This window comes from Trichomycterus rosablanca, chromosome 11, assembly GCF_030014385.1.
Source record: "Trichomycterus rosablanca isolate fTriRos1 chromosome 11, fTriRos1.hap1, whole genome shotgun sequence".
Lineage (NCBI taxonomy): Eukaryota > Metazoa > Chordata > Actinopteri > Siluriformes > Trichomycteridae > Trichomycterus > Trichomycterus rosablanca.
This window is the reverse complement of record NC_085998.1, coordinates 12434950-12579128: the sequence shown is the minus strand read 5'-3', so window position 1 is coordinate 12579128 and position 144179 is coordinate 12434950. Positions and strand designations below refer to the sequence as shown.

General features: G+C 39.2%; 3 protein-coding genes across 5 annotated transcripts in view; 2 read left to right on the top strand and 1 right to left on the bottom strand.

Moving 5' to 3' along the window:
* The window catches only part of pkma (pyruvate kinase M1/2a), a 17543-nt gene extending 13851 nt beyond the window's left edge, over positions 1-3692 (top strand). The window contains exons 9-11 of one of the 3 annotated variants that reach the window (XM_063005168.1): positions 515-681; positions 1524-1705; positions 2751-3692. In XM_063005168.1, the coding sequence (XP_062861238.1) occupies positions 515-681; positions 1524-1705; positions 2751-2857 (456 nt within the window). In that variant the 3' untranslated portion in view covers positions 2858-3692. Of the gene's footprint in view, positions 1-18; positions 186-514; positions 682-1523; positions 1706-2750 lie in introns of those variants that run through there. The other 2 variants (XM_063005167.1, XM_063005169.1) reach the window with 2 other exon arrangements.
* Positions 3693-3908: 216 nt separating this feature from the next.
* On the bottom strand, positions 3909-11033 carry dhdh.2 (dihydrodiol dehydrogenase, tandem duplicate 2). Its single transcript, XM_063004453.1, has 7 exons — positions 10940-11033; positions 9313-9424; positions 7450-7613; positions 6163-6415; positions 5945-6069; positions 4772-4922; positions 3909-4144 (listed from the first exon to the last, which is right to left on the bottom strand). The coding sequence occupies exons 1-7, from the start codon at positions 11027-11029 to the stop codon at positions 4035-4037; spliced, it is 1005 nt and encodes a 334-aa protein (XP_062860523.1). The 5' UTR covers positions 11030-11033; the 3' UTR covers positions 3909-4034.
* A 23129-nt stretch (positions 11034-34162) lies between these two features.
* hcn4 (hyperpolarization activated cyclic nucleotide-gated potassium channel 4) lies at positions 34163-141167 on the top strand. The gene is made up of 8 exons (XM_063004452.1): positions 34163-34830; positions 64214-64637; positions 87506-87667; positions 94060-94278; positions 123573-123719; positions 124959-125199; positions 130797-130961; positions 139456-141167. Exons 1-8 carry the CDS (start codon positions 34169-34171, stop codon positions 141165-141167), a joined length of 3732 nt encoding a protein of 1243 aa, XP_062860522.1. The 5' UTR covers positions 34163-34168.
* The last annotated feature ends 3012 nt before the right edge of the window (positions 141168-144179 follow it).

Here is a 144179-nt window from a genome sequence, read left to right as displayed (position 1 = left end):
GCTACATGGTGGAGGCAGATAGCTCGTGAGGCCGAGGCGGCGATGTTCCATCGGCAGGTGTTTGAGGACCTGCGACGCTGCACGCCCCCTTCCACTGACCCTGCAGAGGCCATCGCCATCGGGGCTGTGGAGGCGTCATTTAAAATCCTTGCCTCTGCGTTCATTGTGCTCACTGGCTCTGGCAGGTAGGCAGGAGTGTAAGAGCCAGAGGTTGCAATCTGCAGACAGGAAGTATAGAACAGGGACAGTGAAGGAGCACGAGTTGGAGAAAGAAAGATGGTACAAATGTTAAAGCATGTCTAAAAATGTGCTGATGCAGTTGTGGCACAAAATAAAAATTTAAAACATTGGTTTGCCAAGAGACGAGACTAGTCTGAACATTTATTTCCATCTTTCTTCCTCTCACTCGGGCAGTGTGCGAGTGCTGTTGATGTGATTGATTGTAACCCCTCACTTCCCCACTCCACCTTTTTCCACTGGGTGGTGCTGTGCCCTCCCCCCTACATGCACTCAGATTGCCAGAGAGGCAGAAGCAGCCATGTTTCATCGACAACTGTTTGAGGAGCTGAGGCGCTCCACCAAACTAAGCCAAGACCCCTCCGAGGCTGTGGCCATCGGTTCTGTTGAGGCATCCTTCAAATGCTGTGCCAGTGCTATTATAATTCTCACCAAGACTGGCAGGTAAGAGGAGACTGCTTGTGCTGGGAGGGAGGTGTTAGGTACCAGGTAACTAAAATTCCCGGGATGGTTATAATGCTCTGGACTAGACTCTATCAGTATTGTCATTTTGTTACACTGATTTGTTAGACATGATTGGCTAACACTCACCGAGATCACTGTGTGTGTAGGCACTCAGACAGCCGATATGTTTGCAAGGGGTGATTGCTAAAACCCCTGTGTTTTCTGACAAAATAACAGTCAATTATTTTGTCAAAATTGAAAGCTTTGGCACTGTGCATTGAATACCACTTAAAATGTGACTAATAAGGCTGCCCTTTTTCCTCTTCCTGGAATAATATGCCTCTGAATAAATTACATAACTTTTTTATTATACAAAATAAAAGGTTGAACTTGACTTTCCACTAACTGTGGCTGTACTGTTTTGCTGGCACTTAGTAAGCAATAATTTTATTGGCACTTAGATTCCAATAATTTTACAGTTTTGACATTTTAGTACACTATTGCCACCTTTTAGCTGTATACAAGTAGTGTACATGGTACTGCTTGTATTTCTGTTTTTTTTTTTTTTATATAAATATTTTTTAACAATTTTATTGGCTTTGAATTTTGCAGTTCACTGATGTTTGTGTGTGCGTAGGTGGCTAATTTTAGCTAAACCTTGACCATGACACTATTTATAGTTTTACACCTCACCTTTAAAATCCATTATTATCCAGTATGTGTTTAATACATCACTATTGAGACAGTGCATACTTACATATACACATACCTATCCCTCCCTTGTATTTATTTATTTTTTTTGAGCGTTCACAATCACCGCAGGTTTTCCTCCTTATATCCAGGTCTGCCCATCTGCTGTCCCGGTACCGTCCCCGCGCCCCCATCATTGCGGTGACACGTAACGGGCAGACAGCTCGCCAGGCCCACCTGTACCGTGGCATCTTTCCTGTGTTCTGCAACCACCCAGCTCATGATGTCTGGGCTGAGGACGTCGACCTACGAGTTAACTTTGCTATGGACGTTGGTAAGAAGGCACTATAAAATATACTGTTTAAATGTCTTTTGTTGTTAGGTGTTTTAGCCTATGGCATCATCAGTGTGTATTTAAGCTTTAACTGCTATATTATTTCATTCTAGTATATAATATAGCAGTAGGGACTATGTCTTAGGACAATGTACAACTTTATAACTTTAACTTATAATTAAGACAACTTAATGTCTTATATAAATGTATGCTCATATAAATGTAGAGAAATTAAATGGAAAATAACATAACGGCCACTCAGGAGGTGCAGCGGTAAAACATGCTAGCATACCAGAGCTGACATTTCTAACGTTGGTTCGGTTCGAAGTCGGTTCGAAACTCAGCTCTGCCATCCAGCTGGACTGGGAGGTTATACAGTATGAACAACGATTGGCTTGTTGTTCATACAGGGAAGGGAAATGCAGGATAGGGACCTCATAACTAATGCAATTATGACCCCTTCTGGCCGATTGATGCCGTCTGCACAGAGTTGAAGAATAATGCGATCAGGGTGTGGCTCTCCGTACACAAGGCCGATTTGCATATGAACTCGCCTCGTGCAGGTAAAAAGATGCAGTCGGCTACTGCACACGTGTCGGAGGGGGTGTGTCAGTTGGCTGTCCTCAATCGAGGTGAGGGTCAGCACCAGTACAGAGGAAGCATAACACAATCGGGAGAAAAGGGGGAAAATGCATAAAAAAAAAAAAAAAACCACAACACAATGTGGTCCACACCCAAATTTACTAAGTTGAACAAAAACACCCCTGTATTAGCTTGACTAGGAAAATGTAAATGAACAGACATGTAACTTTTTCTTTCTTTTTTTCAGTTTAACTCTAACTTTATTTTGCTGCTTAGCCAATCCATTTCTTACCAGTGCTGTGGTAATTATTTTCAGATGCATTGTGCCACTAGTTTAACACATGGTTATAAACATCAGATTATGTACCTCCTAAAACTTATTCACCCCCTATTTTAAGTAACCATAACTCGAAAATTCTTTTTTTTCCTCAAACTTTTCTCAATCTGTGTTTGTCATTTTTAGGCAAGGCTCGCGGCTTCTTCAAGAGTGGTGACGTGGTCATTGTGCTTACAGGCTGGCGCCCAGGCTCAGGTTACACCAACACCATGCGTGTGGTCCCAGTGTCATAAATATCACAGGCGTGCCCACACACTCCTTCCCATTCCCTTCATCCTCTCATTTTTGTTCTTCTCCTGCTACTTCAACATGTAAGCACTTCTCTCAAACGGGCACCTTAACATCAGCTTGGACACCCAGGTCTGGCAAAAGGATCCAGTTTTTCTCCTAACATAAATTCTCACCCAAATACACTGTCAAATATTCTCACTTATTATTTAACAGTTAGTCTTTGTTCACATCTGGCTATGTACTATTTAGCATTGTGCATGGGTTGTCCATCATATAGGCCGTAGGAGAGATTAAATGTCCTACAATAACATTCGTAAATTATTCCTGTTCACACAGAAGAAACGGTGACACTCAAACAAAAATCATCATGACTGAATGCAGAGGGAACCAATTGTGACTAGTTTTGTTTGTGTGCTTAAAAAATGTGTGTTCTTCACGGCATTCCTCATATACTGTAGGCAATGTTACATTCTGTATTGTACTTGACTGAGTTTGTAAAATGTTTAGATGTTTGAAAACCACAATATATATTTTTCCTGGTCTGTGAGACATATTGTTTGTTTCTCTTAGTGTTATTCTGCTTAACATCTGGTGCTTAAAAAGAAGCAAGAAAGTGGTTTTACAATGACTGGTATAGATGGTCATTAATGTTCTGTAAGAGAAGAACTAGCGCTCGTTTGTTGAACTCAAAGCTCAATCAGTATGTACGTTAAGTGTCTGCAGCTTGCTTCCACATGCTTCTGATTGTAACGATAGGATTTAACAGTATATTATGAAGTGTGGATCAAAAATGTAACTAAGACTGGTTCAGTTAATAAAGAAGCGCACCTGTCATGACTTGTGTGTCTTTCCAATTATATATGGAACATTTTACGCATTATCAAGTAAGAATTAAACTTAATACTTAATAACTCTTCTCTAGCACCAACCTTGATTCCTAGGTCACCTTCACATTGTTGGGGGAAAATGGACCAAACCTTTTTTTTTTTTTTTATGTAAAAAAAAATTTGATATAAAAAAAAAAAAAAAAAAATACACAATAGAAACAAGCAATTACAGTATATATATTTATAATTATAAGAGTATAAATCAAGCTCAAAAGAGCATAATCTGTTTTCATTGAATAGACATTTATAAGTAGTAAACCACTGAACTCTGAAATCTGGTAATGGGAGAAGATCACTGACGGTCTTGGATGTACTTCACTCCAACCTGCCTCCTGCATTCATCCATTATCTCGGCCAGCAGAGCCGAGTCCACGTGTGACATACAGGGACTTTCTTTGAGTCCTAGAACAAAAATCATACTATAATTTAATACATTTTGGAAACTACTTATAGACTGTTTGCTGAAGCCCTGAAATGGATTGGCTTCCTGAATTGGAACTATATGGGCCTGAATCAGGATTGCCAGGTATGTGAAAAACAACCTTGTTCTGTCTGTTTTTCATTCTTTCTTTCTGCCTTTCTTTCAGGCGAATCAAAAGCAACAAATGACTTAAAACAAGTATTGTAACGATATAATTTACGTGTGACATTAGATAACAAAAAATTCCAATTAAAAGTTTGGCCTCTGACCTTTATTTATCTTTCTGAATAAAATAACTTTGTAGTAAAAACTTACTGTTACTAGTTTTTAAAATGTTATATAACTGCCATAATGTAACTTGCTACTGAGGCCTTAATTTCCTTCGGTATTAATAAAGTACCTATCTAACTTTGCAGAACGACATTATAACAACTAAAATTTCTAACAACGCAATGCTGCAAATTTTTCTATACACACTTTCTGCAAGCAGTGTATAAGATCCAAGCCCAGTGACTTGAGGTACGATACTAATGTAATGTAGCAGTATTGTCATGAGTTTTAAACCTGTGTCATTTGTAATCTCATTTAAATGACTGGCCATTATTTACCTTGCAGCAGACAGCGTCTCACTTCCTCTGCCTCATATCTCATGCCAGTGCTGTTTATAAAGTTGGTAGGAAGGTAAGGTTCAGGTACAGGGTAGTCAGTCTCTTTTCCATTTACTATCAGTGATGTAGGACACCACATATGAGTAGGGACCTGTCAAACACGGAACTATCAGAACTTTTCCAACCTTAGCACGCAGCTGCAAAAGTTATAAATCCCTTCTAAGATGCACAGTTTCAAAAGTTGGCTTATGAATTGGCAACTACATAACAAAAGACCAGAAGAGTAGAAAAGCATAGATACATGCTTTACAATACAGTATGCTTGAATAAAGCATTCAGATACTAAGCAATTTTGTCGGCAGATTTTAAAATGGAAAGTCGAAACCAAAATACAATCAAAGATAATTAAATAAATATGCACATATTTTATTTCTCAGCTGCCAAATCTATAGGGGTGGCCACAGGGGATCGTTTTGGTCTGGAGACCAATCCTCCTTATTTTAAGTGAACTGACAATTGCATCTTCCAGTGAATTGGCTGTCTGGCCACATGTCACCATCGTAGCCAATCATGTCTATTTAAAAGCCTGACCCTCCAATAGCATCACTGAGATTTGGGATTCCTGGGCTAACATACTGACAGTGGCACCACCTAAGCGCTGCTGTGTACATAATAAATAACATATTTAATAAATGACATTTTTGCATGTTCTTCCTAGGGTTATGCGAGTTCTTTCCAGGGACCCCGTTTTCCTATTAGTTCCTAAAAGCATGCCAGATAGTTGATTGGCTGCTTGAAATTGTGCTTTGATGTTGTTAAGTAAGTGGATGGGTGTGTCTGTTGTCATGCAATTGATTTGTACCCTTTCCAGGGTGTATTCTTTTCACTCCTGTTCATTTTGGATTTCCACTGGCTACTCCAGTGTCCCCTGATTTTACAAAAAGCATGTTAGATAGTTAATTCACAGCTCTGAATGGCTTTTAGATTTAAGTAAATATGGGAGAGTTTGTTGCCTTGCAATAAATTGGTGTGGATTCCTGCCTTGTGCTTAGTGTTTTCAAGATGCACTTAACCCGCTGCAACCCCGGATGAAACAGTTAGTCTGTATAAATAATTAAAACAGACAAGTGGTGTGTTTTTATAAGCTAAACAGTACCTGTCCAGCGTACCTACCCTGATAGTTCCCTTAGTCCCAAAAATAACAGCTTCATTAGGAAGATCTAGAGCTATTGTACATGTACACACTGCTATCCTTCCCTGTGAGAACTTCAGTGTGATCACCATGCTCTCGTCCGCCCCTGCCAACAAATACACAACAAGCATTATGGAAAATTAGCAGTGTATAGTGATTAGTATATTATAAAAAATGAGTTAGACCTTCTGGGACCTACCATTATCCAGACAGACTCCAGTAGCCTGAATGCACTCAGGTTTCTCCCCGTTAAACACCATGAGGGCAAACTGCAGGCAGTAGATACCAATATCAAGCAGCGCACCCCCTCCCAGCTCCTTCTCCACTGAGCGACGGATTTTCATTATGGCTACCCCAAACTCTGCCCGCACCAGCTTCACCTCTCCTACAGCTTCCTCCGCCAGCAGCCGGGATATCTCCAACGAGGCAGGAAAGAACCGAGTCCACACAGCCTACAGAGGATAATAGAGAGGGGTGAGAAATTTTAATAAGATAAGCAAACGCAAATTAATCAATCCTTGGGGCCAAAGCTGTCCTGATAAAAAAAATCATTTTAGACCAGAAATGTTTGACGAATTTATTTTGGCTAGAGCTGTGACCTCAAAACCTTTAGGATTGACTGAAAAATTTATCGCAAGTCCTCCCATCTACCGTTAAAGTGAATATGCACAAATTTCCACAGAATCTTAATTGAAGTCTACCATGGCTATTAAAAGTGTATTTTATATGGACAAAAGTATGCGGACACCTGTTGCACATCCCATTCCAAACCATGGGCATTAATACAAAGTTGTCCAACCCCTTTGTGGCTATAACAGCCTCAGCTGTTAAAGCTTTTAAGGTTTTCAACAAAATTTTTGCCCATTCAGTCAATATAGCATTAATGAGGTCAGGTACGTTAAATGTGACTGACAAAATTGACAAGCCAATCCATAAAAAAGTGGTTTAAAAAGGTTAAGGGCACTATGCAGGCCAGAAGTTTCTCTAAATCAAACTCTTCAAATCGTGTCTTAAGGCTCTTACTTTCTGCACTGGGGCACAAAGTTGAATGCAATGTTTTTATACTTCATACTAAATGGTGATCTGAATGTAATAATTAGGAGAGGTGTCCGCATGCTTTTGGCCATATCAGTTCAAAGAGCTGCGGGTTGGACCTTACATAAAAATCAGTCAAGGATGTTGCTGAAAATTTCCCAGGCAACTTTCAAGCGCCATACTACATCAAACTGGTTGACAGCCTTCTTCAAGCTGACAAAGTGATAAAGTGCAACATGTAATTGAAAATCCATTTCCTGCATTCCCACTTGGATTTCTTCCCTGCTAATCTTGGTAAAGTAAAAGATAAACATTGTTGTCCAGTGTACAACCAACCAACCTCTAACTTCAATCACATTTGTATCCATACATGGAATGACAAAAGAAAGCAAACTTTGCATAAATTGGTATAAATTCCACATTAAATGAATAAAATATTCAACATGCTTACTTCCATCAAAAAAACGTTGTTCATCTTGGCTGCGGCTACAAGTTCCTGCACCTCTCTTAGATTCATAGCCAGAGGTTTCTCACACAGAACATTCTTCTTAGCGTTCAGGAAGAGGAGGCTCACTGAGAGATGATGGGGATGGATGGTGCCCACGTATACCACGTCTACAAATCAGGATGAAAACAGGTGGTATAATTAAAAATGTAAAGTAACCAAAGTGAATCTGTAATTTGAATTTGTAAAGAATTCTCACAATTTCTCAGCACCCCGAGCTATAACACAAGTTTAAAAGTGAACCCCTTGGCTGTCAGGCCTGTTTTTGTGCATTTTCTGCCTGAAGGACATACCTAGTTTTAAGGCTTTTCATTTAGAAAGTTTATAATGTTATATAAGACCTCATAAAGTATCAGAAACAAACAGGTTAATGCCATGATGATATTTTACCATGCTTAAATGATGATAAAAAAACATTTTTTTAAATAAAAATTTCAAATAAATTTCAAAAATTTTAAAATAAATGTAAGTAGGAATGCAGGTCTGAAAATCAATTATCAACAATTTAGTCCTGTGGCAAATGTTGTTTACAATCACCATACCAAATTTTTAGCTTCTAACTAATTCTGATCTGGAGTTACTGACGTTGGAGTAAAGAATCCATATTGGTCTCCAAAGCTTTCCAACACACAAAAAAAAACAGATTACATTGCAGAAAAAAATATGTAATATAAATTATTTGTACTTAATAGCATCATTATTCAATACATCTGTGCCTTTTTGGCTCTAAAGCTCCGTCACATGAATTGTACCCCTCCCCCATTTCTTCACATCAGTCTGTGCAAAAGCAAACTGAATCACCGAGTCAAGTCAGAAACGACTCTTTTAAAACGAATTATTCATTGGAATCGAATCAGAGAGCTGCGCTCGTATCTATGGTAAAGATTCATTCATTTTCAGGCCTTGAGAGACCACTCTATAAACCAATCAGAGCTTCTGAATTCAAATTTTGGGCGGTTGTAGAGGCATATGTGACAGTTTAGTTAACAAATGACCAGTTTCAGCTTTTTACCGGGAAAGCTGAGAGAATAAATGATCAGACTAAAACAGGTTTTGTTAGTTAGGAGGACAAACACAGTTGGAAATGGATTTATATATTCTGGAAATATTCTGGAAACATACAAGATGGCCACCAAGAAGAAAAACAAGTGGATTATATTCTTAATGGAACAACACACTGATATAGATTTGGTCTCAATTTGAAGCAGAGAATCTCAGGTAAGCAACAGTTAGGATTTTATGCTGCTGTGTGGTTGATCTGGGTCGCGGTGCTGCTTTTTACCGTGCGCTGTCATTTTGCAATGATAGCAAAACATTATCAAATACTGAACTTTTTCTGGATTTTTGTGCTCATTTATTTGAAGTAAAACGGACAAAATAAATGTGATTGTGAGATTCTGCTGGTTTGTTTGATATAAGATCAAGTTTGTTTGATCAAGCCGAAGTGCGTCGAGTTTCAAAGATTTTTAGTTTAGGGGACGTTGAGTTACAAGGTACCACTGTATCTGAATTAGATTGTGTCAACTACATATTGAGAAATGCTAAAAACTCATTTCTAGGTTTTGCCTGAAGTTACAGTTTAGCTAACTTGTTTTTCCCTCTTTTGGGAAGGGGGGAGGGGGGGTTGAGTGAGTGTTTATTAGGACCTTAAGACCCCGCATAATTCGAACCATGGCTCCCTCTTTTTCCCAAAGTCGAGAACTGACTGCACACAAACTAACCTTTATCAGCATTTTGCAAATAACCACACAGCATGTAACCAAACATAGAAAAAGTTTTCTTCATATTCATGTGTGTAATACCTCATACCTATCTCAGGGTCCTTGACCAGTTCTTCATAGCTGCCATACACCCTGGGGATGCTGTGTTTCTGAGCAAACTCTTCTGCCCGCTTCAAGTTGCGAGCTGCCACAGCCACCACCTAAAATGTATTACCATGCACTTTATTTTTAAAGTTATTGTCAATCACAATAGATTAAAAGCAGCCAATCCACCTTCTGTGACTTTTTGTTGGGTGGTGGACAACAGTGTTCCCAGAGAACCTAGACACAGTGAGCTCACACCCCAATCTGACGTCTTAAATATTCTTAAAATAGCTTGTATTAAAAATGTATTGTAATGTAAATTTACAAATTTACAATTTTCTAGGGCTAAATGACTAAACATAGTGTGTTCATGTCTTCAAAACATCCCAAAGGTGGACTGGCTGTTCTAACTGGATGTGAAAGTGTATAAACACGTAATTATCATTACTAAACACTGTTTGTTTGTTTGTTAACTGGGATTTTAACGTCAGGTTTTACACTTTGGTTACATTCATGACAGGAATGGTAGTTACTCATTACACAAGGTTTTTCAGTTCACAAGGTTATATTGAACACAGTTATGGACAATTTTGTATCTCCAATTCACCTCACGTGCATGTCTTTGGACTGTATTAGGAAACCGGAGCTCCCGGAAGGAAGAACATGCAAACTCCACACAGAAAGGACCCCAGCCACCCCACCTGGGGATTGAACCCAGGACTTTCTTGCTGTGAGGCAACAGTGCTACCCACCGAGCCACCGTGCCGCCCCACTAAACACTGTATAAAAATATAGGAACATTTAGAAGTACTTTGTATAATTTAACACCAAGCTTTACACAACTGTAGGGGCGGCACAGTGGCTCAGTGGGTAGCACTGTCACCTCACAGCAAGAAGGTCCTGGGTTCAATCCCCAGGTGAGGAGGTCCGGGTCCTTTCTGTGTGGAGTTTGCATGTTCTCCCCGTGTCTCCGGTTTCCTCCCACAGTCCAAAGACATGCAGTCAGGTTAATTAGAGATCCAAAAAAATGTCCATGACAGTGTTTGACGTTAAACTTGTGAACTGATGATTCTTGTGTAACGAGTAACTACTATTTCTGTCATGAATGTAACCAGTGTGTAAAACATGACACTAAAAGCCTAATAAATAAATAAACACAAGTGTAGAAAGCACACATGCTATGGCAGCATTTCTGCAGGTGTTCTTTTTGGGACTAAATGGTTAGATAAGGTGTTTTGGCTTGAAAAACTTAAAACGGGTTTTATATAGACAAGAAGCAGGTTAGATTTTTATTTGGTGGTGTAGAAAGTGTGTGACTGTTGCTTGAGACTGTCATTGACTTTCATTTTGGAAACTTAATCACCTCACTTTACTGTGCAATGGCTCCAAACTTTAATTTCTACAGGCTTGATCTGCAAATATTTATGAATTTTGAATCATTTACACTATAATGCAGCACTCTTGATTAGTTTCTGCAGTTTTATTGCATCAGATGAACTTTGACACTCTGATTCAGAGTTCACATTGTATTCATACACACTGGAACAGTTCACTTATTAGTCTAACGCTTTCTGCATTGATCTTCTGCATAAGCAGCAGTCTGGTGTATATGAGTGTGTGTAATAAAGTACCTGGTGCTGATCAGCAGGGAGGCTCTTTAATGCCACAGTGAAATCATGGCTGATTTTTCCAGCGCTGCAGATCGCCCACCTGATCACCATGATGGCGACTGTACAGTGAAATGGAGGCGTTTCCTCTGTAACCTTCTTCCCTGATAACACCAAGATAACCACAAGAGGGAGACAAAGACAATCAAGTGTGTCATTTCATTCAGCGTACACAATAATACTGTACAACACACTGTACTATTCATAAATAGCTTCAGCCTAGGGTGGCCACTTTCATAACCCCAAAAAGGAGGACATCAGACCCCAAAAGGAGGGCATGACAATGGGTAGTCAGGATAGTGTCTACAGCACACACAATTAAAACCTTAAATTATACAACTGTTGTAGTTGTTGTTGCAGTTGTAGCCTAGCGGTTAAGGTACTGGACTAGTAATAAAAAAGGTTGCTGATTCAAGCCCCACCATTTACAGGTTGCTGCTGTTGGACCCCTGAGCAAGGCCCTTAACCCTCAATTGCTCAGACTGCAAACTGTCACAGTACTTGCTTTGGATAAAGGCGTCTGCTAAATGCCGAAAATGTAAATATGTAAAGAATTGTGATGCAACCAAATGAACTAGAAAATTGCTATATTAATGAATGTTCTATTCACCTCATTTACAGTCTACTTGTGATACACTGTGGTACAAAAGGCATAAAATGTATCTTTTCTACTCTTCGAAATGAAAGGGTGGTGAGCTAACCACTCAGGGCTGTACATCGCTTTCGTTTTGGCTTGTTGAAAGCGTGTACAGTTGTTAAAACTTAGTAATTAATTAGCATTTCAGGGCTGGAAGTTCCACAGTAAAGTGGTGGCTTTAAACCAATGAAATACAAGTAATTTCTTTCAAAAGCCAGTGACAGACAATTTAATAATAATTGTTACAAGCATCCGGTTAGCTTCTAAAAGTGGACAAATACGTGTCCATCCAGACAGAAGGTTCTGGGTTCGATCCCCAGGTGGGGTGTGGGTTTACTCCAGGAGCTCCCGTTTCCTCCCACAGTCCAAAGACATCCAAGTGACGTAAATTGGAGACACTAAATTGTCCATGACTGTGTTCGATATAACCTTGTGAACTGATAAACCTTGTGTAACGAGCAACTATACCGTTCCTGTCATTAATGTAACCAAAGTGTAAAACATGACGTTAAAATCCTAATAAAGCATCCAGAAACCATCCAGACATTGTGTCTGTCCACTTTAAAATTAATGTATGCTTCAGGCACGTGCAGAGAGGTTGGTAGTGGGTGTATTAGCATTTGCCCCTTGTGTCCACTGTGAAAATTACCACAAGTAACAATCCACTTCATTTATTTTTAATATATAATAAAGAATATAAATCATTTAAACAGCTTGATGCTTACACTGGTAGAGTGAATGCCACTTCAACATGGCTCTTGAGGGTTCTGGGTTTGACCCTCACCTCCACTCTGGACATTAAATTGAATGAAACATACAGCCTTCTTCATTTAGCATTTGCAAGTAAGTAGATCCCTGTGGTGAATAATTATTATCAAACTTCACTATCAAATTATCAAATATATTTAACCATGAAATGAGACCCAGAATTGCTGTATTTGTCTCTGCAGCTTTACAGCAACAAATACGAGAGATTTTAAGGTTTTCACTTTGACTTTTTGCTCAGTTTGTCCAATGTATATTAATTTCTCTGTACTGAGCTTAACCTAGCTGTATCTTTATAATTCTGCAGTGACACTGACATGGTGTTGGTGTGTAAGTGGGTGTTGTGCTGGTATGAGTGGATCAGACACAGCAGCGTTGCTGGAGTTTTTAAATACCGTGTCCACACACTGTCCACTCTATTAGACACTCCTACCTAGTTGGTCTACCATGTAGATGTAAAGTCAGAGATGATCTCTCATCTATTGCTGCTGTTTGAGTTGGTCATCTGCTAGACCATCTTCTAGACGGGGCGCTGTTGACTGGACATTTTTGGTTGGTGGACTGTTCTCAGTCCAGCAGTGACAGTGAGGTGTTTAAAAACTCCATCAACGCTGCTGTGTCTTATCCACTAATACCAGCACAACACACACTAACACACCACCACAATGTCAGTGTCACTGCAGTACTGAGAATGATCCACCACCCAATATATTTATATATATTTTGCAGTTCATAATTTGTCACAATGGAAGACAAGTCTGAACCTCAGGCAGGCCAGTCTAGCACCTGTATATTACACTGTCATACTGTTGTTGATGTTGTTGATATGACTCTCACTGTTCGTAGTCTTTACTTACATTTACTTTTGTCACAATTTGTGAATGCAGCAACCAAATGTTTTCATCAACAAAGTTCACCAAGTTTTTTTTTCTAATTATTTCCAAACCTATGTGGTCAGGACCCCCACAGGACCACCACAGAGCAGTGGTGGATCATTCTTAGCACTGCAGTGACAATGCAGTGACATGGTGGTGGTGTGTTAGTGTGTGTTGTGCTGGTATGAGTGGATCAGACACAGCAGTGTTGCTGGATTTTTTAAATACCATGTCCACTCACTGTCCACTCTATTAGACACACCTACCTACAGCATCTTAAACACATGACTGTTTTTAATGCACTGCCATATGAGGGATTAATAGAATGGGTACCAGGGCAGTGACAGCTCAGTGGTTGAAGTATTAGACTAGTAATCAGAAGATTGTTGATCGAAGAACCTGTCAAGTTGCAACTGTTGAGCCCCTGAGCAGGGCCCTTAACCCTCAATTCCTTGAATTGTATTCTGTCATAAATGTAAGGCGCTTTGATAAAAAAGGTTATTTTAAGGATTAAAATGACACCTCCAAATATGTTGTTATATATTCTAAATAGTGTAGAATAGAATAAATTAAAATAGAATAGAAAAGTGGAAAGTAAGTTTCTTGTGGGTCTGCAGAGTTTGAGAGATTAATCAGACTTGCTCTTGGTTAGAGGCCACTGCTAATTGGATATTGACTCTATTTCAGGACATTCTGGGAAAACAGCAAGATTGGAGTGAAAGTGAAAAACAAAACTGACATGATCAGTTCACATCTGTTTATTTATTTATTATTATTTAAATGACTTGAGTGGCATATAGCATGGCATTATACATTTTCCTCCATTATTAAAATAGCCAACCATGACACTTCCTTTTATATTTGGTACCTGCCCCACAGACTAGTTAGGCTCACATTTAATTCCCTGCGAACCTTCACACACACACACACACACACACACACACACACACACACACACACACACACACACACACACACACACACACACTTCTCAATTTCTCTGTTCTTCTATAAGTGGTACATTCCAGGATCTGACACTGAATTACTTATTGCACCCCGGTCCATTTTCTTCTTTTTACCTCTATCACATTCATCATTTTTTGTCATACCCATATGCACGCAAACTCATATTACTTAGCATCGTGATTTCTATACAGTTCTTATTGGCATGTATTTTACTCCAGCTAATGCTTACAACTAATCATTCCATTGATCTTAACTGCAGTACACCAAATCAAATTTTTTCTTCATCTGAATCAGGGCCAAGTCCGCACAATTCCAAATGGTCATTTATTTCTTTCATCAAAATGCACACAATGATGCCACACACACACACATGACCTTGAGGCCTCAGTGAATCTGTCTTGTAAAATGCAGAGAATAAAGTCTTAGCTTTTTCATGCAGCACCACTGAAGAGGAGCAGAATATGAACTGAAAACATTGTTGGATTCATTCATCAAAGCTTCTTTAGCAGCTACTTTATTCTGATCATGGTCACAGTGTGTACTTGAAATCTTGAAAACCCTAAGCGCAAGGTGGTAATACATCACAGACAGGGTGCCAGTTTATTGCATTAAACATACACTCATTCAATCACTAACATCCTAATTTCCAGAGCAATTTGTAGTAGCTACCCTCTACCTTTTACTTATTAATTTTTATTATGGGCAGTTGTAGCCTAGTGATTAAGGTACCGGACTAGTAATCAAAAGGTTGCTGGTTAAAGCCCTACCACTGCCAGGTTGCCACTGTTGGGTGCTTGCGCAAGGCCCTTAACCTTCAATTGCTTGGACAGTATTGCTTTGGATAAAAGCATCTGCTAAATATCAAATGTAAATGTATTATTAAAGTATTATTTTACAGTAGCAAGGAAAACAAAATACATGAAGGAAACTCACACAGACGTCCACAGAATAGAAGGGAGTAGTTCCAAGTCTCCAAATTCAGGAGGTGTTCAGTTGCATTGCTACCTTCTATACCAGAAGAATTACATTACTACACCATTAATTTATTTTTATTTTTTTCAACTGGTGTTGATAATGGTGCTGGAGAGCAATCTATCACATCAGTCCATTGATTTGTAACTGGATCAAGATCTGGTGGCTGTAAAAATCATGACATATGCATTAGATTAGTTTCAATACATTTATAGTATGATTCAATACTTCAGTAATATATTCCGGAAGAGATCACTCCCAATAGCTCAAAAATGTTTCATGTTATCATATTGATCAGATGAGATCAGAATAAGATTGCAATAATTTACAATGACTAGAGATGCACTCTACTCACGATGCACAATGTGATTCACAATATTTATTATTTAATTATGACAAAGTTTCCTTTTATTATTTCTCTTAAATACTGTATTTGTGCTTATCTTTTATCTAAATAATGAATGTCCTTTTATTTCTGAGGTAGGTACAAACTATGCAAAACAATGCTGCACATTTCCAAATTGAAATTAAATTTTAAAACAAATCCCACATTATATAAATAAGTAAATAATACAAATAAAGAAAGTATCCTTACATAAATAAATTTGGCTGGAAAATTCCGAACCTGGCAACCCTGTAGTGATGTCAACCAGGCAAGGTGAATAGTGCCAGTGCCCTCTGCTGTTTAAAGTGAATATCGATTCATTATACATGTAAACCGATTTGAATTGTTACACAGGTTAATCGATTATTAACTGTCTTGTAGTGCATCGTTACATCCCTAACAATGACCCTTCTGTCAGAGGAGACAAGAGGACTCAAACTATGCTAGCAAAATGCAACCCACTGTTTAAAGAGCCACACATCTTTCTTAATGTAGAGAGCAAACATTCAGTCGTCAGTCCATTGCTTACTGGTTGGGATTATGATGAAGAAGGATTCAGTGTGTGTACACTGTTGAACTAAAAACTTTTGTTTTCTACAATTAAGGTTAATTCAACCTGTTTAGTGTTTGACCCAAAAATCGGTGGGTCAAAAACTATTCTTTATCAATACATCAATACATTTGTTTATATGAGTCTTTAAACCTTACTTGTTAGCTAATGGTCAGTTGTCTGTTTAACCATCTCTTAATCCTAATCAGGGTCAGTGTGGGTACAATTAACTACACGAAAGGTGGGAAACACCCCGGACAGGTTGCCTGTCCATCACAGAGCAAACACACACATCAGTAGTTACATTTAAAACAGAAATGTAAATGTTTGGGCAAATAGAGACAGCTGAATAAATAGAGCTGAAAATGGCCCTGGAAATGTCATTCTCAGATGAAGCAAAAATTGAGCTATAGATCATTAACTTAATTACCACATCATTAACTTAATTAATGAGACCAGCAAGAAGTACTGGAATGTCCCCATGTTATCTTTAATATAAGTAAACTTATTTATCACTTCATTGGCACTGTAATAAGCTGCAGTTAGTAGATTTACACAATTTAGCCAAACGTTTATAGACACCTGACCATGACCTTGTAGGACATTGTATTTCAAAACCATTATTATTCTATGTGGTAATATCCATCTCTAAAACATGCCTGTTTTAATGCCCCGCCATAAGAAGGATTAAATACAATTGGTACCAGGGTAGTGGTAGCTCAGTGGTTACGATAAAAGACTAGTAATCAGAAGGTTGTTGGTCCAAGCCCCTGTCAAGTTGCAACTGTTGAGCCCCTGAGCAAGGCTCTTAATGCTCAATTGCTTGAATTGTATTTTGTCATAATTGTAAGGCGATCTGGAAAAAAGTAAAGAAAAAACTGCAGCATTAATATTCTAGTGAGGCTTTTGCGTGTGCCTTTGTGTCTTTGTGAATCAGTGCACATTTGGTGAAAATGCCTCTGACACTGGATGGATGACACTGGATGACACAGCCTGGCTCACAATTGATGTTCTAGTTAATTCCACCATTGTAGTGCCATGTTTTTATGTATTTTGACATGTTTCGATTTGTGAGCAGTAAAGATGGGCTGGAGTTAAATGCTCTTGACTGGTCTATATGACCGGTGAAGGAAATTTGAACAAACTGTATTCATTCATCAAACCATCTTTAGTAGCTGCTTCATTCTGATCATGGTCACAGTGTGCTCTATCTTGAAAACACTGAGCACAAGGTGGTAATACATCATGAACAGGTTGCCATTTACTGCATTACAGCAGTATTTATTTATTTTTTAGGATTTTAACGTCACGTTTTACACACTGTGGTTACATTCATGACAGAAGCGGTAGTTACTCGTTACACAAGATTCATCAGTTTAAATCTTTCATATTAAACACAGCCATAGACAATTTTGTATCTCTAATTCACCTCACTTAAATGTCTTTGGACTGTGGGAGGAAACCGGAGCTCCCGGAGTAAATCCACGCAGATACCGGGAGAACATGCACACTCCACACAGAAAGGACCCAGGCTGCTCCACCTGGGAATCCAACCCAGGACCTTCTTGCTGTGAGGTGACAATGCTACCCAACGAGCCCCTGTGCCACCCCATTACAGCAATAAAGATAGAGTGGAGTTCATGTAGATCAGTTAAATGCTCTTGAAGGAAATGTGTTTTGAAATCTGGGCTTAGGCTTAATACTAATACACTTAGTATTGATTGAATTCTTAAAAAAAATTTTCATGATATTTTCTAGATTTAAAATTTTTTAATAATAGTATGGACAAAGTATTGGCCAGTGCATATTTAAGCCTTTAACATGATAGCTTACTCTGTGTAATAATATTCATCATGTTCATTTGACCTCGATTTTGGTTCAGTATGGAAATAGGAAATATTTTCAGTGACTTGAAAGGTGGTCCATCATTTGGGCACAGATGGCAGGTGCTTTAGTTACACTAGTCTCCCAACTTTCAAGTTTTTAAGATAGTATTTAGGGCATTGGTAGCTCAGTGGTTGGTGGTTTAATCCCTGTTACCACCAAGTTTCCACCATTGGGCCCCCAAGCAAGACCCTTAACCATCAACTGCTCGCATGTTATTCGGTCATACTCTCTCTTTGAATAAAGGCCCCTGCTAAATGCCACAAATGTAAATCGCATAAAGTACGAGAATAGTACAGCCCTGAATGCAGCCCTGGTGCCATGGATGCAGCCTGCAAAAACACTCTCACACACATGGGCAGAGAGAATTGTCACCTTATGTTTCAGTAGGTATCACACTGGCTAAATAGTGTGAGTCAGTGTCTGACAGTGGAACAAGCATTCTCACTGCCACCTGAAGTCTTGGAATATGTGTGAGAAGAGAGGGCGAGAAGGAAAGTGAGAAAGACTGAGAGAGGGGAAAAAAGCCAAAGAGGACTTTTATAGATCTAGCTCAGCCACACTTTGAAAGGATGGTGTAGTATTATGTAACCTTGATTCAGTCCATCTGTAAAGAGTTGTATTTTACTTCGGTGCCATCACGGATTTCCTGTGCATACTCCAGTTTTCTTCTACCTACCAAAAACATAGAATAGAAGAATAGAATGCCTTTATTTGTCATATATACATGTACAGGTGTACAATATAAGGAAATTCTTTCTTCGCATATCCCAGCTTACAAAGAAGCTTTCAGAGGGCAGGGTCAGCAACTGCAGGGCACCCCTGGACCAGAGAGGGTTAAGGGCCATGCTCAAGGGTCCAACAATGGCTGCATGGCAGAGCTGGGATTCAAACTCTCAACCTTTCAACTGATAGCCCAAAGCTCTACTCACTAGGCTACCACTGTCCCTAAATATGCAAAAGGTAGATTATCTGCTCTACTTTCCTTTCAGGTGTATGTGATTTTATTATTGTGTCAGCTTGCCATAAATTAGTACAACGCTCTGGGTCTGTTTCTGTCATGCAACCAGTATTTCCTGTCCTACCATAATGCTGACCAGGATGAAGCTGTTATTAAAAAAACAACTGGTGATAATTTATCAGTTGCTCTTAAAATTGGCACGCTGGCCAGAATAAGTTAATAATATCTGATAAAATGCCACTCAGGTGGCGCAGCAGCAAAAACACACACTAGCGCACCAGAGCTGGGATTCCGAATACATTGTATTGAATCTCAGCTCTGCCATCCGGATGAGCTGAGCGGCCACATGAACAACGATTGGCCTGTTGTTCATATAGGGGTGGGGTATTAAGCCGGATAGGGACTCCTCGTAACTGATGCACTACGACCTCTGCTGGCTGATTGATGGTGCCTGCACAGAGGCAGGGAAAGAGTGCGGATCAGGGTGTGTATCTCCGTACACAAGGCTGATGTTATGACAAAATGCATACGGCTGCTGCCCACGTGTTGAAGGGGGCATGGGTTAGCTTCGTTCTCCTCAAATCAGAGCGGGGGTCTGCATTAGTGGAGAGGAAGCGTGACGCAATCGGGCAATTGGACGGGTTAAAAAGTCGAGAGAAAAGGGGGAGAAAATGCATAAACAAAATAAAAATAAAAAATCTGATGAACACAATAGAATTGAATTGTCAAAGCAATGTGATCAAAGTAAGCGTATTTTAAGTCTAAGAACAAAAGCAATTGAAAAACACAGATTCAAGCTGGCTTGTTTATGTCCCTCCTGTCTGTATAAAACCCCAAGAGCCCATTACTCATGCAAACATCACCCTTACTAAATTGGTTAGCAACTAAAGATACTATTGTTGTGGAGCAACCATAATCACTGCAAAAATACATAAATTAAAAATAATGATAATTAAATAAAATGGAATAAGATTAAAATATTACAAAACCAAACAAAAGAAGACAAGTGAATCCAGGGAAAGTTTTTTAAAAAAAAGATTAGAAACCTATTGTATGAATTGATGGTTGTTAGGGCTTTTTTGTACATTTGAATGGATAGGAGGTATAGTACTAATAAAGTAACAATTATAATTAATTATTCCAATTTACTTCACCATGTGAACTATACAGTATCTACAGATTTTATCTGGCTCAGATCTTATCTCAGCTTCTCTCAGATAATACATTTGGTGGCCCATAATACCCACCACTATGCTACTGGATGCTAGCATGTAAGAAAAAAATAGTTCATTTACGTTAGTATACTAAACAATTGTTGTGATGCAAAAGTTGCTGAATGCTAAATCCTATGCCTACATTTTTTGAAACCCCGTGCCCAGAAAAAGTTTGGACATGTAATTTATTGGAGAAACATTTAAAGAAAAGTGTGTCACAGACATTAATTTTAAAATTTGTAACTATTTTAAAAATACAATCAAGCATTTTAGTACTCCTGGAGCTCATCACACCCCTCTCTCCAGGAGCACATGTAGAAGGCGGTCTGGCTTTAGGTACCTTTACTATGATTGGTCAATAAAGCTTATGATCCACAGCTGCTCCTCGTTACAGGTAATGCTCAGGGCATTTAAGGGAGCAGCTGTGGATCATTCAGCGGAGACTACAGTATTTTGGGTTTGTCATGCTTTTGGTTTTCATGCTCATGTAAGGCTTTGTCAGGTTTTTGACTTTGTCATGGTTCTTGCTCATGTTCCTGCTAAGAAATTTGTTTAGTGATTAGTCTTGTTCATGTTTAGCATAAGCATAGGTTTCAGGTTTAGCTTTAGTATTGTTCATGTGCGTTTAGATTAGCCTTAGCAGTTAGTATAGCATTTAGATTAGCTTAGGGTTTAGGTCTGTTTGGGTTCATGTTTCATGTGTTTAGCATTAGCACTTAGATTAGCATTTGCTTAGGTCATGTGTTAGTGTGTCTTATCTTGTGTCTTGTTATTATTAAACTTATTGTTAAACATCTCTGTGTGTGTCTGCCCCTTATGTCTCGCCTGTAGCCCATTCGTTAAATTGGCCAGCTAACATAGATTTTTAAAAATGCATTTTACAGCATATCATTGTTTTGTAAAATATATCTTATTTTTTTGGAATTTGGTTTTGTAATTTGAATAATTTAATATTACAAACTGAAAAGAATCCTGCATCTTCCTCTATAACCACACTTACCTCCCTCCACACTCATCTCCCTCTCCACTCATTTCCTTTCACACTCATTTCCTTCCAAACTCATTTCCTTCCACATCTACCTGCTATTTAATGCTTATATTATTTAGAACAAGCCTGTCGTTAACTTGCATGAATTCGTTTGCAGATTTCTTTCTTCAAAATGTGTCAGACACACTGATCTGGAAGGAGGCCTGAAAGAAGCTGGTATGAGAGGAGGCTAGTGTGAAAGGAGGTGAGTGTGAAAGAAGGTTTCCACTGGCTGTACCAGACTATACTGGGAAAAACACTGGATTTTTTTAGTTTGGACATTTAGACCAAGTAATACAAGTGGTACAAGTCTGTATGGTGTGAGGTTGTGTGTTTGGTATTGTAGCTGTGTACATTCTGGTATATAAAGGTATGTAAAGCACTAATAGGTGTGACTCTTGGCTGTGCATATGAAACAAAACCAAGTGGAAACTGAGCCGTAAAAACCACCGTGTATTATTAGTAGGCACACAATAATGGTGTAATGCACAGTGTCTGCATCTTCTCTCAATGCAATAGACATGTCAGTGACATATCTCTAATGTAAGGTTTTAAGATAATAAAAAACTGCAATTGGATTTAAAAGTTTACATTTATTTAAAGCACCCTAGATTACCTAAATTTGGTGGTGTATACATTTCTATAATGTAGCTGATGTATGCTCTTTTTCTATATAAAAAGACAATGGTTGGACTGCACCCAAAAGACCAAGCTGCAAGCATGACATTGGAAAAGTCTACATAGCCCAGTAATTATCAAAGGAAGCAGATGATAAAAGACACAGTGTTGCTCTAAAACCTTCTGGACAAACTAAACAACTGTCTCTATATACAAAGTAAAATGTCACCTAATAGTGAGAGGAAATTTGTCCAGATTGTCAGAAACAATTCAAGAATTGGCAAAAGATAATAAGCACTTAAACCCAACAACACTGTACCTACTGTCAAGCATTATGCTAAATATTGCAACATGTGAACAAAATAACAAATTAGTAAGATAACCCTTTAATTTGCAAATAATAATTCCAGCAGACCAAAAACACACATCAGAACTTTGTAATGTCAAAAATATTAGGTTTGGGCACTCACTAAACTACGCTAGCACACCAGAGCTGGGATTTTAAATACATCTTATGGATTGTCAGCTCTGCCATCCAGCTGGCCTGGGTGCTGACATGAACTGTTGGCACGATTGGCTGTTGTTCACAGGGTGGGAAAAGCTGGACCGGGAGCAATTACGACCTTTGCTGGCTGATTGATTGCGCCTGTGCAGAGTTGGGGAAGAGTGCTGATCAGGGTGTGGTGCTCTGTGCACAAAGCTGGTTCGCACATGAACTTGCCTCGTGCAGGTGAAAAGATGCAGTTGGTACTGCACACGTATCAGAGGGGGCATGTGTCAGTTGCAAAGCTCCTCAGTCAGCAGTGGAGGGTTGTTTCAGTAGAGGTGAAGCGGAACGCAATCAGGGTAATTGGAAATGACTAGATCATAGAAGAAAATTGGGGGGAAAATTTTTTTTATACACAGTGACACAGTGGCTCAGTGGGTAGCACTTGTCACCTCACAGCAAGAATGTCCTATGTTTGATTTCCAGGTGAAATAGATCTTTTCTGTGTGGAGCATGTTTTCCCTGTGTCTGTGTTGGTTTCCTCCAGGTGCTCAGATTTCCTCACACAGTCCAAACACATGCAGTCAGGTTCATTAGAGATACTAAAAATCAAATTGAAGTGTGAATGTGTGTGTGTGTTTGCCCTGTGATGGACTGGTGACCTGCCTAGGGTGTTTTTTCTGCTTTTTGCCCAGTGAATTGTACCCACCGCAACCCTGAATAGGAAAAATAGGTCGAAAACCAGACAATGAATTAGTGAATGAATGAATGAATTAATCTTTTAATGATTTAATAGCAGCAAACGTACAGTACATATCCCTTACATGTGTATGTAAACCACCCTCTCCCTGCAACATTCACCCAGGCTTTTAATGATGGTGACACTGCCCGACAGACTCGCAGACAGCAGCAGCAGAGACAGTTGTATCTTCAGTGGCCTGTTTAAGATAAAAAATAAACATCTTACCACTTCTGTCTGCCACCAGCGCATCAACACATGAGTCGAGCCAACGAAAGGACGACAGACAGGGAGAAAGTGAGAGACAATAAAGATGTGAAACATTTGTCTGATGGCAGAGTGTGTGCACTTGTTTTGAGACGAGGACTTCAAAACTTCAAGCAGCAGGAGAGTACACAGTGGGGCAGGAAAAGAAATAATGTGAACGAACAATTTAGTTTTCCAATTTTCAGTCTTAGATTTTTGAAACCCTTGGAGGAAAAAACATGTAAGTTACAGCTTAGCAACAACAACTCTTAGAAAAAAAACAATGGATTGGCCCTAAACAAAAACAAGCTTTGGCTTACTTGCCACAAAATATGTGAAACCCTTAAGAGGAGATTATAATAATTGTAAAAATGATTACATTTAAAAAAGTAAATATAGTGTTGCACCAGTTCTATAATATTTGTCACTGTTAGGCTGTAGTTTGTTTCACCTCTAGAGTTAAAGCATCCCTTAGCATCACTATAACAGAATACATTTATGTATCCATTGGAATTGCATAGATGCCACGTACAGTTTAAAAGTTAGAGGCTTTGAAATGAAGACAGTAATGATGCTCATAAATAGGCTCCGGCTGTAAGGATTAAGGAATGTGTGGAATGGCGGAAGATTTCTCTGCAATCATGTGAAACCGTGTTTAATTGTGCGATATGGATGGTGATATTTTTAGTTTTCCTGTTTTGGCAAGTCATGCCAGTGGCGCTGCGTGTGTGTGTGTGTGTGTGTGTGTGTGTGTGTGTGTGTGCATGTTAACCCATTTAACCTGGTACATCAGAGAAGCTGCTGGAGATTTCACAAACCACATACCGACACATTTCAAAAGTGATCTGACACTTTATACAGACATAAGGGGCATCAGCTATGCTTTGACTTCAGCAAAATATATAATTAAGTAAATACACTGATCAGCCATAACATTAAAACCACCTCTCAGTTTCTATACTCACTGTCTATTTTATCAGCTCCACCTACCATTTAGGAGCATTTTGTAGTTCTACAATTACTGACTGTAATATATCTGTTTCTGTATATACTGTTTTAGCCTGCTTTTACCCTGTTCTTCAATGGTCAGGACCCCCACAGGACCACCACAGAGTAGGTATTATTTAGGTGTTGGATCATTCTCAGCATTGCAGTGACACTGACATGGTGGTGGTGTGTTAGTGTGTGTTGTGCTGGCATGAGTGGATCAGACACAGCAGCGGTGCTGGAGTTTTTAAATACCGTGTCCACGATCGCTCATCTATTGCTGCTGTTTGAGTTGGTCATCTTCTAGACCTTCATCAGTGGTCACAGGACGCTGCCCATGGGGCGCTGTTGGCTGGATATTTTTGGTTGGTGGACTATTCTCAGTTCAGCAGTGACACTGAGGTGTTTAAAAACTCCAGCAGCATTGCTGTGTCTTATCCACTCATACCAGCACAACACACACTAACACACCACCACCATGTCAGTGTCACTGCAGTGCTGAGAATGATCCACCACCTAAATAATACCTACTCTCTAGTGGTCCTGGGAGAGTCCTGACCATTAAAGAACAGCATGAAAGGGGGGTAACAAAGCATGCAGAGAAACAGATGGACTACAGTCAGTAATTGTAGAACTACAAGGTGATATACAAATATTTTTACCTTAACATGCAGTTACGTCCCTAATAAATTAACTAATGGACAAAATAATGAGGTCCTTAAGTTTTGGCTCATCAGTGTATGTTTTTCGAACCCATCTAATTTCATATTGGAAATTTGCCACTTAATCAGGCACAGAGGGTGGCACAGTGGAATGGCCTGGGTTTGATTCCCTGGCTCAGGGCCAGAGTATGTATGTTTGTGTCTATGTGATTTCATATTGGAAATTTGCCACTTAATCAGGCACAGAGGGTGGCACAGTGGAATGGCATGGATTCGATTCCCTGGCTCACTGCCAGGGTCTGTATGTTTATGTGTCTGTGTGGGTTTCCTCTTGGCGCTCTGATTTCCTCCCAAAGACATGCAGTCAGGCCAATTAGAGCTGCTAAACATTGCCCTAATTGTGTGTGTATCCTGTGATGGACTGATAATCTGTCCCGGGGTGTTTCCTACCTATCCCTCAATAAATCAGACCCACCGCTACCATGGATAAAGAGGTGGAAATCAGACAATAAATGAATGAATCCAGGCACAGGAAAATAACAACTACAGTAATAGTTGCAATTCCAATAACGTTTAACTCTACTTTGGTTTCTGGATGGTATGGGCAATATGGTGTTTAACCATTGCAGTGGAAGCTCATTGTTGTAAAATCACTGAGGAAGTAGAGTGAGGGGTATTCCAGACACCAGAAGTATATTGGGCATACAGATCTGCAGTGATTCAGAGGAAAAGAAGGTGGAAACAAAAGGGAAAGCAGTTCTCGGCCAGCATTTTCACAGTTTGAGGATTTGTAAATGTGTGCTGGCAGTGGTGTGAGTTGTATTTTTGTGCTGGATTTATTTAAACCATTGGATGAATCTATTGCTGCAGATGAGGGTAATATAGCATTGGAGTCTACATGTGCTGATTGTTCAGCTAGTTAGCTGTGTTAAACTGTATAGCCAAAAGGAAGTCAATGCCCGAATAAATGATTCAGTTTGAATGTTTGAGCCACACCTTAACAGGTGTAAAAAATAATATCAGCTACTACAATCATTTGTCAGTTAAATGCAGGTTCAAGAGAATTAACAATTAACAGATTCTTGTTTTGTTGTATTTTAAAATGTCCTTGTGTGTAAATCGGGTAGTAAATACACTTTCAACTGTGTGGCAACAGTTTGGGGAAGGCAAAGTGAGGTCTATAAAATATGGTTTGACAAGTTTGTTGTAAAAGAACTCAAGTGACCTGCTTGGAGCCCTTACCCTGCTATATACCTTTGAGAAGCATTATAATGCTAATTGCAAGTCAGTCCTTCCCTTCTACCCCAGTGCCTGATTTCACAAATGCTTTTCTGACTGAATGGGCTCAAATTTTAACAAACTAGAACTTCAAAATTAAAAGAAAAGATAATTAAAAACCTTTGCAAAAGTATAGTAGTTGTTAGATGAATCAATATTATGGCAATGGTTTTGGGATAGAATGTCCAAGGTAATGGTCAAGTGCTCAAAAACCTTTGGCCATGTAGCATACTTCAACAGATTTCAGGTGTTAAATGTCCATCCAAAATATCCAAATAGTTTTAAGGCCTCAGGTCACTAAGCACCTCTCCAGGTAGTAAATGCAGCAGCCAGTCAGAGTGTAAGGGGGTCCAATCAGGGCAAATCATGTATCATTTGAAACTGTGTCTACACAATAGTGAGGCAACAGTCAGTAGAGTTGCCATGCCTGTATGGACCTTGGTGACTACTGAGGAGCAAACAAATATGTAATTTGACAAATGGGACAATTAAATTTGCTCCAAAGTTTAGGTTTTTGTTAAAGTGGCTTCATAAAGTATTCAACCCCTTGGCTTTTTGCCCACATTATTATATTGTAGATTTGATTTTGTATGGACTTAATTGACATTTTTACCATCAACCTACACTTGACTATAATGACTTGTTTTTAGAGTTTATATATACAGTGAGGGAAATAAGTATTTGATCCCCTGCTGATTTTGTAAGTTTACCCCCTTACAAAGACTTGAACAGTCTATAATTTGTATGGAAGGTTTATTTTAACAGAGAGAGACAGAATATCAACAAAAAATCCAGAAAAAAACATTAAATACAAGTTATAAATTAATTTGTATTTAATTAAGGGAAATAAGTATTTGATCCCCTACCAACCAGCAAGAATTCTGACCCCCACAGACCGATTATGTGCCCATGAGGCACACAAATTAGTCCTGTCCCTGTATAAAAGACTCCTGTCACAGAATCAGTTTCTTCCGTTCAAATCTCTCGACCACCATGGGCAAGACCAAAGAGCTATCAAAGGACGTCAGGGACAAGATTGTAGACCTGCACAAGGCTGGAATGGGCGACAAGACCATCAGCAAGAAGCTTGGTGAGAAAGAGACCACTGTTGGTGCGATTATTCGAAAATGGAAGAAATACAAGATCACAGTCAATCACCCTCACTCTGGAGCTCCATGCAAGATCTCACCTGGTGGGGTAAGAATGATTCTGAGAAAGGTGAGGTCAGTCCAGAATTACACGGGAGGAGCTTGTCAATGATCTGTACCCAGTCAACCGGTACAGTTTTTTTTTTTTTTTTTTTTTTTTTTTTAATTCATCAATAATCAATACATAAAATATCTTATTTACAAAAGTATTCAGGTCCTTTGCTGCGACACAAGAGAACATGACAGCTGTTTGTGATAATTTCAAAATTTTTGCTTGTAAGCAATGTGTAAATTATTTAATCATTTAATCGTTTATATTGTTTACATTTTAAATAAACACTAGATTTTTAGCATACATTTGGATACATTTAAAGAAAAACAACAGATTAGGAACATGATTAATTTAAATAACAAATTATTTAAAAGCTAAATACGACAGTAAATTGTTAATTGAAGAATCACATAAATGTTGCTGTAGTTGCATGTTAGACGCTATCTTCTACTTACATTAGTTTTATTTCTACACATAATTCAGACACAACTGGATATTTATAGCAAACACTGCAGTTCTTTCAGTCTGTGCTCACTCAGCTATTATGTATCTTCTATTCGTTTACATTTATTTATTCCATTTAAACATTCATATTGCGTAACATTACATTTAACCACATTTTCATTTTTGAAATTATGTTTTATGTTTCTGTTTGTTTGTATATTTTGTTGTATGATATGCAGAGGTTGGTGCTCAGGTGGTGCAGCAGTAAAATGTGCTATAGCCCAGTACAGATGGGATCCAGGGTTTGAATCCCCATGCTTTCAGTGGGTTAGTTGTCTACATACAGACATGATTGGCTAGGTTTGGGGGAAATGGTGGGATGGCCAAGGCCCAGCTATGGATTGGTGTCCTGTCTGGAGTGTGCTAGCACCCAAAAATTCTGGGGGAACCCATTGCGACCCTGACCAGGATAAAGCAATGGTAAACATGATTGCTGATTGAGGGAAGGGATGGCTATAAAAAATCTTCCTCAAAGTCTGCAAAAGTTTAACCAAGCTCTACACAACAACATTTAACAATTTATTTTACTTTAAAGCACAAACACCAGATACTTACATATTTTACAATAGTTAATGTGGGCGGCACAATGGCTAAGTGGGTAGCACTGTCGCCTCACAGCAAGAAGGTCCTGGGTTCGATCCCCAGGTAGGGCGATCCGGGTCCTTTCTGTGTGGAGTTTGCATGTTCTCCCCGTGTCCGTGTGAGTTTCCTCCGGGTGCTCCGGTTTCCTCCCACAGTCCAAGACATGCAAGTGAGGTGAATTGGAGATACAAAATTATCCATGACTGTGTTTAATATAACCTTGAGAACTGATGAATCTTGTGTAACGAATAACTACCGTTCCTGTCATGAATATAACCAAAGTGTAAAACATGACATTAAAACCCTAATAAACAAACAAACAAAACAATAGTTAATGTAATAAATCATAGTTAAACCTGAATATTTATCCAGAATGAGAAAAGGATAAGAAGAAAGAGAAGATGTATCCTGCACCTTCTAGCAAACGATGTGAATTAATGACTGTCTGATCTGACTCATAACAATCATAAAAAATTCACACTACACTGTCTGCTCAACATCTCAAACACACACACACACACACACACACACACACACACACACACACACAACCTAAACAAACAGTGTTTTTCTGGCTCTTTCTTTCTCTCTGATGATTCTGAATTATGTATAATACTAACAAACACAATCCACTCAACACTTCACTGCTGAACATGAAAGACTTGGTGCTCCTCTGAGAAGCTTTATTGAAGTAATGATGTGTGCAGACATTAATACAGATCCAGGACTGTAACGACTCGTTTGTGCTTGCATCTGGTTACCTGTAAACATGGGCACTGTGTGCATAAAAGTGCACGTGCATAGACATAGACAGGTGAGCGTACACACTAGGGGGCAGTGTGGCATGTAGCCAGGAGAACTGTTTATAAGTAAATTTCAGAGAAAAAAAAAAAGAGATATTTAATTTACTAATTTTAGTAAGGCATTCTCAGTGGCGCCTTATCCCTACTGCTTTATCCTGGTTAGGATCGCGGTGGGTCTGGGACACAAAAAACACTTGGCACAGGTTGGGCAGTTTGCAATCTTACGTCATTTGTTTCTTGTTACTTAAATTCATTAATAATAATATACTATTTTATATATATATATATATATATATATATATATATATATATATATATGTGTGTGTGTAATTATTATTAGTTGTATAACATATTTATGTATAATAATAATAATAATAATAATAATAATAATAATAATAATAAGCATCTGCAGACCTATTTAATCAGACCTATATTATTGTTGTTGTTATTATTAATTTTATTATTATTATTATTATTATTATTATTATACATGTTATACTACTACTACTAATAATAATAACATTAATAATAACAATAATAATAATATTAATAATAAAAATTTAATTAATAATAACATAATAATAATAATAACATTATTATTATTATTACTTTGCTGCTGGTGGTGGTGGTGTTTTTTTAATTTTTCAAAACAATCCTTGAAGGTTTGTGTTGATTTTGTTGGACCTCAGATTTAATTTTTACCGGGATATAGTTTCAGCGAAGTTTGGCATGTTCTTCCTGTGTTTGCTAGTGTATATTCTGTGCACTGGACGTTCTTTCCCTTGTCCAAAAATATGCCAGTATATGGGTTGGCTCATCTAAGTGTGCCAATATGATTTTTCAGTGTATGGTGCCACTGGATTGGAGTTGCGTCTAGTTCCAAACGGGGTAATTTTCGAACTTACTATGACCTTGATACTTTAGATGAATGAATGAATGGATGAATGTTTAGTGTCGCGGTTATGTTGTCCACTCTGTAGGCACATTCCCACATGAGATGTTCGACAGGCACTGAGTAAATGATCATTAGGGTTTCAGTGCTGTCGGTGCTACATGGTGCGTAAAAACAGATCTGTTGCCGCTAATCCGAGAGACACCGGGTGCAAAGCTTTTAATCGATCGGACCCGGGATCGGACTTGGTGGGTAAGTGGGCGGGGCTTGTTTGCCTCCCTCGCTCCTATGGCAACCTGATGGATCAGCATCCTGATGAATATTGATGAGCGGGGAGCCTGTGAGCGCTCGCGCGGCGGTGATGTCAGCCTCGGCTGGCTGAGAGGATTGACAGCCAGTAGAGGGATATCGAGGCTGGGCGCCTCACTAACGGGCTTGACCTCCGACAGTCTTCTCTCCATCCTTCAGCGCCTGCATGCTTTCTTTTTTTCTTTTTCTTTTGCTTTGCTTTTTTTCCTGTGGACAGAAAGACAGTGCCTTGTAGTTCTACTGTAGCTTTTGGGAATGTCTAGACTTGGGTTCGCACGGATCATTTGAGCTGACAGGTAACGTTTGAGATCTTCAATTTATAGCCCATGCATGTAGACAAGCACTGACGGGGTCACGCTGTACTCTTGCTATGGTTAAATTACTATTATTACAATTTACAATGCAAACCATAATTTTATGGACAGTTTAACACTAGAGTGCCTTTTCTGTCCCACCATACATTTTGCAAAGAACCGGCTGCATGTATAGAATATTAAAAACTAACTGCTGTATGATTTGAATTGTCTTTTAAATATGGTTATAAATATGTTTTTTTTAAATGTTTTAATAGTGCTGTAATAGTGTGCACTAAAATGCCTACCATCTTGCTCACAGCCAGCCATTATTTAAAATAAGTTTAAATAGTTTTTGTGTGCAATGTTTCTGAATAATGTCATTAAAATGTATTGTTTAAGAATGAAACATTAACATTGATTTGCTGACCTGCTTATTTTAAGTATTAATAAATCTAATTATAAGCCATATCCCCACAATGTGTGTCCATCCCTGTTACTAAAACCAGTTTACACTGGTAAACAAATTAAAAGTAACATTTATATTATATTTTTGCAGGATTTCTAACAATGGTGAGCATCTGCAGACCTATTTAATTTAACAACTTACCACTGTTAACAACAAATAAGATGATTATGAGTTTCTCAAATTTATCATGACAAATTGTTAGTTCCTACACAACATAAACAATAACTGTGGTTCCAAACTTAGAAACACCCACAAAGTAATTGCTAAAATCTGTCTATGATTTTACCCATGCATGTTACTTACATTTTCTTGGGATACAAATTCAGCATTACTTAAAGGTCTTACAAAAACTTTTACTTTCAGGAGTTAAATTAGCCTCAATAGGTCACATTCAAAAAACAAAACAAAAAAACAAAAACACTTTCTCATCTTTTTTACCAGCATAAACAGGAGTAAAGTATTTTTTTCTATTTATCTGATTTGCTGATTTTATTTAGACATTCATTCACTCATTTGGTGATTTTAAGACTTTTAGCTTGACAGCCCCAGCCCTGTTATCAATTTTGACCATCATTAGGCCTATATATTATGATATTTATTATATAAATTGTTTTAACTTGTACACTAATTTTTTTTTTAATTTAGCAAGCTTTATTTATAAATAATTAATAATAAATGTAATGATATTGGGACTATGGTAATTTCTCTACATCTTTGTGAGTCAGTAAGATGCAGTTTACCAAAGCTTTAGTGTTTCATTGAATACATTTTAGGAAACACCAAATAAAATGTATTAGATTTAATTATTAAAACATGGCATTGCTTCATTCATCTTAATTACTTGGTTAATTAACTCTTTAACCAGAAATCTTTTTTCAACATTTTAATGGACTTTTTATGGAGTCATTACTTAAATCAGCCTAATTTAGATTATTTATTTGGTTATCCTGGTTATTTAGACATCTTGTACAAAATTGTTATAGTTTTTTATTAGTAACAGGAACAAGGGTGTCAGCTGATTTTATTTATTAATTTACATATTTACATACAAAAATATTATTACTGTAGCTGTATTAATCCACAGCATCTGCTATACACTTCTTTTACTGTATTTATTTAGTCAGTAGTTTTACTCACATGTGTTATTAATTGTAAATCAATGTATGCACAGTTTGGCTGATGAAATGGAATCAAATTTCATTAGTTATTATGTATTTTTGTTTTTTTACAAAATCCACTGTTCAAAAAAGGTGTTAACAAAACTGTATTAACTCCTACCATGCACGACCCTGTTACACTGGTTATAAAGCTGCAGTTTTACAGAATGATGCAAATTATGTTACTGAAGATCTGATTTATGGTTCCAAATGTATTCCAAATTATTTGTCTTGGTCAGGGTCGCGGTGAGCCTGGTTCTTCCAGGAGACACTTGGTGCAAGGCAGGTGTTTAGTGTTCAAACCCAGGGCTTCAGACATAATTAATCATGTCTGTGTGAGTAATACATTAATAAAGTGGGACAACCTCTTTAAATGTGGTTTTTAAATGAGGTTTATACTGTATATAAGAAATTTTGAATGACCCTGTGCATTACAGTATATACCTGAAATACTGGACACAAAATGGACCTCTTACCGTCTCAGAGCACCACACACTCACCTATTTACTTATTTACTCACATTTAAGTGAAATCTGGAGTCACCAATGTTCTTGCTGGTACGTTTTGGGAAATATAGAAAAAAATGCAATATCTGAAGAAAACTCACTGAAATAATTTTACTATAATCATGGTAAAAAGTAACAAAGTAACAGATTTCACATTTTCTAAAAGTTTTCCATCTTTCCAATATTCACTGTATTAACAGTCTAAGCTGGAAAACCCCTGTTCAACCATAGGCTGATGTATCTTCTCTTTGAATACATAATTTATCATTCATTTTTTACTAACCACTTCATCCTATTTAAAGTCATGTATGGACCAGTGCCACCCGGAAACAATTGGCATGAGGTAAAAATACACTGTAGTATACTGATTTATGGCAGGGTAACACACACTCACACCTGCTTATACCTAGAGACAATTTAGAGCAGCCAATCCACCTTCTGGATGTTTTTAAAAGGGGAAAGAAACCAAAGTATCCAGACGAAGCCCAGCTGGAAAATATACACAAAGTACAATACAAGGACCAAAGGCAGAAATTAAACCAGGTTCTGGGACTCATGTTGCTGGGGATGACCCACTTAGGGACAGTGGTAGTCTAGGGGGTAGAGCTATGGGTTACCAACTAGAAAGTTGTGGGTTTGAATCCTGGCTCTGCCATGCAGCCACTATTGGACCCTTGAGCAAGGCACTTAACCCACTTGATTCCAAGGGCGCCATACAATGGCTGCCGTGTATATGTGTAAATGAAAAATGAATGCATTCCATCTGCCCTAGATTATCCTCATCCTTAACCAGCCATTCCATTAAACACTTAAATACACTTTCACTTATTTTAATGCCAAGTCTGCATGGTGTAGCTGATGGAGAGTGTGCAACACAGAAACATCGATTTTGGGGCACTCATGGGTTCCTTGCCTTTGGTCACTGTCCATGTGGAATGTTTTCCTTGTCTAAGTGTGGGTACTCCCTACAGAAATGCAAAATGTGGATTGGCTACTATTGATTGCCTAGGTGTATGTGGGTGTTGCACTGCGATGGCTTGCTGCCCTGGTTTGTGCCTTGGTGTTCCAGCATCAGTCGGAAGCGGTTAGTAAAAACAGTTGAATGAATTAATGAATGAATGCCATAACAATGCCCAAAATGACACCATATTGGTGTTAGGTGTGTGATGGTGTTAAGTTTGTTGCTAATTGTGGGCTCTTAATGTTACACAGGTTGCAATCATCCATGCGCAAAAGGTTGTACAGTTTGCCCCAGCACTTCCTCAGGAGCGCTTCCAGCATGTGCGATGGGGAAGACGGCGACCGGGACGCCCGCAGGAAGAGCATCCGTATGAAGCCGCTTCCATCCCCAGGAAGCACCGACACCAGAAACGCGGAAGACTCGGCGGCTGGGGTGGACCTTGACCCGGCCCCAGGTGCAAAAAGCAACTCAAATGGAGACTGCAGAAAGTTTCGAGGCAGCTTATCCTCACTCGCTACTCGCCACAGCCGTGAGTCAGATTCAGCCGAGGAGAAGCGCCTGATCGCCGAACCAGAACCGAGTCCAAGCGAGGAGAGTCCACCTGGTGCGCGAGGAGGAGGAGCAGGATTGGCGGCTGGAGAAAGCATAGCTGGAAGCAACCGTGGCAGCACCGTTAACGCAGATACTGGCACTCCAGAACGCAACCCGGGATTTGCCAAGCTGGAGGGGGGAATTGAGCATGTTCTGCCTGACGATGACAGATACTATCAGGCGGGTTTTATGCATCGGCAGTTTGGTGCCATGCTCCAACCCGGAGTCAACAAGTTCTCCCTGAGGATGTTCGGCAGCGAAAAGGCGGTGGAGCGCGAACAGGAGCGCGTCAAGTCCGCCGGGTTTTGGATTATTCACCCCTACAGTGATTTCAGGTAAACACATTGCATACATAGGTCTAATCTAAAAGCTTCACTAATGAACCATGAGCTCCAAATACTTGCAACATATATAATAATATATATTAAAAAGGAACACTACATACCATAGAACATGGCCTCTCAACTCCAGACCTGGAATCCCTCTGTTCCATCTTTTCCTTACTTCCTGTACACCTGATTTAGCATGTATGCCAGTGATAAAACCCTGCATGAGCTGGATCAGAGATATTTAAAGCAGAGAAAGCTTGAAACTGCAGGGCAGTTGACCTCAAACACTCCCAAATATGTAAGTACTAAAATCTACCCTTTCTTGTTCTTGGAGTGGTATCATCAAGGGTCCATCTTTTGTTATCTCTTATTTTGAGAAGAATGTACAGGTGAAGAGGTGAGTTTGAGATGCAATACATATAATTCATTTAATAGGATATACTGATTAAATACATCATTTTAGGTTTAGATTAATTCAATGCCTATTCAGTCACCAGATCTACATCAACAACAGCACATTTGAGATGTGATAGAATGAGATCTGAGTGATATGAGTGTTTAGCTGACAATCATGTCCACTAAACCAAAATCTTAAAAGGACTGTCTCCAACACATTGCGGAATCCATGCTACAAACAATGATGGCTCTTCTGAAAGCGAAGGGGGTTCTACACAGTATTAGAATGGGGTGCCTAATAAAGTGGTCAAGAGTGTGTTTTTTTTACACATTACAACCCTCAACATGTTATTATCACTTTCTTGATTAGACACCAGGCTAATTGGCCACCACCTGGCATCAATTATGAATATTATAAAGAAATGGAAAGTGGGTCATTGCTCCAAACTGAATGACCAAGCCAGGAGGATATTGATCAAGTCAGCTACCAAAACGCCAGTGGAAGTCTCAAAGGACTTATAAGTGTTTTAGCTTAGATTGGATGGCCTGTGCATCTGACAAGCTTGACACCAGGCTGACCTGTATGGCAAGGTAGCAAGCAAAAAGCCTCTTCAGAAAAAAAGCCATAGTTTGCATCTGATACCATGTGGCATATGTTATCAAGGTCAGCCAAGACAAAGATTGAACTTATACCTACGATGATCCTGGTGGTGGCCACATTACATTGTTAAAGGGAAACTGCCGGGAAGCAGTTGATCTTTCAGCACAACACTGACCCAGTAAACATCAGCAAACAACAATACAGTGGCTTAAGAATAAGAAGGTGTCAGAACTGAGATTCTGAACACCCCGATTTGAATCTCGGCTCTGCTACCTGTCGGCTGGGCGCCATCAAGCAGGCACAATTGGCAGTGCCTGCAGCAAACAAAACTGGCCAACGAGTCTGCTGGGTGGGAAAAGACTAAACTAAGTGGCTGGGGTCTTTCCATGCTGTGCAGGGACTCTGGTTAGCAGACCGAGGTGCCTGTGCAGAAGGTGGCACAGGCGAAAAAGAAGAGATTGAGGGACTGCACACACGTCGGATAGGGGGTGGAGCAGGCAAATATACCCTCCTCGAATGCAATCGGGATTCCCAGCAGCAGAAGACTGTGCTAAATTGGGAAAAAAAGGGTGAAAATGCATAAATAAATAGAAAAAAAAAAATACAAAGGTGTAAGTCCTTTAGGGGCCAAGTCAGAGCCATGACCTACAGTGTATCACAAAAGTGAGTACACCCCTCACATTTCTGCAAATATTTTATTATACCTTTTCATGGGACAACACTATAGACATAAAACTTGGATATAACTTAGAGTAGTCAGTGTACAACTTGTATAGCAGTGTAGATTTACTGTCTTCTGAAAATAACTCAACACACAGCCATTAATGTCTAAATGGCTGGCAACATAAGTGAGTACACCCCACAGTGAACATGTCCAAATTGTGCCCAAAGTGTCAATATTTTGTGTGACCACCATTATTATCCAGCACTGCCTTAACCCTCCTGGGCATGGAATTCACCAGAGCTGCACAGGTTGCTACTGGAATCCTCTTCCACTCCTCCATGATGACATCACGGAGCTGGTGGATGTTAGACACCTTGAACTCCTCCACCTTCCACTTGAGGATGCCCCACAGGTGCTCAATTGGGTTTAGTCCATCACCTTTACCTTCAGCTTCCTCAGCAAGGCAGTTGTCATCTTGGAGGTTGTGTTTGGGGTCGTTATCCTGTTGGAAAACTGCCATGAGGCCCAGTTTTCGAAGGGAGGGGATCATGCTCTGTTTCAGAATGTCACAGTACATGTTGGAATTCATGTTTCCCTCAATGAACCGCAGCTCCCCAGTGCCAGCAACACTCATGCAGCCCAAGACCATGATGCTGCCACCACCATGCTTTACTGTAGGCAAGATACAGTTGTCTTGGTACTTCTCACCAGGGCGCCGCCACACATGTTGGACACCATCTGAGCCAAACAAGTTTATCTTGGTCTCGTCAGACCACAGGGCATTCCAGTAATCCATGTTCTTGGACTGCTTGTCTTCAGCAAACTGTTTGCGGGCTTTCTTGTGCGTCAGCTTCCTTCTGGGATGACGACCATGCAGACCGAGTTGATGCAGTGTGCGGCGTATGGTCTGAGCACTGACAGGCTGACCTCCCACGTCTTCAACCTCTGCAGCAATGCTGGCAGCACTCATGTGTCTATTTTTTAAAGCCAACCTCTGGATATGACGCCGAACACGTGGACTCAACTTCTTTGGTCGACCCTGGCGAAGCCTGTTCCGAGTGGAACCTGTCCTGGAAAACCGCTGCATGACCTTGGCCACCATGCTGTAGCTCAGTTTCAGGGTGTTAGCAATCTTCTTATAGCCCAGGCCATCTTTGTGGAGAGCAACAATTCTATTTCTCACATCCTCAGAGAGTTCTTTGCCATGAGGTGCCATGTTGAATATCCAGTGGCCAGTATGAGAGAATTGTACCCAAAACACCAAATTTAACAGCCCTGCTCCCCATTTACACCTGGGACCTTGACACATGACACCAGGGAGGGACAACGACACATTTGGGCACAATTTGGACATGTTCACTGTGGGGTGTACTCACTTATGTTGCCAGCTATTTAGACATTAATGGCTGTGTGTTGAGTTATTTTCAGGAGACAGTAAATCTACACTGCTATACAAGCTGTACACTGACTACTCTAAGTTATATCCAAGTTTCATGTCTATAGTGTTGTCCCATGAAAAGATATAATGAAATATTTGCAGAAATGTGAGGGGTGTAGTCACTTTTGTGATACACTGTAAATTCAACAGTCACTCTGTGAATGACTTAAAAAGAGCAGTCTATTCATACTCACCACGAAATGTGACTAAACCTAAACACCTCTGCAAGAACAAGCAGGCAAATATTCTCCAATCTATGTGTGTAATGCTGGTAGAGACATATTAAAGCCATTACATTTTTAACTACTGATGAATTCTGCAACCCTGTTATTCTAGATTTTAATTTTGTATTCATTTTTTTACAGAATTTTATTGAAATCTTGTTGCAAAATGTGTTTATGATGCTAAGAACAGATTTCAGTGGGCTTTAATTTTAGCCTTTAGGATAAAAAGTGATATAAAAATACATAAATCAAGTAAAAGGTGTCAGATAATAAAATACATTTTAAAATAGGCTTTGTAACTATTTAAAGGTAATGTAAACCGATTACAACACAAACTTGGTTCAAATAACAGATAACAGAAAAAGGTTGTGATAATATTGGGTATTTATCATATTTAACCACACCAATATAAACAAGGCATCCCTTTATACTGTATTTTCCATTCATCCAACATGCAGCTTTCGAGGTGTGATTGTGCAATAGTGTTATCCCTGCTTGCCTTTTAATAGAGCTGGTGCTTGCAGTTTGCATTTCACACAGCATCTGGTCAGTATCTCAACGTACAAATTAACTTTTGTCCTTGAGGATGACATTGACTCCATACGTTAGACGTGATGGTGCCCAGATGCTCTGATGTAGGTGTCTTGCAATGCTAGTGTGATACACTTGAGATTTTGACTGCAATCATCCTAGCCACTGAGTATTTTTGGCTCGTTCCAGTGAAGCTGGAGGAAATAATTGCGGGGAAAGAAAAGGTTCTGGATGTAATGTGATTTACTGAACCATATTGATAGGACAGGGAACTTGGAATTTCTGCCAATGTGTCTAATATTTACTTAAAAAATGAAACTATATAAATTTAACAAATTACAAAAATCATTGGCTGTATTAAAATATTCAACAATAGTAGATTAAATACAATTTAAAAAATGTGTAACTGATTTCCGTGCTGATGACAAAAATGTGCATTTATCTGCTGTTTTTAAGGTTTAATTCTTTGTTGATTTTTAGTTTACTACCAAAATGTAAACAAAGTATAAGTGTATTTGTTATTGGCTACATGTGACGAAGCATTGTGCTGTAGTTTTTGTCTGAGCAGTGCATGAATATATAATACTAAATGTTGGGCTAAGGGTAGTCACTTGTAGTACAGATGTTAAATGCAGTGGATATGATCAGGCATAATACCTGAGTGACTTTGATAATGGCTAAAATATTATGGCCTGACGTTTGGGATTGAGCTGTGGTGAGAACCCACCGATAGTGGTGCAAAGAGAGACAAACCACAAACCACTGACAGGCTGTTAGGTGGCCAAACTCATTAATGCCAAAAAACATATAGGCTACAGCATCTGGTACAGGCCAACAGATGTGCTACTGTGGTTCAAATTTGAATCCTCTTCTCATGCAGCCCCTAAATAACGGATTCACTGGTAAACCAGTAATGATGTTTTTTTTTTTCTCCCACAATCCACTTAATGTCCAGGATTAATTATGGCTTAGCTTCCTCCTACCTACACCTCAGTAATTATCGCTTCTCATACCAAGGTCAAATACTGGCAGCTGTGAAGTGAAAGGAAAGGACGATGCACTGCGTAAGAAGTGTAAAAAGAATCACTAAGCAGTGTAGTGATCAAACATTTGATTCATTTAAGAAAACCTCTTTGATTTCTGAATGGGGATGGGGAGCAATTTTGCATGCAAGACCAAGAACCCAACATTTTCTTTTGAACTTTTTTCCTAAATTCAATATTTTACTTATTTTTAATGCAAACATTAGCTCATATACATTATGTGGGAAATCTCTCTTTAATATGTAGTTCAGTTGTTTATCCACAGTCATTGCTACCTAATGTATAAAATTAATTATAGAAAATCAATTGCATGCTTTAGAGTGCATATATAAAGAATCTAATCTGCCTGCTTTTACTTCCAAGCCAGAGAAGGCACTGTACACTGATCAGCCATAACATTAATACCACCTTTCTACACTCACTGTCCATTTTATCAGCTCCACTTACCATATAGAAGCACTTTTTAGTTCTGAAATTACTGACTGTAGTCCATCTATTTCTTTACATACCTTTTTAGCCTGCTTTCACCCTGTTCTTCAATGGCTTTGGGTGGTGGGTGGATCATTCTCAGCTCTGCAGTGACACTGACATGGTGGTGGTGTGTTAGTGTGTGTTGTGCTGGTATGAGTGGATCAGAAACAGCAGTGCTGCTGGAGTTTTTAAATACTGTGTCCACTCGCTGTCCACTCTACTAGACACTCCTACCTAGTTGGTTCACCTTGTAAATTTAAAGTCAGAGACGATTGCTCATCTAAATGTATCCCCACTGTGGGACGAATAAAGGATTATCTTATCTTATCTTGCTGCCGTTTGAGTTGGTCATCTTCTAGACCTTCATCAGTGGGCACAGGACGCTGCCCACGGGGTGCTGTTGGCTGGATATTTTTGGTTGGTGGACTATTCTCAGTCCAGCAGTGACAGTGAGGTGTTTAAAAACTCCATCAGCGCTGCTGTGTCTGATCCACTCATACCAGCACAACACACACTAACACACCACCGCCATGTCAGTGTCATTGCAGTGCTGAGAATGATCCACCACCTAAATATTACCTGCTCTATGGTGGTCCTGTGGGGGTCCTGACATGTGAAGAACAGCATGAAAGGGGGATAACAAAGCATGCAGAGAAACAGATGGACTACAGTCAGTAATTGCAGAACTACATAGTGCTCCCATATGGTAAGTGGAGCTGATAAAATGGACAGTGAGTGTAGAAACAAGGAGGTGGTTTTAATGTTATGGCTGATTAGTGTATATAATATTGAATATGTATGATGGAATGATTGGATGGTCTATACATCCAAACCTGCAAATTGTAAACCAAATATAGGTTCCTACCTCCTAGTATCAGTATGAATTTTTTCAGTTATTTCTCCCATCTCTGAAAAACATGCAAAAGTGGGCATTTTGGTCGCTCCCTTTATCATGTCGCTTTGTGTTTGGACGAGTGATGTGCAAACATATTCAGCTTTTTTCTCAATGCATGTTTGAACGTGTGATGAATTTGCAATTAGCGTGTACATCCATAAAAAAGAGCTCAGCTTTCACATGCCTTTTACAATTATCAGCTCACTTATTACTTTAAAATGAATTTAAAATCTTTGCCCATCTGCATGTGCCAAATTATCAGCATTACTGTAATTTAGTCCTTTAATTGATGCGCAGGTCATGAAGCTGCCGACTCTATGATCCGCGTAGCGAGAAGTGTCTGCTCAGACACAATGCTGTTCTAATGAGCTGTGCCACACTAATATGCCACACCAGTACTTCATATAAGGTGATAACATGAGTAATTGAAATGTCAAGCTCTTCACTTCAAGCATGTGGATCTTATGTAGCTCAGAAAGCTTTTTAAATACAGTGTGTGCAGTGAGGTTGTTAAAAGCTACATTTACTTCTACTTATATGTACAGTACAATGAAATTACTTTTCTGCATATCCCAGCTTGTTTGGAAGCTGGGGTCAGAGTGCAGGGTTAGCCAGTGTACAACACCCCTGAAGCCAAGAGGATTAAGGGCCTTGCTCAAGGGCCCAACAGTGACACCGTGGTAGAGATAAGATTCAAACCCTTAACCTGGTAATTAATAGCCCAAAGCTCTACCCACTAGACTACAACTGTCAAATATTACATTGCCAAAAATATGTGGACACCCAAAAATCCAAATATTCACATAAAAATGTTTACAATAATATAGAGCTGCTCCCCCTTGCCACCATAACAGCATTTCCCCTTTTTCTCACAATCTAGTCATTTCCAATTCTCTGTACCATGCTGGCCAAGGACAGCCACAGACTATCACGTGCCCTTTCAACCCACATGAAGTCAGCAACCGCTTCTTTTTACCTGCCAGCGACAGATTCTTACAAAGCATGCCCTCTGTGAAGCATCCATCACATATTCAGACACCTCGACCAGACAGCAGAGGTCACATGACAGCACTGATAATTAATCCTTGACCTTCCTTACCTCAGGCATGGCGAACTGGGTCTGTGAAATGCTCGGATAGGTTATCAAGCACTGTTGAGATTTAGGCTTGATAGCTTGAGCTTTTTACAGTGCTGGACTGGTGCATTAGACCTCAGAGTCACCTGATCACTCTCTCAATTTCATTTTTAAACATATCCATGTTTATTCTAAGAAATATTTTGGTACTATATTCACAAGTATGTGGAGTGGTTGTGGTTTTGTTTGCAGTTTAGCTTTAAATAATCGTTTTATATATAAAACATTCATTCTGGTTTTGCAGGCTTTCCAAATGCAGTTGAATGTCCTGGAATTAATCTGCAAGACCGAAATAGGTCCTGCATGTTCCCAGTTTTATACAGTGGTGGTAATCTGCCACATTAAGCTCATGCTAAGCTATCTTAGCCCCTGTAAACAACAAAAAACACATCCATAAAGACCTTTACAGCTTTTAATCCACCCAATTCTGCCTCCTGACTGACAGTAAACCCTGTAACTACTTATTATTGTGTTAGTTCTCAACAGGAACGTGGAATTACAAGTACTTATACAATTTCTGGTGTTTTATTATACAGCATTGCCCTGGAAGTGATTAAATTGATGTAAATTTGTGCACAGAATATGACATACAAATATCTGGTGTGACCAGAGCACAGTTTTTATACATCACCATGCACTGGTGCATGTCCACTAACACATTGAATTTTAAAGCCAACTGTGTGTCGTTGTTCTTATTTTTAATGTTCCACAATACACCCGTTCATTCTACCTCTCGAAACCTTCCCCTTTTCTACAAGGTTGTATTCATCTCGCATAACCAGGCACTCCCAGAAGGGACTGCATTAAAAAAATTGAAAAGAAACGGGGAAGAGAAGTCGTCTTGTCTGGGTTTTATTTCTTTATTTATTTTTCATCTCCTCTTCTCGGTTCATGTGAATACATTAAAGCAAAGTAGAACAGATTTAGAATACAGAAATCACATTAAGTTACACATTTCTTCTGTGTGACTGTGAGAAAACTTTGATTTGCACCCACAAAGAAGTTTCTTCGATGATAGGCATTTTCATGTGTCCTTGGTGACTTTGGTGCAATGTGGTATTCGTGAAGAGGTGAACATATAAAGCTGTGATCCAGTTGCTTTGTTGTGAATTTGTATTCTAGTCTGTATCAGAACTGTACAGCAGCAGGGTGTAAAGCCTGTAACATCTGATAAAACATCTGATTCTGTGTAAGTGCTGATAAAAAAGGGGGTTTAAGTACTTTTACCTGTAACATAGAGCTAAAAGATGAAATAGTAGTAGTACTGTGGAACCTCAGTTTAATGGACTAAAAGGGGGAGCACTGGTCCGTAAAATGCAGTTGTTCGAAAAATATACGAAAACACAGCACTAATGTCCACAAAAGTGCTAAACATGCACATATGATAAACAGTAAAAATGAACAATGTACATAGATACGTAAATATACGTATATGCCCATACTTACCTGGCAGGGGAGACCATGATCAAGAAGGTGGTTCACCCAGTTGCACTCCGGTATTTAAAAAAATAAATTACATCACTTTTCTACATAGTCACCATCCTTTGCCATGTATTTTTCTCAGCGTTATACCATTTTAATGACATCAGAGGTTGAGTGTGTAGCCACTGATGCACATGAAAATCTTCTTCCCCTTAAAGATTCTTTGAGCGTCCAAAAAGGTGGAAATCAGATGGCGCTAAATCCGGACTATAAGCTCTCTCAGTCTCTTGGACACGACCAATTACTACTCCTCCCACCCTCACCGTTTCTACGAGAATATAAAGGTGCGGAAACTTTTTGAAGATCCCTCGTATATTTAGTAATGCTTAGGTAATAGTAAATAAGACATTTACATTTTTTGCATTAAGCAGACGCTGTTATTCAGAGCGACTTACAGAAGTGCTTCCACAGTAAACATTTTAAGGATACAAATCTGCTGAAACCCTGTTAAAACACTTTTAAACTTTTTATGTTATTATTATTTTTTAGTTTAGTAAGTGCATGCCAGCTTAAGTGCTTAGTAAAGAGGTGAGTTTTTAATCGTCTTTTGAAGACATTGAGAGACTCAGATGTTCGGACAGACAGGAATTTAATTCTGAAACCTTTAACAAGGTTGGGTAGTTAGTATAATAAGGAAAGATACTAAATCCCACATGGTAAAGTCAACCGTTCATATACTGTTAATACTTCTGTATCACCAACAGTATGAAAGGGTCACCTGTATTCTTTTATCTGCTCTTTTTTGGTCTTTAAGACATTGGTCTTTAATCAATTGCTGATTGCCACAGTTCTTCTGATCCACTGATGCTAAGGTTACTGCACACACACTTACACTTGAAGCTTGAAGGTAGGCCAAATTACAGCATCTGATCCTCTCACTGGGTTTTGATTACAGCTGATTGTTGGGTGCATTGCTCTATTGATTTGTTTGGGTCTGCCGGACCCACGCTTTTGCCAGTGGCTGATTTGTTAGAAACTGAGACAAGGAAACAAAGAAAAGGAAAACCTCCTTGTTCATGTTTGTGATTAAAATCTATTCTGTTTCATGTATTTGTAAAATCTTGCTTATACAATGCTTAAAAAAGTATTTGCCTCTTTTATTTGTGCTGATTTGTCACATTTAAATGTTTTAGATCTATCAACTATCTAACTAATTGTGAGACAGCACAAATAAACACATTAAGCTTTTAAAAGATCATTTTGTTTATTAAAGCTAAAGACTTACCTAAAACTTATATCACCCATATGAAAAAGTCATTTCCCCTTAAACCTAATAACTGGTTGTGCCATCCTTGCCAGTACCAACTGCAATATTTTTGTGACAATTCGCTGTGGAGGAATTTTAGCCCACTTTTCTTTGCTGATTTGTTTTAAATCAGCTAATCCGGCTTCTGGATATCATTGGTATCACTGTCCTGCTGCATAACCCAACTGAGCTTTCAGGGTTTATTCCTTCTTTCAGGATTTTCTGATGGAGAGCAAAATTCCATCAATTATGACAGTCATTCTAATCCTGTGGAGGCAAAGCAGATGTCAGATGACCCATGTCTTTCACCTTTGACCCATGTCATAACTTGCAACTCTACCATAGATGCCAATTTTGCCCGAAGTCTTATTTATTGTGAAATCATTTACATTGACCATAAATAATGAGAAGAAAAACCTTTATTGTCATTATACTTGCATACAACGAAATTTAGTTTGACACTCCAAAAGATAAAAAAGAATGATAAAAAAGAATTACTTTTTTATCTGAAAGATAAAAAAAAATGATGCAAGTAATGCCCACAGTTATTTAGATGTTTATCTGAGTTCGTGTCACATCCTTGGTGAGATTTTGTTTGTGGATAATGGCTCTCATTGTGGTTTGCTGGAGTCCCAGAGCCTAAGCAATATAACCCTTAGCTTTGTAACCTGTTACAGACTGTCAGATTTATTTAAAACTCCTCAGAATGTAGCATCATGTGTTGCTTTTTAAAACCCTCTATCCTAGGTCACATTGCAAGACAGGTTCTATTTAAGTGATGTATAGATTTAACAGGTCTGGCAGCAATAAGCCTGGGTGTGGCTAATGGAATTGTACCCAACTGTTAATTAAATTTGGTTAACTGGTTGATTTATAAGCTATTTGTCTTTACAGAGAGCCAAGTAGGGCTGCGCTTTGTCATTGGCTTGGAGGATTTTACCTAAGAAGTAGCGTCATGGTGTAGGTTCTCAGTAAAGAGCCATGGCAAACAGCTTAAACATCACCAACCACAAGTTATCATCCTTGAACTGGTGCACCATGCTGATTTCCCAATGTGCTTCTAGACTTATAACGAGGAAAGCAAGAGAAAAGAAACAGTCACCTAGAAACAGTTGCAGACCTACTCCAGCTCTGATCAGGATAGTTAATATAGATAAATAAATAAATACTCGTACATACAAACTAGAGCTTGGCGGTTCCTGAATCACCCGGGTTAATGATTCGAATCTTTAAACTGAATCAGGAATCACGAGTCCGAAATCTCAGTTAACCCGGATCCCGGACAGCGGACTTAGATGATTTGGCTGAACCAACTTTATCCCAGTCCGTGAATCTAAGTAATAAGTTAAATGTTCCAATAAACAAGCGGTTAAACTCACTGGTGTTTGTTATGTGGCTGATTTTATGCACATGCTATTATTATTATTATCAGTAGTCAAAGTATAGATTAGTAATGCAGCATATTTTCTTGTAAGCAAAAAAACAACAAAATATAGTTATATTATTATTAAAATGCAAATGCTTACAGGCTACTTTAGTACTATACCACTTAAAGAGTATCATAGCCCCCATGGTAATTTTAAACCCTCCACCCATTAATATACCCATCTGATTGGTAGGTGAGTCCACCCCCCTCTCCCGCATGATCAAGATTCCACTTAGAAAAAAGTGTCAACTTGTCACTGATAAGAGAAGTGTGAGGTGCCAAGAGAATTAAGAGAGAAAGATTTAATTACAGAAAATGAGTGGACGGAGGACAAGTGATATTTGGATGCATTTTCATGCAGTAAATCAATTGAAATCAGAATGTCAGTAAAAGTGACTCAACTGACTCAACTGACCCAAGTGAACAGGATCACATTACTGAGTGACTCAGATTAACCCGAGTCCATAAAATGAACCGAATTTACCACCACTAATACAAACCCAATTCAAAAAAAGTTTGGACATGAGGTAAAACGCAAATAAAACCAACCATAGATCAGTATATTATAAACTCTCTTTTACAAGTATTCAATAGAAAGAAGTCCACAAAGAATATATATACTGTATATATACAGTATATATATATATATATATATACACCATGTTTTATACTATCTACTTCATTAATAAGCATAATTTATTGATGTCTGCAACACATCAAAACATTGGCACAGGCAATATAAGACAAAAGTTTGTTGAAACTGATTAAGTGTTTCCACAGATGAACAGGTAACAGGTGATCTGACAACAGCACAAGTTTCTAGAAAGCTGCATGCTTAAGAACAGTTTTTTTTTATGCAAGAATACAAGGACTTTGGAGATTACATCTACACAATCTACAGTCCATAACAGTCAAAGAATCAGAAGAAATCTCTGTGCAAAGGTCAAGGCCGAAAACAAACACTGAATGCCTGTAAGCAGCTGAAGTGTTATATCAAGAACAGAATGGAAAAAAAAAATCACTTTTGCTACTACAACAATCAATGTTCACAGTTCTAAAACGATGTAACACAGTAGCGAACATGTATCTCATGCATTTGTCCCAACTTTTTTGGAACATATTGCAGCCATCAAAATTAAAATATATATGAGGGTTCTTCAAAAAGTTTCTGCACTTTTTAAAACTCTATTTATTAGGAATTTCATAGTCTAAATAGTCAATGTTTTTGGTTGAGTGTGTAGCCACTAATGCACCTCTGCTTTCACATCATCAGATGAAAATCTTTTTCCCATTAAAGCTTCTTTGAGCGCCCAAAACAGTGGAAATCAGATGTCGCTAAATCCCGACTATAAGCTCTCTCTCTGTCTCTCAGACTCAACCAATTACTACTACTCCCGCCCTTAACACTTCCACGAAAATATAAACGTTCGGAAACAGTTTGTTTACAGTTTGCGTTAGCAAATTATAGCTCTGAATCTGAATGTCCTAACTTTTTTGGAATTGGGAAATTGGGTTTACACAGTAAAACATTAAAAGAGTGTTATTCTCTCTCTCATTCTCTCTCTTTCTGTCATTCTCACTTTCTCTTTTATTGTATGTTCTGAAGGTAGAGCAAAGGATTATAGAGCATCCATGATGGTCTAAAAGTGGGGTAATAAAAAAAGGCTGTCGTGTCTATCCACCGCACATCAGAGGAGATTATTACAAAACAATTTGTTTAATGGAACAGAGATAGGGAAGTGATGGAGGGATGGAGAGAGGGCAGTGGAATGATAGGAATAATGCAACCCAGATGACCTTAATATGTTTATATGGGACCAGAGAGCATGTGTTTAGCAAACTGGTGTATGTGTCACTTCCCTTTATTTTACTAAATTGGTGTGTATAGTCATTTGCATTTTTATCAACTTCACATGTATGGTACCAAATGTATTTATTTATTAAGATTTTAACGTCATGTTTTACACTTTGGTGTTATTTATGACAGGACAGTTTCAGGTTATACATGATTCATCAGTTCAAGTTCAATGTCAAACACAGTCACTGGCAATTTTGTATCTCCAGTTCACCTAACTTTGGACTGTGGGAGGAAACCGGAGCGCCCGGAGGAAACCTACACAGACACAGGGAGAACACACAAACTCCACACAGAAAGGACCTGGACCACTCAACCTGGGAATCAAACCCAGGACCTTCTTGCTTTAAGGCAACAGTGCTACCCACTGAGCCACCATGCTGTCTGCATGGTACTAAATTAATTAGAATGACCCTAACCCTCCCCTTTCCAAACATTGGGTTTGAACTTACAACATACTTGGTCACTAGGTCTAGGTAACTAGGTCACCAATATCCTGGTGCTGTAAAGCACCCACAGTGGTGCAGCTGGTAGTGTGTGTACAATACAGCACCAGGGTCCTGAAGATCTAGATTCAAACCTTGCCTTAGGATACTTTTTGTGAGGAGTTTCTCAGTGGGGGTACTATTCTTTACCCCTAATTATGAGGGAGTGATTGAATGGGTAAACTTCTCATATCCTGTACTGAATTGGGACCCTGTGTTTATTTGGCACTCTGCCTGCTGTTTTAAGGTGGCATGAAACCACCATGTCTTTTATTAGAATTAAATATGAATAGAATAAAATTATGAATTATATATTATAATATTTTATTGTAACTGGAGCTTCAGTGTCAAAGTGGAAAATAATAAAAAATATTTCTTATGTTTTGATGTCATTCTGCTCTTTCTATTTTCACTCCTTCTCAGCAACGTCAATTTATAATGTGTTCAGGAGGACACAGTGTCACGTCCTCCTTCTATTTACAACCTTTTTCTCTCGATTTCTCTTCTTCACAACCTTTTCTTTCTTTTTAATACATATGACTATGGCTGAAGTGCAAGTGTCTGTGAGTGTGGGGGGTTGGGTCTAGCATTGCTTTTTTATATGTGTGATTGTGTTTTCCATATCAGCCTTGTCAGATCCCTTGCTTTTGTACTGCTGGTAAATATTACATGTTTAGATGTCGCTTATTATTTGAATCTAAATTAAAAATATAGAGGGAGACAGATGGGAAGAAAGACCCACTTTTTAGTGGCGCTCCTTGTTTCAGGTCGGCGCCAGGTTGACTGAGTGAAATTTCACTGGCCGGGTAGCGGTGTGCTGGAAATGTGCTGCAGAACCAACTCCCAAGTCATTTGGACATGTCACTCTTTTATGATGGGAAACCAGGGATTTCGTTCCCATACCACAAGTTTGATTTCATTCTAGAGGCAGCTGTCCTGAAAAAAAAAAAAAACATATCCTTCAAAGCAAACCATTTAAAGTGCATTTGAAAAACTTTTGTTTGCTTGTTTGCTGTCACTGGATTGTTTTTTCCTCCTTAAGGTTTGGAGAAGGTTATTCATGTCTTTGTATAGTCTAGGGCTGGACAATTACTGACTGTAGTCCATCTGTTTCTCTACATACTTTTTAAGCCTGCTTTCACCCTGTTCTTCAATGGTCAGGACCCCCACAGGACCACAACAGAGCTGGTGTTATTTAGGTGGTGGATCATTCTTAGCACTGCAGTGACAATGACATGGTGGTGGTGTGTTAGTGTGTGTTATGCTGGTATGAGTGGATCAGACACAGCAGCGCTGCTGGAGTTTTTGAATACCGTGTCCACTCACAGTCCACTCTATTAGACACTCCTACCTAGTTGGTCCACCTTGTAGCTGCAAAGTCAGAGGAGATCGCTCATTTATTGCTGCTGTTTGAGTTGGTCATCTTCTAGACCTTCATCAGTGGTCACAGGATGCTGCCCATGGGGCGCTGTTGGCTGTATATTTTTGGTTGGTGGACTATTCTCAGTCCAGCAGGGACAGTGAGGTGCTTAAAAACTCTATCAGAATTGCTGTGTCTTATTCATTTATACCAGCACAACACACACTACCACACCACCACCATGTCATTGTCACTGCAGTGCTAGGAATGATCCACCACCTAAATAATACCTGCTCTGTAGTGGTCCTGGGAGAGTCTTGACCATTGAAAAACCACATGAAAGGGGGCTAACAAAGCATGCAGAGAAATAGATGGACTTACAGTTAGTAATTGTAGAACTACAAAGTGCTTCTATATGGTAAGTGGAGCTGATAAAATGGACAGTGAGTGTAGAAACAAGGAGGTGGTTTTAATGTTATGGCTGATTGGTGTATTGGACCTATTTGGTTTGTTAAGTTATCCAGTTTAAACCATTTGTTCCATCACTTTTCTGATCTGTTGCAATATTACTCTTTATCCACACATCCACACTCATCTAACAGCCTACATGCTCAGACATGTACATTTTTGTACGTTAATACAGCTCTCCCTCTGGGGGAGTCCCTGCGTGTAGGCAGGCAGCTTGCATAGACAGAAGAATGACATCTCTGATTCCTTTAGTTTTGCTCAGGCAGTCAGGTACATTCTGCCCTGAATTTCATTCTCTGAAAATAATAAAAAGGATCTGGTATTTGAAAGCACAGCGGCTCAGATCAGACTGTTGTGCACACACTCAGAAAATTACCGATCTAGCGAATACACAGCATAAATCCCTCTTATTTGGTTGAACCATTTCAGTAAGCTTGTGCTTTTTGCCATCTCATGCAGTCCAGCAAAATACAAGCTGGTGCGTCCTACATTCTCTTGATTTTATGCAATAGGGCTTTTCAAAATGTTTACTGCTTCTGCTTTGATTTATTGTTGTATATTTGGGCTATACATTGTACCTTTTTAATTAGAAAATTATATTATATTATGAGCCCCATTCTCAAGTTGGAACGTTTTGTTGCAACGAATGCAATGAAACAAAAATCTGTGATATGTTAAATCTCTTGACCTTTTTAATGTGGTGACAAAAGTACAAAGAGAAATTTTCCAGTATTTTTTACTGACCAGCTCAATTGTGGTTCAGAACTTGATCTTTGCAACACACTTGGGACAGAGGAAAGTTGGGATAGAGGCATGTTTACCACTGTGTTACATTACCCTTCCCAATAATTTCTGTTTTGAACTGTTAGGCAATTCTCTCATTAGGTTTGGCAAAAATTGGTGAGCAAAAACTAATCATATATTATATATATTTTCAATCATAATACCCTTGTATGTTACCAGTTCACCTGATTATTGTAATGTCTTCCGGCCTCTGTACCAGTTCTGCTGCCAGAGAGACTCTATATCATATAATTACATTAAAGTTTTTATTTGTTTATGTGTAGTGGGCTTGTTGACACCAAGAAACACTGGGCAGAAGGCAGCAATACACCCTGAACACTGTACTAATCCAGTGCAGCAGGCAACACACACTTATAAATTTACTTTTACTAGAGAAGTCAATCCAACTTTCGCAATTATGGTCTACTGTTTAGCTGTGATTAGTGTTTTAGCTATGGCTTATCTGCATAAGAGCAGCATAAGATAAGATTCCTTTATTGATCCCCATGGGGGAAATTCGAGTGTTACAGCAGCTCCAGTACAGTAAGTACAGTAAATAGAGTAAATTAAATAGAGAAGTATATTAAAAAAAATTCTAAAAAATATTAGCTATGAGATGCAATTGCTATTATACATCAGGATGGTAATAACAACTATATAATAAAACACTATATATTCTACATATGTAAATATATACATATGTGTGTATGATGAAATGTAGAGTCCAGAGCTGGATAAAGGGGGGGGGGGGGGGGCGGTCTTCAGTTATTGTATGGGAAGGGGGGGGGGGGGGGGGGGGGGGCTGGCTGGTCAGTGTGAGGACAGCCTGTGTATTCTGCTATTGTTATACAGGTTGATGACAGTTGGCACATATTTGCCGAGTGCATAACCCCAAAACCATAATTCCAGCAAAGATTAATTTCACACACATATTCATAGTAATGAAAACTTTACATTCAATTTTAGGGAGCGTATTTGTTATGGCATGTCTTAGGATTTTTGGAATTTCTGTAACCATTCTTATTTTTATCATACATTTACTATTATTGTTACAAAATAACTTATTTGGTTGGTGTTCAATAGTTATTAGTTTTAAATACTGCAGTTTCCTGGAGCCAAAAGTCTGAGACCACCATGCTTATATTTAGCATTTTGTTATATTTAATGTGTAAAAATTAGGGCTGTCTAACTATTTTTATTTGGCATATACATGTGTGTCTCTGTGGTAATGAACTGTATTTCAGATGAATTAGGATGTAAAGCGCATGAACTGTCCGATGATAAACTACTTTTAGCGGTTTTCACTTTTTTTACGTGTTGATGAAAAGATGAATGAAACCACGCGATCTCTGTAACGAGTATTTCCATTGGCTGCTAGACCTGTCCATCAAAACCGTGTAGCTCCGCCTCCTTCCCTCCGGTGAGAAGTGAAACTCTGTGTGATGTTTCATCTCTACAGTTTATTCAGGTTATTCTATCACATGGTTATAAACATGATTTATATTTGTGATGTTTGTAGTTTTCTAAAAACACATTCGTATCTGATATTTATATGGACTAAGCATTTACATGGACTGTTTTAATTAACTCCTTTTTTTTATATAGCTACAGTCAAATTAAATGGTAATTTAGAACAGTATTTCCCAGTATTCTTTCTGCACAAACACAGTATTAAAGGGTTTTCTTAATAGATCTATGAAATAATCATATCTGTGTTTTGATGCTTTATTGACGCCTTATATTAGATCAAAACATTATGATTGGTGCACCTGTTTTCAGTGTCAGGGTCATGAACAGGAAAAGATCCTCACTTTTGTCAGATAATGTGCTTTCTACAATGAATTTAGATTTAATAATTTTATCATATTTTATGAATGTTTTATTGGTAAACACGTTCTTGCAATAACAATGTGCATAACTGTTCAAATTATTAGTTTGCGATTAATTGAGATGAATACATATATATTTAGGGCTGTCACACGATAAAAATTTTTAATTGAGATTAATCTCGATTAATTTTGTTCTTTAATCGCGATTAATCTCGATTAAAAAATTTTATCGTGTGACAGCCCTAGTAAAAATGTATATACATTTTTACAATTTTGTGTTTTTTTTTGTGGCCAGTTTATATCAGGTCAACAGTGACTGAAAATTTAATTAAAACAAGCTTCTGCTAATATAGCTCAAGTCCACATGATTACAGTCATCTAAGCATGTGTTTCAATAAAAATAATCAGACTTTAATTGACATAAAGTTCACATGGTCACTTTCACAAGTCCTCACTTGCTTATCATTAGTGCCAAATACCACTGATTGTTTTTGTAAAGATTTAACTTTTAACTTAAATTTCTATGCTGATTATATGATTTGTAATGAAAGACATTGTATTAAAATTGTGAAAATTGGTAAATGGAACCATATTTACTAGAAATCTCAGTTTTCTGTCCCCATCTGTAGGTTATTATAAGTGTGATTGATCTACAGTTTATGCTGCATTTTTCTTGCTCCATTCAATGTCTCATTTTCTCACCCCTGCCTTTCTTGTCACTTTCTGGTTCTCTAACTGACCTGATACCCCTGGCTTTTTCTTTCACTCTTTTTCTCTTTAGCGCATCACACATTATCCCTTATCTCACTTTGGTTCTTGTGTCTCTCATATCCTGTCCCCTCTCTCAGTGACCTGGTGGATCAGTGTAGCTGAGAGGGATAGAGAGGCTTTTTTCGGTGCACCCTCCATTTGCTGATTACATCACCTGCCAGAGGAAGATAATGGCTGGGCACCGAGACAGGAGGGAAATGATACACACATAAACATGTCTATGGACTACTTTCACAGTGTAGTGTGATTTATTGTATAAGACTGAGCGGTGAGGCCAAAAACATTGCACAAATGTTCTTACTATGTTGCAAGCATAAAAATGCGTCTGTACCTCAGCAACAGATGTCTATAGATGTCTGTACTATTCTACAAGCAGAAACATATTCCCATACTATGCTGTTAGAATTGACAGATATACCAGACATGCAACAAGAATAAGCACATGTCCATACAGTACTTCTAGCATTAAGAAATGATGAACAGTTTAACTATTACACTGCAAGTGTAAAAAAAAATCTAAATCATGTTAGCATCATGGTAACTATGCCACCAACATAAACAGATATACTACATCACCAGTGTAAACAGATGTCTGTATTCTGATCAAACAGATGTCGAAACTAGGTTACCAGCATAAACAGATGTCCATACTATAATACCAGCTTAAAAAGATGTGGGCCTATATATAATGCTCATTTCTTGAAAGGTCGGGACATTTGTAAAAGGCAATAAAAACAAGAATCTGTATTGTGTTGCTGATTTGATTTTGAATCTACACTTTATCTACGTATACACATCTATATGAAGTAAACATATGATTTTGGGCAGATTATTCTTTCTGAGCAAATATGCTCAAGTCCACGTTGGATGGTGAGCATCTTTAGGTCTCTCTACAGATGTTTGATGGGGTCTAAGTCTGGGCTTTGGTTGAACATTTAAAGTTATTCAAAGACTTGTCCCAAAGACACTCCCGTGTTGTTTTTGGGTTTAGAATTTGGGTCACTGCCACCACTATTTTTACTGCAGGATTGGTGTTAGCCAGGTGATGTGCAGTGCCTGTTTCTTGCACAAAACAGTGATTGATGTTCTGAGCTGAGTTTAATTTTGGTCTCACCAGACCAGAGAATCCACACTCAACAGAGGCGTCTATTTTGTCACTCTGTCATACAAGCTTGATTAATGGAGTGCTGCAGAAGCGGTCAGTTGTCTAACAGGTCCTGTAAATAAAATAGTGAATGTTTGGTTCTTACCTACCTGACCAAGGCTCTCCTTGCCTAGATGCACAGTTTGCATAATTAATTTTTCAAACGTTCAAGGATGTATCAACCTTCATCAATTTCAAAATGTTGAGATCACTTTGGTCCTGTGAACACTTATTGCCTTGATTTACCCTTTGATTTGATTCCATGGACTTCATGGCTTGTTTTTTTTATCCAACATGGCAATGTAAATATTCGGGCCCTTATAGACTCAGATGTGTGCCTTTCCAATATATGTCTAATCAATTCACTTTGTAACAGTTATACTCCAAGTGAGTTTAAGACACAGCTCAACTGCCAGGTTGTCATTGCTGGGCCCTTGAGCAAGGCCCTTAACCCTGAATTGCTCAGACAGTATACTGTCACAGTCCTGTAAGTCGCTTTGGATAAAAGCATCTGCTAAATGCAGAAAATGTACAATTAACTGATTGGCTCAAACCATTTTGCAGGGCAGTGATAGCTCAGTGGTTAAGGTACTGGACTAGTAATCAGAAGGTTGCCGGTTCAAGCACCACCACTGCCAAGTTGCCACTGTTGGGCCCCTGAACCCTCAACTGCTCAAAATTGTGTTTAGTCATAATTGTAAGTGGCTTTGGATAAAAGAGTCTGCTAAATGCTGATAATGTAAATGTCAAGGATAATTAAAGCATTAAAGCAAAAGATGCACCTGACCACAACATATAGTGCCCCAGCAAAGGGTCTGAGTACTGTATATTTGGTATATGATAATTCACATTTTTAAATGTGTTTTCATTTAATTGTTATGGTGTAGATTGATGGGTAAAATGGCTCAGAATAATTCAGAGTGATTTCTAGGCCATCAGTATAAACACGGGTCCATAGTACATCAACAGTAAAAACAAAAGTACTTCCTACAGGTGAACACTGTAAACAGAAAGTTTGTAAATTATAACTATTTTTTGTTTTATAGTAAATTACTACTCTAAACAGATGTCTCTAACATAGCTCCAGTATAAACAGTTGTGTGTACTACTCCACCAGCATAAACCGATGTCTATACTATGCCATTAGTGTGAATAAATGTCAGTACCATGCCACCATTATAAATATGTTCACTCTATGGCACGAAACTGATATCCATACACACCATGTTAATGGTATTTATGCACAAACAGGTGTCTATGTCAAAAGCATGAACATACTAAACTACAACCATGGACATTTGTGCTATATTTACAATTTAAACAGATGTGAGCACTGTGCCACCTGCATTAGCAGAAGACTAGGGATCCTTACTACCTGATTAAGACATCCAAATCAAGAACAGACATAGAAGTGACTATAGACACATTTACATGCACACACAGATGCAGGCCAGCTGTTTTGTTTTCCCAGCAGTAGCTGATTTATACAGCGTTAGACTGGCTGCACCTAAGAGTCCTAATTCATACCGGCATGCTACACTGTTACTGTCCAATATCTGACAGCATCTTTTTGTTTCGTCTCCTTCCTTGCTTCCTTTCTTCATCTCTCTCTATCTTGTCTTTGTGTAATGTAGCATGAGACATTACATCCAGACAGATGGCACATCAACACTTATAAAAACAATTGCTCAAACAAACAAGGAGCCAGCTAGCAAACAGCCAACAAGGGTAATACATGCATTATCTTGGAATAGAGGGATGTGCTGTAGGTTTTTCCATGAGTTTATTAATAACTATATTACTAATGTTATAATTTATTCTTATTATTTTTTAAAAAGCCTAATGAAATTAAAGCACTTACATTTACCTTAATTTATAGATTAATTGGTTTAATTTTGTACATTAATTTTATAGCACACGTGATACATTTGGTAGTGCTCTTGGGTCCAGTGACATGAATTTAATTCTCTACTCTTGTCTACATGGGGGGGCTCGGTGGACAGCACTGTCGCCGCACAACAAGAAGGTCCTGGGTTCGATCCCCAGGTGGGGCAGTCTGGGTCCTTTCTGTCATCCTCCCGGTGTCTGCATGGGTTTCCTCTGGGATCTCAGGTTTCCTCCCACAGTCCAAAAACATGCAGTCAGGTGGAGACACTGAATTGCCGTATAGGTCAATGGGTGTGTGTCTATGTGTGTGTCTGTGTGTCTGCCCTGCGATGGACTGCCGCCCCGTCCAGGGTGTTACTGTGTGCCTTGCGCCCATTGAAAAGCTAGGATAACCCCCCCTTCCCCGTGACCCTGATTGGCTAAGTGGTTAAGAAAGTGAGTGAGTGAGTGAGTGTCTACATGGGCTTTCTTTGGATTCTTCAATTTCCTTCCCTCTCCTAATTTGTGGGCAAGTGTGTGATGCCCCAAGATAGACTGTTGTTCCCAGGATCGAAAGCCTGACCATCCTTTATTGTTTACTAAATATGAATGACTCAATCATCTAAACAGTTACTTTAAATTCAGAGCAAGGGTGTAAGCATATGAACATGTATAATACGTGACATCACAATGATGCAGCTCCAGTCCTGGAGACCTGGTTTTGATCCTGATGCCCTGTCATGGTCAATGACTAAATTCTTGTTTTCCTGACATTGTTTCTAAGTAAGGTCTAGATCTTGAGGGATCTTTATCTAATCAAATTTGGCAACATCTAAGGCTGGATGGAGAATCACTTTCTTGATATTGCAACAGCGATGTCTGCTCTCTGGTCTCTCTGGACAAACAGCCAAGAAATAAATGGCATGTATGTTGCTTGTGTGGTAATCTGCCACTGGCCAGTGTGACAAAGTGCTTAGTGGCTTTATATGTTTCAGGGGAGGTGTGTCAAGCCTGCAGCTATTGTTGGCCAGTACAGGTGTTGTGCATGCAGTGGGGGTCGCAAATGCAAAAGAATTGAAAGAAATCCAGGGGAAGAAATAGGTAAAATATCTTCCTCTGATTCAGTCAGAATAGGATAAAGTGACCTGGAGAGCTTTGTACTGTCTGTACACTTTTTATAGTAGGTGACCTGTCTGGCTTCCATTTTTCATCCCTATTTTATTCTCGATCCTCTTTCACCTCTCCGTTATCCATGATGCTGGCATGTGGTCCCACGTTGACAGGACGGCAGCAGGACAAGACTGAATGTGTGTGTGCGGGTGGGAGGTCTGGGGAGGGGGGTATTGAAGAGAATTATCATGTAGCTGGAAGCTCTCAGAAGGTGAAAACATGTCAGTGATGTCCTCTGAAGGCTCTCAGGAAAACAGCACTTTGTCTCTGAGCTACTATCTCTCTCTCGGCGCAGGAGTGCTGAAATGTCAGCGAGTCTGTCCAGAGAGAGAACATGACCAGATGCAGGGCAGCAAGTATTTGAGTATCCTTTTTTTCTTCTTCTTTTTTCTTTCATTGTTAATCCTGTCTGTTCTACTTATAGAAGGTAGTACAGATCCAGGAATATTAGAGTTTAGAAGCAATGATTGCAACTAGTCATTTTTTTTAAACGTAGTACTAGCCTGGAGATTAAGGTTCTGGATTAGTAACTGGATCAGAATGTCACTGGTTTAAGCCCACCACTGCCAACTGTTGAGCCATTGAGTAAGGCCCTTAACTGCTTGGATTGTATTTGGTCATGATTGTAGGTTTGGGTCTGCTAAACAGAGTTTTAATGTCTAATAACTATGTTTGGAAGATTTGAGGAAACCAGAGTACCCAAGGAAAACCAACATGGACCTATTAAGTACATACAAAACTCCTCACAGACAGTGACCAATATTAAGGCTTAAACCAAGGACCTCAAAACCCAGGGTCACTGTTGGTCCGATTCATTGGGCAGGAAACACCCTGGACAGGTCTCCAGTACATTACAGGGCAGACACACACACACACACACACACACACACAGTACATGCCATATTTATACATGCCATATATTTATATTTATCCCCATGACCCTGGTGCCGTGAAGCGCCCACACTACCACACTATGTCTACTGCTAATGAATTGAATCCCTTGCTACTTTAGATTGAACTACGGTGCTATGAAGACACAGGCATGTTGGAACAGGAATGTGACAGTGTGCATTACTTTGCATGTTCTTTCTGTGACCATGGGGGTTTCCCTGGTTTCCTGTCACCTCTTAAAACAATGCCAGCGGGTGGATCAGACTACTGTAAATTAACCCTATTTTTGGGTAAATTAACTGGCATTTTGTCCACTTTATGTATTCCTGTGTTTCAGGGTAGTATTAGACCCACTGCAACAGAGACCAAACCAAAGCTGTTTTTTTTTTTTCAAAACTAATTATGGGAATCAGATGTTTCAAAAAATATAAATAGATTATGAATAATTTCAGGGTGATGTGACAAATATTTTTATGAGTTAAATGCTTGCCTTAGGTCTGTGAGATCCTTTTCCTGTCATCATAGTCATAATAAATCATTGTTTAAATTGATTCATGTTCATTTCATTTTCATCTGCCATTTTATCCTGGTTAGAGTAAAATTCTGGGCACAAGTCATGAAGGTTGCCAATCAATTGCAGGGCTTCGTCCATCCCCCTCAGTCAAAGCAAATTATGTCTGTATAGACACATGGCTGGCTGATAGCAGCAGGTGGTGAGAATACGCAACAGATTGCTGTGCCACTCAAACGCTTTTCAGTTTCGCTACTTGACTAGTTGAACTGTTAACTACACTTGCACATTCCTTCTATAGAAGAGTAGCAAACTGTAGCCTATTTCTTGTAGCCAGTATGGTGTTGGACAGACATCCTCACACAAAAATGAAAGGGACTGCTTGGCTTAGAATAACCACCCATCCATTATGACTTATCAGACCCTGTTTTTGGCCTCAGACGTGTAACTAATCTAAGTTCCCAGGGCCTTTAACACTGTCCAGCATGAGGAGAACGGTGAGATTGAAAGAACAAATGTCATTTGTTGGGAAAATCCTGTAATATCCTAAAGTGTCTGCTGTCCTGGGTTTTAAATCTTAACTGAATGGAATGTGTAGCAGTAGATACCCTTCTTACTTTGAAGAATTCCAATTACTGTCAGAGCGTAGAATGTGATGCTAGTGTGTGTGTGTGTGTGTGTGTGTGTGTGTGTGAACTAATCTATCCATGTAGCTCAAGCATCAGAGATAGCTGTGTATGTAATTTCCCCTGTAATTAGTGTTTATTCAGTGTAGCACGATTTGTCCACAAATAGCTGAAAGGTCTTCTTGAAAAAAAGAAGGGTGGATGTTTGCATCTAAAGCTACAGATGGGTTTCAAAATGAAGTAAAGTAGTGCCTCAGTGAAGTATCAACATAAGCCATCATTCAGGCAAAAGAGATTTTCTCAATTTGGTGCTTTGATTGTACATATGTTTTTCACTGACATATGTTTGCGATCTGGTTACTATGAATGCCAGAGCATAGGATTTCAACAATACCTTCTCAGCTATCTTTATACATACACTGATCAGCCATAACATTAAAACCACCTCCTTGTTTCTACATTCACTGTCCATTTTACCATCTCCACTTACCATATAGAAGCACTTTGAAGTTCTACAATTATTGGTCCCCATGACCCTGGTGCCGTGAAGCGCCCACACTACCACACTATGTCCACTGCTAATGAATTGAATCCCTTGCTACTTTAGATTGAACTACGGTGCTATGAAGACACAGGCATGTTGGAACAGGAATGTGACTGTGTACATTACTTTGCATGTTCTTTCTGTGACCATGGGGGTTTCCCTGGTTTCCTCTTACCTATTTAAACAATGCCAGTGGGTGGATCAGACTACTGATACATTTTGTCCACTTTATATATTTCTGTGTTTCAGGGTAGGGTCACTTTATGTAGTCCTGTGTTTCAGTCAAGACAATTATTGACTGTAGTCCATCTGTTTCTTTACATACCTTTTTAGCCTGCTTTTACCCTGTTCTTTAATGGTCAGGACCCCTACAGGACCACCACAGAGCAGGAATTATTTAGGTGGTGGATTATTCTCAGCACTGCAGTGACAATGCCATGGTGGTGGTGTGTTAGTGTGTGTTGTAATGGTATGAGTGGATCAGACACAGCAGCGCTGCTGGAGTTTTTATATACCATGTCCACTCACTGTCCACTCTTTTAGACACTCCTACCTAGTTGGTCCACCTTGTAGATGTAAAGTCAGAGATGATCGCTCATCTATTGCTGGTGTTTGAGTTGGTCATCTTCTAGACCTTCATCAGTGGACACAGGACGCTGCACACGGGGCGCTGTTGGCTGGATATTTTTGGTTGGTGGACTATTCTCAGTTCAGCAGTGAAAGTGAGGTGTTTAAAAACTCCATCAGCATTGCTGTGTCTTATCCACTCATACCAGCACAACACACACTAACACACCACCACCATGTCAGTGTCACTGCAGTGCTGAGAATGATTCACCACCTAAATAATACCTGCTCTGTAGTGGTCCTGTGAGGGTCCTGGCCATTGATAAACAGCATGAAAGGGGGCTAACAAAGCATGCAGAGAAATAGATGGACTACAGTCAGTAACTGTAGAACTACAAAGTGCTCCTATATGTTAAGTGGAGCTGATAAAATGGACAGTGAGTTATGGCTGATCAGTGTATCGCATAGCATGGTATTATTGATTTCAATTTCTTTACCATGCAGTAAACCTAACCAAGTATCTCTATACTTGTTTTATTTTTATTTTAATTCGTCACCTGTCTCTTGTTTGCCTGGAATTTGGCAGTTTATTTATTTATTTATTTATTTATATTTTAATGAGCCAGGCTAAACTTAGCAGGGTAAATCACCTGCTTGCAATGCTGACCTTCTCTCTAAGCAATCTATAGAGCACTAAAAATATATCACGACGATACACAATGCACCCAATTTGGATTTAATTACAGACTGGGCCCAGCATGTGATTTATAACCCATACACACACACACCACAAAGATGAATGCTGGCATGTCACGCTACAGAAAAATTACTTACTCCATCACAAACACTTCCATTAATGTTTATAGATTTTTCATTACATCATTTTCAGGAGCTGCTTTATCCTGATCAGAGTTGCAGTTTGCATATCATAAACACAAGGGTGTGAGTGCAAGGACAGGGACACCAGTTCTATCTAAGCACAGTGCTTTGGATCAGTGTCATTTACCTATCAATCAGACTCTCTGATGCTGAAAATAACATGATCCTATCACTTCTATGTTTTACAGTCAGCATGCTGTTTACCTTAGTCACATTAAAAAAGGGCAGTGTTTTTTACCCAAGAACTGTCTGTCCTTTGCACCCTGCATTTTTTTCTTATTAGGTCTGTTAGTCCCTATGAATAAAAGTACCTCATAATATAATGCTGGGCGGCATGGTGGCTAAGTGGGTAGCACTGTCGCCTCACAGCAAGAAATTCCTGAGTTCGATCCCCAGGTGTGTGGAGTTTGCATGTTCCCCCCGTGTCTGTGTGGGTTTCCTCCAGGTGCTCCGGTTTCCTCCCACAGTACAAAGACATGCAAGTGAGGTGAATTGGAGACACTAAATTGTCCATGACTGTGTTCAATATAACCTTGTGAACTGATGAATCTTGTGTAATGAGTAACTACTGTTCAAAGCAAAAAAAATAAGATATAACCTTGTGAACTGATGAATCTTGATGAATCTTGTGTAATGAGTAACTACCGTTTCTGTCATGACTGTAACCAAAGTGTAAATTATGACTTTAAAATCCTAATAAACAAACAAATAAAATGATGCTACCATGCCAATATTTTAAAGTGAAGTGCTATGCACTTAGTGAGATTTATATATTGTGGACAAGCTCTTCCATACAGATAGACCTCACAATGGAATGGTCTATTTATTGTTTTATATTCAACATAAAACAAAATAATTTAAAACATCATACACAGGTAATGCCTATAAACAAATTAGGTAAGCTGTCGATGTTAAGTGCCTCATGTGACTCAAGCTAGTCTTACAGTTACAAGGGGTGTGGAAACTTTTTACATTTTTCCTATTTTTATTTGTTTTGATTTTACAAAAAGGACAATGTATACACTGATCAGCCATAACATTAAAACCACCTCCTTGTTTCTGTACTTACTGTCCATTTTTATTAGCTTCTTTTACCATATACAAGCACTTTGTAGTTCTACAGTTACTGACTGTAGTCCATCTGTTTCTCTGCATGCTTTGTTAGCCCCTTTTCATGCTGTTCTTCAATGGTCAGGACTCCCAGGACCACTACAGAGCAGGTATTATTTGGGTGGTGGATCATTCTCAGCACTGCAGTGACACTGACATGGTGGTGGTGTGTTAGTGTGTGTTGTGCTGATATGAGTGGATCAGACACAGCAATGCTGATGGAGTTTTTAAACACCTCACTGTCACTGTTGGATTGAGAATAGTCCACCAATCAAAAAATATCCAGCCAACAGTGCCCAGTGGGCAGCATCCTGTGACCACTAATAAAGGTCTAGAAGGTGACAAACTCAAACAGCAGCAATAGATGAGTTTACTTTACATCTACACTTTACATCTACAAGGTGGACCAACTAGGTAGGGGTGTCTAATAGAGTGGACAGTGAGTGGACACTGTATTTAAAAACTCTAGCAGCGCTGCTGTGTCTTATCCACTCATACCAGCACAACACACACTAACACACCACCACCATGTCAGTGTCACTGCAGTGCTGAGAATGATTCACCTCCCAAATAATACCTGCTCTCTGGTGGTCCTGTGGGGCTCCTGACCATTAAAGAACATGGTAAAATCAGGCTAAAAAAGCATGCAGAGAAACAGATGGACTACAGTCAGTAATTGTAGAACTACAAAGTGCTCCTATGTGGTAAGTGGAGCTGATAAAATGTAGTCAGTGTAGAAACAAGGAGGTGGTTTTAATGTTATGGCTGATCAGTGTAGATCAGCTGATAACAAAAAAAGTTTCTTTTAATCCATTTAAAATGAATGATCTGAGGCACATTTTTACCTTTTGCTATTTTTAGAGGTACTTTGAAAAGTTCTTGTCTGCAGTCCTATTTTGCTGACTTCATCTTTTCTTTTCTCTTTTCTATTCTCTGTCTGTCTGGTTGGTGTGTCCTCCTTTGATGCCATGCCTTCAGGTTCTACTGGGATCTCACCATGTTGTTACTGATGGTGGGGAACTTGATCATCATCCCTGTGGGCATTACCTTCTTCAAGGATGAGCACACTCCTCCCTGGATCGTTTTCAACGTTGTCTCGGACACGTTTTTCCTCATGGACCTGGTGCTCAACTTCCGCACGGGTATCGTCAAGGAGGACAACACGGAGATAATACTGGATCCACAGCAGATAAAAATCAAGTATCTTCGCTCGTGGTTCGTCGTGGACTTCATCTCTTCTATTCCGGTGGACTATATCTTCTTGATTGTGGAGACACGCATCGATTCAGATTTCTACAAGACAGCACGTGCTCTCAGGATTGTTCGCTTCACAAAGATTCTCAGTTTGTTACGATTGCTCAGGCTCTCCAGACTCATACGCTACATTCATCAGTGGGAAGAGGTAAGAGATTTTTACTACTTATGAGCACTACAAATCAGTAGCCAAGCACCCACTATAGGACAATCAAGTGATCAAGTGTTCAGGTTCAAATGTTTCAAGCATAAATTACTAACAGGTGTATAAAATCAATTCCAGCAATAGAGCACAGCTTGAGAAAGGAGGGAAAGAAGGGGTCCATATAGGCATGGTTTGACAACACTGGTGTAAAGAAACTCCAGTGTTCTACACAGAGCTCTGACCTCAACTCTATCAAACACCTTTGTGATAAATTGGAACACTGATTTCAAACCATGTTTTCTTGTCCAACATCAGTGCCTGACATTACAAATGCTCTTTTACTGAATGGGCACATGTTTTACAAGCATGCTTTATAGTAATAAGGAAAGCCTTTACAGAAAAGATGAGGTTGTTCTAGCTAAAAAGGGGAAGTCAAATCCATATTAATGCCCATGGTGTGAAATAAGATATCCAACAAGCTCATGTCCACATACTTTTGGCCAGAAAGGTAAGTGAATGTACCCTTTCAAAACTTGCATTCTTGCCGAATGTCTTTATCGAACTTCTAATCAGACTATAATAGACATTAAATGGGGTTGTTCTCTTTAGTCTTCCCTGAAAGTCTTCTACTAGATTTTGGGACATGATCTCCATTCACCCATTACTTTTACCTACTAAAGGATAAGTTAGACCAGGAACTGATGTAAGACTTTCATGGTTCTATTTTATGTCACAGACGAGGTCAGGTCAGGACTTTGTCTAGGCAAGTAAGGTTCCTCCACATTAAACTTAGCCAAGTATTTGTTTATGTATCTCACTTTGTGATTTAAAGCATTTTCATTCAGTAACTGTTTTCCTCAAGCTGTTGCCAGATTATGTTCCTCAGAATCCTGCAGAATTCAGTTCCTTTAAGTTCTTAATTTACTAATACTAAGATGCACTGGACAAAACATTATCTCTTCTCTATTACAATTTACTGTTGATACTATGTAGATTGCTGGCGGCACAGTGGCTAAGTGGGTAGCACAGTTGCCTCACAGCAAGAAGGTCCTGGGTTCGATCCCCAGGTGGGGCAGTTTGGGTCCTTTCTGTGTGGAGTTTGCATGTTCTCCCCCTGTCTGCGTGGGTTTACTCCGGGTGCTCCGGTTTCTTCCCACAGTACAAAGACATGCAAGTGAGGTGAACTGGAGATACAAAATTGTCCATGACTGTGTTCATTACCTTGTGTAAAACATGACGTTAAAATCCTGATTAACAAACAAACAAACTGGTAGACTGCAATATCTAAATTGCTTTTTTCACTGTTTCAGTTTAATAGTGGTGTAATTTACACCACTATTTCTGATACCTCTCTATTGTGAAAGTTGATCTTGGGTCTGAAAACATTGTACCCTTTAAAGGCAGGTTTTGCAACCTTACCTGAGCTGTTGTTACTCCTAGGAATATTTAAATTACAATAACATCACCTGCTTATGGCTACACCTCCTTGAGAATGACTGATCTTGTTCAATCTAGCAAGCTAAGCAGGTTTGGGCTCGGTCAGTACCCTGCATGGGTGAATAACATCACCTACAATTGACTCGAGCTTTTCTAGTAGGGGGAATATTTGACAACTGGACTTTCTCTGATATGTAATGGCGGTGGCAAATTAAAAGTTAGATTCTTTAACCAATGTCTGTCTAGCCCTGCGATGGATTGGAACCCTGTGAAAGGTATTCCTCCCTTGCTCTCAGTGCTTTCCAGTGGAACTGGACCTGTCAAAATCCTGACCAGGATAATGTGGTTAATGAAAATGTACGAAATGATTTGACACTCACTGTAAGTAAATGAATAATGCCAAAATTACAGAATAAAAGGACACGATAAGTGAAAAGACAATTTTCAGACTTGCCTGTAGTTTGGTCCTGACAGATAGTAAGGAATGGATCAGATTAAATTGGAGATTACAAGCTGCCTGTGGCTATGATCTTTCTAGCCCTCAGAAAAAAATAAAAAAGGCAAAATCTTTGAAGTTAAAGGTTATAACCATTCTGCCTTTTTCTTTTTACAAAGTCTGTGCTAAACTGTTCTGCAGGTAAATACAATATATGTTTGAAGACAAACCAAAAATTCAGAAGGTGCATGTTAATAAAGTTCCATAATTCTACCTCCTCCTGGGAGAACGGTGGGAGAGTAATTAAAGCAATAATTAGAAATGTTCCCACATCTCGAGGTGAATCCTTCAGCAGTCTCTGCGGTACGGAGTGTGAAGTGAAACCTCACTTCCCAGCTGGGGCTTCATTTAGTCAAGACATCCTGTCTTATGTTGCTTAATTTTGTCTATTACAGCATGTTCTAGCTGAAATCATTACCAGTTAGAAACAGCGAGAAAAAATCAGTAGTCAGCTTTGTTTTTGTTATTTAAAACACTTACAACACCCTAAATTTAGACACAATATGGTTTTTAACTTACAAAAATGTACTATGAATATGTTTTGTACATATTCTTATTTAAAATGGGTTAAATAAAATTTTGTTGTTCAATCCAAAAAGCTATAGCAAACCCATTAAATGTCCCTGTCAGTACAAACAACTGATTTAAAAATTCAGCTGTGAAAAATTCATGCAATCACAAAACGTCCCTAGACTGATGTGCCATGCAAGATTTCAAATGCTCGTAGTCAATTTTCTTGAATCCTATTTAAAATAAAGACAGTTTGTGAGGAAAGATAGGCCACAATTGGGTGTCGCCACAGCAGATCTGGTCCGCTCTGGTTCCAGACTTGGCACAGTTTTTACATCAGATGCATTTCCTGCCACAACCCTCCAGTTTTAATCCAGGCTTGAGATTGACACTGAAGACTCACTGATAAATGCACAGACACCCCCCTTCCTTGGAAATTGGCCAATCATGCACTGCTGAGATTTGAACCCCAACTAGCATACTTTACTGCCACCCGAGTGCCACCATACCTGTATTATGTATCATTATTAAGTAGGACGGCCACTCTTTGGCTCTATAACAGCCTTTATCATTTTCCAAATGGTTTGTAATGGGATGTTAAACCATTCTACTAGACGAAATGACACTTTTGAGGGATGAAAGAGGGTGGAGGGTGGACTTCACAGTATGAATTACAGAACCTTCCACAAAGCTTTAATGATGTTTAAATCTGCTGACTGGGAAGATTATAAAGTGGTTACGATTCATTAAACTACTTTAGTACAATTTTAGCAGTATGTAATGGGGCATTATCATCCTGCAATGTGGAAACATTATCAGGAAAACCACAGGGTAAACCTGTTTTTTTAACCTCACAGTTAAACAGTAAAACTGGCTAAATCCATAGTTAGTTTTGTGGTTGTACCTTTGGGGCATTTGTTTAAATCATGACAATGAACTTTCACTTGTGAACACTATGCCTTTTTCTTGATGCTGTTTGTCCATGTTTGAAATATGCTGCCATAGCTTTTGGTGGTGTTCTTATATTTCCTAATCTTCTAACTTTTAAGACAGATTAGAACTCTTTTAGTTGCACTATGGTGTGTTATATAATAATATAATAATGTTAATCTTTTTATGGCTGATACATGCTTTATTGCCAGCAACCTCAAGTCAATTGTGTAGTGTTTCTCGTACCCTGTGAGATCATTAGATTTCTCATACCCTGTCATTAGATCAAAATCAGTTCTCACCAGTTAAATGTACCAGTGAGCTTTTTATTTATTTTATTTATTTTAAAAGCTGTAGCAAAATAACTTACTCATCCCACAAATGAAGATGAGGACCAAGTCTATTTAATATGAAGATTGTACTCAACTAAAGACATGCTCATGGCAGTGAACATGCTTAGAAAACACCATACAGTGCACCCTTGACTTACGAATTTAATTGGTTCTGAAGGGCTGTTCTTAAGTCAAAATGTTCGTTAGTGAAACCTATTTTTCTCATAAGAAATAATGTAAATAGAATTAATCCGTGCCAGACCTCCCAAACCACCCCGTTACCTAACCTCTCTAATGTCTTAAATGGTCTTTTTTGTTATAAATACAAGTATATTTTCCCTTAACCTTAAATTATAGAATATACATTCCTGTAATAAACAATAATAAACAACAATACACAGTAGTACTGTACTGTACATAAAAAACACATCACATTTCAGCACAATACGTGTGCTGTACCATACACCATAATACATTTCCTTCTTTTTTTTTTCATAAAATGTACCTACCAGAAACAACAATAACTGTCACATCTCTCTATTATTTCCTTCTTTATTTCAATAGTGTTGTATTTTGTAGGTGTAATTGCATGAAAGAAAGAATACGTTACGATTTCCTTCTTCTCTCTCACTAACTGTCCTCTCTGTCTGAATAGTAATAGATTTGTTCATTTTCTCACCACTACGCTTTTTCTGCACATTCTTTGGGGCCATTTTAATGTAGAATTTTACAAAATATAAAGGAAACACAGAAAAAAAAAACGTCCGCTGTCTGAATGTTCGCTCACTATATATATAGGGAGAGAGAGAGAGAGAGAGAGAGAGAGAGAGAGAGAGAGTCGGACTTGTTTGTGACGTCACGTGTTTCGCGAATTTCAGTTCGTAATCCAAAATTTGTTCGTACGTTAAGTTAAAAAAGATCGTTCGTAACCCGAAATGTTCTTATGGTAAACCGTTCGTAACTCAAGGGTCTACTGTATTCTTATACATATAGGATCCTGAAACCATCAGCCTTAGCAGGTTGTGCTAATGCTTCACAACTTCAGAGTCCTAGGTTTAGTTCTTGTGTGTGTTTGTAAGTCTGGCATGCTCTACCCCCATGTGCATTGGTTTCCTTTTTGTGCTGTGATTTACATCCTCATCGTACAAGTTTGACAGCGTAAATTAGTAGGTATATGATTCATTAACTCCTGTGTAATTTATAGCCCTGCCCGGCACCTTGCAAAATGTTTTACTCTTTGTGAAAATACTTTCCTTTTCAGGTAATTTTTTATTATTTTATTATGTCCCTAAACGACATTTTCACTTTTAAACAGTTCACTTAGATTAAATAGTACACTTTCAGTACTAATTCAAAATCTCTGTCACAATGAGCTCTACACAGGAAACATTTTGCAGTCTTGAAGGTGTGAACTGATTAGGCGGTTTTAATAATCTGAGTTTTAATAATCTGGTGCAGCATTAAATTGTGCTTCTTTAACAATGTAGTTTAAATTTAAGGTTTCTAAAGGTTCTTTATAACATCTTTATATTATTAAGTGCCTTTTAGGTTATTTCCTGTTTAATTGAAAAAAATAATAATTTGGGAAATCAGATCAAATATACACCGATCAACCATAACATTAAAACCGCCTCCTTGTTTCTACACTCACTGTCCATTTTATCAGCTCCACTTACCATATAGGAGCACTTTGTAGTTCTACAATTACTGACTGTAGTCCATCTGTTTCTCTGCATGCTTTGTTAGCCCCCTTTCATGCTGTTTTTCAATGGTCAAGACTCTCCCAGGACCACTACAGAGTAGGTATTATTTAGATAGATAGATTCAACTTTATTGTCATTGCTCAGTACAGGTACAAGGCAACGAAATGTAGTTTGGGTGGTGAATCATTCTCAGCACTGCAGAGACAATGACATGGTGGTGGTGTGTTAGTGTGTGTTGTGCTGGTATGAGTGGATCAGACACAGCAATGCTGATGGAGTTTTTAAACACCTCACTGTCACTGCTGGACTGAGAATAGTCCACCAACCAAAAAAATATCCAGCCAACAGCGCCCCGTGGGCAGCATCCTGTGACCATCTCAAAGATGACCAACTCAAACAGCAGCAATAGACGAGCGATCGTCTCTGACTTTACATCTACAAGGTGGACCAACTAGGTAGGAGTGTCTAATAGAGTGGACAGTGAGTGGACATGGTATTTAAAAACTCCAGCAGCGCTGCTGTGTCTGATCCACTCATACCAGCACAACACACACTAACACACACCACCACCATGTCATTGTCACTGCATTGCTGAGAATCATCCACCACTTAAATAATACCTGCTCTGTAGTGGTCCTGTGGGGGTCCTGACCATTAAAGAACAGGGTAAAAGCAGGCTAAAAAGGCATGTAGAGAAACAGTTTGACTACAGTCAATAATTGTAGAACTTCAAAGTGTTTCTATATGGTAAGTGGAGCTGATAAAATGGACAGTGAGTGTAGAGGTGGTTTTAATGTGGGCATGCTTAGTCCAGTTGCTGATCATGTGGAAATGTCTCTATTTGAAATTACTGACTGGAAAAATTAGGCTGAACATTGTGTAATGTTCTCTATGTGCTAGTGGTTTATGGAGGCATTCAGATAGAATTTCTACTGAATGACATAACTGATTACTGCCAGAAAATATCACGAACGTGTCTCAGTCACTGGGTAATCTGCACCAAAGTGCTTTAGCCACCAAAGAAGGAACTGTACTGGTTATGCTGGGAGCTGGGACTGAAAGTTGGTGGGCAGTAATGTGACATGGATAAAAGTAAGCAAGATAAAAGGTTCTTAAGTGCTACACAGTAATTATCAGACTGAAAGAGACTAGCAAGGCGTCGCTCTCCTCTGTCCCTTTACTTTGACAGCTGTTTGACTGTAGCTGTCACATTTCACTTTAACTAAAAATAAGATGCTGCCCGGATGTCCTCCTGCTCCTCTCCTCTCTCTTAGACAAAGCACAGAGCAGAATCAAATTAGTCAGCATGTGATTAGATCAAAATCAAATCTGAGCACTAATGACTGACCTCTGAGAACGACCACTGCACCAGACGCCCGCGACGTCATTGTTAGCTCAGCGATGGCTATCAGGACTAGCTCTGCTCCAGGGGCATGATTTGAGCACATTAATGAAGGAGGTGTTTAAAATTGGTCCCTCCAGGGCAATATTGTTTAATGCCAGTGCTTAAGCCCCCTCTTTAAAGCAGTGGCAAATCCCTGTGTTGCAAAAGTTTTAACAAGAATGACGTTAGTGGACAGGGATCTGACATACATTTATGCAAGGTGGTAGGATCTAGGTGCAGGAATCACAGGCCAGCCCAAGTGTATTTGTTTATTCTGTGGATGCAGATGTTACACTGTTATTATTGCCATGTTCAGATTTAATGGCTTGTGTCTCTCTGCTGCTCCACGTGGGATCAATTTAGAGAAAATGATCTGTTATACACATAAGAGCATACTTCATTTAAGTATCTGGAAAAAGAGTAGCAATACTTAATATGATCATGTACACCAATGCTTTCAATGAGTCTTTTTCGGATTCATTTTCGCACAGTGACCTGGCACCTTTGTCAGACTCTGGTCTCTTTGAGATAACCAAGGGATGAAGAAAAGGATGAATAGGGCATTATGAAACATACAAAGAGACTTGACAGTTGCAGTGATGAGTCCTTCAGAAGGAAAATGTGCCTTGTGTGATATTAATATATTCAGTGGGCCATCTATGAAGACTTAAATGTGGAATGCAGGACACAGAGCCATATTATAGTAGGGGTTGGCACTAATTCGAATGTTATTATTTAATAATTTTATTATTAATAATTTATTGATGTATTTATTTATTTACAGGCAATCCCACTATTGATATCTATAAAAATATTGTTCTTCTTCTTATTATTATTAGTTTTTGAGATATTGACACTGTTCCAACTCTCAAACATCTGTCCAGTTGGTGACACCAAGGCTTGTATACAGCTTTTGGGTACGTGTTCTCAACCAGGTTCTATTAATCGCCCGTTTTTATCCCTTTTTTTTGTCCTGTAGGGTCCCATTCATTTTTTGAAAGGCTCATCAATCTACTGTACTTTTGCTTAACCAATAGACACAGTGTTAGATATACCATCTCAGGGCCGGCACATCGGCACAAATTCAAATTTATTTTGACCTGCACTTGTTTATTTATTAATTTTTTTCTTATCCCTCATGTCTTCCATTTGCCGCTACCGAAACACTATCTCTACCCGACAGCCACCAAACACACTGACACACATACATGCTTACAATCACTTATCTCACCAAAAGTATTTAGCCCTCAACATGCATACATACAGCACATACATACACTATATTGCCAAAAGTATTCACTCACCCATCCAAATAATTGAATTCAGGTGTTCCAATCACTTCCCTGGCCACAGGTGTATAAAACCAAGCCCCTAGGCAGGCAGACTGCTTCTACAAACATTTGTGAAAGAATGAGTCGCTCTCAGGAGCTCAGTGAATTCCAGCGTGGTACCGTGATAGGATGCCACCTGTGCAACAAGTCCAGTTGTGAAATTTCCTCGCTACTAAATATTCCACAGTCAGCTGTCAGAGGTATTATAACAAAGTGGAAGTGCTTGGGAATGACAGCAACTCAGCCACGAAGTGGTAGACCACGTAAAATGACAGAGCGGGGTCATCATGCTGAGGTGCCAACTTTCTGCAGAATCAGTCGCTATAGACCTCCAAACTTCACATGGCCTTCAGATTAGCTCAAAAGCAGTGCGTAGAGAGCTTCATGGAATGGGTTTCCATGGCCGAGCAGCTGTATCCAAGCCAAGACATCACCAAGCACAATGCAAAGCGTCGGATGCAGTGGTGTAAAGCACGCCGCCACTGGACTCTAGAGCAGTGGAGACGTGTTCTCTAGAGTGACGAATCACGCTTCTCCGTCTGGCAATCCAATGGATGAGTCTGGGTTTGGTGGTTGCCAGGAGAACGCTACTTGTCTGACTGCATTGTGCCAAGTTTAAAGTTTGGTGGAGGGGGGATTATGGTGTGGGGTTGTTTTTCAGGAGTTGGGCTTGGCCCCTTAGTTCTAGTGAAAGGAACTCATAAACACACTCCTAAACTTTGTGGAAAGCCTTCCCAGAAGAGTTCCGACATCATATTAAACCCTATTGATTAAGAATTGATTAAGAAAGTTCATATGTGCGTGAAGGCAGACAGGCGAATACTTTTGGCAATATAGTGTACATTTACACAATCAAATATCTGGGCAAATGTATTAACATCTCCACCAAATACATACCCGCATACACACAATCCTATATCTAACCAAAAGCATTCAAACCCCACATACTCTACCACAGCTAAGCTGCAATCACATTTTCTTTGAAAAATGCACCTCTATGCTTTGTACTGATCAGGAGTACAGGAGATGAATTTAAATAAATATTTACAGCAACAAATTCATCTACTGGCCAGATCTGAGGCAGTAGAAGGATACTGAAAGACATGTAGAACATGTGAAACTACCTACAGACAGTGACTGAAAGTAAGGATTAAACCCAGTTCCCATTCCAATTTCTTCTACTAAGGCTAGCACAATATTACTTGGTAGATTTACATATTTTAATAGATAATTGACATAGAAAAAATCCTGAGAAACTTCATACAGTTTCTTTCCCTTCATGTACATACATGAGGCTAATCCACTTTCTGCACAGATGCCTCAGTCTGCTAACCAGGGTCCTTGCAAAGTGTTTGAAGACCCCACCCACGTAGTCCGGTCTTTTGCTCACTCACCAGACATGGTGGCCAATTTTTGTCTGCTGCAAGCACTGTCAATTGTGCCCTCTAGATGGTGCCCAGCTGACCAGTAGCAGAGCCGTGATTTGTACCAAGGTGTTCAGAAACTTGGCGCTGGTGTGCTAGTGTATATCTCACTGCGCCAAAAGAGAACATATTCTAAACATTTCTTGTACTGTCAGCTGTCAGTGTAAACCAAAACCAAATTCTGAAAATTTCAAATTAAAAAAGAAATCTTCAGTTGACTTCTGCTGACAAAAAAAACAAAACAATGGTAAACAAAAATGGTTAAAATGACCATCAATAGTTAGCAAATGCTTATTTTATACTGATATTAAGTGTACCATTTTATCTGTCTGGTCTTGTTTAATGGTTTTAACTTCATGGATATTTTTATACCAGAGTAGTTGATTAGTCTTAAGGTATCAAGTATCTGAAAAGTCACATATTGTATAGTATTCATAAGGGAGGTGTAATCAAAATACACTGCCCTTTAATAACTAAAATAAATCACCCTATTCATCACAGTAATAAATGACTGTGACCTTTTACTGCACCAGAAACAACGTTGTCCCAAAAATGTGCTCAGGTAAACAAGTCATAAGAAAAGAGGATTTTTTGCTAATGGTACAAAAAGTTTTTTAATATATTAAAATTGAAGTCCAAAGTTAAATACGCTTGAAAGTAAAATCAAAACATATTAAAACCCTATAATTTATATCTCTTTTTTGAAAATTAATTATAATTCAAAAACTGAACTCTTATTTAGGGGGGCACGGTGGCTCAGTGGGTAGCACGGTCACTGCACAGCAAGAAGGTCCAGGGTTTGATCCCCAGGCGGGGAAGTCCGGGTCCTTTCTGTGCAGAGTTTGCATGTTCTCCCTGTGTCTGTGTGGGTTTCCTGTGGGAGCTCCGGTTTTCTCCCACAGACCACAAACATGCAGTCAAGGTTAATTGGAGACGCTGAATTTGAAGTTTTGAAAAAGTTACTTATTTCTGTAAGATAGCCTTTAATGCTATGTCAATGTAAAGCTTCCTTGACTTCGAACCATGTCACTCATGTTCCAACAGCTTCTAGTTAATAGGAGACCTGTTTTTGGTGGTATAGATGCAAAGATGGACCACCTCCATATTAATGCATATGGATTTAAAATACTGTAGAATGTCTGACAAGGTAAGGTTTAAGTGTCCACATACATTTAGCCATAAATATAGTGTTGGTTAGTGTGTGTAATGCCCTTAAATGGGATTGACACACTATCTAGTAGGGATGTAATGATACACTCTACCCACAATGTGATACGATTCACGATTTTTTTAAACAAAATGAAATTGAAGACAAATTATGACAAAGTTTTCTTTTATTATTTCTCTTTAAATGAATAATTTATTAATCATAAATAAATTTGGCTGGAAAATCCCCCTACCTGGCAACTCTGTGAAGTGCCAACAACCAGGCGAGGTGAATAGCGCCAGTGCCCTCTGCTGTTTAAAGTGAAAACCGATTCATCTTAAATGAATAACCGATTAGAATCGTGGCACATGTGCACCGATTTTTAACTGTCTTGTGGTGCATCGTTACATCCCTACTATCTAGAGCTTCTGCAAACCTGATCATCATTTACATTTACATTTTCAGCATTTAGCAGACGCTTTTATCCAAAGCGACTTACACAATGAGCTGAACACAATGAGCAATTGAGGGTTAAGGGCCTTGCTCAGGGACCCAACAGTGGCAACTTGGTGGTGGCGGGGCTTGAACCGGCAACCTTCTGTTTACTAGTCCAGTACCTTAACCATAATGCAGATACTAAAATTAATTAAATTAAAGATGTTCAGGATGAATTTTACTTTTCCTGGCTACTGTAGTGGCACAATGTTCTACTGTATGTGAATTTGGTGTCTTCCTAAATGAACGTAAATGATCTGATAGATAATTTAGTGTCACTTGTGCTGCAAGTGGCCTCTCATGGAACTGTTACCCATGTCACAGAGATTATAGAAGTGCTTTGTGTGGGTGTCATCATGTTTCAACCAGAAATTAAGCATTATTAGAGAAGTGGTATCTGGAGGAAATGAAAGCATATGACAACCAGTTTATTCCATCTGCTTCTGATAGCGCTACGGCACCAGAGCAATTTTTGTGAGCATGTGAGAGTGTGTTCAGGTTGGTATGTGAATAATTGTCTTGCAATTCACATGAAGCAATCACACCAAGCAATCATCAGCAATCTGCTAACTCAGTTCGTTTACACAAGTTTGACTTTATCTGCTTCCAGTTCCACAAAAGTCTATCTTGGCTCAAGTTTTTCCCAGCGTTCTTTCCTTGACATTCTGTTGTCAGTTAAAACTGACTAATTAAAACTTACTTCTGTGCCTTGATATTATTATGAGTTACATTTAATCCAAGAATTTAAAAAAATCAATGTCACATAATAATAAATGTCACATACATTTGTCTTTTAAAGCTTAAACACCTAAAACTACAAACCTCATTTCCAGAAAAATTGGTACATTCTGTAAAATGCAATAAAAACATGAATATGATTTGTGATTTGTTACTTCTTTTGAACCCTTATTCACTGATAAAACTACAACAAACCATTTTCAATATTTTCATTGACCAGTTTAATGTACTTTTTCAAATACAAACAAATGTTGAATTTGATACATGTAACACTCTTTAAAAAGTTAAGAAAGAGGCAGGTTTACCACTGTGTCCCCTTTCCTATTCATTATTAACTTTTTAATTATTTGTGAACTTAGGATCCTAATCGTTGTCATTTTACAAGTTGTATTTTGCCTGTTCTTGTATAGTTTGTGACTTCAGCTACTCAGCAGTCTGCAGTCATCATTGTCTGTTTCTCGTCTTTATGATGCTTTATAGATTTCTAATAGGAGACAGATCTGGACTGCTGGCAGGCCAGTCAAGCACATGCACTCTATCTATAAAGCCACGCTGTTTTATGTGCAGAATGAGGCCTGGCATTGTTTTGCTAAAATAGTAAAAGACGTTGCCTTGATGGCAGCAAATGTCTGTCTAAAATCCCATTCTATACCTCAGAGTCAATGGATCTTCACACATATGCAAGTAGCCTATGCTGTCAGCACCAATGCACCCCAGTATCATGACAGTTGTTGGTATTTTTAACTTTCACTGATAGCTTTAGATAGTGTTGAGCTAAAACGTGGGCTTATCTATCCATCTCACGTTTCCATTATCTTTATAAGATGGGCCCAAAGTAAATTTTTTGATGCAGTGGTAGACTGTGTTAAGTGACAACAGTTTTCCAAAGTACTTCTAAGCTTATGTGGTTATATTTATTACAGTAGCCTGACAATTTGTCATTCAGCGCCATCTGAGGGCTTGAAGGTCACACACATTCTGTAGTGGTTTCTGGTTTTGCCCTACATCAACTTTTTACAATATAATGTACAGTAGATGGTGAAACACTTAAGTTATTTGCAATGTTGTATTGAGAATTTTTTTTTTAAATGATCGACAAAGTCTTGATTCTCTAACCTTCAGATTTCTTGCTAAAATCTTTACTATTACTTTACTACTACTTTTACCAGTATCCATGTGGATTTTTCTACCACTGGTTTTCTCGCTTTGTGATGCCTTGTCCTGACCTACAGTGACCCTGACTATGATTAAGCAATTCATTATAATAAAAAAAAGAAAAGAATGGTTTTGTTTAAATTAAATATATATAGAAATTAGGGCTGTCACACGATTAAAATTTTTAATCAAGATTAATCGCAATTAAAGAACCAAATTAATCGCGATTAATCGACTAATGTTATTAGTCGATTAATAATTAATAACTAATGTTATTTAGTTATGCTAGTTATGCACATTTTAATTGCAAGAAATAAAAATAAAATTGTGATAAAATGATTAAATCTAAATTATCTGTAGAAAGCCAGCCAATGCCTATACAGAGTTGTTAACAGTTACCCACCTTTTAGCCAGTTTCTGTTCACATTATCTGGCAAAAGTGAGGATTTCTTTCCTGTTCGTAACCCTGCCACTGAAAACAGGCACTCAGGGTACTACAATGAACCATTTCTAGATGCAACACGTATAACGTATTGTAGACCCATATTGTTAACTATGTTAAAGCGTCTACAGTCCATTGTGATCTATTTAACACCAGTGTTCGCGTATTCGTGCGCGCAGACGCCTGACGAGACAAAGGTGTGCTCTGACCAAAGATGGTACTGAAGCATCAATTAATAACTGTCATTTTGATGATTTCTCACGCTTTTTCAAAACAAAAGTTATTATTTAAAACACACTAAATTTCCCAATATGTATCAGCAGCAGCTGGAGTAATTTGTAACTCACGACCGCAAACTGGAAGAAGACCGGTGTTATCGCAATACATAATAAACACAATGTTGCTGTGTTAAAGCAGCGCAAATTACCACAGTGACGTATGTTTAAAGTGGCACAAACATAGCCAAATAAAAATAGTTTGATTAAAAATTGTATTCTTGATAAAAAATTTTATTCGCGAATAAAATTTTTATGTGTTAATCGCGTTAATTAACGCAATTAACGACAGCCCTAATATAAATAAATAACAGCAGTGTTAAAATATAAGTCTAATCTAACAGAGTAAAATCTCCTCTCACTTTAAATGCCACATTATTTTCTAGAACAGTCTTTTACCATGTGGAGTGAACCTAAACTTTTTCTCCTCAGACTCTATAATAACCTTGTATTACAGAGGATTTCTACAATTTACCCAGAGTATTTCCCTCTCTGATTCCACCAAGGCCTGTGCTCACTTTGCGTTGCTAATTTATTAGAACTGAAGATAGATGAGTGAGAAAGCAAAAGCGACAGACTGAGGGAGAGAGAGCGATGGAAGGATCAGTCCCTTAGCTGAACCCAATTATGCGTAATGGCTTCTGCTCTTTCATATTATAATTTTATCTGAGATGTTCATGCTGTCATGGCAGACTGTTTGTAGAGAGATCGGCTTCATATAGATGTCGATAAATATGCTAGGGATGCCAAATAGTTAAAAAATGTATTGTTTTTAAAATGGCTTTTTCTAGTTAGTGCAAGTGTCTGTCCTGTTAAAGGCTAAAAAGAACAGTTTCATTAAATCTGTGGGTTTTGAGTATTATTTATTAACATGGACATAAAAGAACAATTTGGAAGCCTTTTCAACCCCCCGGGTTTGGAATCCTGATGTACTTTTCTGCTTAGTACTGTAGGCATTGATTTGGCTCATAACAGCGACACACATTTCTGGAAATGTAATTAACATTTTTTGTGTGAACTAGGGAATACCAGTACTGCAAAATAACCGCTTTTTTAAATCACTGTCTCAGTTTTAATGTTAATTAAAACATAATGCTGAAGAGAATAATGGATAATGACTTTTAGTTTATAATATTCCAATACCCAACAATTGCAGAAAGGGATATGAGTGGTAGAGGTGTGTTCAGAACTCTTACTACTTACCAATTAATATTTCTTTATTTTAATACTATGTGTCCTAGCACACATGTTTATTAGCTTGTCGTGTAATGGGTTTAAAGGAAGCAATTAATTGAAGAAAAAACAAAAGACCCAAATTTAGAGAAAGAAACACAAATAAGGCTTTTTATTTTACCCTATTTATTAGTGTTTGATCTTCATCTACACTTCTGTATGGGCTGTTAAGTGCAAACTGCTCCAATGTTCAATAATGCAACGTCTAATGTGTATTCTCCTTTATCGCAAATGTTACTTTTATGGCTTGGCTTTGTGTATTGGTGCTTTTACTTATAAACTGCATCCAGTGCGTATAGGGCAAGGGTGCAAACCTAAGCTGATCTACGGTCCTTTAGATGGCTCTGCATCAAAAATTGTCATTCATCAATAGCTGATATAACCACATGGGTGAGGGATTACTTTGGCACACCATTTGTCAAGCACTACAATATATACTGTAGTTACATTCACAAATGCCACTTAAAATAAGCCTTGTGTTGTTTTGTTATGATCCTCTCTGGGCTCCAAGGGATCTGGGATGAACTGTCACGTAGTGAAAACATGTTGTGGTGAGACAAATCAGTATTCCTGACATTTCTTGGATGAAATGGACGCCATTGTCTCCAGAACAAAGACAAAAAAGGACCTTCCAGACTACCAACAAGGTTATCCAAAAGTCAGGGTCTGTCATGGTATGGCGTTGTATCAGAGCCCTTCTGTGATGGCAGCATTAATGCAAAAAAAGTACCCTGAGATTTTAGAGCAACACATGCTGTTATTAAGACAACATCTTTTCCATGGTCATCCATGTATTTTTCACCAAGACAATGCAAAACCACATGCTGCGGACATTGCAAAGATGAGGCTGTGAAAGAAGAGGGTACTGGACTGTCCTGCCTGCAGTTCTGACCTGTCCCCAGTAGAGAATGTGTGGAGAATTTTGAAACGAAAAATGCAACAACAACAATAACCCTATACTGTTGCACATCTTAAGACATGTTTGCAGAAGGAATTGGAAAAATAACACCTAAACCACCTCAATGCTTGGTGTCCTTGGTGCCAGAATGACTTTTAAGTGGTGTGAAAACAGCAACATCACAAAGTGGTAAATGCTTTACAGTCTCGACTTTTTTAGGAATGTGTTGCAGGTCTATAATGCAGGAATGGATGTTTATTAACAGATGAAATTAAGTTGACCAGACAAAACATAAAATATCTTGGGTTTGTTCTGTTTGCAGTAAAACGAAAGTCACATTTTTTTTCATACTGTCCTAACTTTTCCTGATTTTGGGTTGTATATGCCAGCTTGTACAGCATGATGGGGCAGCAAGTAGTTTGGGCCCTGCACACAGCACCAGGGCCCTGCTTACCTTCATTAGCATTTAATCATTACCTTTGGAGGAGGATTTTATTTTCTTCATGTGCTTTTAATGAGTACACTTCCAAAAATGTTTCAGTAGCTGGATTGGCTGTTGAAATTGTTCATTTGATATGAGGGTAATGGGTTAAGTTCTTAAATGTTGTGGCATCTCTAGGCTTTGTAAACAGCAGCAGTTGGTGGCAGTCATAATCAAAGGGAGGCATTTTAAGCATTTGGGCTGTTGCTTTAAAGCAACTCAAAGGAAGAATTTAATTCATAATTTCTGATTTATTTAGATTTTCATTTTATTTAAAATGAGTATTTACCCCAAATGAAGCTTAAAGCAGGCATACATTTGATTAAGGATTAATTCTGCTATTACAAGTGATTAGTTTGACTAAAAATGTGTCATCCAGTAAAAAAAACATTTGTGATGATCAATTCTGGGTTAGTTCTTCATCTTCAAATCTTCTTGAGCAACAGCTGTAGCCCTACCCCAATCTGTGACACATCACAAAAGATTTGATCTCTATTACATCACAGTGGGAGATGCCCTTTCAGCTATAAGCTGAATTAAAATGACAATTTAATCAAAAAGACAGACAATTTCATTGATCTTAAGCATCCGTGTGAGTGGTTTTGACAAAAACTACTTAAAAACTTTCAGCTGCTAAATGTCAGTGTGTGAGGAGAAGTAAACACAATAAATCCATCCAGGTGCTTCACATTTAAAAATGGCCTCAATAAATGTAACATGAAGTCACTATTCATTATTCAAGATAAGCTCCATGGTAAGCTTCATAAGCTTCTTGGATATCTTATTCCAAAACAATAGGCATTAAAATGTCTATACAAGTATAACGTCACTTTTCTGTGAAGGCTTTCAAGTTTATTTCTATTTTTATTTATGGATTTTTATTTTATTTATGTCTTCTGCCTCTGGGGACCCTGATCACATTCCTTCGACGTGTCACATACCACCTACCCATTGCTTATTTGCAAATACTTTGGTGGATTCATGCCAGTCTCGCGCACAGAGTCACACACTGATCTCTGCGTTCCTCCACTACTAACCAGGGTCCTTACACAGCCTTTAAACTGCGTCTAAAGCCCCCTTTCAGTTTGTTTTTTTCCCACACAGCAAACTAGTGGCCAATTTTGTCTGCTGCAGGCACCCCTAAAGGCCTCAGCATACTTCATGTGGAGATGACATTCGCCTGGCTTCGGCGACCAATATGACGTAATTGCAGATTAAGCGAACAACTACGGACGTTGCACAGAGGCTTCGCTCGCCTTGTCACGCACTTGGAAGCTGGGTGAACTCCGCGGACGACCACACATTCCCGACAACGCCTGTGATTGGTCTCAACTGTGATCATCGACTGTGTCCGAAATCGCATAATTCCATACTGAACAGTACGCAGGAGCGGGTAGTGTGTCCGAATACGTAGTATTCATTAAACACTACGCGAAAAGTATGCGGATAATCTACTGCTTGGGCAGCCATTTTTGTGTATTCAAACACAGCACACTTGCGTACTGAAAGAGCTTACTTCTGTACCGGCCGAGCAGTGAGCACTGCCTCTAATTTAGTAAGAACTGTTTAAGTATGCGATTTCGGACGCAGCCATCGTTTTTTGGTAGTCATGGAACTTAGCATCATAAATGTCACAGCATTACCTGCAGCTGTGGAGCAGACGCGACAGGCAACACGAAACCGCTGAAAGTATGCCAGCTTGTAAGCTCGCGTAGGCGTGTTCGGCTTTGAGCAACGTTCGAGAACTCAGCTTAGCTTCTGCTAGGGGGCCCAGCCGACTGGTGCCCTGGGAGTTCAGAATCCTCTTGGCGCCGGCTTTCAAGTTTTTAATTATGTCTGAGGAATAGGAATTGTGCCCATTGAGTCAAAAGAGCATTTGGGAGGTCAGGCACTGATGTTGGATGAAGCATTTTGTGATAATTAACTGAATTCAGGTCTGATGACTGGGAAGGCCATTAAATAACATTGAACGTGATGTTATTTTCACTGAACCAGTTTGAGGTGACTTGTGCTTTGTGACATGCGGCATTATTATACTGATCGTAACCATCATAAGATGATAAACTGTCACAAATAATCAGGACATAATCAACAGCAATTCACAGGTAATCTGTGACATACAAATGATGATCATTTGGTAATATTCGGCTCATTGTGTGGCAGAAAAGCACTGCCCACAATCAGCAGATGGGGTGTTGACACAAGGCAGGCTGGGTCATGCTCTTTATGCCATATTCTAACCCTACCATCTGTATGTTGCAACACAGATTGGGATTCATTACACCAGTCAACATTTTTTCACTAATAACTGGCTCACTGACACTGGTTTCAGATTCCTAGCTTTAGATTACTGGCAAACACTGCCACAGTATTTGATGTGTTGTGCATTCCAAGATGCCTGCCACAGTTGTAAAGAGAGGTTATTTGGTTTATTTTATCCTTTCAGTTAGCAAGAAGTAATCTGTCCATTCTTCTTTATAATATCTAACCAACAAGGTAATTTCGTCCACAGAAACTGCTGCTTACTGGATGTTTTTTCACCATTTTTTGGGCACTTTAGGGACTGTAATACTAAGCAGATTGGCCACTTCTAACATACTTAAACCAGCCCGCTTGCCTCTCAGATGGATTTTATGCACTGTCTCACTGCCACATGAATGCCTATTTATACAATTCCATAAATGAGCAGGTGTACGGGTATTCCTAATAAAGTGGTCAATTAAGTATTTTTAGTAATGCAGTGTTTACCAGCACTACTTCACTACGTCTAGCTCCATTTCCTCTCAACACTGGGGCTGGTAGCAGGTGTTTGCTGGGATTCAACCCCTGGCAGGAGTGAATGTAATTGATTTGTAAGGGTCTTCTGAGAGAACTTTGAGTGTTTGAGTGGCTTTTAATATGGACAGATGTGGTTAACAGCACAGATCTAAATAGGATTAAGTAGCTTTAGGTGGTCATTAACACCCGGCAGCCTGCGTGGGCGTCTAGGAGCTTCCCATGGGTGTGGTTAGCAACAGAATTAGCGGACCTTACCCCATCAACAAGGTTTTTTTTGTTTTTTTTTACTTCTGGTCTTTCCTTTTCTTACTCTTGCTGTCTTACTCTTTTACACACTTTTTACCCCCTTCTCTCTAATTTGCTCTTTTTTAAATTTTATTTATGCATTTTCTACCAATTCCGCTGCTGGGGGATCCCTGATTACAGTCGAGGTGTGTATATTGCAGCTCATGCCTCCTCTGACCCGCACGCAGCCCTTTGCAGAACCCTTTTTCACCCATGTACTCTGCACAGGTGCCTCTCTATCTGCCAATCAGGATCCTTACACAGTGTTTGAAGACCCCACCCACACATAGTCATCCCACCCTAGCAGAACCGTGTCTGCTGCAGGCACTGCCATTTATGCCCGCTTGATGGCACCCAGCCGACTGGTGGCAATGCCGAGTTTCGAACCATGGAGTTCAGAATCTCTGCGCTGGTGCGCTAGCGGAATATCCTGCTGGGCGTCACTAATTTGCTCTTTTACTCTTATTGTTCTACATTCTCTCTTTCCACTCATACTCCACTTTCATTTTTTCTCACTCTCTCTGTTTTGCTCTCTCTTTCTATATTATATACATTTATGGCATTTAGCTGACAGTATTACTCAAAGTGACTTACAATTGTATTTGAAACAGTTAACTCTTGCTCAGGGGCCCAACCATGGTAATTTGGTAGAAGTGGGATTTGAACCAGAGGCCTTCGGATCACTAGTGCAGTACCTGAATCACTAAGCTACCACTTAGTTCCCATTACATTCCATTTATGACAATTTATACTTTTTCCAAATGACTAACAATTGTGACTTAATCGGCTCTATGCTTACTGTAAGCTTAATCTGTATTCTTAATTCATGACCCTAATAGGGGTAAAAAGAAAGCAAAAGGACAGTGATTATGTAAGCGAGAGCTCATCATTAAAGGCATCGGTGGGTTTGTGATTGAGAACACAGTGGCCTAGAATTGGAAGCAGATTAAGCAAACCCATTACTGGACAAAGCTCACTTAGCATTTGACTTTCAGCAGGCTTTCAAATCCAGACCTCACAAAACAAACTGGAAAAAAATGTGCTTTGCAAATGTGGATGTCCAGTGTGAAGGACAGCTGGCACATTGAAGCAATGGATTTTGTGAATCCATTTATGTGGCCTGATAATTTGAGGACCGTCATTCGCTCATCTAGGACAGTTCCATCACGAAGGCAGAGAATCACCACAACACTGACTAAGTTTTCCGGAAAGAAGATAAACCTAGCTGACATATGGGCTGGTGAAAAACGAGCCTGACAGAGACAGACAGAGCAGGTTACAAGTAAGGCCAGCAACCGTCTAGCTCAGAAGCCGTGATTTAAATACACACCTCTCATCTGTAGTGAAGTAACACTTTTCAAGGTGCAGGCAGGTGACTGCCAATTTAGAGATACCAATAATCTGTGCATCCATGCCTCCTCCGCTGGCCATTAGTGGCATGGCAGGTGGGCATAATACAAACTTTGTAAAACAAGCCTCTTCTGCTGAGCAGCTGATATCCTTGTGTGAACCTGCCTCATGCAGGTGAAAATAAGTGGCTGGCAGTGGCAGCTCCTGCCAAATCTCTCAGGGGGGGCAATTGTTGCGATGATGGCCAAGGTGACCCGTTCAATGGGTAAATTAAAGCTTAAATAATTAACATCTTAAGTCATCTGTCAGTTTGCCCTCACAAATAACTTTGAACATAGAGAGAGACCAGCTTTACCATCAATCATAAAATTAAGTAAAGCTCTCACCCTAACAATTTAATTCAGTCATCATCAGCATTTTATTTTAGGTGCTAGCTGCTCCAATTAGGGTTGTCAACTTTCAGAACTAGAAATAAGGAACACCCCTGGCTGACGGAAGGCATAGGGTGGGATGGCAGGTGTTTACCTGAGCGGGAGCGGGGGGTAGGCGCTTAGGGTTGCACCTATAAAAAATATAACGGGTCTTACACTGTCATGGGAACATTATCAAAATGTTTTATTTAGGCTGTTTCACATTTATTATTTTCATTCTTTATAATAATAAATCAGAACCATATTTTAGACAAAACAACATAAAGAACATCATTTTTTCTCAATAGTGCAAACAACATTTGTACACAATCCATCTTCACACTGACATGCAGCCCCGGTTCTGGACTGCGTTGCTTAGGGGGCAGTGAGAAAAGTGCCAGACCTGCTTGTGTACTTTCGCCCTACACACGGCGTTTCTAAGACTAAAAGTGAACACTACTTACAATAATAACCAAACACTTTCTAATTCCCACGGTAGCAGCAGTTTCCTTCTGTTTCATACATAACACCCTGTCTCAGTCTAATCTGCAGCATTTCTCTCCCATTGATAAAAATACGGAACATCACCTTTAGTTTCCAAATAAGGACGCAGGCACGTAAGTGTGTGCCCCTCCGGAAGTCATTCAAAATGCATTACAGTGCCTGCAGTATGAAAAAAAAGAGTCTTAACATGAGAGTCTATGAGAGCAATCTGGGGCGATTTTCAGTTAGATTGCAGTTGCCCCAAAAGGGGCGGTACTGTACGGAACACAGCTCGACACTGATTGGACTACGATATTCCGAAGCAAGACAGACTACAGAACAGTCACAGCTAGTTTTACACTGGTTGAATGTGATAGAAAAATTTCTTCCCTTTCGCCCTTTGGTGGTGCGTCGCCCGATCGCCCTAATGAAAATGATAGCCCTAAGCCGCCCCTGGTGGCTGGCTATTGCACATGGAGGGAACATGTGTTAGGAACAGCCCTCTTTAGTCAAGATAGGGGTTTGTAACCGTTGAGGACATACAACTGGTTAATTGGACACTAAAAGGTTGGGAGAAAAGAGACAAATGTATGAATTGAATAAAACAGTTTAAATAAAATGGAATAAAAAAGTTTTTGGACAAAAATATTTGACCTAATCATTTAATAACAGTAAAGAATTACAGACTATCACACCAAAACTGATATTTTAAACTCATTGGTTTGAAACTCGAAACTGGGCTGCTACATGACCAACGATTGGCTGTTGTTCAAACAGGGTAGGAGTCGGAGCCGGGACCTCATAACTGATGCAATTATGACCTCTGCTGGCTGATTGATGGCACCCGCACGGAGTCGAGGAATAATGCATTGATCAGGGTGTGGCTCTGTGTACTTCGTCTCATGCAGGTGAAAAGATGCAGTCGGCTACCGCACACGTGTCGGAGGAGGCGTGTGATACAAAAGATTTAACAAAAGAAGCTTTTCAAATTGCACATTTAGTTCCTACTTCCCACTTTGTATTTGCTATTTAATATTGTTGTTTAGTTTTTTGTATCCATGTATTAACAAGAGGCACAGCATTATCCAATCAATTTAATTAAATAATGAGAAATTATTATTAATGAAATAATTACAAATTAAATTTCTTTCCAGATTTTCCACATGACCTATGACCTGGCCAGCGCGATGGTACGAATTGTAAATCTGATCGGCATGATGCTCCTGTTGTGCCACTGGGACGGCTGCCTACAGTTCCTGGTGCCCATGCTGCAGGACTTTCCGCCCGACTGCTGGGTTGCCAAGAACAAAATGGTGGTAAGTATACTCACAGTTGTCTTACTCACTTGACTAAATACGTTTTATACCCTTTTTTTAAGAGTTTTGTCTTGCACTCCTATTGGCTGTTCCCCATCACTGGTCATTTTCGGAGATATATCAGCCATAATTTAAAAACAAAAATGTTGGAAAGTATTGATGACTGATAAATTTGGTTGGGTAATTGAGAAAATCATACTGTAGAAAGTGTAACAGAAGTGTAATAGGAACAAACTGTTTAATCATACACAGTTCTCAACAGGAGGTTTGGACTACAGTATCATGCCTACCTGCAATGTCACTTAAGACTGACAGGGGTTATGGAGATGCAAAAAGGCCTGTTTCTTTAACCGCCGGGCTCTGCACCACATCAAGTGTTAATTTGCTTCAAGGGGCCCAACATTGGAAACTTGGCAATAGTGGGGCTTGAACCTGTGACCTTATGAGCACTAGTCAAGTACTTTAACCACTTAGCTACCAATGCAATTTCTACAGAGTTTTACCATGCACAAACAAACATGGTATGCCTTGACCACACAGTAGAATGCAAACCACCACCCAGCCTTCCCTTTTACAGCCACGACCTATTGTGTCTATAGGACATTCGACCAGGCAGGTAGCCCCCACTCAGACTTGAATTCACATCTCTTAGTTGATGTGCAGTAACCCAGCGGATTTTCTAATCACCCTTTCCTGAGGTGTATTTTAGAACTGGTAAAGTGCCCAGAATTTACAGGGTACCAACCTCATATTATATGATTTGAACAAATATTGACCTTCAACATCTAAAATCTAGGATTCATCAGCTCTGTCAAAAAAGAAGGACAACTGTAGCCACCCAAATAATAAAACTACAATTTATAAATATTTAGACTCTTGTCTCAATTTATTTTGCACATCATAATAGAAAGATTTTGGTTAATTCCTCTTTAACAAGAGTCTGTAAGTTCTGCCATGTTAGTTAAGTGGTGTATGACAATTTTAAGGTTTTCCACACGTTTAATATAGATTTGGAGTGGCAGTACTTTTACTTTTTAATGCCTAGTTCGCACTCCACGATCTCTCTGCGTTTGCTCGGAGATTGAAACTCGGCTCTCAATCGCTATGTGTAAACTGTTCAACAACTCGATCCGAGCGGCTCTGAAGAACCGACTGAAGAAATATATCTAGCTTGTCAAATATCTGGATTTGAGTCGCACAACTGGCAATGAGTGCTATGTCGAACAGCCATGAGAACGTAAGATACGGTGTGGGGGAAAAGCAGGGGAGGAGTTGTAAAAAGGTGGGACAGGGGCATAATATAGTTTATATGAGAATACATCAGCACACACAAGTTTTACAGTATTACTGACATTATCGTTTTCTACACAACATAACACCCACGTTGCATTGCAAAAAATATTTATTAACCTCCAACTCACTATAGAACAATCCATGCTGGTCGCGTAGCCAAATCCACTCAGAGTCATTTATTTTTTCTCCATGATTTTACGCTGCACATCAGCACACAAACTTTGATCACTCGCTACTTGTGGACGTGCATTTTTGTGACGTGTTAGTTTTCATGACAAAACGTAGTTTGGAAGACCAGAGAAGCTCGCCTGCGATTCCAGTTGGTGATAGATAGTGTAGTGTGTAACCCCCTATCGCCGATCAGTCGTGTAGTGTGAAAGCCACACTGACTTGAAAGACTCCCGATTACAAGAGATCCAGTTGTGTAGTGTGAACTGTACAGTGACCTGACGACTTGGAAAGTCGTGTAGTGTGAACTTGGCATAAGATGTATCTGCTCTCTCTGTCACATTTGGCACATTTTTAACATGTATTCACATATTCATCTTAACCAAAAAAGTTTTCATGAATGTGACATTTTCCACTGTGTGTTATTGAAAATAACAAGGACAATTGGCTGAGATGCAGATTTTTAAAGCCCCACTTCTACATCAGTCAAGTATTAACAATTTTCCGGTGAGCACCCTCGCTGTGCTTTAATTTCGCATTATTGTTAGTCAAGAGGTGTTACATTTCAAGAGGCGTCAGTGCTCAGGAGTCTGACGATAGAGCCTGGTCTCATTACAAACTCTCTTCCACCTGGTAATTGAGTTCCCTTTACGCTTATATGAACAAGCCTGCAAACACCTGAGGTATGACCCCGAATAACCTGCAGGAAGAGGACCAGAGTGGCCAGGAACACTCTGGATAAAAAAAGACTCCAATGACTTTTGATTTATTGCCGGAATTCATCGATGTGGCTTAAGGGAGTGAGGTACTAATGACAGTCTGGTCTTTACCTTACAGAATACCTGAAATAGCACAGACAAATCAGATGTAAGTTAAAAAAGACTGATTTAATCAAAAGTAGGCCATCGAAACTTTGCGGCAGGCACTAATGCATTGTGGGGAATTTGTGATGAACATTGTAATAGAAAATGTGATCATGCCCATACTGAAGATTACATCTACATAAACACAAAATGTATAACAATACCTGAAGACATGTCTTTATAACATTATATAGTATACACCGATCAACCATAACATTAAAACCACCTCCTTGTTGCTACACTCACTGTCCATTTTATCAGCTCCACTTACCATATAGAAGCACTTTGTAGTTCTACAATTACTGACTGTAGTCCATCTGTTTCTCTACATACCTTTTTAGCCTGTTTTTACCCTGTTCTTCAATGGTCAGGACCCCCACAGGACCAGCACAGAGTAGGTATTATTTGGGTGGATCATTCTCAGCACTGCAATGACACTGACATGGTGGTGGTGTGTTAGTGTGTGTTGTGCTGGTGTAAGTGGATCAGGCACAGCAGCACTGCTGGAGTTTTTAAATACCGTGTCCATTTACTGTCCACTCTATTAGACACTCCTACCTAGTTGGTCCACCTTGTAGATGTAAAGTCAGAGACGATCGCTCATCTATTGCTGCTGCTTAAGTTGGTCATCTTCTACACCTTCATCAATGGTCACAGGACGCTGCCCACGGGGCACTGTTGGCTGGATATATTTTTGGTTGGTGGACTATTCTCAGTCCAGCAGTGACAGTGATGTGTTTAAAAACTCCAGCAGCACTGCTGTGTCTTATCCACTCATCCCAGCACAATACACACTAACACACCACCACCAGGTCAGTGTCACTGCAGTGCTGAGAATGATCCACCACCCAAATAATTCCTGCTCTGTAGTGGTCCTGGGAGAGTCCTGACCATTGAAGAACAGCATGAAAAGGGGCTAACAAAGCAAGAAATGGATGGACTACAGTCAGTAATTGTAGAACTACAAAGTGCTTCTATATGGCAAGTGGAGCTGATAAAATGGACAGTGAGTGCAGAAACAAGAGGTGGTTTTAATGTTATGGCTGATCGTGCATATCATATATATTGTTTAAAAGGCTTTATCTCCTGATGAGAATATATTTAAGATTCAAGATTCAAGATTTACTTTATTGTCATTTTACTGTACACCAAAGTGTAAAAATTTAAATTTAAAAATTTAAAAATCAATTTTAAGTGCTTATTAAGAAATTGTTTTAATCAAACCACATTACTGATGCAATCATGACAGCACTAAACCTCCTACATCAGAAGTCAAATATTTACATAGATTTGTAAATGTCATGGCAGCCTTAGGATTTTTTAAAAATCAATAAATCCAGCACCTGTTTGACTAAAGGATCAAAACTTACATCTGTGTCCAGAAAAGCTTTCACAAATGTGAGTTTAAAAGCTGCTAAAACCCAGCTACCCCAAACCACTTATCAAGCAAGCTTTACATTAGAATGGGTATAGAAAGCTGCAAAGGAAAAAAACACACATACCAAAATATTCACCTTAGATCTCAACTTGAGTTTGGTGCTGACCACATGATGAAAGAAACAGCAAGAGCACGTCCTTCTCCCTTTACAGAATTTTAGGAGCGAAAACAATATCTGTTTTTAACAGGCATCAAATTCATTGGTGAATCTTGAATCTGAACATCCAAGCAAATAGTGTCCATCTATTTTAAGACACTACTTTATTACATACTTTGTAATGCGCAAAGTCAAATCGACCTTCATTTACACAGACAAGGCATGACATTATGACCACTGACAGGTGAAGTGATTAACACTGATTATCTCTTCATCTCGGCACCTGTTAGTGGGTGGGCTATATTAGGCAGCAAGTGAACATTTTATCCTCAAAGTTGATGTTAGAAGCAGGAAAAATGAGCAAGCGTAAGGATTTGATCTAGTTGGACAAGGGCCAAATTGTGATGGCTAGACGACTGGGTCAGAGCATCTCCAAAACTGCAGCTCTTGTGGGGTGTTCCCAGTCTGCAGTGGTCAGTATCTATCAAAAATGGTCCAAGGAAGGAACAGGGGTAAACCGGCGACAGGGTCATGGGCGGCCAAGGCTCATTGATGCATGTGAGGAGCGAAGGCCCCATCTTGGGGGCCAACTTGGTGCCAGATACCACAGCACACCTTCAGGGGTCTAGTGGAGTGGAGTGGATACCTCGACGGGTCAGGGCTGTTATGGCAGCAAAAGGGGGACCAACACAATATTAAGAAGGTGGTCATAATGTTATGCCTCATCTGTGTATTTTGGCACAGAAAAGTTGTAGTCAATCAGAATCATTATTGATAAAGTAGCAGTTTAAGCCACAAACTGAAATAACATTATGGAACTTTCTACATCATTACATTAATAGGTTGCTGAATGTTCATTTATTTCTTAAATTATATAAATTATTATTTAATTACTTATTTTGTTATTATTATTATTAATTTGTAATACCCTGCATACAGTTCCCACTATTACTTTAATTGTTGATCAGTCCACCAGTTTTATAAAATTCTGTCAGTTGGTGAAATTAATAAGGGAACATCGGTGGGTCAGTCTTAAAAATGCACATTAGTTGGTCAGTTTTATAAATAGAAGTCAGTAAGTGCTATACAAGTAAGTTTTTTTTTTGTTATGCATGTATTAGGGCTGCTACTAATGACTATTTTTCTATCAATTAATCTGTAGACTATTTTACCGATCAGTCAATTAATTTAGAATCTCTGTATGGCGTAATAATATGGCACAAAACTCAATGTACACAGGATTTATGTCTACATGATCAAATTCTCAAGTGCTCCATATTAAACATAGTGCAACATGTGTTTATGGTATTCCATACACAAAGCAATGTGCTTAAACTTATAGCAGAAATAAAATAGAGGTGGGCATGTCTCATTAAGTCCAGTAATGACAGAATGAGACAAGATTCAAACCTACACATTCACTCAAAACTTACTTCAAATTCTAAGCGATGTAAACAAAGTGGTAATCGTTAAGGCACATTCATATGAGAAGCTTTTTGTGCCTTGAGCGCCGCGGCAACCTTAAAAGCGAGCCCAACGCAGCAAAAGTGCATGGCGTGTGTTGCTTCTCACATGAATGCGCCCTAAACTGAACAAGAAATACGGTATTCCAAGATCTCACGATTAAGAAGCTTAATGAAACAATACAGACATGCAACATCATGCTAGTGCTGCTGTGTAGTACGCAACAAGTAGTGCTGAGGGAAATTATATGAATGGTTATATAATGAAGACGTTGTAGAAATTAAAAATGATAATTGATAAACATAGTTTTAAAAATTATGCATTGATTTAAAATATTGACGTAGACGTATTTTTAGCGTGGACGTCATTGATTAGGTCGACCAATCGTGGCAGCCCTAGCAAGTATGCAATACTCTCAATAAGAAATATTTCATATGACATATTTTATATGTCTTTTGTTACACTATTGTATATGAAGCTTGCATCTTACTGCACTGTTAAATAACGTGCAGCCAGCCTTGACATTTCCAAACATTTTTCTAGTTTGTCCTTCCATGGCTTTACCATTTGTGCACAATTTTTATTCCCTTCATGACAGTTCTGATAGGCTCTGTTTTGGGGGATTTGCCCCTGTAGAAATGAGTTGGAAAGCAATTTGGACTTGTCTTCTAGGCACAGAGCCAATGTTGATTCCACATGAACTTCCACAATGATCCAAAGCAAAAGAGCCATTTATTCACAATTTATGGACGCAATGAAACTTCCCATCTCTCTAAATGTCTGACCTGCTTTTCATGTGCCCAAGTCCATTTCATTCACATTTTCATTTTTGCTTCCCTCTGCCTGACTCCGGTTGCATGTAAATGACTTTTAGTGCATTCAGATGAGAATTAGAAATGTTCTGCATGCTTACTATGTGATTGTGAATGCCACATTCCAGAAACACCTGCTGTGGGCACCTCGGGAGGCTTGGCTCCTCCGAGAGCGCGGTGGGGCTTGAGCGCTGGCTGACCTTTAGCATTGTGTGTGTGATGGCCTTAGGGTGTGTGTCCCTCTTTTTTCCCTACAGAATGATACGTGGGGCCAGCAATACTCCTATGCCCTATTCAAGGCCATGAGCCACATGCTGTGCATCGGTTATGGAATGTACCCACCAGTGGGGATGACGGATGTGTGGCTTACCATCCTCAGCATGATCGTTGGAGCGACTTGCTATGCCATGTTTGTGGGCCATGCCACAGCACTCATCCAGTCGCTGGACTCCTCACGTAGGCAATACCAGGAAAAGGTAAGTGACAACTGGTTTCTTAAGGCTATAAACACCACAATCTGCATTGACTGTACACTGTTTCTGGCATTAGATTTTAATTTAAATAAAGCTGTACCTCTATTTGCAAACTGAATTTGGTACCATCTACCATTTGTGCCCTGATTTAGTCTTTATAAAGGCAGCTTTGAAATGGTGAAGAGTTAACCATACCATACCTTTGAGCTTAATAGGGTAGTTCTATACATAGAATAGACTTTGTCATATAAACCATTAAATTAATCATTTACATTTTTGCAATATCAAATAAAGCTTAACAGATGAGACTGTCACATTTGGAACATTGTAGTGGTGGGAACTGTTGTAGAGCCTTTCTGTTTTCCTTTTTCTAATCATTTACCACATTTACTACAAAAGCAGGAGGCCATGGAGTCATCCAGACCCCTAGCATCCAGACCCCTAAGCATAAGCCAACTAAGCATAAGCCAACTAAGCATAAGCCAACTAAGCCATCTTCAGCTGGTAGACTGGTTTTTAGCCAGGCTGTTAAGTACCAGAGATGTCAAACAATTACCGGAGCATTATACTTTCTGTGCTTCTTTAAACACAATTTTAGGAATTAATAATAACAGAATAAACTGGGGTGCGGTGGGTTAGCACTGTCGCCTCACAGCAAGAAGGTCCTGGCTTCAATCCCCAGGCAGGGCGGTCCAGGTCCTGTCTGTGCGGAGTTTGCATGTTCTCCCTGTGTCTGCGTGGGTTTCCTCCGGGAGCTTCGGTTTCCGCCCACAGTCCCAAAACATGCAGTTAGGTTAATTGGAGACACTGAATTGCACTGTAGGTGAATAAGTGTGTGTATGTGTGTCTGCACTGCGATGGACTGGCGCCCCATCCAGGGTGTAACTGTGTGCCTTGCGCCCATTGACAAGCTTGGATAGGCTCCAGCACCTGCCCGCAACCCTGATTGGATAAGCGGTTAAGAAAGTGAGTGAGTCAGAGAATATACTGGAATTCTGATGATTTTCTTTTTTTTGGTTTTAAAGTACTTTAAACTACAGTGTACTGGTATATATAGGAAGTACAGGGATATTGATGGCACAATCTTGGTCAAAAATGTTTGCTGTTTTTGTTCATATTAGAGAAAAATTAACTTACTTCTCACCAAACAACAAACTATTGCCACAAGATACATCCATACACACAGTTTTAATTACATTTACATAACATTATAAAAATGCTGTATGGTCAAAGTTCTGATTACAATACAATATACCTGTAGATCAGATCCATGCAGTATAAGACTTTGTGACTTATAAACATAGCAGCTCAAAGAGTCAATTTTTTTTTTAATGATCAGAGTCATTCAAAACACGTCACTTGGTTTACCATTCAACTGCCAAATTGAATTGGTAAGCCAATGTAGCTAATTGACCTTGGATTGTAAGCTTTTCTTCAGATGACTCATAGATGTGGATCATGATTGTTCATGCAACAATGCTCAGAGGACAACTGCAGTCCTACTTCTGATTAACCTAATCTTTCTAGTATTTCATTTATAATGATAATGAATTTTGCTTTGAATTTGCGTTCAGTCTATTTCTTAATGACGTTTTAGACAGTAGAATTACAAACAGGAAGCATTTCTTTATGTTTTCTTCTGCTTTTAAAAAGGCCAGATATATTTAGTTTACAGTCAGTGGCTACAGATAAAAGCAGAAGAGACATCTGACAAAGTTATTAGGATCTGGACCTGCTATCACCTGACTTAGATTAGGACCAGCTACAGTTTATCTTATAGAAATAACATTAGTGAATGTTTGTGAATGGTACCCAAACTTTTATACATCAACATTTACTTCTTAATTCTTTACAGTCTGTCATATTAAAATAATTAATCATTGTACATAATGCCAAAAAAATCATGTTCACATATGCTTTTAGCAAAACCTTTTTTATTTAAAAATAAATAAGGGTGCTTGTATTTTGCATACAACTTTATATAGTGGAAGCTTTCTTTTAGTTTAGTTAGACAAAGATAAAAAGCCATTAAGGGTAGTGTGTACTTGCTTGGTGCCTACCTGTACTCATGGCTTGCTTGATACCAGCATTCAGGCAGGTTTCCACTCGTTCCCCAATGCCCAACTTTCCCTGGGTAAAGCAGTGGCAGTCATAAGCTAAGTTGCCAGCTTGCCACATGTCCCACCATCTGCGGAGCAAAATAGAAAGATTGAAGCAGAGAAGGTGAGCTGGAGAGAGGTAGTAGGTGCTTTATGGGAAATATAACAAGGGTCATATGGGGTGAAATGCTGCCAAAAGATTGATGAGCAAGTGAGAAAAGTGTGAAGGCAGAGAAAACAGGGAACATAATGATGCCTTTGTAAAATTGGAAGTTCCTACATTGGCATTGGAGAATACCCTTACATCACAGCACAGTCATGTGTACTTGATGAACATCTTATTCCACAATCAGTGACATTAATTTGATCCTGTATTTGCAGCTGGAACTGGAAGTCCATTCAGCCAAATGAACATTAACAAAATCCTGGCTAGATGCCTACAGCATCAGCAAGGCAAGGCAGCTAAGTTATGCCACAAAAAACTTCTAAGAGATCTAACCAAAATTGAAAGTAATTGTCCCCTTATCAGTTTCCTCAGTTATTGGATATTTGTCACTATACGTGATGTATCTAGCTTCAGTTAAGGTCAGTGTTCATGATATTAAGAAGGGATCACTATAATAAAGAGACAGAATAGCTTTATTACAGATTAGCAAGTAAAAGCATTAGTGCTTATCTGATATTTGCAACAAAGCACCTGATTAATTATAGAACATTTATTCATGGGCAGACAAATCTAAATTTAAATTTTGTGAACAAGGTCATAATTTTAATACACCGTGTTGTAGGGCTGCCACTAATGACTATTTTTCTATCGATTAATCTGTAGACTATTTTACAGATTAATCGATTAATCTAAACAATAAATTTTCCTCCAAAAGATTCATTTAGAGAGATGAATCTTTTATGAGATTTAGAATCTCATTTAAGCTTCTTTTATTTTAACAACAAACTGTATGGCATAATAATATGGCACAAAACTAAATGTAAACAAATCAAATAAAATTCTCAAGTGCTCCATATTAAACATAGTGCAACAAGTGCTTAAACTTATAGCAGAAATAAAATAGTTAGAGGTAGCCACGTGTCATTAAGTCTAATGTACAGTAAAGACAGAATGAGCCCAGATTCTAACCTACACATTCATTCAAAGCTTACTAAAAATTCTAAGCGATGTAAAGAAAGTGTTAAGCGTTACGACGCATGAGAAGCTTTTTGCGCTTTGAGCGTTGTGGTAACCACAAAAATTGTGAGCCCAACGCAGCAAAAGTGCGCAGCGCATGTTGCTTCTCACGTGAATGCAACCTAAACTGAACTTGCTAAGAAATATGGTATTCCAAGATCTCATGATTAAGAAGCTTAATGAAACAATATAGATTTGCTGCTGTGTAGTACGCAACAAGTAGTGCTGAGGGTGAGTGCATATGAATGGTTATATGAATGGAGACATTGTAGAAATTACATCGCGGCAGCCCTACTGTGTTGTGGTGCAAAGGTGAATGGTATAATGGTGTGGGGTTGCTTTGCTTTATCAGGACTCACCATAAATAAATTTATGTTTTTCTGTCTGTAATGGATAACTAATAAGTTCTCTTTGTGTAACGTCATGTTTGGTTTAACGATCTGAATGATTCATTGTAACAAATATGCAATAATAAAGTAAGTTTAACCCTTTGATGCACAACCTGGGTCAAAAGTGACCCAACTGAGTTTTTATTTTCTATATCTTTGCAATAAATTAATTTCGTCATTCAAGCTTCCATGAATTTTTCAATTAACTTGTTTTTGATCATCACAAATCCTTATTTCAGTTTTATATTTTTTGCTTTTTTAATAAAAAGCATTTTTGTATCACTACCCTTCTAATGCACAGCATGGGTCAAAAATGTATGTATTTACTATGGAATTTGACAGAAACTACTGACATTTGTAAGTGTTTGTAGTCAAAAACATATTTACTGATCTTTTGAAAGACAACCAAAGATTAGGCTCTTGAATCTTGAATATGTCCAATACTATTTGCTTGCTAGCTGTTTACATATTCTAGTATAGATAGCTTTTATTAGCTAAGACAGCAAATACATGAATAACTGACTAATGTGCATATGTATTCTTGAATGGATGAATATGGGTCATTTTTGACCCATGTTGTGCATTAGAAGGGGTTTGCTTAGCTTGTGCATCAAAGGGTTAAAGGCTCTTTTATAACACCAACATAAGCATTTTATAAATCTGCCAATCCAGATGTCATATGACATCTGCATTCTTATGTCATTGTCTTGATATAGGATTCAGGTTAAGTGTAAATGTGTTTAATACTGGTTTATTTAAAAACTACATTGTATGATTGTAGTGGGGAGCGCTGTTGCCTCACAGCGAGAAGAGCCTGGGTTTGATTTTCTGGGCAAAGTCAGACAAAGTGGAGCTACTAGAAATTTCCCTAAGTGTGAGTGTGTATGTGAATGTGTGTGTGTGTGTGTGTGTCTGACTTGTGATAGACTAGTGACCTGGCCTGTGTGTTTCCTGCCCAATGAATGAGACTCAGAAAAAGCAAAGATAAAGCAGTGTTAAAACAGACAATGAATCAGTAAATAAAGGATTTCTTCTGGAACATTAGTTAAGTATTTGTTGCTGTGTCTTATTCTTTGTTGTCTGCTTTTGTCACGCAGACTTGTCAACCCTGCTGAGCGGAGTGTTCAGCGCCTGACCTAGCCAGCTAAATTGTTTACATGGATGACAGAACTGCATGTGTGTTTATGCATGGCAATAAATTGTCCGAAAAATTTGGTTAAAGAGAGATCTATGTTAACGAAATCATTCAGATCCCAAAAAACCATTAAGGACACAGAAGATCTATATATTTTAACCACATTTTCAGTAGTTCAGGTATAGTAGTTGTCTTATACAAAGATACAAAGCAAAATACACTTACTCACTCACTCACGTTCTTAACCGCTTATCCAATTAGGGTCGCAGTGGGGTGCTGAAGCCTATCCCAGCTTTTCAGTGGGAGCAAGGCACACAGTAACACCCTGGATGAGGCACCAATCCATCGCAGAGCAAACACACACACACACACACACACACACACACACCCATTCACCTATAGGGCAATTCAATTAACCTGACTGCATGTTTTTATTTTGGACTGTGGGAAGAAACCGGAGCTCCCGGAGGAAACCCACTCAGACCCGGGGAGAACATGCAAACTCCGCACAGAAAGGACCCGGACCGCCCAGCCTGGGGATCGAACCCAGGACCTTCTAGCTGTGCAGCGACAGTGCTACCCACCAAGCCACTGTACCGCCAAGCAAAATACAGAGCAAAAAAAAAAATGTGAGTACTCCTTAATTCAGAAACAGCAGCCCCTCCTTACAACCCTCCTTATATGTGAAACCAACCAGCACTACTTGCTGTGCATCTCAATGTGTTTTCTAATTCCCTTACTTACTTTTCCTTTTTGTTTAATCATTTTTACTTGGTTTCAAGTAGGGATGACTTGATATTATGTTACTTGTTTGGACCCTGTCAAGCCCTTGCAGGCTAAATGCCACAAAACATTTATTTGTAATAATCATAATAATTATTATCATAATAATAATAATAATTTTGTTTGCTTCTGTAATTATATCTACTGTGCCCAAATTGTGGGTATTTTTTAAAACAAATAAAATTATTAAAAATATAATTTGTATTAGCAATATTATCAGAATATGCTGGGAAAAAAAATTCAAAAAATTTAAAATAAATTGTGTTACGTTGGCACTATTGAAATAAGTACTATTTACGATTTAAGTTTAAATGACAATTGATTTAATAAATATATTTCTGTTTAATCAATGCAGTAATTTATATTTCTGTTAATTTAAAAATTCTCATAAAACCAATATTTATACTTCGTGAAGTTACTAATATTAATTACACTGTTAATGGCTAAAGTAAATTGTGACAGTAACTAAATTCATCTTCTTTTATTTAGATACCAGACACCAGTCATTTAAACAACAGCATTTCAATTTGGGCTCCCAGGTGGCGCAGCGGGATATTCCGCTAGCACACCAGCACCAAGATTCTGAACTCCTCTGTTCGAAACTCGGCGTTGACACCGGTCGACTGGGCGCCATCTAGCGGGCATAATTGGCAGTGCCTGAAGCAGACACGGTTCTGCTAGGGCGGGATAACCGGACTATGGGGGTGGGGTCCTCAAACGCTGTGTAAGGACCCTGATTGTCAGATAGAGAGGCACCAGTACAGAGTGCATAGGTGAAAAAGGGTTCAGCTAAGGGCTGCGCACAGGTCAGAGGATGCGTGAACAGCAATATACCCACCTTGACTGCAATCAGGGATCCCCCAGCAGCGAAAGACAAATTGACTACACTAAATTGGGGGAAAATTGGAGAAAATGCATAAATAAAATAGAAAAAAAGCATTTCAATTAAAATAAAAAGTTTACATACACAAAGGTGCAAGAAGGTCCTGGGTTCGATCCCCAGGTGGGGCGGTGTGGGTCCTTTCTGTGTGGAGTTTGCATGTTCTTCTCCTGTCTGCATGGGTTTCCTCCGGGAGCTCCGGTTTCCTCTCACAGTCCAAAAACATTCAAGTGAGGTGAATTGGAGATACAAATATGTCCATGATTGTGTTTGACGTTAAAACTTGTGAACTGATGAAGCTTGTGTAATGAGTAACTACCGTTCCTGTCATGAATGTAACCAAAGTGTAAAACATGATGTTAAAATTCAAGTAAACAAACAACCATACACAAAGATAAATGTAGGTCCTGATAGTCCTGCTTTTATGATGAGTCCTGCAATTGTTCTTTTTGATGACAATGACTGGAGCACCTCCAAATTTAATTAATTGTAATTCTTTCCTAAGTTTACTAAGTTTATTTGAATACAGGCAGCAAAACCACTACCTTTAGAACTGAGCCAGATCTAAGTCTAAGGAAGACCATGAATTAGCATTGTTCTAGATTTAATCTAGGCCATTTTAACCTGAATATAGAGGAAGGGGTAGTGCAATTTACTAACTGCATGGCATCCTCTACTTTGATGGCCACTATCCCATAGCAACCTGCTGCCATGGTAACCGCACTGGCGACATGTCTCATTTGGAGCCAACCCCCTTGGGCCAGGCTGCCTGCAGAGGGGATATTAGCACTGTAAACAGCAATTAATATTTCAGGCAGAGGCCTTTTAATTTCTTTCTTTTGGAGCATGGGCTATGTTGATTAAAGCCGATTTCCTGTTGCTCTCAGTATCAGTGAGAAGCAGCAATGGATGAAGTGTACAATGCCAGCACTGTTAGGGTTGTGGGGAAGTTGTGGGTGTTTTTTGTAAATATTTTACCATACAAAGGCTGATTTTACAGTCCACCTGAACCAAAAAATAGCTTAAATGGTGAAATTCTTTGTGACACTCTGTATGCATCAGTCTATTACGGTAGTCGACTATAATGCTAAGACTAAGGTTGGAATATCAGCATTGTTATCAACCGGGTGGACATCTACACAGACATGATTGGCTATGTCTGAGGACAGGGGGGTATACTTTAACATTTATTTTATGTTAAAGTATACCCTAACTGAATACAATAATGTACATCAACATTCTATTGATTCTAATGAACAACTATTGAATGTAATCATATTATCAATACAGATCTGGATTTAGGTTTGATCATTGTCCCAGTCACTGTTTGTAATAAGTCTGCAATGTTTGTTCCATGTCCACATGGTTTTACTCCAGGTACACTAGTTTATGTTGCCCTGCAATGAGTTGGCAGCATGTCCATGGTTTATTTCTACTTAATGCCTAGTGTTTCCTGATGGCTATTATTATTATTATTATTATTATTATTATTGATTATTATTATTATTATTATTATTATTATTATTATTATTATTATTATTATTATTATTATTATTATTATTATTATTATTATTATTATTAATTATTATTATTATTATTATTATTATTAATATTCCTGATGAGACAGTGGGAGCCTAGTGGGTAGAGCTTTGGACTATCAACCGGAAGATTCGCGGTTCAAATCCAGGTTCTGCTATGCAGCCACTGTTGGGCCCTTGAGCAAGGCCCTTAACCTTGTCTGCTCCAGGGGCGCCGTACAATGGCTGACCCTGCGCTCTGACCCCAGCTTCCAAAACAAGCTGGGATATGCAAAGAAAGAATTTCATTGTACTGTCCACCTGTATATGTATATATGACAAATAAAGGATATCTTATTATATATCTTATTCTGATGTTCCACTTGTTTGTAGCCCTAATTGTTACAGGTTTATTAACAGTCAGCTTGCCAGCTCTCATCTACCTGCTTTAGTTTTACCATTGCTGCATGTACTGCTTGTTAACAGTGTACTTACCTACAAAAGTTACAAATACCTTTATTAATTTTAGCATGTTTTATTAAATCTACTAAATAGATTTGTGAGAATTATGGGATTTGATACTTTAGCACTAAAATTTAAGTTAGTTTCTCTCCAGAACTGATATGAGAAAAACCTAGCAGCTTTTGTTCTATTTGCTAACATAATTAACACTGCATTTGTTCGACATTACATAATAGTTCGACTTGGCTATTTCTAATTGCTAATAACATGCTGTTATTAATAATGCATGTAATTAAGGATATGTATCCATTGTATCTTATTAACATTAAAAGAGATGTTGGTTTCAGTAAAGATGTATTTAATTATGAGGCAGAGTATCTGCATGGGAACTTCCTTCAGAAATATTTGCATTTAATTATAAGGGAACAAAAAAGGAAACGAGAAAGTGCAACAAAGACAGCGAGAGAAATTATCATCAGAAATGTGTGAGTATAATCTAGTGTGAAAAGAGATGTGTGTGTGTGTGAGAGAGAGAGAGAGAGAGAGAGAGAGAGAGAGAGAGAGAGAGAGAGAGAGTATCTGACGGTGGAAATGGCTTTCTTAAATGATCTTGTTAATGGGAAGAACGGAAAAGGTTACCCTGCAAACGCAATGCAAGAAAATTAATTTCTGTGATTGTACTTTTAAAAAATGTACAGACTTTATTTACACATTATAGCCAAAAGTATGTGGATAGCTAAAGTAAGAGTGTTAGACATCCACTTCTCAAACTACGGGCTTTTTTATGATGTTGGCCCACAATTTGCATCTAAAACTGCCTCTGCTCTTTTATGAAAGCATGCTACAAGATTTTGGATTGTGTACTGATGTTCAACAAGAAGGCCTGGCTCACAAGCCAAACACTATCCAAGGAGTTCAATAGGCCATTTGAGTATCTCTAAGCCAAATCATGTTTTATGGTCCTTGCTTTGAACACAGGGGCTCATACTTTCACATATTTTTTGGCTTTTCACATACACCGATCAGACATTGTTTCTACACTCAATGTCCATTTTATCAGCTCCACTTACCATATAGGAGCACTTTGTAGTTCTACAATTACTGACTGTAGTCCATCTGTTTCTCTGCATGCTTTGTTAGCCCCCTTTTATGCTGTTCTTCAATGGTCAGGTGGGTCAATCTCAGCACTGCAGTGACAACTCAAACAGCAGCAATAGATGAGCGATCGTCTCTGACTTAACATCTACAAGGTGGACCAACTAGGTAGGAGTGTCTAATACAGTGGACAGTGAGTGGACATGGTATTTAAAAACTCCAGCAGTGCTGCTGTGTCTGATCCACTCATACCAGCACAACACACACTAACACACCACCACCATGTCATTGTCACTGCAGTGCTCAGAATGATCCACCACCTAAATAATACCTGCTATGTGGTGGCCCTGTGGGCGTCCTGACCATTGAAGAACAAGGTGAAAGCAGGCTAAAAAGGTATGTGGAGAAACAGATGGACTACAGTCAGTAATTGTAGAACTGCAAAGTGCTTTTATATGGTACGTGGAGCTGATAAAATGGACAATGTGTGTAGAAACAAGGAGGTGGTTTTAATGTTATGGCTAATCAGTGTATTTTGAGTAAGTGTTTGAGAGTGAGTGAGAGAACGAGCATTTGTCAGTGTCAGTTTTACCATTTTCCAGTGGCACAAAACCCACTCCAATCCTGATCATAATAAAGCAGGTAGCGATAATGAATTAATAATAGTTGCCAGCTTGCAAAATTACATTACTGGCTAACTACCTTTAGATTTTTTTATTTTTTTATTCATTTGTTTAGGTGCATTTCAGAGTCAAATCAATTTCTATGCTTGGAATCTTCTCTAAAGTTTTGAAATTACCGTCCAATTGTCACTGTCTACAATCTGGAGATCAGTTCATCTTAATGTACTGACAGTCACCAGTACTGATAGAAAATGTTTTTTTACTGATCAAAAGCACAAAAAAATGATTTCAGGAATCAGGGGAACAAGGTATTGCAGAATAATCAGCAGTATCGGACTGGGTTTTTACTGCCTGCAGGTCTATTCCTTCTTCTCAATGAGTGAAATGTTCAGATTGCCTGAGGATAGCCCAAATGCATGAAAGATAAATAACACGCCATTCATGCCTGTCCATCCTGTCAATCATTTCCCTCCTTAGACAACATGCGTACATTTATGTTCTTATCCAAAATATCTAACATTCTTTTTTAACATTGCCAATAGCAGATGGTCTCATCCAGTCTTCTCTCTGTTCTCACCAGCCATGTTTCTCTCACACCGCATCTCAATCTGTCTCTCATGTTCTTCATTATTACTGCTACTTCAAACTGAGAGGATGTACAGTATCGTCGGATGTGCTCAGATTGTTCTTTTTTTGTCTTTGTTAGGTTACACACTGTTATAAATTTGATAACTGGTTGATTTTCCAAAATATCCTTTCTACTGCAGCTGATCAAAACTGATGACAACTTGTGTGTCTCTTTAAATTGAATTGACAAAACAGGACTGCTTTAATTCAATGTGTTTCTCAGGGCTGAAACATTTAAGATCATTTAGCCACTCCCAACCTGTACATTAAATTCAGAATAAGTGCTTTTATTTGGCGAGTTTAAAGTAAAATATACAGTCTTTTCAATGTGGTGCCATGTACAATACAGTATAGAACATTGATTCTACTAATAATTAAAAAGTTTAACAATATAACAATACTAAACCCTGCTAATGTCTGTGTAAATCATTTGTTATAGTGCAAATAATAGAGGAATGAGTACCCAATGAATGTAGACGGACTAAAAGGGGGGAGCACTGGTCCGTAAAATTAGATTGTCCGAAACAGTGATTTTTTTTTCCAGTGTGTGCGAAAATAACAGCACAAAAGGTCCACAAAAGTGCTAAACATGCACATATTAAAATGTAAAACCTGTAAATAAATATTAAAATTGATGTACTGAACTACTGGGGAGAAATTTCATTTACCTTGTGTGGTGGAGGAGTCTGAAGCACTGCTGGTGATTACTGGAGCAGTGCTGATGCATAAATGAGCACTAGAACTTGCAAAAATTAAGCATAAAACACCAAGGAAAAGGTCAGAACAAAACGAGCCTCCTGACAAAATAAAGTCTTTTCAACAGAGAGATGTGCACAATTGTGGACAATTACTGAACTACTGGTCTTGATACGCTTCTCACTGGAATTTTAAACAGATGGACCGGACATTTGGTTTTCCAGATTTTGTCCATTAAATCCGAAATCCGTTAAATGCCAGTCTGTTAAATCTAGGTTTTTACTGTAATTATAATGTGTAAGTGGTGTATTTATATAAAACACCACTTTCTCTATATATAAAGTCCTTATATCAGATGTAAAGAAGTGTGCAGGTTACTAAAGTAACATGTAAATACAACCCCAAATAAAAAAAAGCTAGAATGGTATGGTAAATGCAAATTAAAAGTGCAGTGTTTATTATATTTCCTGTTATTTTTATTTTATTACAGACAGTATAAAAAACAAGATTAATTAAATTTGTTAATATACTGTACATTCATACCTGCTTTTTAGGCCTGCAGGACATTCCAAAAAAGTTGGAACGGTAAGGCATTTACCACTTTGTAATGTTTCTATTCCTTCTCACAAGAGTTAAAAGATGTTTTAGCACAGAGGTTACCAAGCGATAGTGTGTTTCAGGTCTTATTTACTCCCAGTCTTCCTCCAAACATGTGTGTTTTACTGCCTTTTACTCACTAAAAGGGCAGCACGGTGGCTACGTGGGTAGCACTGTTGCCTCACAGCAAGAAGGGGAGCTCTGTGAGCTCCGGTTTCCTCCCACAGTCCAAAGACATGCAGGTGAGGTGAATTGGAGACACTAAATTGTCCACGACTGTGTTTGATATAACCTTGTGAACTGATGTACCTTGTGTAATGAGTAACTACCGTTCCTGTCATGAATGTAAAAAAAGTGTAAAACATGACGTTAAAATCCTAATAAACAAACACACGCACTAAAATTTCTCCATATTCTTCAATCGTTTAACAATATTATGCACTGTAGATGGAGAAATATGCAAATCCCTGCAAATCCTACTGAGAAACATTGTTTCTAAACATTTTAATCGTTTTCTTATACATTTGTTAACAAACTGATGATCATCTGCCCATATTTGCTTGTCAGAGACTCAGCCTTTGATGGAGAATGCTTTTGTTCCAAATCATGATAACAATCACCTGCTGACATCACCTGTTTGAAATCACATAATTATTTAGTTTTTCACCTCATTACTAGCTCTAAACTGCCCCCGTCCAAACTTTTTTGGAATGATTTGCAGGCCTAAAATGCAGGAATGGAGATATACATATAATAACAAATGAAATGAAGTTGACCAGACAAAACATGAAATATCTTGGGTTCAAACTTCACAATTAGATGCATAAGTACAAAAATGTGCTAGACAGACGGTTTGGAAGAATTGTGACCTGAGGAAAGGCTTGTCATGTGATGTGCAGTACTTTATTCTTGGTTTCCATTTTAAAGGAAACTCCTCTAACAGAGAGTGACTGGGGTGCCTGAGATGTGCCATGATTTTACCACTTCTCTTTCTTACTCTGGAAGAAAATAGACCTGAGAAAGAGGAAATCTGGCATCCGATTGTTGCTTTGTTTTTTTTGTTTTTTTTTTGCACTTCTCATAATACGCTGTATCCTGTGTTTGGGTTGAGATGTTGCAGAACTGAACCAGACAGAAATGAAGAATGTAATAAATTCTGTTGTTCTTGTAAAGAATAGAGACAAGAGCTTCTGTTGCAGCTTAAATTCTTCAGATGTCTGACAAAGTAAGAGCACAACATAGTCTTCTTGGCCCTGGTGTTAATATTTCTTGAACAATGACGAGTGTGATGATCAGGGATTTGTATGACTTTGTGGTACTTACTAATAAGCATTTTATTTGAATGGCTTTTATTTTGAGTGGTGCATGTTTCCTTTAAAAGTCTGCAAGACAACATATTTCTGGCATGTGGCAGTTGTAGCCTACCGGTTAAGGTACTGGACTAGTAATCGAAAGGTCACTGGTTCAAGCCCCACCACTGCCAGGTTGCCACTGTTGGGCCCTTAAGCAAGGCCTTTAACCCTCAATTAGACAATATACTGTCACAATACTGTAAGTTGCTTTGGATAAAAGCGTCTGTAGCATCTGAATAGAACGCCTTTATTTGTCCTTTATACATGTACATGTGTACAGTACAATGAAATTCTTTCTTTGCATATCCTAGCTTGTTAAGAAGCTGGGGTCAGAGTGCAGGGTCAGCCATTGTACAGCACCCCTGGAGCAGACAAGGTTAAGGGTCTTGCTCAAGGACCAAACATTGGCAAAATGCCAAAAATGTAAATGTGGACTCATCATTGTCATTATTTAAAACAGGGGCCACCAGGTTGGTGTCATCAGCAAACTTTTTAAGCTCAACTTAGTCCCTTTTAGCAGTGCAATCACTGGTGTAGAGTAAGTAGAGCCTTGTGCTTGTCTGAGATGTACTCACCCACCCTAAAGGAAGTTAAAAATCCACTGGTCAGATAGAGACACATTAAGCTGCCCTGGTTTGCCAGAGGTTAGATTTTTAGTATCACAGTTTTTAACTCGGTGGGTAGCATTTTAGCTCGGTGGGTAGCATTGTTGCCTCACAGCAAGAAGGTCCTGGGTTCGATCCCCAGACGGGGTGGTCCGGGTCCTTTCTGTGTCAAGTTTGCATGTTCTCCCACATGTCTGCGTGGGTTTCCTCCACAGTCCAAAAACATGCAGTCAGGTTAAGTGGAGACACTGAATTGACCTATAGGTGAATGGGTGTGTGTATGAGTGTGTATGTGTGTCTACCGTGCGATGGACTGGCGCCCCGTCCAGGGTGTTAACTGTGTGCCTTGCGCCCATTGAATAGCTGGTATAGGCTCCAGCGCCCCCCACGACCCTAACTGGATAAGTGGTTAAGAAAGTGATTGAGTTTGTAACCAATGTTTCTAGTAATTACGTAAATCTTATTTAGAAAAGACAGGAGAGGCTGCTGGTTTTCATAACAACCAGGCACAAGCTGTTAAATCAGTCGCTGTTGATCCTTAATATATGCCACAATATTTACACCAGCTCTTTGTGGCTAATATTAAGTACCAGGGTTCTATTCTCACTTGATCTGTATTGATGCTAGAGTTACTCTCAGCACTACGGGGCCACTGGGAGTGCAATAGATTGACATTCTGTCCAAGATCAGAAAAATGTATCATATGTTAAGTCTAATAGCAGAAATTAATTTAGTACTGTTTGCATGGTTACTAAAAGTAAAGATGTTCTAGAACATCTGTAGGTGTGGCCATGCTTGTCTTCAGCACGATTTATCAGCAACAATGTCCTAGACATAATCACGGCTTCCCGCACAAGACTTGAGCGCATGTAGTTTTCATTCCTCATAAATTTGCACACCATTGTTTGATAGAAAGATGTCTCGTTAAAAAGTTTGAGACCCAATCTGTGTGTAGCATGTGTGTCAGAAAACAGCGTGTTGTGACATGCCAGCCCCAAATGGTATTAGCAAAAAAATGGTGCTGATTTGTCGCCCCACACTTCCTCTCCACATCTCTAATTAACACTTGGCAGTCGAGGTCTCCTGTTCTCCTCAGGCAAGTCCCTGAACAAAACTTAGAAGCTGATGCAGCTTTTTCTGTCTGTGTCTGTATGCCCTTCTATTTCTAGAGATGGGAGGAAATGCTTCTAAACCCTTTGGAATATTTTAAATGTCTGTTTGAATGATTTCAAAATGTGATGTGAATTTTACCATCTCACCATCATCTTCCAGTTTCTAGTCAAGGTCTTCTGTATCTTCCATAACTCTGCCTGTATGGTACCAACCCCCTGCCTCTCTCTCTTTCTCCTCTCTCATGGATGATGTTTTGATCCCGATTTGCTGCTTTTTACATTTACATTTATGGTGTTTACCAGATGTTTAAACCCAAAAAGACTTAAAATTGTGACCAAATAGCAAGGTTAAGGGCCTTGCTCAGGAACAGTGGCAACTTGGTGAAGGTAGAACTTGAACCTCTGAGCTACCACTGCTGTGCCCCTGTGGACAAAGCAGGATTTGAAAAAATAAATGTGTTATGGTGGAACTTTAGTGACCTTTGAAAAGCCCTGACCTTAACCCTATTGAACTACTTTATTTTATATGAACTACTTTATTTTCAGCATTTAGCAGACTTACAGTACTGTGACAGTATACAGTCTAAGCAATTGAGGGTTAAGGGCCTTGCTTAAGGACCCAACAGTGGCAACCTGGCAGTGGTGGGGCTTGAACCAGCGACCATGTGATTACTAGTCCAGTACCTTTACCATAAGGCTACAACTTTAGGATGAACTGCAGTGTTCACTGCAAGTCTTGTAGGCTTTCTGGTCCTGCATCAGCCAGTTGGATTGTAACCAATTAATACTAGTTAATAATAGTTAAACTAGTTAAACCAGAGCTGGGATCTCGAATACATCGTATCGAGTCTGAGCTCTGCCTGCCGGCTGGGCTGAACAGCCACATGAACAACGATTAGCCTGTTGTTCAGAGAGGGGTGGGTTATTAAGCCGGATAGGGACTCTCTCATAACTAATGCAATTACGACCTCTGCTGTTAAAGTGTCACCTACATGATGCATATGGCATGCTGCCCACGTGTCGGAGGGGGCGTGGGTTAGCTTCGTTCTCCTCAATCAGAGCGAGGATCGGCATTGGTGGAGAGGAAGCATGACCCAATCGGGCAATTGGACGTGCTAAAAAAGGGGGGGGAAATGCATAAACAAAGAAAAAGTTAATAATAAAATAAATGAGAATATTAAAATATGAATAATTCTTATTATAGTCCTATGCCATTTCATTGTGTTCCACAAAGAAAACAGATACTGCAATTGAAAATAATTTGTATTATTGTTTTAATCTGTCTCATTGTATTGAGTGTACAGAACGTGTTATACGAGGGATCTTCAAAAAAGTTTCCGCACTATTATACAATGGACCCTTGACTTACGAATTTAATTAGTTCCGAAGGGCTGTTCTTAAGTCAAAATGTTCGTTAGTTAAACCTATTTTTCTCATAAGAAATAATGTAGATAGAATTAATCCGTGCCAGACCTCCCAAACCACCCCCTTACCTAACCTTTCTAATGTCTTAAATGCTCTTTTTTGTTATAAATACAAGTATATTTTACCTTTAATCTTAAATTATAGAGTAGACATTACTGTAATAAATAATAATAAACAACAATACACAGCAGTACTGTACATAAAAAACACACATTACACACAATTTCCTTCTTTTTATATAAAATGTATCTACCAGAAACTATAACTTTATTTCTCTATTATTTCCTTCTTTATTTCAATAGTGTTGTATTTTGTAGGTGCAGTTGCACGAAAGAATAACTTCCTTCTTCTCTCTCACTGACTGTCCCCTCTGTCTGATACACAGTGACAGCTACTGGCAGGAGTAATTATACAACACAACAAACAGTAATAGATTTGTATATTTTCTCACCACTGCGCGTCCTCTGCACATTTTAATATTGAATTTTACAAAATATAAAGAAAATACCGAAAAAACACTGTCCGCTGTTCGAATGTTCGCTCACTGTATATATATACAGTATATACAGTGTATCACAAAAGTGAGTACACCCCTCACATTTCTGCAGATATTTAAGTATATCTTTTCATGGGACAACACTGACAAAATGACACTTTGACACAATGAAAAGTAGTCTGTGTGCAGCTTATATAACAGTGTAAATTTATTCTTCCCTCAAAATAACTCAATATACAGCCATTAATGTCTAAACCACCGGCAACAAAAGTGAGTACACCCCTAAGAGACTACACCCCTAAATGTCCAAATTGAGCACTGCTTGTCATTTTCCCTCCAAAATGTCATGTGATTTGTTAGTGTTACTAGGTCTCAGGTGTGCATAGGGAGCAGTTGTGTTCAATTTAGTAATACAGCTCTCACACTCTCTCATAATGGTCACTGAAAGTTCCAACATGGCACCTCATGGCAAAGAACTCTCTGAGGATCTTAAAAGACGAATTGTTGTGCTACAAGAAGATTGCCAACACCCTGAAACTGAGCTGCAGCACAGTGGCCAAGATCATCCAGCGTTTTAAAAGAGCAGGGTCCACTCAGAACAGACCTTGCGTTGGTCGTCCAAAGAAGCTGAGTGCACGTGCTCAGCGTCACATCCAACTGCTGTCTTTGAAAGCTAGGCGCAGGAGTGCTGTCAGCATTGCTGCAGAGATTGAAAAGGTGGGGGGTCAGCCTGTCAGTGCTCAGACCATACGCCGCACACTACATCAAATCGGTCTGCATGGCTGTCACCCCAGAAGGAAGCCTCTTCTGAAGTCTCTACACAAGAAAGCCCGCAAACAGTTTGCTGAAGACATGTCAACAAAGGACATGGATTACTGGAACCATGTCCTATGGTCTGATGAGACCAAGATTAATTTGTTTGGTTCAGATGGTCTCAAGCATGTGTGGCGGCAATCAGGTGAGGAGTACAAAGATAAGTGTGTCATGCCTACAGTCAAGCATGGTGGTGGGAATGCCATGGTCTGGGGCTGCATGAGTGCAGCAGGTGTTGGGGAGTTACATTTCATTGAGGGACACATGAACTCCAATATGTACTGTGAAATACTGAAGCAGAGCATGATCCCCTCCCTCCGGAAACTGGGTCGCAGGGCAGTGTTCCAGCATGATAATGACCCCAAACACACCTCTAAGACGACCACTGCTTTATTGAAGAGGCTGAGGGTAAAGGTGATGGACTGGCCAAGCATGTCTCCAGACCTAAACCCAATAGAACATCTTTGGGGCATCCTCAAGCGGAAGGTGGAGGAGTGCAAAGTCTCGAATATCCGCCAGCTCCGTGATGTCGTCATGGAGGAGTGAAAAAGCATTCTAGTGGCAACCTGTGAAGCTCTGGTAAACTCCATGCCCAGGAGAGTTAAGGCAGTTCTGGGAAATAATGGTAGCCACACAAAATATTGACACTTCAGGAACTTTCACTAAGGGGTGTACTCACTTTTGTTGCCAGTGGTTTAGACATTAATGGCTGTATATTGAGTTATTTTGAGGGAAGAATAAATTTACACTGTTATATAAGCTGCACAAAGACTACTTTTCATTGTGTCAAAGTGTCATTTTGTCAGTGTTGTCCCATGAAAAGATATACTTCAATATCTGCAGAAATGTGAGGGGTGTACTCACTTTTGTGATACACTGTATATATATATATATATATATATAGAGAGAGAGAGAGAGAGAGAGAGAGAGAGAGAGAGAGAGAAAGAGAGAGAGAGAGAGAGAGACGCTCTGAGTCAACTTGTTTGTGACGTCACATGTTTCGCGAGTTTTGGTTCGTAATCCGAAATGTCTTCGTACATTAAGTTGAAAAAGATTGTTCGTAACCCAAAATGTTCGCAAGGTAAACAGTTCGTAACTCAAGGGTCTACTGTATTACTGTTGGAAACAGTGAGAGTGGGAGGAGTAGTACTTTTGGTTGTGTCTGATAGACTGAGAGAGAGCTTATAGTCCGGATTTAGCACCATCTGATTTCCACCTTTTTGGACCCCTCAAAGAAGCTTTAAGGGGAAGAAGATTTTCATGTGATTATGATGTAAAAGCGGCAGTGCATCAGTGGCTACGTGCTCAACCAAAAACTTTTTTGCTGATGCCATGGTACAACGGTGGGGAAAATGCATTGCAAAGGAAGGTGACTGTAGAAAAGTGTCATTTGTGTCATATATTCACATTTATTTTTTATATTATGACATTTATACAAATCTCAAACAGTACACATTCAAAGATAGCAATGTTTTACTTCAGCATCACAAAATATTTCACACTGTTAATGTGTTCTAGTGTTGGTCAATAAATCTAATATTTTATTCCAGTCATGTAGTTCAGTCTGGAGTAAAGAAATATGTGTAATATATTCTTTTTGAGCCACATGTTTTCTAGTGTGGAGTTGATTAGCCCTGATATAGGACGTATCCTGGATGAATCATCTCTTTTATAATTATAATCTGTCTTTAATAAGACAAAGTTCATTCATCTGGAGTTTCTTAAGCAGCTTTACTGCAGAGATTTCAAACGAAGCAGCACTTTATTAAGATGGTGGTGCGGTTCTGTATTGGCAAGAGTCATGATGGATTAATTCCATGATGGATTACTTCTGGTGGATTTATTTTATTCAGTGTGAGAGATACATTACCATCTAAATGTAGGTTTTTTTTAAATACAGTGATTAATAAATACACAAAGATAAAGAGAGAATGCCTCGGTGATGCTGCAGAATTTGTGCATGCTCATGCTGTGTATTGGTGTGTATCAGGATGTGTGATACTGCGTTTTCTTTTTACAAAGCGATTACTCGTGATTGTGTGTGTGTGTGTGTGTGTGCAGGTTTATATTCATGTTGTGTTAAAGGCTGTGATTAGCCCCCAGTGTTTAAAATCCTCTACACCTTACCAAAGCTGTGCAAAAGGTGCGGGAGAGGTGAGGTGAAAATGCAAAATAGATGTTTAGAAATTTTAATGAAGTGACTGACATCTCTTTCATGACATAAATTATTCATATTTTATTTAGAAAAGAAATTAGCATTTTGTGTTTGGAGGGCAAAGGCAGAGAGATGGGTAGATTGTGGGCTAACGGGTCTGGAGCATGCACATATTGTACAGTGCTTCTGTAGTTAAGAATGTGTGTGTGTGTGTTCATATTGGCTCCCTCCTGGGAGGTAAGTGCTGAATTGAGTTGACTGACAGACAGACGGCTGTTCCCCGGTGACAGAAATGTGATTACCACTAGGAGGCTCATAATGAATGGATTTCTCCTGCAGGAATCAGAGAGACGTTATACACTTCTGAAGATAGAGAGAGAGACAGGAAGTCAAAAATATCAATACAGTTGACGAATTGGTATATTTAAAAATGACAAGCAAATAGACACAAATTGGTGGATGCACTATATGGCCTAAAGTATGTATACTGTACATCTGAATATGAGGTTGTTGGATGTCCCATTCCACAATTTCTTTACAATATATTGAAGTGGGTCTGGGTGGGGGTTCTTCATTCAGTTTCTTTTTATTTAGTGAAAATATGTCTTTTATGGACCTTGTTTTTTTATTATATATTTTGTTTATGCATTTTCTCCCCTTTTTGTCATGATTTTTTAGCGTGTCCAATTTCCCGATTGCATCACGCTTCCTCTCCACTAATGCCGACCCCCGCACTGATTTGAGGAGATGCCCCCTCCGACACGTGGGCAGCAGTGCATATATGCGAATCAGCCTTGTGTACGGAGAGACACATCCTGATCCGCACTCTTTCCCCGTCTCTGTGCAGGCGCCATTAATTAGCCAGCAGAGGTCATAGTGCATCAGTTACGAGGAGTCCCTATCCGGCTTAATACCCCACCCCTATATGGACAATGTGGAACAATGTTCATGTGGCCGCTCAGCCCAGCCGGATGGCAGAGATGAGATTCGATACGATGTACTTGAAATCCCAGCTCTGGTATGCTAGCGTGTGTTTTTACCGCTGTGCCACCTGAGCGGCCAATCATTTCTTTTTTATGTTGTGAAATCTAAGCAGTCCTCACTATTATACAACTGATTTATTTTCAATTATGACATCAAATATGGCAGTGTTTGATTTTTTAGATTTAAAGTGTAGCAAAAAAACTAACAAAGTTGATGAAGTAGACCATTAAATATCTCTTCTTTGTGATGTTCATAATAAAATGTACAATCACTGCTTTTTTTCTTTTATTTATTTAATAATTTATTTATAACACTAATTTTCAGTGCTGTTTATAGTCACCTTTTAGAAAGACTCATGTAATGTAATCTTAATGATAGAAAAAAAAGTTAAAATATGACAAAACTAGAGTAACTGTTAACGTCGGTTTGTTTATTATCTTTTTTTATAGAAGGAAGGTAAATTATGATTAGTATTGCACAAATAAACAGTGTTTGGATTATTTTTTATTATTAAAAAAAATATGAGGCTCTTGTATAAAAGTGTTTTACATTTGAATGTAAATTTGGTCAGTGCTGTGTGTGGGTGTAAGAGGTAGAGCGAGATCCACTCCTGGAAAACGATCAAAGGTCAGAAACTGATTAAAAATCTACAGCCACTTTAAGGGATGAGCGCTCTCTCTCTCTCCCTCTCTCTCTCTCTCTCTTCTCTGTTTCCTTCTCTCTCTCGTGAATGACCTGTAGGTAAGCAGTCGAGGTCATTGATGAGGCTTTGCTAGACAGAATGCATAAAGGACAGAGAAATTATTGGATTATTATTATGGCAGATTTTTGCTCCAAACTATCAGACTAGTATTCAGTTTTGGAACGATTTATATTGTGATTGTGTGGTGTGATCAGAAATTCACAGTATACTGGGAAAACTAGCATTTTAGCTTTGACATGTCTTGAATTTAGGAATCAAATGTGTTTTAGCAAATGAGCATTTAAAAATCATTTGTAACCAATGCGTTTGTAGCCAATAAGATTACATTGTAATATTTTCCTCTATGTTGTGTCACACCGACGTTCTTTTTTTGTGGATACTGCCCCAGTACTGTTTATGGAAAGAAGATGCCTAGTTTTTTCACTTTTTTATAACAGCAGTGTTTTGTGTAAGTGAGAGGATTGTGATGCAGTGCATTGCGTTGATTGTTGTTTACAGTGCAGTATTTAGGATGTGCTGCAACACTTTTTGAGCTTCACTTTCGTTTAGCTTCACTTTAACCTTTACATTTCTGAGACTGCATCTAGTTTTCATTTTTTTTATATTATACAGTGTTTTTCTTTATAAATCATATAATTGCTGAAACAATATAAGTTAAATATTTAATATTTTAAAATGTACATAAATTCCAGAATTGTTTGTATTCGGTATGGCCTTACTTTTAATAGGTAAACAGATTAAATTTGTGAACTCTTTAAATGTATTAACTTTTTTTTATGCATTTTCTTCCTTTTTCTCCTGATTTTAAGTGCGTCCAGTTTTTTTTACCCAATTGCGTTATGCTTTCTCTCTACTGGTGCTGACCTCCACCCCGACTGTGGAGAGTGAACTGACACACGCACCTCCCACACGTGAGCAGTAGCCAACTGCATCTTTTCACCTGCACGAGGCGAGTTCATATGAACCAACAACCAACCAACAGAGGTCATAATTGCATCAGTTATGAGGTCCCTATCCGGCTCCCTCCTGGATGAACAACAGCCAAACGTTGTTCATATAGCCACCCAGCCCAGCCGAATGGCAGAGCTGAGATTCGATACGATGTATTCGAAATTCCAGCTCTGGTGTGCTAGCGTATTTTACCACCGCGCCACCTGAGCGAAATGTATTAACTTAAATAAGCTTCTAATGGGTTTATCAAATCCAAATGATCAAATCCAAGTCGTCTGCTGCAAAGGTTAGGAATTTTGTCCAAGATATTTGACATGGACACTTTTACAAATGTGTTTACACATGTATTTTTTTAAAGATTGAATATTTCACTCAAATTATGCTGAGTTAATATTGATAAAACATTGAATGTAAAATAAAAGTGGTCATTTGCCATCGACTGTACATGCCCAACTGACTGCGTTTTTGGATTTTGCTGATCTTTGGCTTCTGATTTGCATAATAGAAACCTGACTTGCTTTTGTGAATGCAGCAGCGAACTATGTGAACTGACAAGGGTTTTCTGAAGTATTCCTGTTCCGTGTTATATTCATTACAAAAGCACGTCAGTCTGAGATATCAAAGAGCATGAGCATACAGTACTAACTTTTGGACTTGCCCTTTAAGCATAGAGATTTCTCCAGATTTACTGAATCTTTTAATTATGACATGAACTGTAGATGGTAAAATAACTATATTTCTTGCAGTTCTGTGGAGAGAAGTTGCTTCTAAATTGTAGGTCTAATTAATCATTCCTTTTTATGTAGTGAACTCTGACCAGTCCTCACTGTTAACTTGTCATTAACTAGTCATAGAGTGAGAAAATTTTACATGGTATCCATTATCCTCAGCACTTGGCAAAATGTAAGCTGTTTTTAGATATTTCCTTTTTACATAACATCACATACAGTTGACGTGTGCCGTACCATGGAATTAATTTGGCAGACTTGTTGTAAAGGCAACATTCTATGACCCTGCCATGTTGCAAGTGACTTAGCTATTCTGTGCTTCTTACTGAATGGCTAGTCTTTGTTGCTAGTCTTTGAAGAGATCCTATTTCACTAAAATCTGTTTAATTTAATTTTTACAGTTAAAGGGAGGCATGTAGAATTTTCTCAAAAGTAGAAAGTGAATAAATGAATAAGTGAATAAGTGATTCTGGGAACATTAGACTTTGAAAGTGATGCGCTATGAGATCTCATTCTAAGAAGAACAAAGAATCGTGGCTCATTTATTGAATGAGACAAAAAAGGAAAACGACACAAAATTGTAATAGAGAGATAACCAGCTAATTTCAGCCAGATTATCTTGGAGGAAAAAGGCCATCCTATCAGCCCTGCTGATCCTTGTGTTCACTCTGCAGGCTTTGTGAACCAGTTTTTTTTGGCATGGTGCTTCCTGCTGAATGGGACTCCCTGGACTGTTAATCTCTCAAACTCCATGCAGCTTTCAGTGGGTCCAAAATCAACAACATTTTTATACAACTGTTAAAAAAAACATGTAGCCGCTCAGGTGGTGCAGCGGAAAAACACACGCTAGAACACCAGAGCTGGGATTTCGAATATATATATATATATATATACAGTGTATCACAAAAGTGAGTACACCCCTCACATTTCTGCAAATATTTCATTATATCTTTTCATGGGACAACACTATAGACATGAAACTTGGATATAACTTAGAGTAGTCAGTGTACAACTTGTATAGCAGTGTAGATTTACTGTCTTCTGAAAATAACTCAACACACAGCCATTAATGTCTAAATGGCTGGCAACATAAGTGAGTACACCCCACAGTGAACATGTCCAAATTGTGCCCAAAGTGTCAATATTTTGTGTGACCACCATTATTATCCAGCACTGCCTTAACCCTCCTGGGCATGGAATTCACCAGAGCTGCACAGGTTGCTACTGGAATCCTCTTCCACTCCTCCATGATGACATCACGGAGCTGGTGGATGTTAGACACCTTGAACTCCTCCATCTTCCACTTGAGGATGCACCACAGGTGCTCAATTGGGTTTAGTCCATCACCTTTACCTTCAGCTTCCTCAGCAAGGCAGTTGTCATCTTGGAGGTTGTGTTTGGGGTCGTTATCCTGTTGGAAAACTGCCATGAGGCCCAGTTTTCGAAGGGAGGGGATCATGCTCTGTTTCGGAATGTCACAGTACATGTTGAAATTCATGTTTCCCTCAATGAACTGCAGCCCCTTAGTGCCAGCAACACTCATGCAGCCCAAGACCATGATGCTACCACCACCATGCTTGACTGTAGGCAAGATACAGTTGTCTTGGTACTTCTCACCAGGACGCCGCCACACATGCTGGACACCATCTGAGCCAAACAAGTTTATCTTGGTCTCGTCAGACCACAGGGCATTCCAGTAATCCATGTTCTTGGACTGCTTGTCTTCAGCAAACTGTTTGCGGGCTTTCTTGTGCGTCAGCTTTCTTCTGGGATGATGACCCTGCAGACCGAGTTGATGCAGTGTGCGGCGTATGGTCTGAGTACTGACAGGCTGACCTCCCACGTCGTCAACCTCTGCAGCAATGCTGGCAGCACTCATGTGTCTATTTTTTAAAGCCAACCTCTGGATATGACGCCGAACACGTGGACTCAACTTCTTTGGTCGACCCTGGCGAAGCCTGTTCCGAGTGGAACCTGTCCTGGAAAACCGCTGTATGACCTTGGCCACCATGCTGTAGCTCAGTTTCAGGGTGTTAGCAATCTTCTTATAGCCCAGGCCATCTTTGTGGAGAGCAACAATTCTATTTCTCACATCCTCAGAGAGTTCTTTGCCATGAGGTGCCATGTTGAACATCCAGTGGCCAGTATGAGAGAATTGTACCCAAAACACCAAATTTCACAGCCCTGCTCCCCATTTACACCTGGGACCTTGACACATGACACCAGGGAAAGACAACGACACATTTGGGCACAATTTTGACATGTTCACTGTGGGGTGTACTCACTTATGTTGCCAGCTATTTAGACATTAATGGCTGTGTGTTGAGTTATTTTCAGAAGACAGTAAATCTACACTGCTATACAAGCTGTACACTGACTACTCTAAGTTATATCCAAGTTTCATTTCTATAGTGTTGTCCCATGAAAAGATATAATGAAATATTTGCAGAAATGTGAGGGGTGTACTCACTTTTGTGATACACTGTATATATATACTGTATATATATATATATATATATATATATATATATAAATAAATAAACATTAATGTATTCTTTAAAGATCATCACCACTGTGATTGCCCCATGCAAGGTTTGTGGGCATGAACTGCTTGTTTTAAGATTTGCCACAGCATCTAGTTTGAGTCTGGACTTTAAGTCAAACATAGACATTCCAAAACTGTAATTCGATTTGTGTTTTACTTTTGTAACTGATCATACACCTTACGTTGTATTTCATAAGTGATGGCAGGTCCTGATGCAGCAACGTGTGAATGATGGTGAACTGCTTAAAAGTGTGCATGTCTGTGATGTGAGGAAAAAACCTGATTTTGCTGTTTTCCTTAGGCAGTACCACAGGCATCTTATCACAAGGACCTTCTCCTCAGGGAGTCAGGACACAGCGTCTCATCAAAGATCTCTCCCTAGTGTAGAGGACATGACCGTTTTAAAAAGAAATGTTTTTCATGCACTCAGTAGATCCCCTTGAGCTCTTTTGGGTTGTTTTATTGATCCTTTTGGTAGATATTAGCATCTGCCCTGTTTTACAGTATTAAGCGTAGCAGCTTTTTAGAGGTATACAACACAGATCTACAGTGATATCAGCTACAAGGAGAGAGAGAGAGACATACAGAAAAAATGAGAGAGAGAGAGAGAGAGAGAGATAGAGAGAGAGAGAGAGAGCATTCTGTTTGCTCATATAACAATTTGTGCACCTGCATTGGCAGCAACAGTTCATAATTGGAGCATGACAACACTTCACATTGCCTATTTTGTTATGCTGTTATGCTAAAACAATAGAAAAGAAACCTAGTGAGTTGTTTAATGTACTAATACCTCAGACTGTCATTTTGAAGGTGTAACAGCAACCTTTTCAGCATACCCTATAGGTAGACGTGACATTCATTTTCTGTGAGCTATTATTAGTCAGTGTACTGCCAGGGAAATTACCTAACAAACAGAGCTGAGGAATGTGACGTGCTGGAGTTCAGGCTCAGTCTACATATCGATTTGATTTTGTAATTCTGCTCTTAATGTCTGACTTGGGTCTGATTGAGCAGCCATGGCTTGCAAAGGTTTTGCGTAAGGCCTTAGTTTTATATTCAAGAGGTGTTCAGTGTGTTTTATATTCACAAAGGTCAGAGGGAAAATACGTGCTGGTGTTTCTTATTCCGAAAGCTTTTGATCCGTGGCAGCACCTATTTAGATCAAGATTCATTTTCAAGCTCACACACCTTTTCAAACACACACTAATAAGGGAACCTTTTAATGTCCTTTTTATGACCTACTTTTTAAAATATTTATAATGCTTCTTTGTGTAAAGAATGAAAAATAAAATTCTAGGTCAAAATATACATACAGCAATTTAGAGTATTAATCTAGGAAAGGTAAAAAGCTTTGTACTGTCTTGTTACATTGTGGCATAGTGGTTCAGCTTGTGAATCCACTGTGGCCATATAAATAGGGCTAGTTTGTCTGTACCTATTAAAAATATGTTGTGACAAACCCAAACTGTTACTTGACTGTGACAGACAAACGTCAGATGTGCTGGAACCGAAGTGATACTTGACACCTGCCTTTTTATAAAATAAAATCTCTAGGATGAAAAATCCGAGGAATCATCAAAAAGTTTCCACACTTGGCAGCTCAGGTTGCACAGCGGTAAAAACACACGCTGGAACCAGAGCTGGGATCTCGAATACATTGTATCGAGTCTCAGCTCTGCCTGCCGGCTGGGCTGAGCAGCCACGTGAACAACGATTGGCCTGGGGTGGGATATTAAAAAGTCGGATAGGATCTCTCTCATAACTTATGCAATTACGACCTCTGCTGGCTGATTGATGGCGCCTGCACAGACATGGGAAAAGAGTGCTGTCAGGGTGTGTCCCTCCGTACACAGTACACAGTGCTGATCTGCACTGCACTCGTCAAAGTGTAGGTGACAAGATGCATACGGCATGCTGCCCACGTGTCGGTTAGCTTCATTGTCCTCAATCAGAGCAGGGATCATCATTGGTGGAGAGGAAGCATGACATAATCGGGCAATTGGACGCTCTAAAAGGGAGAAAAAGGGGAGAAAATGCATAAACAATATATATATAAAGTTTCCACACTTTTGTATTATCATTGGTAACAGTGAAGGCATGAGGAGTAGTAAGTGGTTGTGTCTAAGAGAGCTTATAGTCCGGATTTAGCGGCATCTGATTTCCAAGAAGCTTTAATGCCAAGTTCACACTACATGACTTTCTGATTTGTCGCGTCGCTGTACAGTTCACACTACACGACTGAATCTTTTGCACTCGGGAGTCTTTCAGTCGGTGTGTATTTCACACTACACGACTGATCGGCGATAGGGGGTTTCACACTACACGACCTATCACCAACTGGAATGACAGGCGAGCTTCTCTGGTCTCCCAAACTACGTTTTGTCACGAAAACAAACGCGAGAAGCGACGAGGGGTTTAATGATACCACGTCCAAAAATGCACGTCAACAAGTAGCAAGTGATCAAAGTGTTTGTGCGCTGATGTGCAGCGTAAAATCAAGAAGGAAAAATAAATGAATCTGAGTGGATTTGGCAACACAAACAGTATGGATTGTTCTATAGTAAGTTGGAGGTTAATTAATATTTTTGCAATGCAACGTTGGTGTTTTGTAGAGAATGATCAAGTCAGAAATACTGTAAAACGTGTGTGTGCCGGTGTATTCTGATATAAATGATATTATCCCCCTCTCCCACCTGTTTACCTCCTCTCCTGCATTTCCCCTCACACCGTATCTTGCATTCTCATTGGCTGTTCGACACAGCACTCATTGCCAGACGTGCAACTGAGATCAGATATCTGACATGCTAGAAATCTCAATCCGGTCGCCGAGCGCTCGGCGAGTCGGTCAGATGGAGTTGTTGAGTAGTTCACACATGGCAACTGAGTGCCGAGTTTTGATCGCCGAGCGAATGCCGAGTTGCTCCTGAGCCGGCAAATCTAGCACCGACCAGTCACCGAGCGAAATCTGGCCAAAAATCGTGTAGTGTGAACTTGGCATAAAGGGAAGAAGATTTTCATGTGATGATGTAAAAGCAGCGGTGCATCAGTGGCTACACGCTCAACCAAAAAAATTTTTTTGCTGATGGCATTAAAAAGTTGGGAAAAATGCATCAGAAGGTGACGATGTAGAAAAGTGATGTAATTTGTTTTTGAAATTCCTAGTAAATAGAGTAAAAAATACAGAAACTGTTTGAAGAACCTTTACATATACCCTACACACACCTTATGGCCACTGAGGGATGTCTACCGTGTATGAACATTCATTGGCTGTTTTCTATAAGATAAGACAGGATCAGAGTTTTACTAATCCCTTATTCTTTACTCTTCTTTGTGTCTATGCAGTATAAGCAGGTGGAGCAGTACATGTCTTTCCATAAGCTGCCAGCAGACATGCGTCAGAGGATCCACGATTACTACGAGCATCGCTATCAAGGCAAGATGTTCGATGAGGAGAGCATCCTGGGGGAGCTGAATGAGCCTCTCAGGGAGGTAAGCTTGAACAGATTGTTTTTGGTTTTTTCTTTTTTTTCTTTCTGGGCAACAATAAAAAAGAATAAATAGGAAGATTAATCAAGACAAAATATAGATCAGATTATTATTTTAAATGAAAACTGTTCTGAAATATGAGATTAAATATTGTATACAGTTTAATTTATGTATTTATTGGTAGAATAGTTATGCATTATTTCTAGTTATGCATTTTTTTCTATAATAGATAACAGGACAGCTGCAGATCTTTTGGACTTTTGAGCCAACAACAATAATTTTTTTGTTAAATCAAACTCTAGCAAACTGCCTTTTAAACAGCTTCCTATCTTAGTTTTGTTGCAACAGTGGATTCCTACCAGCAGGCTTTTTTAAAATGTATTTATTATTTTTTGTGGTGTAACAAATTCACCTTTAGACACATCTGTTTTAAAATGTATTACCTGATAGAGAACTATGTAATTAGTAAATTTATATTTGATTGAGGATAACAAAGCTAACCCACGCCCCATCCGACACATGGGCAGCAGCCGTATGCATTTTGTCACCTACACCAAACGAGGACCAGCTCTGTGTACAGAGAGACACACCCTGCCAGCACTCTCTCCCCATCTCTGTGCAGGCGCCATCAATCAGCCAGCAGAGGTCGTAGTTGCATCAGTCATGAGAGAGTCCCTATCAGGCTCAATACCCCACCCCTACATGAACAACAGGCTAATCGTTGTTCATGCAGCTGCTCAGCCCAGCCGGCAGGCAGAGCTGAGACCTGATACGATGTATTTGAGATCCCAGCTCTGGTGTGCTTTGGTGTGTTTTTACTGCTGCACCTCCTGAGCGGCACAACATATATTTAATATAGTTTGATATTAGATCATTTTCACTGGGCGCTCGGGTGGTGCCGCGGTAAAATATGCTAACCCACTACTGCTGAGATCTTGGGTTTAAATTTCAGAAATGTTAACGACTAGCTCAGCATATACACAGACATGATTGGCTACGTCTGAGAAGGGAGGGGTTGCAGAACAGTCAGAGCCTAGCTATAAGAAGGTGCACTTGCTGGTCCCAAGCCCGAATAAAAACAAGGAGGGCTGCATCAGAAAGGTAATCCGACATAAAACTGGGTTAAATCCTGTTTTTAGACCAGAACAATCGGCTGTGATGACCACTTAATACATGAGCAGCTAATATAAAATAAATAAATATATAAAAATCACTCTTTTAATTTGTCTTCTTGTTTTGCAGGAAATAATCAACTTTAACTGTCGAAAGCTGGTGGCTTCGATGCCTCTGTTTGCTAACGCAGATCCAAATTTTGTGACATCGATGCTGACGAAGCTGCGTTTTGAGGTTTTTCAGCCAGGAGATTACATCATCCGAGAAGGAACCATCGGGAAAAAAATGTATTTTATTCAGCATGGAGTGGTCAGTGTGCTTACCAAAGGAAACAAGGAGACCAAGCTGTCAGATGGCTCTTACTTTGGAGGTAATGGAGTGTTCACTACAACAATGACTGTGATTTATATGTGATAGGAGCAAGTATTCAATTACTTTTGCTTTTATTGTATGCATTTCCAGAGAATCTAGACTGTACACTTCAGATTTACACTCATACTGGGTTGTTGGTACCTTCAACTATCAACTAAAAAGTATATATTTATGAGAATTAACAAAAAAAAAACTCAAAATTGATAGGGAAAGGATTTCAGTTTCTATTAAACCTGTATACACCGACGGTGCATAACATTATGACCACTGCCAGGTGAAGTGAATAATGCTGATTATCTCTTCATCATGGGACCTGTTAGTGGGTGGGATATATTAGGCAACAAGTGAACATTTTATCCTGAAAGTTGATGTGTTAGAAGCAGGAAAAATGGACAAGCGTAAGGATTTGACCGAGTTTGACAAGGGCCAAATTGTGATGCAGTCTGCAGCTCTTGTGGGGTGTTGCTGGTCTGCAGTGGTCAGTATCTATCAAAAGTGGTCCAAGGAAGGAACAGTGGTAAACCGGCGACAGGGTCATGGGAGGCCGAGGCTCATTGATGCATGTGGGGAGCGAAGGCTGGCCCATGTGGTCCGATCCAACAGACGAGCTACTGTAGCTCAAATTGCTGAAGAAGTTAATGCTGGTTCTGATAGAAAGGTGTCAGAACACACAGTGCATCACAGTTTGATGCGTATGGGGCTGCATAGCCGCAGACCAGTCAGTTAAAAAGGTGGTCATAATGTTGTGCCTGATCAGTGTATTCTGTATGTACAATTTACATGAGAATAATTTTAGACAAGTTCAAGTCAGCCAGCAATGAAGATGCAGGACTCATTTTGCCTTTCTCTGGCATTTATATTACAAGAAACGAGTCTCAAGTCCTTCAAATAAACAAAAACTGTCACTTTTCAGCCTGTGTAGACAGCTTTTCAGTCAGATGCTGTCTGGCCTGTAACACACACACACACAGAAGGAAGCACACACAGAGGGGGGGACAAAACTGGGTTTAAATAACCTAGATAATTAGTCTTTACAGGTGTAACCACTAATTGGTCAAGTTCATTCCCCAATCTCTTCCCTATACCATTGCAGCCTTGAGCCTCACATCATCTGTCACATAGTGTGTGTAGATCTGAATTGGATATATTAATCAGAAGTGCATTTTTTTTACCCAAATAACTTAAATACTTGTTTCTACTCTTTGTATCTATACGACCAGCTAGAGCAGAATGAGCAACTTCGGACTCACAGCTGTTTAAGACAGAACAATAAATAAATAACGTGACAACTTTAAGCTGATGTGCACAGTGCTCTTACCTTACAAACACAGCCACACACACCCATTACTGCTGCGCCAGCAAATCATACTACTATGTTATTACTATGTTATTATCATGTAATTACAATGTTACTGTCAATCCAGTGCTGAGAAATAACATTAAATAACATTTAGTCTGTGAGGTCCTAAAGCGGTCAATTTTAGATGATAAATAGGAAAAAGTGAAGTGACAAAGCATTTTATTCAACAGATGGGCCACAGTCAATAATTGTATACCCACAGCATTTTCTATAGAAGGTGTGACTTCCAACAGTAAGTAAATGTAATAGGTAAATAAAGGGCTCAGTGAGCGTATTATTTCAGACCATTATTGTAGTGAGTAGCCCAGTCATTCAGCAGTGTCCTTCTGTTAGCAATAATAATGGCTATATGACTGTCTGTCTGTATATAAGAGTCTAGCTTTCTCTGCCTATACATGGGCCTAGTTTGGCTGTATTCATTAAAAAGTACATGGGAAAGTGGTCTCTTGCCAAGGTCAGGAAGAAAACACAAACCATCATCCATCAACCATCCTAAGAAAATATGAGTCTGTGTTTTTAGATGTAATCCAAGACCCTTTAACTCACGTAACTATGTCTACAGTCATGCATGCTGTACATTGCCATAGGCCATCCGGACATAGAATAGGCACAATCAGGACCTTAAAGCTTGACCAAGGGTTTTTGCTGATCTTTGAGACAAAGAAAGGCTTTAATCCTATAGCCACAAATGTAATACACAGTAAATGTGTTGAAAAACAGCCATGTGTTCACCACTAGCCAAATTTGCTGACAGGCTAACCGACTATTTGCTCACCCCACTCACACTGTTTACTGCTCACTGAATTAATGAATAAAGCTGCTGAGGCATTTAGGAGCATGTGACCCGTCGCTCCATCATTAATTACAGCTAATGTTCATCATGCTAGCCTTCTGGCCTCTCTTTGTGAGAACCACATGCATAATACCTGAAAGATGGCAAGCAACCTATTTGTGAGCAGGCCAGATTAATCAACACTTTGCACATGCGGCCTTGCTTTATTCCAACTCTTCTCATGTCTTTGGTGTATCACAGAAGTCCATTTTGGCCAGTGATCGATATTCATACGACCTTCATCCACAACAAGTCAAGTCAAATTTATTTGTATAGTGGTTTTTACAGTGGACATTGTCTCAAAGCAACTTTACAGAATCCAGGACCAACAGACCAAAAAGCCGAGGGTGACAGTGGCAAAGAAAAACTCCCGTAAAATTACAGGAAGACAGCTTGAGAGGAACCAGACTCAGCAGGGACCCCCATCCTTAAAACTTTTGTAAGCAAGGTTTTTTTGTCCAACATGAGTTCCTGCCCTCACGAATGACCTATTCACAGAATTGGCACAAGTCTCCAAAATTTTGTGAAAAGTCATCCTAGAAGAATACTGGCTTTTGTGGGTCAATTTACCCACCATGTGGGCAGTGATAGCTTAGTGGATAAGGTACTGGTCTTGAAGATCTCTGGTTTATGCCCCATCCCCCTACTGTTGCTCCGAGCAGGTGTCCAAATACTTTTGGCCATATATTGTTTGTACCTGTGACTTATGCTTGACTATTAGCTGTTATAAAAATAGGTAACACTTTTTGACAAATTGTTTGTTGTAATCACTACAGACAAATAACAGAGCACACACACACACACACACACACACACTGAGAATCCCAATGCAATGTAAGGTAGAAAAGTGTAAATGCATGGATAGTGTAATGTCAGGCTATATCAGGCTGGCACTGTCCTCAAGCACTGAAAGCGTGGTGTGTGTCCACACGAGGTGCTGATTTAACCTGACAGAAAAGCTCTGAGCACAGGTGAGCATAACCAGCGCCAACCTTTACCACCAACTCATCCAACTGTGCATCATTAAATCAGCTTATTGAAACTGAATAGCCAACATTAAAGTGAGCACTTATGTTCACTCTTATAAATTCATTAAATAAACATTTTCAATTAATTAATGTCATAGTAATTAAAAAGGCTTTCCAGATTAATCTGGAGCATGATCATGGGGATTTTCCTCCATTTAGCCTCTATCACCAGCTGGAATGGACCAGCTAACTCCCGTGTTGAACATGAATCCCTTTCATCTTTGCATTATGCCATGCTGAGTCATTCAAACATTAGTATAACATATGATGCATTAACAGAGGGTCAGACACACACACACACAAACAAAAAGACATAGTATATATACTGTATATGTAGCCAGTTTGAGCTCAGATTGAACCCATGTAACAACAGGGCATGCTCAGACAGAAGTGGGTCAGGGATATTGGTTGTTCAGTGGCCAGATGGGGAATGTATTACGGTGCCTGGTTCTCCTGCTCATTTCTGACAAACCGGACATAGGATAGGCAAAAATTCGATTTGAGGCCCAGCTGGGTCCTTGCAGATCCCCTACAAGCTGAGAACTGTGGAAATATACAAGTAGTCCAGGTTTTCCTGTGTTTTGGGGCATCCCATGCTGCCAAAGAAGAACAGCAGTGAAACTGGTAAATGGTGCCTAATTTGACTGATCTGCCATGACAGATGAGGTCTGGCAGCCCTGTAAGTTCTGAAAATAGTATTATCTCTTCCTGTTCTGGATAATAAAATATTTAGATTTTAATGCAAAAACCAGGCAATAGGGTGCCAAACGATTAAAGTGATAAAAGTTTACATTATCAGTACTATGATGAGACTCGAGTTTTTATGCATATTAAGAAGTTATTAATGTTAAATGTTATTAAGAAGTTGTTAAATTATATGTTTAAGCCATTCAGTCATAGCACCAGCAGAAACCATTATAATCCCAATATAAATATGACTTAATATGACACTATATTGCCAAAAGTATTCGCTTGTCTGCCTTCACACGCATATGAACTTGAGCGACATCCCATTTATAATCCACAGGGTTTAATATGATGTTTAATATGATGTTGGCCCACCCTTTGCAGCTATAACAGCTACAACTCTTCTGGGAAGGCTTTCCACAAGGTTTAGGAGTGTGTTTATGGGAATTTTTGACCATTCTTCCAGAAGCGCATTTGTAAGGTCAGACACTGATGTTGGACGAGAAGGCCTGGCCTTGCAGTCTCCACTCTAATTCATCCCAAAGGTGTTTTATTGAGTTGAGGTCAGCTCTTTCACACCAAACTCGCTCATCCATGTCTTTATGGACCTTGCTTTGTGCACTGGTGCACAGTCTTGTTGGAACAGGAAGGGGCCATCCCCAAACTGTTCCCACAAAGTTGGGAGCATGAAATTGTCCAAAATATCTTGGTATGCTGAAGCATTAAAAGTTCCTTTCACTGGTACTAAGGGGCCGAGCCCAACTCCTGAAAAACAACCCCGCACCATAATCCCCCCTCCACCAAACTTTACACTTGGCACAATGCAGTCAGTACCGTTCTCCTGGCAACCGCCAAACCCAGACTCGTCCATCGGATTGCCAGACGGAGAAGCGTGATTCAGCACTCCAGAGAACACGTCTCCACTGCTCTAGAGTCCAGTGGCGGTGTGCTTTACACCACTGCATCCAACGCTTGTCATTGCGCTTGGTGATGTAAGGCTTGGATGCAGCTGCTCAGCCTTGGAAACCCATTCCATGAAGCTCTCTACGCACTGTTCTTGAGCTAATCTGAAGGCCACATTAAGTTTGGAGGTCTGTAGCGATTGACTCTGCAGAAAGTTGGCGACCTCTGCGCACTATTCGCTTCAGCATCCGCTGACCCCGCTCTGTCATTTTACGTGGTCTACCACTTTGTGGCTGAGTTGCTGTTGTTCCCAATCGCTTCCACTTTGTTATAATACCACTGACAGTTACTGTGGAATATTTAGTAGCAAAGAAATTTCACGACTGGACTTGTTGCAAAGGTGGCATTCTATCACGGTACCATGCTGGAATTCACTGAGCTCCTGAGTGTGATCTGCATGCCTAGGGGCTTGGTTTTATACACCTTGGCCATGGAAGTGATTGGAACACCTGAATTCAATGATTTGTATGGGTGAGTGAATACTTTTGGCAATATAGTTTATGTGTGTTTTAATGTTTTCCTTTAAACTTTATCAATGAACATAAATTGCATTTGAGTATCAAAGGTTAATGCCTTCACAAATACTCCAGAGAGGTAAAAAACACAACTACACCCAGCTGACAGTAAAGCCAGGAGAAAGTGTGGGTAAGGTTAACAAGGTTAACACAAAGTGAACATGATTTGTTCAAACAAAAGTCTGATGTGTTTGATTCTGTTTGTTCTAGAGATCTGTTTGCTGACCAGAGGAAGGCGTACAGCCAGTGTCCGAGCGGATACCTACTGTCGTCTCTACTCTCTTTCTGTGGATAACTTTAATGAGGTGCTGGAGGAATATCCCATGATGAGGAGAGCCTTTGAGACAGTTGCTCTGGATAGGCTTGATCGAATAGGTAAGATTTCCTACACAACCATATATGATTTTGTAGGTTCTAACTTATATAGATTACAATATAATGTATTACAATTACAATATACACCAATCAGCCATAACATTAACATCACCTCCTTGTTTCTAAACTCACTGTCTATTTTATCAGCTCCACTTACCATATAGAAGCACTTTGTAGTTCTACAATTACTGACTGTAGTCCATCTATTTCTTTACATACTTTTTTTAGCCTGCTTTCACCCTGTTCAGGACCCCCACAGAACAGGTATTATTTAGGTGGTGGATCATTCTCAGCACTGCAGTGACAATGACATGGTGGTGGTGTGTTAGTGTGTGTTGTGCTGGTATGAGTGGATCAGACACAGCAGCCCTGATTGAGTTTTTAAATACGTTGTCCACTCACTGTCCAATCTATTACACGCTCCTACCTAGTTGGTCCACCTTGTAGATGTAAAGTCAGAGATGAGCGCTCATCTATTGCTGCTGTTTAAGTTGGTCATCTTCTAGCCCTTCATCAGTGGTCACAGGATGCTGCCCACGGGTTGCTGTTGTCTGGATATTTTTGAGTGGTGGACTATTCTCAGTCCAGCAGTGACAGTGAGGTGTTTAAAAACTCATCAGCATTGCTGTGTCTTATCCACTTATACCAGAACAACACACACTAACACACCACCACCATGCCATTGTCACTGCAGTGCTGAAAATGATCCACCACCCAAATTATACCTGCTCTGTAGTGGTCCTGTGAGAGTCCTGACCATTGTAGAACAGCATGAAAGCAGGCTAACAAAGCATGCAGGGAAACAGATGGACTACAGTCAGTAATTGTAGAACTACAAAGTGCTCCTATATGGTCAGTGGAGCTGATAACATTGACAGTGAGTGTAGAAACAAGGAGCTGGTTTTAATGATATCGCTGATTAGTATTATAAAGTATAATATAATGTAATATGAAGTATAATACATTATTTTACAATGTCATTTAAATAGAATTGTCCTCATGAAGTGTCTTGTTCTAATGAAATAATTCCCTAAAGCTGGTTTGTTTCTATGGCAGCAGGTAAATCCATCTTAATCCTGTTAGTACAGTCTAATTTCCTCTTCACTTTTGAGTTTCTGTCTTTTTAGTCGGCTGAACACTGAGCAGTTACAGCATTTGGCTTTGTTAACACTGTTAGCTCTCTGTTTATCTGCCACCACAGGAAGCCATATTTCCCTCGCAGTAAAACACTGACACCTACACGCCCACTCACAAAAGCACAAACAACAAACGCATCTTATTTCACATCCAACGAAAACAGGCTAGACAGCTTAGAAGAGAGAAACACCATCGAGACACAACAGAAAAGCTTCCATAAGCAATTAAGCTGTACATGTATGTATGTATGTATGTGGTGCTTACACTGATCAGCCACAACTTTAAAACCACCTCATGGTTTCTACACACACTGTCCATTTTATTAGCTCCACTTACCATATAGAAGCACTTTGCACTTCTACAATTACTGACTGTAGTACATCTGTTTTTCTACATACTTTTTTTAGCCTGCTTTCACGCTGTTCTTCAATGGTCAGCACCACCACAGAGTAGGTATTATTTAGGTGGTGGATCATTCTCAGCAGTGCAGTGACAATGACATGGTGGTGGTGTATTAGTGTGTGTTGTGCTGGTATGTGTGGATCAGACACAGCAGCGTCAGTCCACAGAGAAGAGTCCACCAATTAAAAATATCCAGTCAACAGCGGAGGGGGCATGTGTTAGCTTCGTTCTCCTCAATCAGAGCAGGGGTCGGCATTGGTGGAGAGGAAGCATGACGCAATCGGGCAATTGGACGCGCTAAAAGGGAGAAAAGGGAGAAAATGCATAAACAAAATATAAAATAAAAAACAAAAAAACAGCAGCAATAGATGAGCGATCGTCTCTGACTTTACATCTACAAGGTGAACCAACTAGGTAGGAGTGTCTAAAAGAGTGGACCGTGAGTGGAAACGGTATTTAAAAACTCCATCAGCATTGCTGTGTGTGATCCACTCTTACCAGCACAACACACACTAACACACCACCACCATGTCAGTGTCACTGCATTGCTAAGAATGATCCACCAACCAAATAATACCTGCTCTGTAGTTGTCCTGTGGGGGTCCTAACCATTGAAGAACAGCATGAAAGAGAGCTAACAAAGCATGCAGAGAAACAGATGGACTACAGTCAGTAATTGTAGAACTACAAAGTGCTTCTATATGGTAAGTGGAGCTGATAAAATGGACAGTGAGTGTAGATACAAGGAGCTGGTTTTAATGTTATGGCTGATCAGTGTATACTGCATTAAAAAGTATGTAGACATTTCTCTTACCAGTGAATTATCAGGTTCATATTTTAAAAATATGCACTCATGTAATCTTCATAGACAAATATTAGCAGTAGAATGGCTTATACTGCAGAAGTGAAAACATGAGCAGCCACACACAATTTAAAAATCATCATGCACCATGCCAAGTGTCATCAGGAGTGTTGGGAAGCGTATTGCCACTGGACTCTGGAGTGGTTAAAACACATGCTGTGAAGTGAAGAATCGTGCTTTATTAGCTGGCAAACTGTTGGACAAATCCGTCCTTGGATTTGTTTGGTCATAGTCCATACAAGCTCACAGAGAAGAAACACTAGGTGCTTGGCATGTAAAAACTTGCCCATATTACATTATTTAAATTGCTAAGATGATTCAACCTATTTCAATTTATTTTATTTGAAATTCATCACTATGTTTTGCCACTTTAATTAAATGGTTTAACTCTATTATCAGAATTTTAAGGCTAAATTTTCTCCCAGTGCAATAAGCAAAATACTCAAATAGATACTTTACCCTGGGGTCCTGGTAGATCCAGGTTCACATAATTAAGCCCAGGACATGTTGCCAATCTATTCCAGGACATCACATGCTTACATATTCACAAACCCAGTGCCAATTTAAAGTTGCCCATGGGCCAAAACTTCAAAATCCCAACTCACAGTGCAAATTTATTCATTTCCACTAAGAATTCTAGATGACATAGGTGACAAAGGTGGCATAAGCATGTACTAAACAAGAGAGATGAATACTAATGAACCTCGAAAATTGCATGGCAGCACAGAGCACAGATGGTAGAGTGTGCGGCACACCGCAGCATAGGCCCTGGTGACCTAGATTCGATCCTCACCCCTGGTCATTTTTTATGAGGAATTTTGCGTGTTTTCCAAGTGTCTGCTTTGATTTTCTTCAGGCTTTCAATAGGTGCATTCCTTCCTCATGCTCACTGTTACTGGGTGGCACTGAACCCACCACAACTGTGACTGGAATTTAAACACAAAGTTTTTTGGTCTTTAGTAAGAAAATAATTCTGATTCTCATTTTAAAATGTAAACTTCCAGTCAAAAAGACACATTCCAGGTTTTAATAATTCTTTATGTACAAGCCCAAATCAGAAAAAGTTGGGACAGCATGGAAAATGCAAATAAAAAAAACACAGAGTTTCTTACATTTACTTTAACTTTTATTTGATTGCAGACAGAAATATTTCATGTTTTATCTGCTCAACTTCATTTCATTTGTTAATAAACATCCATCCCTGCATTTCAGGCCTGCATCACATTCCAACACATTTTGTAATGTTGCCATTCCTTTTCACCACACATAAAAGACGTTTTGGCATCGAGGATACCAAGTGATTTAGTGTTTCAGCTTTTATTTTGTCTCATTCTTACTGCAAACATGTCTTAAGATGTGCAACAGTACTGGGTCGTTGTTGCAATTTTCGTTTTAAAACTCTCCACACATTCCCTATTAGGGACAGGTCAGGACTGCAGGCAGGCCAGTTTGGTACCTGTATTCTCCTCTTCCGCAGCCATGCCTTTGTAATTTGTGCAGCATGTGCTTTTGCATTGTCTTGTTGAAAAATGCATGAACGTCCCTGGAAAAGATGACGTCTTGAAGGCAGCACATGTTGCTCTAAGATCTCAAAGTACTTTTCTACATTAATGCTGCCATCACAAAAGTGTAAATGACCTTTGCCAAGTGCACTGACACAGCCCCATATTATGACAGACCCTGGCTTTTGGACTTGTTGCTGATAACAGTCTGAATGGTCCTTTTCATTTTTGGTCTGGAGCACACAGCGTCCATTTGTTCCAAAAAGATCTGGAATGCTGATTCATCTGACCACAATACGTTTCCACTGAGTGATGGTCCATCCAAGATGCCTCCGAACGCAGAGATGTCGACGTCGCTTCTGGACATGGTTAACATAAGGCTTCTTTTTTGCACAGTAAAGTTTTAAGTGGCATTTGTGCATGTTACTCCATATTGTAGTGCTTGACAAAGGTTTGCCAAAGTAATCCCTCACCCATGTGGTTATATCAGCTATTGTTGAGTGATTGAAGATCACAGGCGTTCAGCTTAAGCTTGCGCCTTTACGCACTGAAATTCCTCCTGATTCCTTGAATCGTTTAATGATATTATGCACTATACAGTAAAATCTTTCTTTGAGGTACATTGTTTTTAAACATTTCAATAATTTTCTTACACATTTGTTGACAAACTGGAGATCATCTGGCTATCTTTGCTCATCAAAGACTCAGCCTTTCCTGGATGCTGCTTTTGTACCAAACACTGTTTGGAATCACATTATTGTTTAGTTTTTTCACCTAGGCCTAAATTGCCCCTGTCCCATTATCCATATTAAATGCTAAAACCTACATACACACATAGACACTATGTGACCTCAGGGACCATATTTTCATGCAGCACCCACCCTTACTAGCACATCCACCATCTAGCCATTACCAAACATGGAAAAGCCTCGTGTTTCTGACTGGCTTGCATATCTCCTCCTCATATCAGTCCGCACCTCTTAAATCCAGACCATGTTTACTCAGTGTTTTTTTGTTCTCCCTTATCTAGTGCTTCATGTTAAAAAACAAGACTAACATAGACTGGCCTGCCTGCAGGAGCCATCACACACCCCACCAGGCTGTGATATTTTCACACAGGTTGTCCTCCTCTGTGATTTCAGCCTCTCAGCCTGGGGGTTTTCCCTTAGCTGTGGGTTTGCTGAGACTTTGCTGATAACAAACGCAAGTGAAGTTTAGTTTAAATAAGAGATTAGACCAAAAATAGACTTGGATAACAGCTATTCTTCTGCTTTTTAATATAATGAGTACCAGCTGAGGGTGAATAATATAATCAAAGATTATCAAAATAAAAGCTATTATAGATTAGTTATTTTTGATGGGGACATAATAAGGGGGACAAGCAAATTTTATAACGCTTTAAGCTTTTAGGTATGTTTTTTGTTTTTTTGTGCAGTTAAAGTCAGGGTTATGGTTAGGGTTAGGGTTAGTTTTGTTTCGGAGACCTCATGATTGGAACACATACTTTTTGCTGTAGAAAATGAGTAATTTATGTTTTTGGGGGTTTCCTAAACATATCACAACATACACCGATCGACCATAACATTAGAACCACCTCCTTGTTTCTACACTCACTGTCTATTTTATCAGCTCCACTTACCATATAGAAGCACTTTGTAGTTCTACAATTACTGACTGTAGTCCATCTGTTTCTCTGCATGCTTTGTTAGCCCCCTTTCATGCTGTTCTTTAATGGTCAGGACTCTTCCAGGACCACTACAGAGCAGGTATTATTTGGGTGGTGGATCATTCTCAGCACTGCAGTGACAATGACATGGTGGCGGTGTGTTAGTGTGTGTTGTGCTGGTATGAGTAGATAAGACACAGCAATGTCGATGGAGTTTTTAAACACCTCACTGTCACTGCTGGACTGAGAATAGTCCACCAACCAAAAATATATCCAGCCAACAGCACCCCATGAGCAGTGTCCTGTGACCACTGATGAAGGCCTACATGATGACCAACTCAAACAGCAGCAATAGATGAGCGATCGTCTCTGACTTTACATCTACAGGGTGGACCAACTGGGTAGGAGAGTCTAATAGAGTGGACAGTAAGTGGACACAGTAATTAAAAACTCCAGCAGTGCTGCTGTGTCTGATCCACTCATGCCAGCACAAAACACACTAACACACCACCACCATGTCAGTGTCACTGCAGTGCTGAGAATGATCTACCATCTAAATAATACCTGCTCTGTGGTGGTCCTGGGAGAGTTTTGACCATTGAAGAACAGCATGAAAGGGGGCTAACAAAGCATGTAGAGAAACAGATGGACTACAGTCAGTAATTGTAGAACTACAAATTGCTTTTATATGGTAAATGGAGCTAATAAAATGGACAGTGAGTGTAGAAACAAAGAGGTGGTTTTAATGTTATGGTTTATCGGTGTATATTGTCAAATACATCTATAGAGCAACTATGTAACTGTTATTTTGGTGAAAACATCTAAGACCCCATTAAAATGGTTTTGCCATGAATTAAATTTTACTGGAACACAGGTGACACTATACACAGCCACGCAAGTTACATTTACATTGTCATGAGTTCAGAGGCTGATATATAAAAAAATTAGGTCCTGCTTCAAAATGAGCACCTTAAATCTCTTGAAGGGTTGCGGAAGAGAGATTTAGGTTCAGATAAGACAAATATTGGCTAATTTTGCAACATCGACCATAAATATGTTAGTAGGGGGAAAAATGTGACCTAAAACATGTTACAACTAGTTTTGGAATAGCTAAAGCAGACTTTTGGAATGGCTTTCCCAAAGTCATGATCTAAACCAGCGGTCTCATATAAGATATAATTTACTGACTGGGGGCCGGCGGATTTAAAATAGAAGAACTATAGAATGGAAAATCATTGTGAATCCTAAGCTTTTTTTGATGCAACGAGACGCTGCTCCCACCTAGTGGTGATTGGAGACAATAACACCTAAAAAGTTTTGGAAGTTTATTTGCTGTTCTAGCAATCTCTAATTATTTATTCTTTCTGTGTGGCCCGGTGGTTGGGGACAACTGATCTAAACTCTATCCAAAATATGTGGACTTTTCTGATCATTCTAGTCATTCTCCTGAGCAGAGTGATCAAAAATACAAGCAGAAGCTGGTTTTGCCACAAGCTTAATATAAGTGTTTTTTTTTTTTTTACCCAGCAGATTTTCTAGTTTCCTGGAAAACCTTAAGTGTTACACAAATGAGAATGTAATTTAATCATCTACTTTTATATTTGCTGCATTTAGCAGACGCTCTTATGCAGAGTGACAAAAGTGCTTCCTTACTCTAGTTCAAGTAGACGACAGACTAAGAACACAAATCTGCTAAAACCCTCTTAGAACAAAAGTAAAGTGAGAAGTGTTTTTGATAAATTGTGTAGAACATTAGTTAATACATGTTAGTTTTCAACTTAAGTACTTAATAAAGATGTGATGAAGGTCTTTAATTGTCTTTTGAAAATGCTGAGAGATGTTTCAATGTTAAGACAGTGGAAGATCGTTCCACCACTTTTGGGCTAACAAAGAGAAAAGACTTGATGCCTGTCATCATCAGGTTATGAGTGGTGGATCAAGACAAGCTAGAAATCATTGAAATCCTAGAATGTCATTACGTCTTTTACAATTGTATGTTATCTCTGCAAAGGGTCAATTCCAATCCAACAAGCCAAGAATTACTGCAAGCACTTAATGAAGGACCACAGAGACCGATTTTCAAACTCAATGCATTTTAGCTTTAGTAGGCTTAGTACTTCTATTTCTGGACTGTAAATAACCAAAACAAAATATGGTAGTCGTAGGTGTGTCAAACACAACAAAGTTGTGCCTTTGATTAGAGATCTATAATAAGATCTAAATTAAATCAATCATGGCTATAAAGAAATTCTAGAATTCTATATTGGGGAGATATTTCACTACCCCTGCAGGCTCCCAAAGCACTTTGCTGATGCCACAGTCCCTATGCCCTGTTCAGTTGCCTAGTTGCCCCTCGTCGGGTACTGAATCTCCGCAAGGTTGCTTCTTAGATGATTTGAAACTATCGAATCTTCATAGCATCAATCTCAGCTCTGCCTGCCGGCTGGGCTGAGCAGCCACATAAACAATGATTGGCCTGTTGTTCAGATAGGGGTGGGATATTAAAGCCAGATGGGGTCTCTCTCCTGACTGATGCAATTTCAACCTCTGCTGGCTGATTGATGGCGCCTGCACAGAGATGGGAAAAGAGTGCTGTCAGGGTGTGTCTCTCCATACACAGTGCTGATCCGCATTGCACTCCTCAAAGTGTGGGTGACAAAGTGCATACGGCTGCGGCCCATGTGTTAGAGGGGGCGTGGGTTAGCATTGTTCTCCTTAATCAGAGCGGGGATCGGCTTTGTTGGAGAGAAAAGGTGACGCAATCGGGCAATTGGACGCGCTAAAAGGGAGAAAAAGGGGAGAGAAAATGCATAAACTAAAATATATAGAGAAAATTGTGTCTATAAAGAAATTATAGAATTCTAAATCACAAGTTGCCTTTTGTCCTTGCAAAAGATTGTAATTATTTTATTTTTTGTCCATTAGGAAAGAAGAATTCCATCCTACAGCACAAGGTTCAGCAGGACTCTGGTGTCCTCAACTGCCAGGAGAACGAAATTATTCAGCAGATTGTCCAACATGATAGAGATATGGCACACTGTGCCCACATGATGCAAAACCAAAGTCAATCTGCTCCCCCATCACCAACTCCTGTCATTTGGGCCCCACTAATCCAGGCCCCCCTACAAGCAGCCGCAGCTACAACATCAGTTGCTATTGCCTTGACCCACCATCCTCATCTGCCTCCCTCAATCTTCCGCCCACCTGTCTCTGCACTGGGTTCAACAAAAGAAGCCACAAGAAAGAGGTTTCATGTTGTACCAGCGTCAACGACTCCAGGTTCAGCTGCAGACTCGCCTTCAAGCACGCCTTCAAAGCCTCATACTGGAGTGGATACTCCTCTACTGACATCATTTAGGGTCCTTCACTCAACAGGGCCACCTGGGTCTGGCAGTGCCAATCATCAATCCTCTGGCAGCATCTGCACTAAAAGTTCACACCCAGGGACTGGTGGAGTGTCTCCCTTCCCCACAGGCAATTTTTCCAGATCTGCATCACTAACGTCTAGCACTGCACAACTTCATCCTCCACCCAAACACAAGCAACCATTTCCACCAAGTACCCCTCCACTGTCTAGCCACCTCTTGCAAGACAGCTTAAGTTTTGCAGGTTTGTCTGGGGTAATAGCTGGGGAAGTAGGTGGTGCAGTGGGTGGAGCAATAGGTGAAGCGGTTGGGGGCAGAGGTGATTCTGTATCAGGTGGAGTAATAGGGGCCCCAGTTAGGTGTTCATCAAGTGGATTGTCCTCTTGTGGGTCCCCTGGAGGTGCATCATTTGGTGGCACCAGTGGAATCATAACCACAACATCTTCAAACAGTAGCCGTCTTTCCACTGGTTCACTCAGCCACGTCCCAAGCCAGCTTCTTCATGCTCAGCAATCACAAAATGTCACACAGACAAGTGAGACGCATCACTTTTCGGGTGGGGGTGGCAGAACTTCTAGCACACTAAACCTTTTCCATACACCCACAACGGGATCACCATCCTCCACCCATTCACACATTACCCCAACCTTTGAAGGCTCTCCTTCGTTAAACCCACAGTCCACTTCATCCAACCCATGGTCCAGCATTTCCTCCCAGCTGCCTTCAGAAAGATCAGCATTAGCCTCACTTGCTCAATATGGTTCTGCTAACGCTTCACCCTGCTACACACCTCTAGCCCCTAGCCCAACTGTCCAAAGCCCTTTATTGGGGAGAACTTTTCACTACCCCTCTAGTACTGCAGGCTCCCATAGCTCTTTGCTGATGCCCCAGTCCTCCTGCCCTGTTCAGCTGCCTAGTTGCCACTCTTCGGGTACTGAATCTCCTCTAGGTCGCTTTTCTGAGGATTTGAAACTGCTATCCAGTTCTCACCCCATGTTAGGTGGGGAAGTCGCCCAGGCTCTGGCTCAGTCCTCTCCTCGATCCTCCATAGATCCTGGCTGCCACCTCTCCCCTTACTCATCCCCGACACTGATGCCCAAGCCGTGTAGCTCCATATTGGGGCATATTGCTCCTCTTGCACAGACTTCTCCCAGCTCACGGCATCATACTTCTATTTTAGGGACGTCACCCTCCGTTCCATTCCGTAGGTCCTCTGAGGCCTGCCCTTCTGAACTGGAACCATTTTGCCATAAGCTTCCCTCTAATTTGTGAGGTTAAATCACACCCTCCTGCTCACTTGTGGACTTAAAACCGAAAAATAATAATTTGTGTACCGATTTCCTTTCGTTATATATCTTGATTATTTTAGGCATACAAATATTGCTGTAATTTTAACGATTGAGTGTAACCATGTAAAATTAGAGCTCTAGATTACTTATTTACTTTGTCATTTTTTTTTTTTTTTATCCTTAACATTATAGATGGAAATATATATTTATTCTATGTTATTTAATAGGAGGGTGTGAATTGCTACATACATAAACATTTAGGAAAGTCATTTTGTATTTTTGCCAAATTTGACTAGTAAGTGGGATCACCCAGAAAGACTATTCAGCAGGAATCTATGCACTGAAGCCTGCGTACTTAGTAAGCCTCTATTGCTACGCCCAATCTTGTCTATCAATTCAGTATATTTATTTACTGTTAAATCAATCAATTCTGCTGAACTTCCCAATGTTTAGAAGAAAACGTTTGTTTTATTAGTAATGGTTTGGTATGTATGCACTTCCACAGTCAGGGTTGGGCAGAATACACTGAAAAGAAATACTGATGACTAAACACTTAATATACCTAAAGTATACATGTTATAAAGCCTTTTACTTATTTTATATAACTGATTTTATATATCAGCTATCTATAGGCATGGCTAAAATACCTACAGTCAATGACTAGGAGGGACGACCTCATATTTTTGGCTAATAAGTGTACAGCAAAGATAATTTGAAATATAAAAACATAAAATCAAAAGCAATATTAGTGGTCACAAAAATTTTACTTCTCTCTTCAGGTTATCTGCTGTTTTGTATATGTTAAAGCTGTGACATTCACATTTTTAAATTGCATTTTCATCCATATAAAAAAGGTTTTAAACAGCTTCCACCATTGACCTTGTTCTTAAAAACCTTTGTTTTTGGTAACCTAAAATGCCATTTTATGTGGATAGGAAGGCCAAACAATACCTGTATTGTCAGAGGCAGGGCATAAATGCATTTAAAATAAGCCCGAAAACAAATTTTAGATTAACAAATAGAGTAAAACAAAAAACAACTAATACATGTGACTAAAACAAATACAGTGGTACCTTGTAACTTAACATACCCTAAAGTCAACATCTTTGAAACTCAACGCCCATTGTTGAGAAATGTGTACCCTTAATCTCAACATGTTCAGTTTTTTTTTTTAAATGTATTTATTTAATTTCAAATTAACAATGAACAGTCGCTTTTTTCAGCGCTCAGCTTAAGCGGTGTGGTAATTCGTCATCAAAGTGTGCATATGAGACGAATCTGCATTTGTGTGGAATAACCGTTAGATTCACTCTGAAAGCATCCACATGTATTTGTGTTTAGCTGAATTTTCCTCAATGTTTCACTTTTTAAACTTGTGTTACAGCTCGGGGTTCTGATAAATTGTAAGGATCCACTTTTGATTTCAGTATTTTTATATTATATTTGTGTTATTTTTAGTGTATAAGTGTCAAAAAACAACCCCATTATTTTACATATGCCTAAAATATATGCAAGTCCACGAGACCATGGAACACATTAATAGATTTCCCATACATCCTTATGGAAAAAAAAATACCTTTAAACTCAACGTCTTTTAAACTCCCAGAACCAATTGATGTTGAGTTTCAAGGTACCACTGTATTACAAGTATTGGCTTGAGCAAAAATAGCTATTTGAATATGTAGCCAATGTATTACATGCATATCATTCAACTTGTGTGTTCACTAATGCTAATTTGATTCCAATCTACTGTATGTATAATATTAATCTAATGCAATCTTAATCCTGGAACAAGTGTACCCCTAGTGTACCCCAGACACACCCACTTCAAGCATGTATCAACCTATTAGTTTGATCAGGTGTGTTGTCTAAAAGGAAATAGTCATGTAAAATACACATTAGCTATAACTTTTAAAAATATGTATTTTTAATTGCAAACTCTATTTCTGAAAAAAGTTCAAACCTTTTGTAAAATGCAAGAAAACACTTAACTGGCTTATTGAATGACTACATGAATGCACAGGTGCACAGATGTTTCTGTTTTAGAGTTGTCATTGGGTGTGTAAAACCTGTTATCAAAATACAGAAGGAAGATACGCAATTAGTTCAAACCACAGAGTCTACATTTTAAATGCATTGGCAGAATATAATATTTCCCCAATTTCCAGAAAAGCTAAGAGGCAATCAATACCAAAGTTTCGCCTGCAACAGTTAGTGTGCCTAGTTAACAATGAAAAATGTGTTTATATTTACAAAATATCCATTTGGTCAGTGAAAACATTGGGAAATCCTTTCTTTGTACATTGGTCAGTCAAATATAGGTTTAAAAAAGAGACACGTATTAATTACATTATATACATACAGTCATTGGTAATGAACCTAGTGGTATCTCAATATTCTCAATACTGTCTTTTTAGTGTCTTTAATTGAATATGAGTAACTTTATTTTTGTGTTAGAAAATATACTAAAATATACTGTATTTTGTTACTGCCCAACCCTGACCACACTGTACTGACCACAGTACTGTAATACTGGTGATTACTTTGAGTTTTCTGTACTGGGGAGAGCAAATGAAGTTACAGAAACAGGGAGAGTCCTAACAAATTCACTTTGTCTTCCAAGTTCATTTGGCAAGAATGAGGCGTGAAAGTCTAATGGCATGTACGCTGAAAGCCTCTTGTGAATGTGTGAGTGTAAGAGTTTGAGTTTTTTTAATGTTTAGATGCAAGCAACAATCTAGTTTTGCCTTTTTACAAGAAAAACTTCCACTTGCGTTGGTGTTGATATTAGAAGCATGACATTTTTACCTGGTACCTTATCCACAGAGCCAACTTTACATTATTAAGTGTAGCATAAATTAAGATAAAAAATAAAACCTAAATGTTTTCATTTGTACAGTTTTTAGATGGCTGGATTTGATTATATAAATATTTGTACCATGACATCTACAACCAAATCAGGAAAAGTTGGGACAGTTTGGAAGAAAGCAGTGTT

Bases quoted from the DNA above. Each gene is read 5' to 3' on its own strand.
- dhdh.2 (XM_063004453.1), bottom strand. From the start codon at position 11,029: ATGGTGATCAGGTGGGCGATCTGCAGCGCTGGAAAAATCAGCCATGAT. The intron at 6,070-6,162 runs GTAGGTCCCAGA...ATTTGTTGGCAG, and splicing joins TGGAGTCTGTCTGGATAATG to GGGCGGACGAGAGCATGGTG. The intron at 4,145-4,771 runs GTAAATAATGGC...TTTTTGTTCTAG, and splicing joins GAGACGCTGTCTGCTGCAAG to GACTCAAAGAAAGTCCCTGT.
- hcn4 (XM_063004452.1), top strand. From the start codon at position 34,169: ATGCGCAAAAGGTTGTACAGTTTGCCCCAGCACTTCCTCAGGAGCGCT. The intron at 34,831-64,213 runs GTAAACACATTG...CCATGCCTTCAG, and splicing joins CACCCCTACAGTGATTTCAG to GTTCTACTGGGATCTCACCA. The intron at 94,279-123,572 runs GTAAGTGACAAC...GTGTCTATGCAG, and splicing joins GTAGGCAATACCAGGAAAAG to TATAAGCAGGTGGAGCAGTA.